At 37.9% G+C, this 144179-nt stretch overlaps 2 protein-coding genes and 1 pseudogene across 3 annotated transcripts in view; 2 read left to right on the forward strand and 1 right to left on the reverse strand.

The window, feature by feature from the left end:
• Window positions 1–5990: 5990 nt before the first annotated feature.
• On the forward strand, window positions 5991–82655 carry ZYG11B (zyg-11 family member B, cell cycle regulator). 2 transcript variants are annotated; one of them, XM_059922551.1, is made up of 14 exons: window positions 5991–6201; window positions 28932–29097; window positions 34402–35156; window positions 44201–44341; window positions 47299–47475; window positions 48404–48468; window positions 51121–51220; window positions 51470–51520; window positions 53810–53971; window positions 54082–54129; window positions 63847–64044; window positions 64170–64222; window positions 65324–65421; window positions 77742–82655. In XM_059922551.1, the coding sequence occupies exons 1-14, from the start codon at window positions 6172–6174 to the stop codon at window positions 77930–77932; spliced, it is 2235 nt and encodes a 744-aa protein (XP_059778534.1). In that variant the 5' UTR covers window positions 5991–6171; the 3' UTR covers window positions 77933–82655. The 2 variants fall into 2 exon arrangements, with proteins under 2 accessions (XP_059778534.1, XP_059778544.1); XM_059922561.1 differs by lacking the exon at window positions 53810–53971.
• Window positions 58176–58569, reverse strand: LOC132347095 (mitochondrial pyruvate carrier 2-like; annotated as a pseudogene).
• Window positions 82656–92263: 9608 nt separating the features above from the next.
• ZYG11A (zyg-11 family member A, cell cycle regulator) overlaps window positions 92264–144179 on the forward strand; it is a 61824-nt gene continuing 9908 nt past the window's right edge. The window contains exons 1-10 of the mRNA XM_059898576.1: window positions 92264–92353; window positions 106051–106216; window positions 118306–119057; window positions 133005–133145; window positions 135157–135333; window positions 137574–137638; window positions 138971–139070; window positions 139169–139222; window positions 142670–142831; window positions 143165–143209. Of these exons, the coding sequence (XP_059754559.1) occupies window positions 92264–92353; window positions 106051–106216; window positions 118306–119057; window positions 133005–133145; window positions 135157–135333; window positions 137574–137638; window positions 138971–139070; window positions 139169–139222; window positions 142670–142831; window positions 143165–143209 (1752 nt within the window). The remainder of the gene's footprint in view (window positions 92354–106050; window positions 106217–118305; window positions 119058–133004; window positions 133146–135156; window positions 135334–137573; window positions 137639–138970; window positions 139071–139168; window positions 139223–142669; window positions 142832–143164; window positions 143210–144179) is intronic.

Here is a 144179-nt window from a genome sequence, read left to right on the forward strand (position 1 = left end):
CCTACCTCTACACAGAGAATAGCCAGCCCACCAACTAGGGTGGATTTCTCTTAATAGATAATGCTTATTGGAAACTTCTGCCCTGAGTCTTGGGTTCTGATGAGTGGTTGGAATGGAGCTCAGCACCTCATGCTCAGGAGTAACCAGCTGAAATTTCATCATACCCAATAAGTTTGTTTTCTCCCATATTGTTAAGGAGGAACTTGTTTATTTCTAACTGGGAGTCTTTTTCATTATCCAACGGAGTAGTACAAAAGGCAGTAGACCTTTAGAATGGTCCCCTCCCTTAAAGATTCAGGGCACTGACTATTAAAAATAACAGGAAATACTGCCTTGGAAATAAGTGAGTTGTAATGAAATTCCTATTCTTTGCTTTTGTCGTTTCCCATTTAACTTTCTTGAACCACTGACTTTCAGAATTAGGAGGAAACTGAACAATCATCAAATCCACTTTAAAACTCATTATAGAACTCCCGTCTATTATATCCCCAATATTTTGTCTCTTAGCCCCTTTTTGTACACCTCTGGTGACTGAGAGTTTACTGCCTCACAAGTACACAGCCCATTCCATGTGAGACAGTTCTTGCTCTTAGAATGTTCTTCCCTTTTTTGAGCTAAAAATCTACCTTCCAATAGTTTCCCATCCTCTCTTTGCCTCTAGCTTTGCCTTCTAGAGCAAAATTGATATTCTCCTCATAATAATAATTACAGTTATCATTTAAGAATAAAGGAATCTTCCAAATTCTGTAAACAATTGACTTTCTAGAGAAATAAATTATCATAAACCCTGAATACCTTAGATTCAGCCTTGATTATAGTCAGAGACCAAAGGCCACAAGCTTCAATAGCAGGAATTTTTAAAGGATACAAGTGTTTTTGAGAGGGTGAAGCACTCACTGAATTAACTATTAACTTCTGTTTACATAGATAAGAGGAAAGAATAGTGTTTAATTATGTGCCATTTATCACTGAATTTAAGTTAAAGCTATACTTAGTCTGAATCTTTTCCCATGAAATTGAATTTCTATGTTTATAAAAGGAACAGACCTTCCCAATAATATCAAAAGGTTTATTTTGATAGTTCCAAAGACTCTTGATTTGTAATCTTGAGATTACGAGTTGTTATAGGAAACTACGTCTGTTGTAGAAGATGATGTTTGTTCACTTAGTTATAAACTCTGTTTGCCAAAGGAGGTTGATTATATTCACCAAACATGATGAGTAACTACTGATCTAGTTCTGATTAACTTGACAATAATAAAAGATTGTACAGAATCTCTTAAAATTAACATTGATAAAGTCATTCCTCATTGTAAAAAAATTGTTTTAATTGTAAAATAAATAAGCAGCTCTAAGTCTTTTAAATTTTATTTATTTACTTTTAGAATAGGTAACACATTCTCATGATTAAGAAAATCGTAAGATACGAAAGGCTAGTCTATGAAGAGTCTCTCTTCTACCTGTGTCCTGCCGTCCACTTGTCCTCCCTAGCAGCAATCAGACAATCAAGGATGTCAGTTTCTGTTAAATTCTTCCAGGGATATTTTCTACATATACAAGCAATCATGAATACATATTACTACCACCACTTCTTACAGGAAAAATAGTATGCAATATACATTGTTTAGGACCTTGCTTTTTCCCTTAACAATAGATCTTGAAGATCATTCTATATCAAAAAACTTTCTTGTTCTTTTTTATGGCTGCAGAGTAAGCTTTGTAGGAATACACTATTACTGTATTTAACCAGTTTATTAATAAACTCAATGTTTATGAATAAACATTTAAGTTGTTTCCACTCTTTTGCTATTACAAACAAAACTTGTACATATGCTTCAGCATATGTGTAGATTAAATTTTTAGAAGTAGAGGGAATTCCCTGGCAGTCCAGTGGTTAGGACTCCACACTTCCACGGCAGGGGGCACGGGTTGGATCCCTGGTAGGGGAAGTAAGATCCTATATGCCTCACTGCGAAAAATAAATAAATAAAAAAAATTTTAAATTAATAATAATAAAAATAACGTCCTTGTGACTTAAACATTCTAAAAAACAATTTTTTTTTAGAAGTAGAATTGCTGGGTCAAAGGGAATGTACATTTAAAAATTTGATAAATACCACCTCCGAACTGTCCTCCATAAAAGTTGGTCAAATTTACACTCCCACCAACAAAATGTGAGACTACCTGTTAAAACCACCACCACACAGTGTCTTATCAGTCTTACAAATCCTTGTCAATCTGACAGGTAAAAAATAGTATTTCAAAGAAATTCTAATTTGCATTTCTCTTATCTTGGGTAAGAGTGAGCATTTAAGAGCCATTGCTATTTCTTTTTCTGTGAACTATTAGTTCATGTCTTTTGCACTTTTTCCCTGTGGATTTTTGTTCTTAGAGATTTCAACTCCGTTTATAAATATGACAATTACCCATTTTCCTATGATACAAAATGCAAATATATATATATATATATATATATATATATATATTATATATATATATATATGTATAGTCATTTTCATCTGACTCTTCTTATGGTGGCTTTTGCATGACAGATATTTTTTATTTCCACATAGTTGAATTTATCAGTCTTTTATAGCATCTAAGTTTTGTTTTGTACTTTAAAAGACCTTCCTCACTTTGAGATTATAGAAACTCCCGTGGTTCCTTCAAGAAGTTTTATTTTTTTTTTTAACATTTAAATCTTTGATGTATTTGAAATTTCTCTTGGTGAACAGTGTGATGTGTAGATCCTCGTTAAATTTTTCTAGAATAACTGGCTATCCAGTTATTCTAACACCAAATGTAATGCCACATTTTTTACTGATTTGATACCTTTATTATACAAAATTCTCATGTATATTTGGATGTATTTTTGGCCTTTCTATTCTATTTCATTGATTACAGGTCAACTGTGTCTCCATTCTTTCTTGATGGCAGAGTCCTGATTTTTTAATGGTGATTTTCCTCCAATACCACCAGGTCCTCAGGGGAGGTGATTCTCAGATCGGACACAGACAGTAAATCATTATTGGTCTAAGCTAATATTTGTGGTCTTATTCCCTTTGCTATTTGCTGGTTTATTCATGGCCAGTAGACTTGAGGGGAACTCTATTGAATGGCTACTAGGAATAATAAAAATCTATTAGACATACAAAGGGGGATGTTTACAAGTTGGCAGTTGGATATATAAGTCTGAAATTCAGAAGAGAGGTCTGGAGTAGAGGTGTAATTTGGGGAATTGTCATTACATAGATCGTATTTAAAGTAATGTGATAGGATAAAATCATTAAGGAGTGAGTATAAATGGAAAAGGTAAGAGGTCAAAGTATTGAGCCCTGGGGCACTGCAGTATTTAGTGTTTTTTTCTTTTTTTGGCTGCACTGAGAGATCTTAGTTCCCCTGACCCGTGCCCCCTGCAGTGGAAGCACAGAGTCTTAACCACCAGACCACCAGGGAATTCCTGGCACTGCAGTATTTAGAGGTCAGAGAAATGTGGAGAGACCAAGAGCAGCCAGTAAGACAGAAGAAGAACCAGGGCAGTGGAGTGTCATAGTAGGCAAGGAGGAGGAATTGATGAGCTGTGTCTAGTGCTCTTGGTAGGTCAAGTAACACTGATTACTGATCGTTGTGAGTAAATGGACATCACTGCTGACCTTGACAAGAGCATTTCAGTGGAGTGGTGAGGGGAAAGCTCAACTGGACAGGGTTCCACAGGAAATGGGAAAAAGGAAGTGAAGACATCAACTACAGTACAGACCACCTTTGTGAGACATTTTGCTGTAAAAAAGAGCAGAGAAATGGGGGCTGAAAGGTCAAGCTCAGTCAAGAGAGGTTTTGTTTTGTTTTAAGATGGAAGAAATACATTCATTTTGATATGCCAATGGGAAAGAAAAACAGAAAAATCATGACATAGAAGAGAGGAGAATTGCTGGATAGGTGTCTTTGAGAAAGTGAAATGGTAGGAACCTAGCACTGTGCTACTCAAAGTGTGACCTGTATACTAGTGATGGTCCACAAAAGTTTGTCACCAGTTTGTGACAGAAATCAAGAGTAAATATTCAGAAACTTTTATAGCAATTTGACAGAAAAATTTTATGCCTATTGGATCTAATAAAAAAAAAAAAAATCTGACTGGCGTAGTCAAATTCATAGAGACAGAAAGTATTATAGAATGGTTGTTGTCAGGATCTTGGGGGAGGAGGGAATGAGGAGTTATTGTTTAATAGATACAGAGTTTCAGTTTTGCAGGATGACAAGAGCTCTGGAGCTGGATGGTGGTTATGGTAGCACAACAATGTGAATGTAGTTAATGCCACTGAACTGTACACTTAAGAATGGTTAGGAGGGTAAAAAATCTATATCTATATCTATATCTATATCTATATCTATACTTGGGCTTGCATTTTGTATGTCTTTTTAAATTTAATTTTCTAGTAATTTTTATTGCATTTTACAAAAATATAGGTTTATGGCTAATTGCGGGGAGAAAACAAGTCCTTTTGCACAGATAGTTTGAGAAGAATTGAGGAGGGTTTGACCTTAGCTAAAAGGCAAATAGTTCGTTTGTAGTAAGGAAAGGAAGGCAGAGTATAGGAGCAGAGTTACAAGCAGAGCAGAGTTATAGGTAGGTTGCAAGTTGTGGTGGTGGTAGTGGTGGCGGGAACTTATAGACGTTCTCTTTTGTTTGCTTCATTTCACAGTAAACTGGAAGCGACATCATCAGGTAAGTGAGAAGTATTGGGGGCTTCCCTGGTGGTGCAGTGGTTAAGAATCTGCCTGCCAATGCTGAGTACACGGGTTCCAGCGCTGGTATGGGAAGATCCCACATGCCACGGAGCAACTAAGCCCGTGCACCGCAACTACTGAGCCTGTGCTCTAGAGCCCGCAAGCCACAACTACTGAGCCCACGTGTCACGACTACTGAAGCCTGCGTGCCTAGAGCCCATGTTCTGCAACAAGAGAAGCCACCGCAGTGAGAAGCCCACGCACTGCAACGAAGACCCAACGCAACCAAAAATAAATAAAATAGATAAATTTATTTTTAAAAAAAAGAAGTATTGGAAGTTTGAAGAGAGAGATATGAAATAGTTATCTAGTGGGGTAGGGGAGTGATGAAACTGGAGAAATGTAGTAGGATAGTCAAGCATTAAGGGCTTATTTGATGATAATGATATCAAATGTAGGTGGAGGCCAGTGAGTATGATTTTGCCTTTTTCTCCACTCTACCCCCTTTTGCTACAGGATTACAGTTTCCTCAGGTGAGTACAGGGAAAGGAAAGAAGGACTGGAGAAATGAAGGTGAATACCTAGGACTGATTTTCATAATGGACATAGAAGCTAAGCTGTTCATGAAAGGAAATGAGGACATAGGATAGTGTGAAGAATAGTGAAAAGGTAGTAGGATTCTGAGTCTTGGTGGAGTTGAAGAATTTTTGGAGTTGGGTATTAGAGGAAGTGAGCTAGAAAGGAAGGAGGTTGAGGTGGGAGTGTTGGGTGATTAAAACTGAGATTATAGAGGAGTTACAGTTACTGGAAATGTGAAGACCTAAAGTATGAGCAAGGAAATGAGAGGCTGAGGCAAGGGTGATCCCTAGAGGAGAGGAACCTGAGAAGTTAGGGCATTGGAGGAATCATCTGAAACAACTGAAATCACCAAGAATTATGACAATAAGAATGAATGACAATGAACCAGAGCACGGGGGTCTATAGGTGACCGAAAGGAGTGACAGCTCAAATCTCCTGTTACGTCGTATATATATATATATATTTTTACGTCGTATATTTAAAGCTCTTGTTTGTAAGCTCTAGTTATTTGAGTAAGTGTGTCTCCTTTAAGGGCTTGGGAGGGGGAGAAGCCAGAAATCGGGGGCGGCGCAGCTGGTGGGGGTTATTGTTGGGACTCCTCCGCCGAGTCTGCGCAGTGACAGAGAGGAGGCGGGGCCAAGCTCCGGCTGGCGGGCGAGGGCGGGGCCTCGGGGGCGGAGTCTGTGCTCCGGGTCGGGCTGCGGCTGCGGCTGCGGCTGCTGTCCTTCCAGCTTGTGAAGCAGGGAGGCCGAGGCCTGGGCCAAGCCCGGAGCCGCCGTTCGTCGGAGCCTCCTGGAGCCCCCGCGCAGGTTCAGCCTGGGGGCGGGCTCAGGCCCGGCCCGCCGCGGAACCCAGGACAGAGGCTGCATGCCCGAGGACCAGGCCGGCGCAGCCATGGTGAGGGAGCGAGGCCTGCCTGAGCCGCAGCCGCCAGCCACCCTGGCCCCCGCGGCCCTGCCCTCTCCAGCTCTGATACCCCGTCTGCTCCTGCCTTTACCTCCCCACCTTGTTACCTCCCCCTCGGTGACCGACTCCTTCTTCCCCTTGGTCCCCGGCCACCTACTGGGTTGACAACCCTCCTCCCCCTTAATCTCTCTCCACTCGGTGACACCCTTTTTTTAAATCACCCCCAGTGACAGCTTCTTTCGCGTTCCCCTTTGCCTATTCCTCCTCGTCCTTTAACCCGACCTTCCTTTTCTCCTCTACCATTTTGCCTTGTTCTCTCGGGAAGTCTGCGCCGTCCTTCTTTTTCCTCCCTCTTTTTCGCTCCTGCTCTTTGCTCTCGCTTCTTACCCCCTTTCACCATTTTATTTCCACTGCCCTCTCCTCTCTGTATCCTTTCTCCTTTTCGTCCTCCACCATCCACATTTCCTCTCCCCCTTATCGGATGTCCTCTCTTCCCCGCTCTCACAGCTGTCCCCATTTCCTTCTACGGGATTCAAGGGTCTAAGCAGGAACAATTTGAGGACGATTGCTTCCCTGGAGCTGTAGGGCGGGCAGATAGGGGGTCGCAGGCTTTCTTCTTCCTTTTCTTTTTTGTAGAGGGAAGAGGGAGATTGGAGGTGTTGGAGAGAGCCTGCAAGCCTTATTACCTAATGTCAGTGCAAAACCTGAGTGATAGTGTGTTTTGGAGTGATGGAGTGAGGCTTGGGGTGAGGGCCGGCATGCATACTATGGCCTTATGAGATATCTAGCCTTTTGACAGAAATAACTTAAAATGTTTTAAAATGAATGTTTTTTTTTGAGTATCTTTTAATGTGGAGGTACAGTTTGGGAAATTTAAAAATATTTATTTACAAGCTTTACTATTACTCCGAACAAATGGGTTTTGTTTGGAGGCAGAGACCAGAGCATCTGGAGACCGAAAATCAGCTTGGCAGTCAGATTGTGACAGTCTCTTTAATACCTTGTATTATCTTCATTTGTTTTGCCCTCTCTGCTTTTAGTTGGGAGAGCCTTACATTTGCAAATTTTCTCTCTCCTTCCTGTTTCTCTTGCCTGTTTGAAGCGTCAGTGGGTTTTTCATTGAGTTGGGTTACACATGGTTTGCAGTTCATTTAATGAACCCATTGCTCCATTATATGCAGCAATCTAAATTTTGATCTCTGGGAGGAATAAGACATTCTACTCAAAACGAAGTCCTGATAATTATGTTCTCCTAGGAGGTTAGTTAATTTCTGTTTTTTCCCCATCTGCTTTTTTGGAAAGTGGTTTATTATAAAGTTATTTAATCGGTGAACTTTCCCTAACTCACTGACTCTGCATTTTCAGGTTTTCATTCTCGTGTCTGCCTCCACAACAACCCTTCACATTCACAACTCATCACACTGTCATTGTATGTTAACCTGTTTCTTCCCCTGAAATGTGAGTTCTTCTAGGCAGTGACTATGCCTTACTTAACTCCTGCTGTTACCAGTGCCCAGGCCAAGTAGGTGCTTGAATGATTTCACTTTATGGTCTCATTTTCCTATCTGACAAATATAATCTTGAACTGAAATCTGAGGCAACTAGTGGACTACACAGAAAGAGTGAGTTTGAGAATCTTATTTTTGATGCAAAAAGGAAATTTAGTAAGATGTGATGATCTTCTTTTCAGAATAAAGAGCTGTCCCATCAGATACACCAAATGGCTAGATTTTTGGAAGTGTTAGCCTTCCCACTGAGAATGAATGTATGAGTACAGAGGGAGTTATGAACTCCTTTTTGGGTATTTAGGATCCAAAAGTGCCGTTTGAGCTGGGCCTGAAAGGTGAATAGGATTTATATAGATCATTTTGGGTAGGGGAAGAATGCTTTGTTGTGCATGTGAGTAGAAAGTAATTAGGATGTATTGTAGGTGGCAGGATTACCTTTATGTGACATGAAGAATGCAGGAATGAGGATGTGTAGTAGGAAATGAGACTAGAAAGACATTAGACATGGTTATGGTTTAGACTTTGTCTCCAACTAACTGGATTTTTCCTTACTTGTTAAAACACATACACACAGTGTAAAAGTATATGTATGGGAGAGGTGAAGAGAAGGCAAAATATTAGCTTATTATGAGCTAGGAATTATTCGTAGAGGCTACTTAAAAAAATTTCCCTGTGTAACAGGTGTAGTAGGCACTCAATAAATACAACCAAACATTATTATAAAGCTTCGTACTTTATATTTTTCAAAATTTTCATTGTTATGTTGTGTTTTGAATAGTTAGGGATGGCTTCCCAAAGGATCCTACTTTCAGGAAGAAACGTAAAGGATTAAATTACAGGAGTTGTGTTGTGGAAAACTAGATAGAACAAATAGCACATGTGAATGACCTGTGATAGTACTCTCTCTTGCCTGTTAACCCTGCATATCCAGGAGTTCTCAGCTCAAGGAAGTCAGGGAAACCCCAACTGCCCTGCCTACTCATCAGAAAAAACTCCCAAACAACCCTAAGTCACACACCTCCATTATGTAACTCTCTTTCATAGAGTACACATCAATTGTAATTTTGTATTTCTTGCTATGACTTTTCGGTTAATGTCTGTCTCTACCCCCAGACCATAAAAATCATTGATACAGAAGTGGCTTTTGACTAGCTTCTGAGGGCCAGGTAATGTTCTAGGCATTGTGGTTACAGTGGTTTAAAAAAAAAGACATGGTCCCTTGGGGTAAGGAAGATAGACAGTAAACAAATGTATAATGAGAATAGTTATAAATGCTAAGAAGAAACGAATCAGGGTAAGGTATAAAGTGACATCTATTTGTGTATGGCAACTATTTTAAATAGTATGGTTAGGCAGCAACACTAATAGCTAATATTTATTGAACATGACTGTGTATAGGCCCTGTTTTAAGTGCTTTACATATTTTATCTCATTTAATCCTCATAGCAACCCAATGAGGTAAGTATTAGCTCTTTGAAGGTAGAGACCGTGTTTGTTTGGCTCATATTGTACCTTTAACACCTACATAGTGCCTGGTGCATAATAAGTGCTTAATAAATATTTGTTGAATGGATGGATGACTTTGGGGAGGATCAGAAAAAGTCAGGGAGGCTTTGTTGAGAAGGGACATTTGAATTGGAGTTTTAACTTCTGGATTTTATTGGGTAAGAGCTTGGAAAGGAAAGCCATTCTTGGCAAAGGGACTAGCTTGAGCATAGAAGCTGAAACTGAAGGATGTATGCAGGGAAATGTATGATTCTAGCGTTAAGGGTGTGATAGGATGCAAGACTAGGTGAGCCTAGGGTCAAATTATGGAGGACCTTGAATCACAGGCTCAGGAGTTTGGGCCTCATTGTAAAAACCTTGGGTACCTTGAAAGATGTGAAGGAATTATCATAAGAGATTTTAAGGATGATCACTCCAAATCAATATGAAACATGATTTGGAGTGGCAAGAGCTGTTGCACTAGTCTGGGTGAAAAGGAAGTGCGTGAACTTTCACCCTAACCTTGTGGTGGTGGTGGTGATGATTTAAATTGGAGGAAGGAGAGTATAGGGAAATGAAATAGGAAGATCTGGCACACCACTTTTTGGCTAAGTGAATTTTCCACAGAGGCATTACTAAGGAGTTATAGGATCACTAACAGCTTTGCAATTTTGCTCTCTGGGCCTCGGTTTTCATATATGCTGCCTTTAGGGATTTATGAGAATATGAAAACAAGGTAAATTTACCATACCAAAGTCCTTAATTTACAAACAGTAAGTCTCCCAAAGGTCAGGTGTTAGGTCATATAGAGGGAGAATTAGCACTTCCCAACCTTATTTAATTTTTTAAAATAGTTTTTGTGTGATATGAGAAAGGAGTAATTTTAATATTTATGTATTTAATGTATATATTTTATTTTTGAATTATATATATAGGTTATTTAATAATATACTGAACAAAATACCTTAAAACAAATTTCAGCCATTACTGTTCAACAAATGACACATTAACATAAGATAAAGTATATTTTTAAATGAATATCTATTACAGTGTAGATTGAAATTAATTATGCTTATGGCATCAAAATAGATAAGAACTGACTTTTTAACCTTAAATTAGGAATTCTTGCTTTTTTTGTACTTTAAAAATCAGTGGGTTTTTTTAAAATTAATTTTTATTGGACTATAGTTGATTTACAATGTTGTGTTAGTTTCTGGTGTACAACAAAGTGAATCAGTTATACATACATGTATCCACTCTTTTTAAAATTCTTTTCCCATATAGGTCATTACAGAGTATTGAGTAGAGTTCCCTGTGCTATACAGTAGGTCCTTATTAGTTATCTATTTTATATATAGTAGTGTGTATATGTCAACCCCAGTCTCCCAACCCCCTACCCTGCTTCCCCCTTAGTAACCATAAGTTTGTTTTCTACAGCTATGACTCTATTTCTCTTTTGTAAATAAGTTCATTTGTACCGTTTTTTAAGATTCTACTTATAAGCGATATACGATATTTGTCTTTCTCTGTCTGACTTACTTCACTCAGTATGACAATCTCTAGGTCCATCCATGTTGCTGCAGATGGCATTATTTCATTCTTTTTTACGGCTAAGTAATACTCCATTTTATCTATGTACCACATCTTCTTTATCCATTCCTTCGTCAATGGACATTTAGGTTGCTTCCATGTTCTGGCTATTGTAAATAGTGCTGCAATGAACATTGGGGTGCATGTATCTTTTTGAATTATGGTTTTCTCTGGATATATGCCCAGGAGTGGGATTGCTGGATCATATGGCAACTCTATTTTTAGTTTTTAAAGGAACCTCCATACTGTTCTCCATAGTGGCTGTACCAATTTACATTCCCACCAACGGTGAGGAAGGTTCCCTTTTCTCCACACCCTCTCCAGCATTTATTGTTTGTAGATTTTTTGATGATGGTCGTTCTGACTGGTGTGAGGTGATACCTCATTGTAGTTTTGATTTGCATTTCTTTAATAATTAGACATGTTGAGCATCTTTTCATGTGCTTTTTGGTTGTCTGTATGTCTTGTTTGGAGAAATGTCTGTTTAGATCTTCTGCCCATTTTTTGATTGGGTTGTTTGTTTCTTTGATATTGAGCTGCATGAGCTGTTTGTATATTTTGGAGATTAATCCCTTGTCAGTTGCTTCATTTGCAAATATTTTCTCCCATTCTGTGGGTTGTCTTTTTGTTTTGTTTATGGTTTCCTTTGCTGTGCAAAAGCTTTTAAGTTTAATTAGGTCCCATTTGTTTACTTTTGTTTTTATTTTCATTACTCTAGGAGGTGGATCAATAAAAATCAGTAGGTTTTTATAATTTTTCTGTTTTGTTTCTAAATGACAAAATAAAAAGAATGGTTCTAGGCTGTTGCTTGCAAGCTTGTCTCCACAAATAAAACATTGGTGGTATGGATAGTTTATTTCTAATATTGAAAATCCAGGTTGGATATAACTATCATCACATTTCTTTTTTTAATACTTAAAAAAAATACTGAGATATCTTGATGTACCATTTAAGAATCCTGAGAAGATAAATGCACTCATTTACTCTTATTTCATCATCAGTGCAGCTTGTGTTTCCTGTCTTTAACCAACAGTTCATTCTAAGAATAAAAATAATTTAAAATTACTGTGTTGTTCTGTGTTCAGATGAAGTTATAACAACTGCGTGACTATAATATGATGAGTCAGTTTTCTCATTTCCACTAATTCATACATGTTCAGTGGATAAATTTTAGGATACTCTCAACTATTCTGTTTTTACAGGAGAAAAATTTAAATAATTATTTTATTAGATGGTCAAAAATATACAAATCGATGTTTACATGTGTATAACTGAATTACTTTGCTGTACAGCAGAGATTGGTACAACATTGTAAATCAACTATACTTCAATTAAAAAATATTTTTAAATATACAAAATGAAATAGATATAAATGTTGAATTTAATGATTGAATCATCCATGAATTAGGAAATGCTGGCTAGAACACTACCTTTTGCATAGATTCTAAAGCTAACCATTAAAAACATATAACCAATAAGTAGCAGAAATAGTCATTATCTGCAATAGAATAAAAGACATTTTTAATGCTAATAATTAAAATGGGAAAATAATGTTAAAACAAAATTCTTTTTCTTTTTACAGAACTTTTTTTTGTTTTTGTTTTTTTATTTTTGGCTGTGTTAGGTCTTCGTTGCTGTGCACGGGCTTTCTCTAGTTGCGGCGAGCGGGGTCTACTCTTCGTTGTGGTGTGCGGCCTTCTCATTGTGGTGACTTCTCTTGTTGCGGAGCACAGGCTCTAGGCGCACGGGCTTCAGTAGTTGTGGCATGCGGGCTCCGGAGCGCAGGCTCAGTAGTTGTGGTGCACGGGCTTAGTTGCTCCACGGTGTGTGGGATCTTCCCGGTCCAGGGATCGAACTTGTGTCCCCTGTGTTGGCAGGCAGGTTCTTAACCACTGTACCACCAGGGAAGCCCAAAACAAAATTCTTGAATGCTGGGACATTTATTTTAGAGAGCATGATCTCAAACATTTAGTGAGCACACAACGTATCAGATGATGTACTAATTAATCTTTACAGTTCCATGAGGTTGATGATGCTTTCTCATTGAACAGTTAAGAAAACTGAGGCTTTGAGAAATCAGGTAACTTTCCTATAGTCATATACCTAATAAGTGACAGAACAGGATTCAAGCACAGGTTTGTCCAACCCCTAAGTCTGTGCTATTTCAAACACCTTCCCTGTGCTCTATGAGACTGTAGGAATCTAAACTGAATTCAGGCATTTAAAATATTTGTACTATTGTTTCCATTATAAAAGTAATTCATATTTATTGAATATGTCAAAGGGTGTATATAATTTTATGGTTCTTGATCCATATTGCCAAATCGTCTTTCTACAAAGCATTTGGAGAGTATCAGATGTTGGTGGCATTCTGTGTTTAGCATTTAGATACCTTTTTAACATTGAAAAGCTTGAGACACATGACGGGAATATGCTTTTAGAATACATCAATTGGGGGAAAAAACCAAAAGGCTGGTAGAAATTAAGTATTATTTTAAAGTGATACTGCACTCTTAATTCTAACAGCATCTACTGTGCACTGATAGTGTACATTTCAAGATATTATTGTGGACAGAGCATACATGGTATGCATGTAAATTTGTGGACTCTTCACTATGCTTAAGGAACCTACAGTTTAGGCCCCGCTAGTTTATAGTGGTCTTATAGCGCTGCTGCAGCCACATGGATTGTACTGCACAACTCAGGTGGCAGCTGTACATACGGCCAGCAATGGGTCTACAAAGATCTGTATCCTGTGTACTTGGCAGCATCTAACACATAGTGGGGGCTCAGCAAATAGTTTTACATAGTATACTAGGATTCTTAAGATCTAATTCTTTAATGAGCTAATCATTTTACGAGAAAAAGTCGTTGCATTTCCTGCTCAGTAATACTGAGCACACATGCTGTTTATCGTGCCTCTAGTTTTGCTTACGCTGTTCCTTTATCCTAGAATGCTGTGCCCTTCTTGATTATTTAACCTTCAGGTGTCCCCTTAAACTCTACCTCCTTGTGAAGCCTTCATTTACCCTCAGGCAACCTTGGGTTCCTCCTTTCTTGTTTGCCTCCCCTGTACATTGTATGTGCTTTGGTTACAGCAGTTAGCCGGTGGTGGTGGTGGTATTTTTGTTAAGGAGGCTGGCTCTCTCTCCAGATTATGAGGTCTCTGAGGGTAAGAACAGAGTTGTATTTTTTCAGCTTCATGTCTTAAGCACATGGCATAATGCATGAGACACGGTAAGTAAATAAATATTTGTTCAATGAAAGAATGTGTGTATTTTGTAGAGAAGTGCATAAGGTGATGTTAACTGAGATGTGAATCATGAAAAAGGGGAAAAAAAGGTGAACACTCTGTACAGGTCCCCTGAGGGGAAAAAGAGTTTTGATGGGTAAGAAATTTTGGATCAGACTAGTTTCTCTTACTAGCGTTAAGTGATACTTTTGACCTAGGATAAACATTTCTGTCCAGAAGAGTTCATCAGAAAGAGTTGGGAAAGAAGCCAAGTGATTTCAAGATGAATTGCAAAGCAATATCCCTTTGTATAAAAATTTGCAAATTATTTGTCTGTAATTTGTGGAGGTATCCTTCCGGAGAACAGAATATTTAAATACAGATAGTAAAGAATCAGTGACTGGTAAATGTAGAGGGGTGGTTAATTATTTAAACATTTTATTAGCTCTGTATAAAGATCTTTTTTCTTTTTTCCTATCTCCAGTTCTCCCTCGTATAAACACTTCTCTTAGCTCTCAAAAGCATCTTAATGCCTGTTCAATGTCATATTCTCCTTTTCTAGGGGCATTTTAAAAAAGTTTCAATGTTCTTAGTTACGTAATATCAGTTATATTCTTTTCATAGGCCTTTTAACCTATGGCAAATCGTTTTAGCTCTCTGTGCCTCCATTTTTAAATCTCTAAAGTGAAAAGGTTGTATTAAATCCTCTCTGTGATCCCTTCCACCTCTTAAAAAAATGTAGTAAGATTCTAGCATGTTAAAGGTAAATATTTTAGTAAAGTAGATATATTCTATTACCTATAGTACTATGGAATCAGGGCATGCCGCTTTTTTTTTTTTCTTTCTTCTTTATAAATTTATTTGTTTTATTTTTGGCTGCATTGGGTGTTCGTTGCATTGGGTCTTTGTTGCTGCGCGCAGGCTTTCTCTAGTTGGGGTGAGCGGGGGCTACTCTTCGTTGCGGTGCTCGGGCATTTCATTGCAGTGGCTTCTCGCTGTGGAGCACAGGCTCTAGGTGCACGGGCTTCAGTAGTTGTGGCACATGGGCTCAGTAGTTGTGGCTCGTGGGCTCTAGAGTGCAGGCTCAGTAGTTGTGGCACACGGGCTTAGTTGATCCGGGGGCATGTGGGATCTTCCCGGCCCAGGGCTCGAACCCATGTCCCCTGCATTGGCAGGCGGATTCTTAACCACTGCACCACCAGGGAAGTCCCAAGCTGCTTTTATAGGTTTTAATTTTGTGTAAACTCCATTAATATATTACCCAATTTTTCACACCAGAAACCCTTCATTCAATTATGTTAATATTTCCATGGTACTTCAGTATTTTAAAGACACGTTCATACACATCCCATTTATTCTTCACCGCCATTTTGTGAGGTAGTCGAGATAGAGGTTTAGCATTGGTTTTACAGATAAGAAAACTGATAAGTTAATTTATTTGCCTAAGGACACACAGCTACTAAGTAGCAGAGCCAGGACTGACTGCAAGCCCAGTGCTCTTTTCATTATTAACTGAGCTTCTCTGTTTACCATATTATATTTCAAAACTAATGCTAGGGGCTTCCCTGGTGGCGCAGTGGTTGAGAATCTGCCTGCCAGTGCAGGGGACACGGTTTCGAGCCCTGGTCTGGGAAGATCCCACATGCCGCGGAGCAACTGGGCCCGTGAGCCACAATTACTGAGCCTGCGCGTCTGGAGCCTGTGCTCCGCAACAAGAGAGGCCGCGATAATGAGAGGCCCGCGCACCGCGATGAAGAGTGGCCCCCGCTTGCCACAACTAGAGAAAGCCCTCGCACAGAAACGAAGACCCAACACTGCCAAAAATAAATAAATAAATAAATTAATTAAAAAAACAAAACAAAACAAAAAAAAAACCTTAAAAAAAAAAACAAACTAATGCTAGTAGTTTAGAGGAAAATAATGCAAAAGTATATCTTTGAGTTGTTGATTCCTATGATCTGCTCATCTGCTCAGTGATTACTGACCTGAATTTTTGTTTGGTTTCTTAGAATAGCTTTATTACATGAGCTAAGATGGAAGGGAAGGGGATTTATTTACCTTTGCAGGCCTTGATCTTTTTTAGATAGAAATCTAGCTCCTTGCCCTTTAACACACAGCCATTTGCCACACTGCCCAAGCCTTGAAGTGGTACATGAAAGAAGCTTGCCTTACCTGCATTTTTATTTGGTGTCTAGGGATCTCTGAAGAGTAGTTGGTGGGTTTTTTTTGGTTGTTGTTGTTTTTTCTGGCTGCGCCACATGGCATGTGGAATCTTGTTTCCCTGACCAGGGATCGAACCCACGCCCCCTGCAGTGGAAGCGCAGAGTCCTAACCACTGGACCGTCAAGGAATTCCCTAGTTGGTGGTTTTTTTTAAAAAGAAAAATAATTCCCCTCAGTCCATGCCAAATAATTCAAAAGATCTGTACCCTTGAGCACAATATATCTGTGCCTTTGGTACTACCTTCTTGACCTTCTTCCTCATTCGTAAAATGATTGTATTTGGGGAAAGAAGGTAAAGGGATTAGATCAAACCTAAGGTTACATTAGGTGTTTATTCCTGGAAGTCTAACTTGGTTGAATCAGTAGTAAAAAATACAAGGGGGGAAAAAAACCCCATAAACTAAAAAGAGATTGTCCATGGAATACTACTAAAATGAGGAATCAAAGATTGTTCCAATATCTGAAGTTTCTTATATCCAAATGAACTCAAATGACATTTGTCTGCTTTTCAATCCCATTGTTTAATTTCAAGGCTAGACTTGGGACTTAATATTTCTCTCTAGACATATAGTCTCTTTCTCTAGGAGCAAATAAGTATTTTAAGTACACCTAATAATAAATTTGTGCTTGACTGTTCAGTTATTCATTCAACAAACATTTAGTGCCTACTACGTAGTAGGCATTATTGTTGGCTCTGGGAATACAGCAGTGAGCAAAACATAGTGTTTGTTCTATGGAGTTTATATTGTATAGTAGTAGCTAACATTATTGAGCATTTAATATATGCCAGTCACTGTTCTAAGTGTCTTTCACCTAAAATTTATTTAATTCTGACAACGATCCTGTGATGTAGGTACTGTTATTGTCTGTATTTTACAGATCAGGAAACTGAGGTATGGGGAGATTAAGTACTTATGCCTAAAGTTATATTGTTTTGTAAGTGGTAGAGCTGGCATTTTAATCCGGGCAGTCTGACTCCCAAGCCCATGCTTTTCACTGCAGTGTTACATAGTCCTTCAGAGAGATGTCAGTAAAAAAATTTATTTCTAATACTGAAATTGTCAAGTTTGTAATCTTTGTAGTCACCTGGTATCTGGTCCAATCTTTAGGAAAAAATCATCCAGGGTTACAAAAAAAAGGAGCACTGTCAGAGCCATTGCCTTCTATTGGAGGATCTGTCAGTCCTAGGAGCCTTTCAGGTAGGAGATGAGATTTTTGAGCCTGTCATATGAGTCGGAACTGAGACAACTACATAAAGTCAGGACCCTAACACCTAACAAAATGCCCACACCGTTGGTGAAAATGTAGACTAAAAAATATCTGCCTGATGGTGTAGGGAAACAAAGGAACTTATTTATCTTGACATGGTCTCTGGATGGGAAAATTCTCTCTTGAGAATTTACAATCATGAACCTTCTGCCCTGTGTGTCTGAAACTTGAATTTATATAACTTGTGCAAGATCATGACTATTAAGTGAGAAGGGAACATTTACTGAGTAATTACTCTGTTAGGCATTGTGCTGGGGGCTTTAAACACATTTTTGCCCTTCATCCTGACAATAGCATCATGAGATAAGTACTAATATTATCCCCATTCTACAAAGGACAGGACTGAGGATCAGAAGAGCTAGGTAATTTGCAGTCTAACAGCACTGAATTCAAATCTTGGTCCAGTATTCTTCCTGCTAAGCACAATGCCTCTGGAAGCATCACTTCATTTTTGTGCCTCAGCTTCCTTAACTGTAAAATGAAATTTGTAATATATTTCCTTTTACTTCCTTTTGCTTCATAAAGTTCCTTTTTTACTTCATAAAGTTATCAAATGAAATAAAGGATGTGAATTTGCTTTATTCACTGTAAGCTACTGTTACTGGCATCATCTGTAAGGTGTATTTTTCCTTTTAATTAAGCAAAAGAGAGACCTCATTATTCAGCAGTTTTGAAGTCCACAAGGTCTGTCTTGAGAAATTAAGGCAATCTCAATACTTTTTGTGTCAGATATTTCCTGAAGGAGTTTCATGAGGAGAAATAAAATGAATTTTGAGATAAGTTACCATCTAGTAACTTACTAATTCATTCAACTATTAATTTATTGGATGCATTTTTGAGGACTTTAGTTCCCAGATATAAAAGATGCCTGATCTATGAGGATCTATTTCATTTTTTATCATACCAGCAACAGTGGAAGCCCCAGTCTCCTCCAACAGTAGACTACAATTGCAATATGTAGTCAGTTCTCAGTGTCCCCCACCTCCCCACTTGCTAGAAATAAGTAGCCCACTGCTCAGAATGCTGAAATGCTTCTTTGTCATGACCCTGGCAATATAGTCACAGAATGAAGCTTTTAAATATATAAAACAAAGCAACCAACAAATTATATAACTAAGTCACAGGGACGTGACTGAGTATGCCTCTAGCTGAGTATTGCATAGACGACTAAATACTTCAAGGAAGGAGAGTATAAGAAAGAAAATTTAAAATTTAGGAAGATTAAAAGAAAGCCATGAGAAGGTTAGTAAGAGCTAATGAGTATCAATGTGTGATTCCTCAGAGACTCCTTATGAAGAAGTCTGTCTGATACTTGGAAGTGTTACAAAGCTCCTACTAAATATGTACAATACAAATGTAGCTTGTTGGAATTCCAGTAATTTCTTGGAAGAGAGCTTTGTAATCAGTGCCTCAGCAATGTTGTCTTGAGTTGATAGTAGTTTTTTTTATTGTTACTAGTTTTGTATCTTAATTGTGAATTATCATTGATTTAACTTTATTTTTAATCTAGTGTGTGGTGATATAAATTTGCATTAATAGAACTTTTGACATAAAAATTTCCGAATTTAGACTTTGACAATGTATTATTATTCAAATAGGAAACATTCATTTTATTGTTAAAGCAGATGTCTGTAAAAGTCCCTTGTAGTAGTGATACTTCTTTGTTAATATGGTTCTCCACTGGAACTTGGGAACCAAGAGGGATGGGTAGGCGGTGAGGTTTTTTGCCCCACTTAAGTGGGCCATAGACAAAAAGCATTTGAAAACTACTAACTTTCCTTGAATTCATAGTCTTGAGGGGGAGACGGCCATCTAAACAAATAAGTTATATACAGTGGCAAATTGTAATAGAACTATATACAAAATGTAGTGTGATTAAATCTGTGTTTTGGGATATGAGGGACAGCTTCATGGAGGAGTGGACATATATACTGGCTCCTGTAGTGTGAGTAGGAATTTGATAGATGGACAGGTGGGGAAGGGCACTCTGAGGAGAGGGGACAGCAATATATAAAGAAGGGGAGGTATGACTACCACTGGTAACATTCCTTCTCTGAACCTCAGCTTCCTCAACAAAAATAATCTCTTTTCTCCTTACTTCATAGAATCATAATGATTGTTTTGAAAAGGCTTTATAAATTGAAGTGCTAGACAGATGTTTAATGATGAAGGTTCTCATTATTACTTACTTTTTTTTTTTCTTTTCTTCAACATTTGAAAGCCTTCTGTGTCTCCCCTAGGAGGTGTCATTTCAAGACCTCTCCTAACCTCCTTTCAACTTAGTTGTTCTTTTCTTCAGTGTTATTTGTTTTTTTCTTTTGTTTTGTTGTTACTTCAAGGTTCTGCTTTGTGACATCTAAAGACAGGAGCAGAAGAGCAGATACGTGTGTATATACCTAGCTTTAATAGCAGGAGAAATTCTTTAATTGCTTATGTATAACTATTTAAGCTGTGATCCATGTAGTTTAGTCTCAGAGTAGTGTCATAATCCATGGAACATAATCCTGCAGCCAAAAAGTCATTTTGTAGTAACTCAAAGTCTTTATTTGCAGATGTTTGAACATTGTAAAATAGAATAGAGTTCACAGATATGCTTCTTAAAATTCCCTTTTTATTTCCTATCTACTTCCCTTTATACATCATAGCTGGTCCCTTGCCTTTCCCCTGAAAACCCTGCCAAGACTCCTTTTCCAACCCAATCCACCATTATTAGATGGTAAAACCTCTGGAGAATGTAAGACTGGGAAAGGGTATAGGAGCAGTGGTAAGAAGTTACATTATGGCCAATTTAGGAAAAATAAAAGTGTGTGTATATGTGTGTATATAAATACACAAGCACATGTTTTCATTCAAAATTAAGATAGTTTTATTGAGTCTAATAAAAAATGTCTTTACTAGTTTGAATACATATATTATTGAAAAGTATGGCTATCATTGATTCAGTTGACATTGATTTTTGGTTATCCTCTAATATTTGAAAAGCAGAAACATGAATATAGCTTTATTTACATTTCCACAAATTTTTACTTTTATCTTTTTTCATTTTTAATAATTTGATAATTTAGAAAACTATATGAAACATTTATGTAAGCCATGGAACATGGTAAACAAATATCTAAAGAGCAGCATCCAACTTAAGAAATAGAAGATAACCACTGCCATTTTTTCCCTTGTGTGCCCCATTCTTCTATGCCACTTCCACCCACCCCCAAGGTATCCAAGGTATTCACTATCCGTTTTGTTTTTTTTTTTTTTGGGCCTTGCCAAACCTACGCCCCCTGTATTGGAAGCTCGGACTCTTTAACTACTGGACCGCCAGGGAAGTCCTGTCAACCATCCTTTTTTATTTTAAATCTTTCCCTTGCTCTTTTCTATAGATTTATCATAACATATTTTTTAGTTTAGAGGTAGCTTTATAATCTTCTGAAATAACTTTTCAGGCAATATCATTTCCTATGCCTGTATAGATGTTTAAGTGAAATCCTGCTGCATGTACAGTTTTTATTTTGCTTAGACTAACTTTATTCTTAGCATTTTACTGTCTTTAAAAGTTATTTAGAAACATACATATTGCTATGTAATTATCTATGGAGTTGATATACCATAATTTGCTTGCCATTTCCCCCCTGTTTTAGACATTTCTATATGTGGGTTTATTTTAGGGGGGGTCAGAAAAACTGATTAATCACTTTGTGTAAATACCTTTGTTAATATCTCTGATTATTTCCCTTTTCTTGTTTTTTTTTGGGTTTTTTTGGTAAATTCTTAGAATAAGTACTGGATTCAGAGACTGGGTGTTTTTAAGATTGTAATTAAGTCTTTTCTATCCAGAAAAATTGTGCCAGTTTATACTTTGACCAGCAGTATTTGAGAGGACTAATCTGGGTACACTTGATTTGAATGATTCACAATGTCAGGATTATATCCTGTTCTAGAAAACACTGTGTTAACCAAAAAAATTAAATAAAGGGCTGTGCTGTTCTTTCAGACTGGTGGTGTTTTTGCTGTTTTCCATAGGATATTTTTTCAGCCATTGTTCAGGGACCATGTCATTCTGCCTGCTGTACATGTGATAGTTAATTACAGGGCTTAGTTATCGCTTCTGATCACTTCCCCTGAGAATTTATCTATTCTTATGACTCCACTGTCACCAGTAGGGGATGATATTTTAATCTGTATATTCAGCTGAATTCTCTCACAGAAGCATTATTAGTTCCTTTTCTGTACTTGCGTAAGCAGGCAGACTCTCCACGGCCTTAACAAATTCCCCTGAAGAAATAATTCCTTGCCTTGTCTTCTTATCAGTCTTGTCAGTGACCTCATGGGAGTATTAATTACTATTTCATTTTTTATTTTTATTTTCTAACTTTTTATTTTGACAACTTCAGACTTATAAAAAGTTGCAAAAATAACACGAAGAATTCTCATGTAGACATTCACCCAAATTCCCCGAATGTTAGCATTTTATCCTGTGTGCTTAACTGTACTCTTTACACACACACACACACACACACACACACACACACACACACACGTATTTACCCCTGGTTAACTACTACTTTAAATCATGGAGGTTTTGTTTTGTTTTTTTTTAAATCTCGACTTTTCCTTCCTCTACCCTTTTCCCTCCTTCATCTGAGTGGCCTATATGGGATAGGAAAAAGGACATGGTATTTGGAATTAAATACTTCGGTTCAAAGGCCCAATTCTGCCACATTTTTAACTAGATGAACTTGGGTACACTGTTCTTTCTGATCTCCAGTCTCCTCATATACAAAATGGTGTCTATTATACCAGCTCCACAAAACTGTTGTGAGGGCTAAATGCGCTAATGTGTGTCAAAAGTGTGCTGTATGAATGCTGGTCAGTCCTTCAGAGAATACTCGTGTATCTAGTACAGTGCCGGGCTTTGTGCTAAGTGCTGGGGATTCGGAAAAAATCAGCATCTATTTCCTAGTTGGTCACTTACTGTATTTTGTCAATTCTTCCTTTGAATTATTTTTCACTTTTTTTTTTATTTTTTATTTTTATTTTTTATTTTTTTTATATATATTTTTTTATTTTTCACTTTTGATTTTTTTTCCATTTTCTTTGCTTCTACCCTAATCTATAGCATTATCGCCTCATGTGTGAGTCACTGCAACAACCAACAGGTCTCCAAGTTGTTTTTTGGCATTTATGTCAGTGACAAACTAATAATTGTCCTGAGGTATGGTACAGTATAGTGGAAAAGATATGGACTTCATAATCAGTAGACCTAGGTTTGCATCTTTGCCCCAGTTCTTACAAATACTATGACTCTGGACAAGTATCTTTACCACTATTCTAATTTGAACTCGTTCTTTTTTTCTTTTAACAGGTAAATATCAGGGAGTGTTTTGGCTGCTAAGGATATACAGAAAGGATTAATATGTTCCTTGAACTTGAACAGCATCATGGTCTAGTGGGGGAGACAGATACAGTCATAAGTAACTACGGTGTAACATAGAATTATAAAAGAAAACTAGCTTTGGAGTCAGATATAAAGGGCAGCTTATGTAGTGGTAAAAGCACAGACTTAACTCTAGAATCAGATTGCCTGGGGTCTAATCCTGGCTCTGGCACTTATTAGCTGTATCATCTTGGGCAAATTAATAAACCCCTTAAAGCCTCAGTGTCTTCATCTTCATAGAATGGGGATACTGATAGAACTTACAGAATTTTAATGAGAAGTAAATGAAATTATATATGTAATGTACTTAGCATAGTTTATTGCATATAGCACATAGCATATGTTAACAAATAATGATGCCAATAATTATGATTATGATATTATTATAGTATAGTGGCTTAAGAGCTTAAAAATATAAGCTTTGGCCTCATTTTTGAGTTGGAGTTCCAGTTTATCAACGTGCTAGCCATGTGTATATGGGGAAGATATTTAACCTAAACCTCAGTTTCCTCATTAAAATGCATATTGTAATGGTGCTTGATTCATAGAATCTAGAAATTGAAAGAGCTCATGTATCTAAAGAGCTCTGACCCAGGACCTGAGACATAGTGTTTCGTGAATGATAACTCTTGTAATTTTTATTCTTGCTCTGCCATCTGCTGGCTGTGTTATCTTTCATAGTAAATTAATTTTTCTGAGCCTTAGTTTACCTACTTTGTTCAAAACAAGGTTGTCTGGAAGATTGCAAGTATATATAAAGTTGCTGGATTGGTGCCTGGTACCACACAACTGTCATTCAGTACATAATAGCTAATAGTTAATGGTGCAGATTAATTACCCAGGTGCTGAGGGTCAAATTAATTCTGCCCTGGAAATTAGGAAAGATATTCACAGAACTGAATGTTGAAGGATGTGTGAGATTTTGCCACATAGAAGGACTAATCTAAAAAAAGGCTCAGAGGTGTGAAAGTGCCTGTTACACAGTGCTTAGGAAGTGATGGTAAATAGTAGGTTGCTTTAGGGAACACTCAGTTTAGTGTATCTAGTAGGTAGCATGTTTGGAGGGAGAAGGGAAAAGTAGAAAATGCTAGAAAGGAAGGTTGGAGCCAGTTAGTAAAACGTTTTGAATACCTTACTGAATTGTTTACACTTTATTCTTTAGGTCTCTGTTTTTCCAACTTCTAACAGCAGAGGTAACTAAATTTGCTGTGGGATAGAAAAGGGAATTACTTGAAACCAGTGTTACAAACAGGAATTTCTTGGTAATCTTGTGTTTTATCTTAAAATTCATGTAGTGTTTGCCTTTTACATAATATATTTGTTTCAGTACAAAAATATTTTAAGTTATTTACTGGTTGCATAACTTGATTCCCTCTCCTCCAACCTCCCATACTCTCATCCCCTCAAATAAGCTTCTAGTGTGTTTGCTATTCTAAAATGTGCGAAGTTAATACTGTAGCTTTAGTCCCCTGGCACACCTCTGCTAGGAACCCCTTGAATGTGTTCCCAGCATGAGAACTGTGCTTCTAGATGATATGGAGCCTTTGAAATTTTTTTTAGGAGAGTGTTAGGATAAAAGCTATGCAGTGAAGAGCTGGGTTGGTCCAGATTGAGTAGAAACCATTTCAATTAATTAGAAAGAACTTTCCTGTTTGTTCTTCCTAGAAATTGTTTAGTCTTTGAACTGTGTGGATTTCCTTATGATCCAAATGAAATCAGACTTGACCTTCTCTCCTTTCTGCTTTTTTTAGTAGGAACTTTGTTTTTACTTTGCCTAGGGTATGCCTAATTGGTGAAGGGAAAAATCTCTCTGAGCAGGAATTTCCAAGAGATGAATTGTTTAGACACGGAATTCCAGCTTCTGCTTTATCCTTTCTTTGTTAATCCTCCTGTGCTGCTGCTATGTGTTTAAAAATAAGGGGAATTCCCTGACAGTCCAGTTGTTAGGACTCGGCACTTTCACTGCCATGGCCCGGGTTCAACCCCTAGTTAGGGAACTAAGATGCTGCAAGCTGCAGCACGGCTTCTACTACTACTACTACTAAAATAGGAAATACTGATCTCTCAATACTTCTGTGTTAGCTTAAAGTACTGGAATTTGCAGAGTCACAGATGGCAGTATAGTTTTTGGAGTAGCTCTCAGATAATCTGAGTACAGTTCTAGTCCTGTCCTTGGCTTGATATATAATGTCTCTGTTTTCTTCTTTAAATGGAGATGATTATCCTTGTTCACATCACAGACCTTTGAGTATCAGGTGAGATAACATATTTAGAATTTGTATATAAAGTTGAAAAGGTAGTATATTATGGTGGATAAGGGCATAAGCTCTTGGAGCTACATTTCCTGGGTTTGAATCCTGCCTCTGACCCTTACAAGCTCTGTGTTTCCAGACGCACTGCCATTATTCTAAGTTCTTTGGTTCCTGTTTTATTTCATTGAATCCTCACAGTAACTTTATGAAGTAGGTATTATTATTATCTACATTATAAGATGAGAAAACTTAGGAGCAGAAAGGATAGGTAACTTGTGTAGTGTCACACAGTTAGTAAATGAGAAGTTGGGATTTGCACTCTAGCTCCAAAGCCCAGGTGGATTAACTATTAGGCACATGTACTTCCCAATAGAAGAGCAGCTGACTAGAAAAGTCTTATGCTTACTAATAGGAATTAACATAGAGATAAGGGGAAGTTTTCTTTGAAAAGGAAAAATTTGTGGGGTCTAAAAACCTGTTTTTGTTTGTGGACATATTTTATCAATCGGAAAAAAATTTTTTAGAATGATTAATTAAATATTATAAATGTCCATATGTTACTACCTGGGTTTGTTCTGTTAAAATGACTTCTAAAAATTATGTACTCAGAAGGTTTAGATGTCTCCCCTCTGATAGTTACCCAACTTTCATTTATTTTCTCTTTTGGAAAATAAATAGATCATTTTGAAACTTACCAACGGAGGTCAAAGGGCATCTTGTTTCATCTGGGTGATGAATTTTAGACATTTAGAAAGGTGGTACAATGAAGAGTAGAAAAAGCAGAAAGAATTCATACTTAGAACACAGGAAATAAGACAGAATAGGCAAAGTTCTGTGATGCAGAAGTTGAATTTGAAGAATTACTTCCTCTGAACTTTTTCTTATGTGTCCTAGCTACACCTAGCTGCAGAGGATACAGAGATATATAGTCTTTGTTACAAGTGGTCCTGTGCCCAGGTAAAAATAAAAGGTTTTATTAACATGGAAGAAAAGAAGAACAAGTTTTAGGGTTGGCAGCTCACAGTCTCTGCTTCATTGGGCCAACCATTTAACTTTTGTGAAGTCTGTTTCCTCATCTTAAAAAATAATGTCTTTGTTGTCCATCTTCCTCAGTTATTACAATATCAAATGTGTCAATGTGAAAGCGCTTTGTAAACTGTAAAGTATGTAACCATTTTAATAACTTAAAAATTTTATTTATTTATTTATTTTTTGGCTGCATTGGGCCTTCGTTGCTGCACGCGGGCTTTCTCTAGTTGTGGTGAGCAGGGGCTACTCTTTCTTGCGGTGCGCAGGCTTCCCATTGCAGTGGCTTCTCTTGTTGGGGAGCATAGGCTCTAGGCGTGCGGGCTTCAGTAATTGTGGCACATGGGCTCAGTAGTCATGGCACGCGAGCTCTAGAGCGCAGGCTTAGTAGTTGTGGCTCACGGACTTAGTTGCTCCGCAGAATGTGGGATCTTCCCGGGCCAGGGATCGAGCCCGTGTCCCCTGCTTGGCAGGTGGATTCTTAACCACTGCGCCACCAGGGAAGTCCCAATGCTATTTTAAATGGAATTGTTTCCTTAATTTCATTTTCATATTTTTCATTGTAAGTGAATAGAAATATAGGTATTTTTATATATTGATCTTATATCCTATAACCATGATGAACTTGTTTTTGGTTTTTCTTTTTCAGATCTGATAGTTTTTTTGGTGTGAATTCCTTAGGATTTTCTTTTGCAAAATTATGTTACCTGCAAATAGAGACAGTTTTACTTTTCCTTTCCAATCTGTATGCTTTTTATTTCTTTTTTTCTTTTTCTTTCTTTTTGGTTTTCTTTTGTTTTTTTTGCCTAATTCTAGGACCTTTAGTACAATGTTGAATTGAAGTGGTGAGAGCAGATTTCTTTGTCTTATTCCTGATTTTAGGGGGAAAGTATTCAGACTTTCAGCATTAAGTATGATACTAATTGGGTTTTTCATGGATGACCTTTATCAGGTTGAGGAAGTTCTATAAACTATGTATTTTTTAAAACTTACCTTTTAAAAAAAATTTTGTTTATTTATTTATTTATTTATTTGGTTGCTCCAGGTCTTAGTTGTGGCTCATGGGCTCCTTAGTTGCAGCTCACAGGCTCCTTAGTTGCAGCTTGCTGGCTCCTTAGTAGCTGCTCCAGGGCTCCTTGGTTGTGGCTCGCCAGCTCCTCAGTTGCAGCAGGCGAGCTTCTTAGTTGCGGCTCATGGGCTCCTTAGTTGTGGCATGTGAACTCTTAGTTGCGACATGCATGTGGGATCTAGTTCCCTGACCAGGGATCGAACCCGGGCCCTCTGCATTGGGAGTGCGGAGTCTTACGCGCTGGACCACCAGGGAAGGCCCAAAACTTACCTTTTATTATAAGTATTTTTCTATTGATTAATATATCTTTGAACTATAATTTTTTTTTTAATTTATTTATTTTTTATTTATTTTTATGGTTGTGTTGGGTCTTCATTTCTGTGTGAGGGCTTTCTCTAGTTGTGGCAAGCGGGGGCCACTCTTCATCGCGGTGCGCGGGCCTCTCACTATTGCGGCCTCTCTTGTTGCGGAGCACAGGCTCCAGACGCGCAGGCTCAGTAATTGTGGCTCACGGGCCCAGTTGCTCTGCGGCATGTGGGATCCTCCCAGACCAGGGCTCGAACCCATGTCCCCTGCACTGGCAGGCAGACTCTCAACCACTGCGCCACCAGGGAAGCCCTGAACTATAATTTTTAATGGCTGCATATTATTCAGCCATTAAAACGTCACATGTGTAGTATAATATGATTAAGAGTTGTGTTCCTGAGTCAGGTTTTAATTTGAAGCTACACTTTGTCACTTACTGTGTGTAGAATACTGAGAAAGATGTTAGTTTTCTGAGCCAGTTTTCAGTTATGCAAAAATGAAGATAATCCTTCACTGCTTTGAAAAGTAGGGGTAAGGAATAAATGAAATAATGGATAATTCATGTTAAACACTCAGCAGAGTCATATAGAAAGCACCTAACGGATGGTAGCTACTATAATTATATTTTAGTTATATTATTGTTGTTGGGGACACTTAAAGTGTTTATTTCTGTAATTAAAACCCTTATACTTAATCTTTGTGCTTATTTGATTAGTTCTTTATTCCTCAGATTGGAATAACTGGGTTAACCTTTTTCTTTTTTGAGGATAACACCTATAGCACATTCTTTTACCCAAATAAACTGATCATATTTGAACTATTAGGTTGGGATAGGAATTTTGTGGGAGATTAAGTTGGAAAGTAAATTGGGGCTAGATTTTGGAGGGACTCAGGCATCGTCATTCTAACAATCTAAGAATTCTGTCTTTTGTCTTCAGCCCCATGAAGTCCATTGACATTTTGAGCAGTGGAGGGTAATTTAGGGCTGGTAATTTAGGAAGATTAATCTGCTGTGCCTCTGAAGGTCTTCCCTGACCATCCTTGACTGATTAGGGTACTCTGCTATGTGCTTATGTGACTACCCAATATATCCTCTATATTTAGTATTTAATAGATTTTATGTAAATATTTGTTTAAATGTTTCTCTTTTCCTGCTTCTTGAGAACATAGACCACATGTTGTATTCCCACTGCCTAACATGGTATCTAGCACAAGATAGACATTTGAATAAAAGTACTTGCTGAACAAGGAAATGAATATTTTGTTCTCCACTTCTCTGGAAACTAACTTGTTGGCTTTTGTTTTCCCTTTGTTTCTTGCTGGGATCCAAGGAGGAGGCATCTCCTTATTCCTTACTTGATATCTGCTTGAATTTCCTGACTACTCACCTTGAGAAGTTCTGCTCAGCAAGGCAAGATGGAACACTGTGTCTGCAGGAACCTGGAGTATTCCCACAGGAGGTGGCTGATCGGCTGCTTCAGACCATGGCTTTTCATGGTAAGAAATGAAATAAATAGAGGAAACAAAAATTGTGTGCTGTTAATTGGCATTGGATTTTGAAGTGCTACTGTGGCCATTTAATGATTTTTGTAGAAATAACAGAAAATCCTAATTCTAGGAAAAGGAATTCATTTATTTTTGCCAATCCTGCCACTTACTTTATAATTTGTGATAAGCATTTTTCTTTTCTAATGTGGCAAATCATTTTTTTGTTTGTTTCTTCTATTTTGTTGTTTTGAGAAGCCATTCTCAGGGCAAAAATAACTTCTCTTCCAAAATAGCAGTTTAGAAGTCTGCTGGTCTAAAACACCTTACATTACCATTTGGCAGCAGGAAAATCAATAAATAAATACTACTATGGAAAAACTAGTTTCTGCTTTTGACCTTTGAAATGGGAATCATACCTAATTTATTACTTCTCTTTTCAAAAACAAATTCTGAAAATAAATTATGAAAGATTTATCTGTGAAATTCTGGTTATGTATATTGATAATTTTTGTTACCTCTATATAAGTTTTAAGCTGAAAGAGATATAATGCCTTTATATATTTAGGGTGTATAAACTCTTACAAGTAAGAAACACAATTTTCCCACAACTATAAAATAGAATGAAAATGTGGCAGTAATGATAATTATCATTTACTGATTGCCTCTTGCATGTAATAATGCCAGGTATTTTATATGCTTTTCTTGAATTTGACTTTTCTCAAAAACCTATAATGTAGCTATTTTTATCCAATTTATATACAGGTAAGGAAACTGAGGTTCAGAGATGTAACTTGTTAAGAGTCACAGTGTTAATCAATGTCGTGGTTCAAATGCAGATCTGTTTGATCCTAAATCTATGCTCTTTTCACTGCCACACAACCTTCCTACACCTACATTAGAGGTATTCCTGCTCCTAGATGCCTGATGACGGTATACACTTTTGTTGTGACTTTAAATATGTATATACACACAGACACATACACATCTATTGGGTTGGCCAAAACATCTTACGAAAAACCCGAACGAACTTTTTGGACAATCCAATAACAGAAATATATTTATAAATATTATATTTTATTAAATATTAAATATAAGTATATAAATTTATTATGTATACTTAAAGTCACAGCAAAAGTGTATACCATTATCTGGCACATATATATATATATATAGAGAGAGAGAGAGAGAGAGAGGGAGGGAGGGAGGGAGGGAAGGAGGAGAGCGAACACAAATGCAGATAATGCATTCCAAGGAAAGGTGGGAGAAATAAGGCTGTAATTGAGGTATTTTGGAATAATTTAGGGAAGAAGAAGACATCTACATTCCTTGGTTTTCACTAAGCTGCTCAAGTCTGTAGTGTCTTTGAATTCTTCCAACCTGCCAAAGGAACTAGGGTAAATTTCAATAGATATTATCCATGTTAAAGTTAAAGGTCCCTTACAAAGCTGCACAACAGTTTAAGAGATCATGCCAGTGCTAACATTTCTTTCTGGTCTCAATTTAATGATTACACTTACCAAGCTCAATTTAAATATTTATATATATAACTAGTCTTGTCAATCAAAAGAATAAATGTTAACTGAAGTTTTAACTTTGCCAGATTCCTTTTGAAATATGACTACTATTGGTTAATAATAGCAGCTAACATTTATTGAATGCTTATTATATACCAGGGACTGTGGCAAATGCTTTATATGGATAAAATAATGAAAGTAGTTTTTAAGTAAATGTAACTAAATAATTGTCCTCCAGAGTAATGTCTTGGGGAGGTTATATGCTTGATCAAAATGTGTTTTCTACCTCTTTTTTTCAAACTTCCTTCAGATGAGGAAAGTGAGAGAGAAACAATGTGCTGCCCCCATTTGTGTTTCCCCAATGTGATTACCTGCCTTTTTCACCAAAAAGTGTTCTGAATTATTTAATCTCTTTGTAAAAATCATATCCACCTTCAGTCAGGAGTGGATACTGCTAATATGCAAAAGAACAAATTTTTGTCACAATTTAAGAAAGTTGTTTGATAAATGTTTGTGTGTTTGAAAATTTTCATAATAAAATGGGAAAAAAGTTCTGTGAATTTCTTTTTTCTTTTTTTTGCTGTGCCACGCGGCTTGTGGGATCCTAGTTTCCTGACCAGGGATCAAACCCAGGCCCCCTGCAGTGAGAGCGTGGAGTCCTAACCACTGGACTGCCAGGGAATTCCCTATGAATGCTTTTAAAATTGATAATATATTTTTTCTAATAGCATAATGATTTTAAATAATAATTTATTTACATTAAAATTTTTTTACTTATTCACCTGATTCAAAGGATTAATGATATTGGTGGCAATCCTTATTAAAATAAGACTGATACTAAAGAGTTTTACTTATTTGGTTCTGTGATTCTCTTGTCATAATCTTTGTTCATTGTGTCTGTTGTCTCAAAGCTAAAAATCTTCCAGGAAATGTGTGGATAAAAGCTAGGAATCAGAATAAGAATTTTACCACCTAATGATAATGCTATTTAGCTATTATGAATATAATATCTAACTATTAGCTATTATGAATATAATATCTATTAGCTATTGTGAATATAATATCTAATATTATGAATATTATAATGCTGTAATCATCCATGTACAGGTCTTATGTGAACATAAGTTTTAATTTCTTTGGGATAAATATCCAGGAGTGCTACTGTTGGGTTCTATGGTAGTTGCATGTTTAGGTTTTAAAAAACTGCCAAACTGTTTCCAAAGTGGCTTTGCCATTTTACACTCCTACCAATATAAGACTGACCCAGTTTCTCTGCATTTTGCCAGCATTTGGTGTTATTACTATTTTTTATTTCAGTCATTTTGATAGGTATGTAGCCATTATTTCTTCAAATACTTTTTCAACCCTACCCTATTTCTCCTCTCTTTCTGGGACAAATAGCTCTGTTCAATTTTTTTTTTTTTTAGTCTATTTTTTTTTCTTGTTCTTTAGGTTTGGGTAATTTCTATTTTTTTATCTTTTAGTTCACTGATTCTTTCCTCTGTTCCTTCTGTTCTGTTGTTTAGCCCAACCATTACTGTATTTTTCAATTCTAAAATTTTCCTTTGTTTATTTTATTTATTTATTTTTGGCTGCATTGGGTCTTTGTTGCTGCACGTGGGCTTTCTCTAGTTGCGGTGAGTGGGGGCCACTGTTAGTTGCGGTGTGTGGGCTTCTCATTGCAGTGGCTTCTCTTTGTTGCAGAGCACGGGCTCTGGGCACACGGGCTTCAGTAGTTGTGGCATGCGGGCTCAGTAGTTGCGGCTCATGGGCTCTAGAGTGCAGGCTCAGTAGTTGTGGCACAAGGGCTTACTTGCTCCGCTGCACGTGGGATCTTCCCAGACCAGGGCTCAAACCCGTGTCCCCTGCATTGACATGCGGATTCTTAACCACTGCACCACCAGGGAAGCCCTCCCTTTGGTTCTTCTTTATATCTTCTATTTCTTTTTTGAGGCTTTTTGTTCTCCATTTGTTTCAAGCATGTTTGTAATGGTACACTTTAGCATTTTTCTGATGGCTCCTTTAAGATCTTCATAAAATAATTTTAACATTTGTGTTATTTCAGCATTGACATCTATAGATTGTCTTTTTTCAGTTTGAGATCTTACTGGTCCTTTGTATGATGAGTGAATTTTTATTGAAATCGGGACATTTTGGGTATTATGTTATGAGACTACTGTTTTAGTCTGTGTCTCTGACACCACTTTAGCAGTGGAAGGTGGAGGCACTGCCTTGTTATTGCCGGATTGGGATAATGTTCTGGTTCCCCGCTTGACTTCTGTTGACACCCAAGACTTGGGGCTCCTCATTATTGCTGTGCAGGGGATTGGCGTTCTGTTTCCCCACTAGGTCTCTACTGATACTGCCCTAGCTGAGGGAGGTATGAGTACCTCATTTCTCTTCTTCAGTTGGCCTCCACTGACAGCATGTTGGGGTGAGGTGACCTCATTACTTACTGTTGGGCAGTGATGAAGTCTCGACTCTACTAGGCTTCCTTTGACACCACTCCAGCACGGAGGGGGAGGAGCACCTCATTACTGCCAGATGGACATGAAAGTCCTGGCTCCCTACTCAGCCTTCTGTAACACCTCCCTGTGGGGAGACTGGGGCAACTAGTTACAGCAAGATTGAAAGTCTAGGTTCCCCTCTTGGCATTTGCTGGTGTGGGTGAGGGTGTGGCCACAGTTTTTTCTTTGGTGTTTGACTGAAGTAAAGTAGTTACTGTCTAATAGTTGCCCGCCTTGCTAGGCTGCCCCATTCCTGATACTTTGGCTAGAGTGAGCAGATTTTGGGGGGGAGCTACTTTTGTGTGTGCTTGTTGGTATTTCCCAATTGCCCACTTCTTTGACTTTAAGCCTGGGATGTATGGTGCAAGGAAAAAACCCAGTATCCAACGTATTGTTCTTTGTGTCCCAAGACCCCTAGCTGGTCTGGTTTCTTCTCTTCACCTTTCAGAGTGATCTAGCCTCATTTCTTGTCTCTTCCCACTTCCATACTTAAATTTCTAGAAATGTACCATGTTCTCACTCATATCTAGGTTTTCCCCTATATTCTTTTTCCTCTCTTTACCAGGGAGACACCTTATAGCTCTAGCTGTTTCTTATGTTCAAGCAGTGTAGAGCTACTTGTTGTTTTCTAACTGTGTGCTGGGCTTTCACATCTCTAAGGCTGGTTTTTTTTTTCCATTTTTTAAATTGAGATATAATTGACACGTAACATTATATTAGTTTCAGGTGTACAGCATAATGATTTGCCATAGGTATTCTAAGGCTTTGTTGATGCTGTTTATTCTTCCTTTAATTCCCCTCACCTTCTTTCTCCGTCTTTGAACTTTTCCTTCATCTTTGAAGGACTTTCTCAAAGATCACCTTTTCCATGAAAAGATCTTTTTCAGATTCCAGGCATCATGGATTATTTCCTTTTCTTTGCTTTCATGATACTTTGTACTTGGCTCTGGTGTACCATTGGCTAGATCTAGGCACATAGCCCCATCTAAGTCCAAGGGTAGGTTGGGAAACGTAGTTGTCCATGTGTCCAGTAAGGGGAGGAGAACCAGATGTTAGTAAATATCAATAGTGTCTACCACAGTCCTGATTCTGCCATGTGCTATTTCTGTGCTCTTGTAAGGCCACTTTTTTGAACCCCAGTTTACTCATCTATAAATTGTAGATAATCATATTCTTACCTCACTGAATTGTTATGTCAATTAAATGAAATATTGTTACATGGGAGTGCTTTGGAAATTTTAGCTATCCTTTAACCGTTTTTTGAAGTTAAAATGCTGCTTGTTTTTTCCTAGGTCTCCTGAATGATGCAACTGTAGGTATTTTTAGGGGCAACCAGATGCGCTTAAAACGAGCTTGCATTCGCAAAGCCAAGATCTCTGCCGTTGCGTTCCGGAAAGCCTTCTGCCACCACAAGTTAGTGGAACTTGATGCCACAGGTGTGAATGCTGATATCACAATTACAGACATTATCAGTGGGCTTGGCAGTAACAAATGGATCCAGCAAAATCTCCAGTGCCTAGTGCTGAACTCATTAACTCTCTCACTCGAAGATCCTTATGAGCGGTGCTTTAGCCGGCTTTCTGGCCTTCGAGCATTAAGCATCACCAACGTTCTCTTTTATAATGAAGACCTGGCTGAAGTTGCCTCATTGCCAAGATTAGAGAGCCTGGATATTTCTAACACCTCGATCACAGACATCACGGCTCTGCTGGCCTGCAAAGACCGACTCAAGTCTCTAACCATGCATCACTTGAAATGTTTAAAAATGACAACTACCCAGATACTGGATGTTGTTCGGGAACTAAGACATCTGAATCATCTTGATATTTCAGATGATAAACAGTTTACATCAGACATAGCTCTTCGATTACTAGAACAAAAGGACATCCTGCCCAACCTCGTCTCCCTGGATGTCTCTGGGAGGAAGCATGTGACAGATAAAGCTGTTGAAGCCTTTATACAACAACGGCCCAGCATGCAGTTTGTAGGTTTGCTGGCCACTGATGCTGGCTACTCTGAATTCCTCACAGGCGAAGGACATTTGAAGGTTAGACTTTAAAAATATATTCCTTTGTCAGGCTGACCAATGTTTTAGTTGCATAAGACTCCATTAAGGTGAATGTCTAATAACATATGGAACATGTTCATGAAACAGGACATTATATAGTGGAAAGGGCTTGCTTTAGAGTTAGAGTCCTAATTAAAATCCCAGCTTACTTGCTTCACAACCCAGAGCAAGCTATGATGTAACTTTTTTGAATTTACATTTATTTATAAAATAGATATGATTCGTACCTTGCAAAATTCTTCTGAAGATTAATAATTATATATGTAAAGTGGAAGTCATATAGTAGGCCCTGGATAAATGATAGTTGACATGATGATAATGTTTAGATATTTTGAACCACTTAAGCATACCATTTCTAAAGGATCACTTCAAAGAAACTGGGGATGCTCCTTGTTGAATTGAGTATCTGAGGGGAGAGCAAGTTCTCCAAGGAGATCTCTATTGTAGAAATGGTAGAATTTTGCTTTTCTTAAGGTTTCTCATGCCTAATGGTTTAAATTCAGTTTAGGAAACATCTGTTGGACTTGGTACAGCTTGGGATTCAAAGATGAAAAAGATATAGGATTTGCCTCCAAGGAGCCCGATAGTAGTAGTGATGTTATAACTATAAAGCCAAGGATCAGTGTAGTTGCTGTAAGAAAGTAGGAGAAATTTTTTCTAGCTGGAGAATTTTAGACTTGATGGAAGATGGTATCTGAATCAGACTTTGAAGGATAGAATTATAACAAGTTAAGGAAAACTAGTATTCTTCCAACATACATTGTATCCTATAGGTGCTTTATATTGTATATGCCAATATCTATAGATAGGTATTAACTCCATTTTATAGGTGAGAAACAGAGTCATAGAAATTATATGATTTACTATTAGTGAGAACCAACATTTGGATCTACATCTGTCTAATTCCAGAGCCCCATTTTTTTTCCCCTACTTCCTACACCGCTTAAGCAGAAGTATCATTTGATCCTACCCGGGGCAGAGTCAGGGATGGCCTAGAAATGAATACTGTGACCAAAATGACAAGGTATCTTTTTTGAGCAACCATTATTTTATTTATTTTTTATAGAAGTATAGTTGATTTACAGTGTTGTATTAGTTTCTTGTGTACAGCAAAGTGATTTTTTCATATTCTTTTCCATTATGGTTTATTACAGGATATTGAATATAGTTCCCTGTGTTATATAATAGGACCTTGTTGTTTATCTATTTTATATATAGTAGTTTGTATCTGCTAATCCCAAACTCTTTAATTTATCCCTCCCTCTTTCCCCTTTGAAAACCATAAGTTTGTTTTCTATGTCTGTGAGTCTGTTTCTGTTTTATACATAAGTTCATTTTTCTCATACTTTATTTTTTTTTAATAAATTTATTTTATTTATTTTATTTTTTGGCTGCGTTGGGTCTTCATTGCTGTGTGCAGGCTTTCTCTAGTTGCAGCAAGCGAGGGCTACTCTTCACTGCTGTGCACGGGCTTCTCATTGCAGTGGCTTCTCTTGTTGGGGAGCATGGGCTCTAGGCACGCGGGCTTCAGTAGTTGTGGCACGTGGGTTCAGTAGTTGTGGTTCGCAGGCTCTGGAGTGCAGGGTCAGTAGTTGTGGTGCACGGCCTTAGTTGCTCTGTAGCATGTGGTATCTTCCCGGACCAGGTCTCAAACCCGTGTCCCCCGCATTGACAGTTGGATTCTTAACCACTGCACCACCAGGGAAGCCCCTGTCTCATAGTTTAGATTCCACATATAAGTGATATATGGTATTTGCCTTTGTCTGTCTGACTTACTTCACTTAGTATAATAATCTCTAGGTCCATCCATGTTGCTGCAAATGGCAATATTTCTTTCTTTTTTATGGCTGAGTAGTATTCCATCGTGTATATATACCACATCTTCTTAATCCATTCTTCTGTTGATGGACATTTAGATTGCTTCCATATCTTGGCTATTGTAAAATAGTGCTGCTGTGAGCATTGTGGTGCATGTATCTTTTCAAATTATAGTTTTCTCCAGTTATATGCCCAGGAGTGAGATTGCTGGATCATATGGTAACACTATTTTTAGTATTTTAAGGAACCTCCATACTGTTTTCCATAGTGACTGCACCAATTTACATTCCTACCAACAGTGTAGTAGGGGTCCTTTTTTTGTGCAACCATTATTGATCTCAAAAAAGGAGAAGGAAAGTTTAGTTATAAACATTTTAAAACATTTCACGTCTTAGATTATTTGTAAATGTAGACTTTAAAAAATAGAATGTAAGAAATTATTTTGAGTCACTCTTTTTTATTCATTCAATAAATATTTTATTAAGTGCATACTCTGTACTGTGCTGGACATGGGGATTTGATGGTGAGGCAAAACAGGCATGCTCTTGCCCTCATGGAGCTTGTAATTTAGTGAGGGAGTCAAACAATGAAGTTTCATATGTCGTGGGTATATGCTTTAAATATATGTATTTATATTTCATATACATATTTTTAAATATTTTATTATTTATTTATTCATTTATTTGTTTATTGGCTGCATTGGGTCTTCGTTGCTGCGCGCAGGTTTTCTCTAGTTGTGGCAAGCGGGGGCTACTGTTCGTTGCAGTGCGCGGGCTTCTCATTGCGGTGGCATCTGTTGTTGCAGAGCATGGGCTCTAGGCGCGTGGGCTTCAGTAGTTGTGGCTCGCGGGCTCTAGAGTGCAGGCTCAGTAGTTGTGGCACATGGGCTTAGTTGCTCCGCGGCATGTGGGATCTTCCCGGACGAGGGCTCGAACACGTGTGCCCTGCATTGGCAGGCAGATTCTTAACCACTGAGCCACCAGGGAAGTCCTCATATACATATATTAACGTATAATATGCATACATACATATGCTTTAAACTGCATAGTGCTAAGAATCTAGAAGATATACAATACTACATTTGAGAATGTTTAACGGAGAGACTCGACTTAGTTTAAGGCTTCTCTGAGGACTTGATGAATAAGTGAAGATCTTATGGATGAGTAGCTTGGTAGAGGAAATTCCAGGCAGCGAGAATGATATATGCAAAAGATGTGTGGTAGGAAGGAGCATGGTACATCCAAGGAACTGCAAGAAGGCCACTGTGGCTAGAGTTCCAGAGTAAGAAGTTGCAGAGCAATGAAGTGAGGCTGGAGAAGTAGGTGCCAGGGCCAGATTTCGCCAGGTCACATAAGCCAGGTGCAGGGCAGCAAGAAGTTTGAGGAACTTACATACAACTTGTTATGGAACAAGATAGATTTCTAGCACAGGGCTTGTTGGTAAAGGAAATATAAACATTTAAATTACTATTTTAGTGTTACTTAACTCCCTAAGAAGTGGGTCAGACAGTAAAGAACTGTAAAAATCAAAGGGGAAGAATTCTTATCTCTGTGTACTGGGAGTTTCGGAAGGATTTCCCCGAAGATGTGAGCTTGACCTGTGTCCTGAAGGATGAAAGGAATGTGTCCCTAGTACACTACACTAAATAATCTTCTCAAGGCAAAGATCCTCTAATAGTTGTGATTCCTGAGCAGTACAATTTTTGCTGATTGTTCTTACCACCAACAGACCCTAGAGTGAATTAGCCTAAGTTTTTCAGTTGAGGCTAGTAGGACATCTGTGTTCCACAATGCCTCTGTGAAACAAGTTTGATTTCACAAATGGAACTGTTATTACTTCGAAATCTTGGCTCTAGGAAACACCTACTTTATTTGCTATCATCTAGTTTCCACCTCTGTAAACATTGAAACAGTGATTCTCAGCCTTGACTGTAACTAAAATTACCTAGAGTGTAATTATTTGAGATGAAGGATGTGTTAACTAACCATATCATGCTAATCATTTTGCAATATTTACATGTATCAACTCATCATATTTTACACATTAAACTTACATGATGTATTTGTGATATATGCATGTATAATATTATATATCTTGATAAAGCTGGAAAAAATTTTTAATTAAAAAAATTCATCTGAGGAACTTGAGGAATTAAATCAGAACCACAGGGAGGTGGGACCCAGGCATCAGTATTTTTTAAAGCTCCTTGGGTGATTGTAATATGCAGCTAAAGTGGAGAATCATTGTTTTAAAATAATTTTTAAAAAATAGAAATCATTGGAACTTTGCCCTTTATTCAACTATACACAAAAGTTGATGTTTCTTTTTTTTTCATTAGTTATCTGTTTTATATATATTAGTGTATATATGTCAATCCCAATCTCCCAATTCATCTCACCCCTCCTTTCCCACCTTGGTGTCCATACGTTTGTTCTCTACATCTGTGTCTCTATTTCTGCCTTGCAGACAGGTTCATCTGTACCATTTTTCTAGATTCCACATATATGCGTTAATATACAATATTTGTTTTTCTCTTTCTGACTTACTTCACTCTGTATGACAGTCTCTAGGTCCATCCACGTCTCTACAAATGACCCAATTTCGTTCCTTTTTATGGCTGAGTAATATTCCATTGTATGTATGTACCACATCTTCTTTATCCATTTGTCTGTCGATGGGCATTTAGGTTGCTTCCATGACCTGGCTATTGTAAATAGTGCTGTGAACATTGTGGTGCATGTGTCTTTCTGAATTAATGGTTTTCTCTGGGTATATGCCCAGTAGTGGGATTGCTGGGTCATATGGTAATTCTATTTTTAGTTTTTTAAGGAACCTCCATACTGTTCTCCATAGTGGCTGTATCAATTTACATTCCCACCAACAGTGCAAGAGGGTTCCCTTTTCTCCACACCCTCTCTGGCATTTATTGTTTGTAGATTTTTTGATGATGCCCATTCTGACTGGTCTGAGGTAATACCGCATTGTAGTTTTGATTTGCATTTCTCTAATAATTAGTAATGTTGAGCATCTTTTCATGTACCTCTTGGCCAAAAAATTGATGTTTCTTTTAAATTATTTGTTTGACTACTAATTTGAGAGCTGAAAAATAATAGGTCATGTTAAGGGAAGAGAGCTGAGATTGCTCTGTCTCCTTGTTTAGAATTTTCCAAGTTAGCAAAGTTGATGAAAAACTTGTCTGAAATGATTGTCTTAGTATTGTGATGCTTTAAACTAGTTTAGGTTGACATTTTTGGCTTTACATGTTTTTTAGACCACACTGAAAGATGCAGGAAATAGAGACAGTGTGACTCCCCAGTATTCCTTATGAGGCATTATATGGTACTCTTAGTGGGTGGTTATAAGAACAAAAGTTTTGTTTTTTCCACTTTCATATATATTATTTATTTTGATCTCTTGACTCTGTGTGGGAGGTATTGTCCTCAGTGGGAGGGAATGGCTTTCTTAAGGGTCACAGCCAGCTGATGAGCCTGGTATGTGTCCTTTCTACTACATCTCATTGCCTATATTTGAGAATCTTCGTTCTTTCCTTTCCTCTCTTGTTTCTAGTCCCAACACAGATGGTTTTCTTACCACAGAATTACCAACTCTGTCATCTCTGTTTCCCTACCCAATTTATTCATCTGTTAGCATCAGTTTCTTGAACCTTCCACTTCTCCACAATTAGGACTCTTATGTTTTTTGGCTGCCTCATTCCTAGACTCTGGGGTTATTTACCAAGCTGTGGTTCCCAGTTCCTGAGAATCACTGGTTGTGTGCTAAACCCAATATTCTCAGTCGTCATCTTATTTGATCTAAAGTGGCATTTGACACAGTTGATCTTGTCCTCCTTCTTGAAATACTTTTTTTTACTTAGTTTCTAGGATATCAGACTTGTCTTGTTTTTTCCCTACTTTTTGGACTCACCCTGGATTTCCTTTATTGGTTCTTCCTAATCTCCCAGGCCCTAAACCTATATGCTGTTGACTCCTAAATTTATATCTCTAGCCTAGACTTCTCCCTTGAGAACTAAGAATCCTATATTAAACTGCAGTAATCAACATCCAGTGAAGGTACATATAAGTTTTTTTAAGCAAAGGAGTCGATCCATTTTAAAAAACACTAAGTACTTTTTAAAGATGTCTGAGCTAGGGCCTCTGCCCTTGAGGAATTCTAGTCTCGTGGAGAGGAGGCAGACCAATTTAAAAATAGCTTTAATCCATTGTAAGAAATGCTATAATAGAGTTATATACTGAGTGCTATAAGAAAGTTTTTCCTTAGAATATACATTTTAGTTTTAATCAGTATATTAAATATTAATAAGGCTTAATTTAGTGGTTAGGGGTATTTTCTCTGTTTTAAATTGTTTGCAGAAACTAGTGCATACAGCCACTTGTTTGTTTTGTTTTGTTCGTTTTTTTTTTTTTGATCTAGCATATGGAATTGATTGAATTGAAGATGCGTATAGTTTGAGGAGCCAGATTGCTTGATTTGAGGGTTTATCACTGGCTAGAGAAGTGTTGATCACTGAATAAACATACAGGCAATGAAATTTGGTTTAGAGTATTTACATTCCAGTAACAAAAGTTCTTTAATTTTATATTTAAAGGTAACTTGAGGTTACATTTCATGTAAGTTAATATAAAGCTGTTGGAATCAACCAAATGTGGACTGATGAAGTCTGATGAAGATTATCGTTAATGTGTTTTCCGTCATACAATCTTTTTTATCTCACATAATAATTCAGTGTCTTTCCAAATCTAAGAAAATCTAAGAAGAAGTTCAGGGTGATTCCAAAAGAACTGAATACTTGGAAAGTTTTTATTATTCAATAACTGCTTATATATGTGAATACATAGTCAAGACCAATGTTTATGTATGTATATTGTACATAAATAGTTTAAAAAGCATTTTGTAAAGAAACTTCCACTGTTATTCCTACAATCTTACAAATGCTCAAAACGTGCCTTTGTGTCACTTGGTACACATCTGTACTGTAGTCTAATTCTTATTAGACCTTTGTAGCATATTCTATCAGTGTTTGAAATGTCAGCCATGATGCAGCCCTTCATTTCCTCAAAGCTGCATATTCCCGCCTGAATACTCTATGTTCATATAAAACCTAGTTACTGAGTAATATATTTTAAAAGTGTTTATTTTTGTGTCACCTTTTATAATGGTACTGCCAGAAAAAGACAGTCTTCCACCTTAATGAGAAGATTATCTCTCTCTGAACAGCAGGGTTTTGGGTTTTGGTTTTGTTTTGTTTTTTGCGTTTTTTTACCTTTTTGTAAAATAAGACAGATGCAAAGACCATAAATAACAAATGTATACCTTAATGAGTGAAAATAAGATGAACACACTTGAAACCATCACTCAGGTTAATAAATAGAACTTGTCAGCTACAAGTTGATCACAACTCCCTCCTTCCCCACAAAAGTAATCTCTGTCCAGACTTTAATGATAATCATGTCCTTGCTCTTTTAAATAGTTTATCATCCAACTGTTTACCTCTAGGCACTTAGTTAATCTTACCCATTTTTCAAAATTATATGTCTTTTGAGTATCTTTTGTAAGTTCCCTCTCCATCCCTTTCTTTTCCTTATAATTTGTGTATTAACGAATCCAGCCCTTTGATTTGTAGAGTCTCCCTCAACCTGGGTTTTCTTGATTGTGTGCTTGTAGTGCATATTTCACTGACTTTGTATTTTCTGCAAATTGGTAGTTGGATTTAGTGACTTAATCAAACTCATGTTTGATCCCTTTGGCAGGACCCTCAGGTGTTGTGCTCTTTCATTAAGGAAGTACATAATGTCTGGTTGTTTTTCTTTCTGTGATTTTTAGCAGTTGTTGACACTCAACACCTAGTTATTCATTGGGGATCATGGTGATATTCTAGAAGTTTCTTTTTTTTTTTTTTTAAGTTTTGTTTATTTATTTTTGGCTGCATGGGTTTCTTTAGTTGTGGCAAGCGGGGGCTACTCTTCATTGCAGTGCACAGGCTTCTCATTGCAGTGGCTTCCCTTGTTGCGGAGCACGGGCTGTAGGCACGCAGGCTTCAGTAGTTGTGGCGTGCAGGCTCAGTAGTTGTGGCTCATGGGATCTAGAGCTCAGGCTCAGTAGTTGTGGTGCACGGGCTTAGTTGTTCTGCCTCATTTGGGATCTTCCCAGACCAGGGCTCGAACCCATGTCCCCTGCATTGGCAGGCGGATTCTTAACCACTGCGCCACCAGGGAAGCCCTCTTTTTTTACTCATTAGTTGGATTACTTTTCTAAAAAGCCACTTCCTGTTAATATACATTTCATTACCCAATGGTATATGAACCACAGTTTAAGGATATTAACCTGTATAAATGGGAAATTCCTAGATAAACTTACTTTTGAACAGCACCTCTTGATGCTGAGTGGGAGCTTGATAAATCTGGGAAAATTAATTAATACATTTATTTGATAAGTATTTATTGAGTGCTTATTATGAGCCACACACAATGCTCCCTGTTGAGGTACAGTGGTGAATAGGTCAGTCTACTAGGGGGGTTATGATAATGGCTATGAAGGAGGTGTTTCAGGGAGACCTGATTTAGATTGGTGGGTCAGAGAAGGCCTTTCTAGAGAAGTGTCATTTAACTTGAAATGGGAAGGATGAATAGAAATTAGGTAGAGAAAGAGAGGAAGATTTCACTCAGAGAGGATATTATATTTAGTAGCCTTTTCCTGGGAAAGAGCTTGGCTTATTGAAAGATCAGAAAGAAAGGCCACTGTAGGGTGCGGGGGAGGGATAGATTGGGAGTTTGGGATTGACATGTACACACTGCTATAAAAATAAAAAAAAATAAAAGAAAGGCCACTGTAGTTACAACATTGTGAGTTAGGGGGAGAGGGTTACCTTAAGAGGCAGTAGGAGCCTAATCATGGGTAGTAAGACCTTATAAATAGTGTTACATATCTTGAGATGTATTTTAGGTACAGTACAGAAAATTTTACCCATAGACTTATAGTAGAGTCTGAGCCTATCTAATATACATCTCTTTAGCATATGTACACCTCCATAGGATGACTTTTCTGGAGGGATTGGAAAGTGATCATTCCCATTTGTTTCAGGCTTTGCAAAGCTACCCTGGATGCCATCCACACAAATGATGTTTGGATAGAGACAGTTAGAGGGTTGAAAAGAATCCTAAAAACTCATCTTCTGTCTATGTTCAAAGGTGTCTGGAGAAGCCAATGAAACTCAGATTGCCGAAGCATTGAAGCGGTACAGTGAACGGGCATTCTTTGTCCGGGAAGCTCTATTTCACCTTTTTAGCCTGACTCATGTGATGGAAAAAACAAAACCAGAAATTTTAAAGGTAAGAATAAGAAACTGCATATGAGAAATTTGAAATTGTCTTCCTAGATAGATGATAGTTTTGTGAAGAAAATTAGTGAAAATTTGCATTTAGTCTTTGGTTTTTTTTTTTTTTTTAAAGGCAGGTGGATTAGGGTCTGGAGGATATTTATTTATTTATTTATTTTATTTTTGGCTGTGTTGGGTCTTCGGTTCGTGCGAGGGCTTTCTCTAGTTGCGGCAAGCGGGGGCCACTCTTCATCGCGGTGCGGGGACCGCTCTTCATCGCGGTGCGCGGGCCTTTCACTATCACGGCCCCTCCCGTTGCGGGGCACAGGCTCCAGACGCGCAGGCTCAGTAGTTGTGGCTCACGGGCCCAGCTGCTCCGTGGCATGTGGGATCTTCCCAGACCAGGGCTCGAACCCGCGTCCCCTGCATTAGCAGGCAGATTCTCAACCACTGCGCCACCAGGGAAGCCCTAGTCTTTGGTTTTTTATAATGGGATTGATAATGTATAATTTCAGTTATTAGCCATAAATGAGAATGAGAGGAGATAGTTGCATAGTGTTACTGAAGTTTTATAGTAGTCTCATTTAAGCAATATAAATGCCTTCAAGTTCATATTTAACTGTCTAAAACCAATAATCACTGTGATATGTTTTCACCAGCTGTAGTAGAAAATGGAATATATGACTGGAATCAGGACACTGCTTTGTATATTACCCCTGTATTGCTTCCATATAGGCTTTTTTAAGAAATACAATATTGGAATTTTATAAGGCACTTTTCCATGCAATTTATGAACCTCCTGTGCTTTTGTAACTAATCTGCGTTATTCCTCAATTAAGATATTTTAACCAAGACAGCTTTTGAAAGGCAAGAAAGGAGGATTCTTAATTTTGTTGATTACTTAGGACATTGTTTGTCAGAATGTGGTCCTCTATCCATCAGAAGTCTGGGATACTGCTTATTTTAAGAAGCATATTCGTGAGAGGCTTCCCTGGCGGTCCAGTGGCTTAGACTTTGCCTTCCAATGCAGTGGGTGCGGGTTCAATCCCTGGTTGGGGAGCTAAGATCCCACGTGCCTCGTGGCCAAAAAACCAAAACATAAAACAGAAGCAATATTGTAACAAATTCAGTAAAGACTTTGAAAATGGTCCACATAAAAAAAAAAAATCTTTATAAGGGGCTTCCCTGGTGGTTCAGTGGTTAAGAATCCACTTGCCAATGCAGGGGACAAGGGTTCGAGCCCTGGTCCGGGAAGATCCCACATGCCACAGAGCAACTAAGCCCGTGTGCCACAACTACTGAGCCTGCGCTCTAGAGCCCACAAGTCACAACTACTGAAGCCTGCATGACTAGAGCCTGTGCTCCGCAACAAGAGAAGCCCCTGCTCACTGCAACTAAAGAAAGCCAGCGCGCAGCAACGAAGACCCAACGCAGCCAAAAAATACATAAATAAATAAATTAATTAATTAATTAAATCTTTAAAAAAATAAAATAAAAAAAATAAAAAGCATATTTGTGAACCTCCAAGAAATTTAGATTCAATAGGGCTGGGTACAGGAATTATAAGGAAAATTAAGAGTACCTCAGGAATTCGTGAGGTACAGGAATCTGCATTTTAATAATCCCCCAAGATAATCCTTATGCACATTCAGTTTAGAAACCAATGAGTATAGGACTATATTATATTTGATACCTCATTTAGTGGGCACGACAATCCCAAGAGATAAGTTTTATCTCCTGTTTTACAGATTATGTACCTGAGGGTCTGTGAGGTTAAGTAACAGAAAGTTAGTGTCAGAGCCAGAAATGCGTTAACCTCCCAGTTTCTTAGATTTTGAGAATGGGGTGTTTGGAAAGGAACCAGTAACAAACATTTAAGTCCTAAGGTGTTACCCCCAACATCTGTCACCTCCTATGTACATACCAGAGGATGTTGGCACTTGGTATATGCATTATCATTTTTTGGTTTTGGTTACTGTGAACCTGAGTAACAAAGGACCAGACCTCTAGTCCTGATCTGAAATATTTACTCATTCATTCATTCATTCATTCAGAGAATGATGCAGAGAGAAATGTGATTCTTGCAAAGGAGAGCAAAGAAAAAGGTGGTAGTTGGTTGAAGAAGTGTGTGTTGTTTTTTTTTTTTCTTTTTTTGGATGGGAGAAAAAAATAGCTTGTTTGTATGCTGATATTAATGATCCAGTACAGAATAAAAAACTGATAACAGGAGTGAAAGGGGAGAACAGCTGAAGCAGTGTCCTTGAGTAGACAAGAAGGGAAGAATCTAGCATATAAGTGGAGGAATTACCTTTAGAGAGGAGCCCCAAAAGGTCATTTATGGTAACAAGCAGGAAGACAGCATATGCACATGTGTATGCTGGTAAGGAGGTACATGTGGAAGTGAGAATCTGAAGTTCTTTATGATTGCTTCAGTTTTCTCAGGGTAACTGGAAGCAAGGTCTTCAGCCAGTAGTGAGGAATGGGGAGGATTTGTTGGGGATTTGAGGAGAGAGGAAAAGGAGAGAAGTAGTTACGTCAGCCAGAGGGAAGTGAATGGATTTTATGGTACTCTAACTTTAACAGTGTTCTTAAGGAACTGAATGTTGGGATTTGAAAGTGAAGTTTGCTTCTGGTTTACTGTCTTCAAGTCAGTAAGAATTTGTTTAGTGCTTAGCATATAATAGGCCCTGAACTAGGTCTTGGAAATACAAAGATGTTTTCCCTAAATAGAAAAGATTCTTTAGCCTTACAGAAAAATCTCTGGACATGAACAACTTGATACCTACCTTGACCAGGTGGACAGGAACTAAATATTGGTGAGTAACTGCTATGTCCTAGGCTCTGCACGTGAGGATAAAAAAGATACTTAAGACATCTTAGAAATTATTATAGATCAACAAAGTAATGTTGCTATATGAAGAGAGCTTATATTTATAAGTTGGATCAAAAGAGCTAATTTTTTTTTTCCAGCTTGTGGTTACTGGGATGAGAAACCACCCTATGAATTTGCCAGTGCAACTTGCTGCAAGCGCCTGTGTGTTTAACTTAACGAAGCAGGATCTTGCTGCAGGAATGCCTGTGCGACTCCTGGCTGATGTGACCCATTTGCTGCTCAAAGCCATGGAACATTTTCCCAATCACCAGCAGGTAAGCATATGGGAACTCCCATTCAACTAGTCCTTTTAGTGTCTCTTACCCATCTCCCACCTCCATACAGTTCATTTTAGTAGACCAAGCCTGGAAATTCAAATGCCTTTGGAGGCTGTGAAGTAATAAATTTATGGTGTGACTGAGTGCAGGACAATAGAGAAGTAGAAAACTAGAGAATGCTTTCCTTGCCTAAAAGTATTTCAGTCCAAATGTTGAGGGAAATAAAGCAAGCCATACAAAACATCTTGCACCTAGACATTGAGTTAGTGATAATTTCAGCAAACAGACTCTGAGCCAGGCACTGGTTCAGTACTCAAGTACTCAGTACTTAAGTACTGGGATAGAGAAATGAGTAAGACATGGATTTTCTATTTCTAGCAGTATAGGTAGACTACAAAACCTGTCCTGTCCTCAGGATGAAAACTAAAAATGCTGCTTGAATTACATTTTTAACTCTTAAAATTTAACAGTGAGTTGGCAAGTTAGTAAAAAATACTCAAAGGTGCAAAACCAAGTAAAAATGGCAACCCAGATAGGTGAGTGGGTCATTAAAGCCAGCTTCCCTCATTGAGAGCAATTGCCAAACTAGATGAACTTCAGGCTTTGGTGTTCATGGACTCTGGAAGCCAGGTGAACAGAAGACAAAATAAGACCCACCTAAAGGCCACCAGAAGGGAGGGAGATTAGCTGGAGTTATCCTATTTATTACCCTATTTCTCATGTAATAGAAAAGATTAAAAAAAATGTGCAAGTAAACTTATATGGGCCCAGTGGAAGTCAGTCTTTGAACAGTAGGTGGGCAGAATAAAGGTTTTAAGAAATAAGTGGTGTTTTATCAATCTTTCTTTTTTTATAGAGTCTACGCCTATTTAAAAAATAAAATAATATTTTATTCAGGATTTTTTTTCTCCCTTTGGTTCTTTAGTTACAGAAGAATTGCCTCCTTTCACTTTGCAGTGACCGAATTCTTCAAGATGTTCCATTTAACAGGCAAGTGATAGCACTAGAACTTAAAATGGGGCAAAATGGAATTTTAGAAATATGTCTTGGGTCATTTCTTACCATTCAGGATATTCCTGGTGTACAGTTAGTCAAGTGGGTGGGATTGTGCGTTGCCTTATAGAATGCTAAATCTACTTTCTCTAATTTAGTGCTTTGACATTCATGATAACAGATTGGCCCCTGTTTTCATAGCCCTTTGCATAAGAATTTATATTGATTATAGTTTTTAGAATATCTGCACAATATTGTGGGCTGAAGAAATTGAGGCATATAGAAATTCAGTGTCTTGCCCGTGGTTTTGTGACTAGTAACTGCTAACCTAGAAAGACTCAAGTCTTCTAGGCCCAGTGTTCTTTTCTCTGTATCATACCTCATTATTATTGGTATTTGATATTTAATTATAGAAGAAACTTTTTAAGCAGAGGTTAAGGGAGACCATATAGCTGGATTCCAGTAAGTATAAAGGGTTTCCTCGTTTTCTAAGATGTGATTTGGGAGCTAAACAGGTTTTTTTTTTTTTCATTTTACTATTTTAAAATATAATTTTTTAATGATGGTATTTTGAAGAAGAAATTTATACTTTATGATTTAATGAGAAATGTCTTTCTCAAGCAGTAATTTTACTGTGAATTACTTTTATTTGGGTAACAGTACACTGTTAACTGGCATGGCTGAGGCAATGAAGTATTCCATTTACTATTTGAAATAAATAGTTTGGATAAAAATATAACTACATATATCTCACGTAGATTGCTAATTTTATTTTATAAATATATTGAGCATCTGTATTGATCACATGAAGTCATAGGTAGAAAAGACATAATCTCCTAAAGAAAATTATAAACTACCCCAGGGTTGGCCAACTTTTTCTTAAAGGGCCAGATAATAAATGTTCTAGGTTTGTGAGCCATTGGGTCTCTGTTGGACCTACTTAACTCTGCCGTTGTACCTCCAAGGCAGCCATAGACACTTTATAAACAAATGGGGATAACTATGTTCCAATAAAACTTTAGAAAACAGGCAGCTGGGCCCACAGCTATTAAGATCACTCAAGGTAGGCTATCATTTGCCCTTGAGGTAGCCTGTGCACTCTGCTAGAATTGAGCTTCTTTGTGGTAAGAGACGGTGATTGGTTCATCTTGCCCCTAGTACTTAGTACTTAAGTGGATGTTTAATGGATGGATGGATGAATGAATGAATTATGAGTATAATAGAAGACAATCATTCATAGAAGAGGATGACAGAATGTACTGAGCCCCCAAGCAAAGAGGGAAAGATTCCATCTGCTTGGTGATCATTAAAGATTTCATGTTAGTGATGGTATTTAAGATAATAAAGATAACAACTAATGTATGAAGCACTTACCAGGCACTGTGCTAAGTGTTTTACATATGCTTATTCAGTCCTTACAGCAGCCCTGTGAAATTGTTACTCTTGTAATCTTCATTTTACAGATGAGGAAACAGAGGCACAGAGAAGTTTAGTAACTTGCTCAAGGTGATAAGATAGTAAGTAGCAGAATTTAGATTTAAATCCAGACTGACTCCAGAGCTTCTACTTTTTATATCCATGCCATATTGCCTTGAAAATGAAAGCTGGTTGAGTTGATTGTTTTGTGTTTTGGGAACTACACAGATAAAGGCACAGAGGAAGACAATACTAGTAAAAAATTAACCTTTATCAAAAGTTTGGAATGTGCCAAGTTCTGTACTAAGTCTTAAGCCTTATGTGTGATATCATATACAGCAGTCCTATGGAATAGATCATATTATTTTACAGACAAGAAAATTGAAGTTCAGAGAGATTAAGGAAGTTGCCCAGGGTCCCAAAGTTAGTAAATGGTGAAGGTGATATTTGAATGCAGGCTGATTCCAAAGTGTATCATGTTCTTAATGACCTGACTGCATTGCCTCACATGAAAAAATAGTTTATTTTATTATTGTCATTAACATTAGATAGAGCTAGAATTCCAACCCCAAAATTGAAAGAACTTTGGAATCTGCTCTTAACTACCAGGCTATATTACCTCATAATTATGGGCATGTTTGGGGACTAATAAAGTTTCCACATGTCATATCCTCTCTTTTCTTGCTTTCTTTTTTTCTCTATAGCATATGTCAGTACCTAAGCAAACCATATATTTTACTTATTTATTTATTATCTGTCTTCCCACTATCTGTAAGCTCTAATGAGAGTAGAGATATTTTCTGTTTTGTTCACTACCCTCTCTCCAGCACCAAGAACAGTATCTAGCAAAAAACAGGAGCTCAATAAATGTTTCGGAGTGAATGAATGAATGTTCCCATTGTGCTAGGTACTGGGAGGAACCCAGAAAATACTTTAAATTATTGCTATAGTATAGAAATCACTACAGAATAGAAATATGTTGTAATTCTAGAAGATGAATGCCAGATATTTTTGACCATATTTTCCAAACTCTTGTTCCTTTACAAAGTGTTGTCAGAATTAATAATGACACCATCCCACAACACTAAGTGCACTTGTTATTCTCTTATCAATTAGGAGGAATTTTCCCCTTCCTTCTCACCTACCTAAATTGTAGCATCAATTCCCAGCTGGAGCTTTGAAACTATGCCTGGGGCCTCCAGGATTAATTCATGAAACTCTGTGTGTTTTCAGGTTTGAAGCAGCCAAGCTTGTCATGCAGTGGCTCTGCAACCATGAGGATCAAAACATGCAAAGGATGGCAGTTGCAATCATTTCCATCCTGGCTGCCAAGGTGCCTGAACTCTTGTTGAATAATTTTCTGTAGGAAACTATTTCCCATGACAGTTACTATTTTTCCCCAAATCTGTGTGCCAGTGAGGTTTTGGTAAGCCAGGTAACTTACACAAGCTGTATTCGGTATTGTGGAATTCCAGGTTGATGAGAGATTTTAGTCTGACCTTTGGAGTCTGTTACAGTGAATGATATTAAACTCACACTGGTGAATTCTTGGACATTTACTTTGTCTTCTGCTTGCTTGCAGCTTTCTACAGAACAAACTGCACAGCTTGGTGCTGAACTCTTCATTGTCAGGGTAAGTCTGTACAGACTCCTAAACAGTTTTCATTTGCATTATTTTCAGGCAGTGTTGTGTATCTTCTGACATTTTATATTTTAAAAGATTATTTTTGTTACTTCTAAGTGAGTGAATTAATTTCTCTTCATTGAGGCAGCTTTACTCCTTAACAGAGATGGAAAGAGCCCTGAACTAGGAGTCAGATGACCTGGAATCTAACTTGTAAACTCACTTTGTGAATTTAGATAAATTACCTGGACCATTGGGGCCTGAATAAACCTTAAGATCCTATCTAGTTCTAAAATTCTGTGATTTTGTTATTTATGAAGAAAATGTAGAGTCTCTATTTTAGGCATAAGGTTGTGCTAGATGCTTTAGGGAAGAAGATAGTGTAAATAGCTGATATATGATTTTACTTGCTTCATTTGAGGACTTAATGTAGTGAACAGTGAAAGGTTAAAAGCTTTAAAGAGAATAAATTTAAACCATGCCTTAGGGAGGACTGAAGGAAAAAGTCCACTTAGGAGCTGCTTGTTACAATCCTGGCGTGAGATGTTTGAATAATAATAGTAGATGGAAAAGTCAAACGAGAGACTCCCTTTTTCTATAACTTACAAATTATGTATGTAATGAGAAAGTAAGTCACTCATTGGTAAATATGTATAGGATACTCATCAGGTACCTACCACCTTACTAGGTGTTAGGGATCTACACTGAATTATATCTATAATTCCTGCCCATAAGAAATTCACAGTATAGTAGAGAAAATAGCTATGTAGACCTGGTCGTAATACAGTAATGCAGTCTAATAAATATATAATAATAAGAGTGATATGAGTGAAAAAAGCAGTGTAAAAAGAGGTAAAGGCTGTGATGGTATTAAGGAAGGAGTAGTCAATATATCTGGGCTTATTCCCAGTTCTATCACTTACTAGCTGTGTGATTTAAGACAAGTCACCTAAATTTTCTTAGGGATGATAAAATGTTTTATACAGTTGTTATGAAGATTAAATAAAAAGGAAAAAAAGATTAATTGAAGGGATATGCTAAGTGCCTAGCACAAAATATGATACGTATGTTAGATGAGTAGAAAAGGATGCTGATTTTATTTATTTTTACTCTTTTCAGGGATGACATTTTAGTTTTAAAAATGGCTTTTTATTGCTGTACATGTGTTTCAGTAATTTTGGCAGGAGGTGTACTCAGAGATACTAAGGAAGTAGTACACTCATATGCTTTGGGAGAAAATTGTTTAGTTTAAGTAGGAATTAGCGGGAATTAATAGTAGTAGTAATGATGATGCTAGCTAACTTTTTTTTTTAAGCCCTTAATTATCACCCGCAATTTACAGATGAGGAAACAGAGTTAAATTGGCAAACAAGGTTACACAGTTAGTCAGATGCAGAGATTATATTTAAGCTCAGGTAGCCCAATTCTAGTGCCACACTCTTAGCCACTATGCTATTAAGTTACATAATTGCAACTAGATGTTTGTGTTTCTTAAAAATTTTTTCCTGAATTGTACATAACTTTAAGCAATAGTGTTCGTTAATGTTACTTGTATCTGTTGTTGCAGAGCTCCCTTTTACCCTCAAAAGTGTAAACTAAAAATGGAATTATGTATGCCCCATGTAGGTCTTAAAATATTTCTTTTTCAAGCTTAAATTTCTTAGGTTAAAGCTATGATAGAAATAATTTACAAATGGAATTTCAAAGCTATTATCTTATTTAAATCCAATTTAGACTTTAATTCTCTTACTATTGTATGTAGTTTGTCCTTTCTTTTTTTCTGAAGGAAAACTTGGAGTTAGAGAGAATTAGGTCTTCCAGTTCTTACTTTCTCTTACTAAGTTGACTCTGATCAAATTACTTAACATTTCTTGGACTCAATTTCCTCTCCTGAAAAATGGGGATGACAATATTACAATAATAGGATATGATTTGCTGATGTGTAGTAAATATTAGATTCATTCCCTGTTCACCCCCTCCACCTTTTTTATCCCAGGATCTGAAATGAGTATATGTTGTGACCCGTTGGGTAAGATAGTTGGTCCTAAGCTTTAATCATCTTGCTTTTCATTTCATTTACAGGCGATTAGATTATAGGTATGATCAGAATATTTTAAAAGTATTTATGAAAATCCTCTTTTTTTCTTGTTGAAGGAAAAGTCTGATCCAAGAGGCTGTTTGTTGTCCTTTTAAGAACCTTTATAGGAAATGTTTGAAGCCATGAAACTAATCCTCATGGACTTGTTAGTCACTGTTATTACCAGTAATTAGAAATTAATGCTATTTTCCTCCTTTCAGCAACTTCTTCAAATAGTGAAGCAGAAAACCAATCAAAATTCAGTGGACACTACTTTGAAGTTTACTTTGAGTGCACTTTGGAACCTCACAGATGAATCTCCAACCACTTGCAGACACTTTATTGAAAATCAAGGGTTGGAACTCTTCATGAGGGTTCTAGAGGTTAGAATGGGAATTTAGCCTACAGTTTTTGACATTCATTTATTGATAGATTTGAGCATTTATTTATTATATTTGGTTCTTTAGTTATAGGTTTCTCGTTCTTTTTACAGTCATTCCCAACTGAGTCATCCATTCAACAGAAAGTCCTAGGACTTTTGGTAAGATATAAGCATTTCCTGCTAATTTCAAGCTGTAATTATTTTCCATCTGAGGTAATACATAGAAAGATGCTACTCTATTTGTAAACACTTAATGACATTAGAAAATATATATAATATAATTAAGTGAAAAAAGCAGACTACAAAACTATATATACATATTAAGATTTTCACCACACTAAAAGGAAAGATATAAATTACATACTTTTTAAAATATATTTTGGTATAGTACAAAGCTTCACTGTGAGCATATTTTACTTGTATAATCAGAAAAAAAATGAAAATGAAAAATGTGACATGAAAAATGTCACTAACCTACAAGTGTTCTTAGATTCTATGTTTGGTAATTGATAATTACCGCTTAAACAACTGTTTAACAAATCAGATATTCCATAAATATACTGGATATATGTTAAAGTGAGCCCTCTAGGATTTTTAGACAAAGGTGAAGATCAGATATTTTATCACCTTTAATCACTGCAACAGGAAAAGTACCCATATGGTAAAGCCCATTTCAAAGCAGACCTCTGCTCTTGAGGGATTAGATCACAGGAGGCATAGATTAGTGTTTGTTTTCTAGATGCAGGATTATGAAAGATGGATTTTTGGGAAAACTGAGGGCTGGCATTTAAGGAAGACTATTTACTGTAGTTTTAGTTATATAAAGCAGAAAATGTAAAACTACCTAAATGCCCAGTAATGGAGAAGTATTAAGTAAATTATAGTATTTGATTGTTTTATTCTGGGTTTGTAGATTATTAGATACACAATTTGACTCAAGTCATTATAAAAGGAAAAAGGGAATTGATTTTAAATATTCAGAGAGATCTTATAGGGCTTAAAAAATGCTTTTTAAGAAAATTTCATGAAGAATACATGCTGGGGACTTCCCTGGTGGTGCACTGGTTAAAAATCCAACTGCCAATGCAGGGGACACGGGTTTGAGCCCTGGTCCGGGAAGATCCCACATGCCGCAGAGCAACTAGGCCTGTGCGCCACAACTACTGAGCCTGCGCTCTAGAGTCCGCACGCCACAACTACTGAAGCCCACATGCCTAGAGCCCATGCTCTGCAACAAGAGAAGCCACCGCAGTGAGAAGCTCGTGCACCTCAATGAAGAGTAGCCCCCGCTTACCGCAACTAGAGAAAGCCCGTGCGCAGCAACAAAGACCCAACACAGCCACAAACAAATAAATAAATAAATATTTTAAAAAAAATAAGAAAAGAATACATGCTTATTGTAGCTAGTGAAACCGTGCAAAATGTATTTAAAAAGTTTAAGGTTTTGTCCCCAACATTTCTTTATTTTCATCTCTGTGAGGTAATTAATATTAATACAACTTGGTGTGCTTCCTTCTATATCTTTCTCCATTACTTTGTGATTGAATTTTTTTCAATAATTTATTTTGAGATATAGATTCTAATTTAATTTTTCATGGTCAGAGAACATACTTTGTTTTGAGTCCTTTTGAATTTATTGAGACTTGTGTGTGGCCCAGGATATGGTCTATCCTGGTAAGTCTTCCCTGTGCACTTGATAAGAATGTATATTCTGCTATTGTTAGAGTGTTCTATAAATGTCAGTTGGGTCTCTAGTAGGTTGATATTATTCAAGTCTACCACAGGCTTACTGATTTTCTGCCTACTTGTTCTAGCAATTATCATCTTCTATCAGTTTCTGCTTCCTGTATTTTGAAGTTCTGTTATTAGGTTCATAAACAGAATTGCTATGCCCTCTTAATTTTTTTTTCTTTTTTAATGATCGATTTTCTTTTTTTTTTTAATTAACTAATTAATTTACTTATTTATTTATGGGTGTGTTGGGTCTTCGTTTCTGTGTGAGGACTTTCTCTAGTTGTGGCAAGCGGGGGCCATTCTTCATCGCGGTGCGCGGGCCTCTCACTGTCGCGGCCTCTCTTGTTGCGGAGCACAGGCTCCAGACGCATAGGCTCAGTAGTTGTGGCTCACAGGCCTAGTCGCTCCACGGCATGTGGGGTCTTCCCAGACCAGGACTCGAGCCCGTGTCCCCTGCATTGGCAGGTAGATTCTCAACCACTGCGCCACCAGGGAAGCCCTATGCCCTCTTAATTAATTGACCCGTTTATCATTATGAAATGACCTGGTATATTCTTTACTTTGAAATCTCCTTTGTCTCCTTAATATAGCTATTCCAGCTTTCTTTTGAATAATGTTACCATGGTTTATCTTTTTCCGTCCTTTTACTTTTAACCTATATTTGTCTTTATATTTAAAGTGTGTTTCTTATAGACAGCATATACTTTGCACCCTGCTTTTTTATCCAATATGAGAATCTCTCCTTTTTATTTGGACTGTTTGGATTATTTACATTTAATGTAATTATTGGTGTGGTTAGATTTGAATTCATCAACTTGGTATTTGTTTTCTCTTTGTCCTATCTGTTCTTTGTTTTTTCCTCTTTTTCTGCCTTAAAAAAAAGGCTTAATTGAGTATTTTTTTATAATTCCGCTTGATCCCCTTTCTTGGTTTATTAGCTATTACTCTAATTTGTTGTGTTAATGATGGTTATGGGTTTATAGTGTACATCTTTAATCACAGTCTCCCTTTAAGAGATTTTATATAATTTCATATATAGTATAAGAACCTTATAATAGTAGATGTCCATTTCTGCTCTTCTTTCCTTTATGTCATCATTGTCATGCATTTTATTTTATATATGTAATAAACCACATAAACATTTTTTTTAATATCAGTTATCTTTAAGGAGATTTAAATAATTTTTAAAAATTTGTATGTTCACCCAAATAGTTACTGTTTCTGATGCTCTTCTTTCCTTTGTGTAGATCCACATTTCCAACTGCTCTCATTTTCCTTCTACCTAAAAAACATCCTTTAACGTATTTCGTAGTGTGGGTCTGCTGCTGATGAATTCTTCAGCTTTTGTATGTCTGCAAACATCTTTATTTATTTAACGTTCATTTTTGAAAGATTTTTTTGCCAGGTGTAGAATTCTAGGTTGACAGTACTTTAAAGATGTTTGTTACCTTTTTTCTGATTTGCATCTTTCCAGTGAGAAATCTGATGTCATTGTTATCTTTATTCCTCTATATGTATATGATTTTTTCCTCTAGCTACTTTTAAGATTTAGGATTAGCAACAACAGTTCTGAGTAATTTGATTATGATGTATTTTAGTGTAATTTACTTCATGCTTCCTGTGTTTGGGATTCATTGAACTTCTTGGTTTATAGTTTTAAAGTTTGAAAAGTTTTTGGCCATTATTTCTTCAAAAAAAAAGTTTTGCACCCCCTTCACCCCAACCCATTGGAGACCTTTGGAGTCTCCAATTTCTCATATATTAAGCTGCTTGAAATTCACAACTTATTGGTGCTTTTAAATTTTTCTTTGTTCTATTCTCTATGTACATTTCAGTTTGAATTGTTTCCATTGCTATGCCTTCTAATTCAGTAATTGTTTCTTCTGCAGTGTCTAATCTGCTGTTAATCCCAGCTAGTGTAGTTTTTATCTTTAGACATTGTCATTTTCTCCTCTAGAACTTCATTTTGGGTCTTTTTTATATCTTCCATATTTTTACTTAACTTTTGAACATGTGAAATATATTTGTAATAACTGTTCTACTGTCCTTCTCTGCTAATTTTAACATCCTTGTTAGTTCTGGGTAAATTTCAAATGATTGATTATTCCCCTCCTTTAGAGTTGCATTTTCCTGCCACTCTGCATGCCAGGTAGTTTTTGATTGGATGCCAAACATTGTGAATTTTACCTTGTTGGTTGCTGGATATTTTTATTTTCCTATTAAATATTCTTGAATTTTGTTCTGGGATTAATTGACTTACTTTTAAACAGTTTGATCCTATTTGATCTTGCTTTTTTTTTTATTATTAAAAGTTTGCTTTATTTTTCTGTTGAATCAAGTACTACCTCCCAATTACAGTTAGATTTTATGCATTACAAACGTTAACACAGTTACCATCACCTCATTGACAACTGAATAATAAATCAAACTAGGTCCCAGTGGTTATGTCCACATCTAGGTTGTTAGGGTGATCAGAACTCTTTGTTTGCTTTAGCTTTTAATCCTTGGTTATATCTCCAAATACGAAAGAGCTGAGAGGCTCCTGCTGTCCCAACAAAGAAACTCTGTCCCAGCAAACAGACTCCAGTTTTGGGGAATAATTACAAGTGAGTATCTTGACCAAATAAACCTTGTAGCCATCAAAACAGCAGATTGGGCTGTGCTGAGTTTTTCTGCAGGTCTGACCATGTCAGCCAATCCAGCACACACCAACCCCCATTTCATAATTGGAGCCCAGAAAAATACTGTTCTGGGACCTGCCGGTTGGTTGTACAACGGCCTCAATTTCTCATGCAGCAGGAGTTCCACTTTATCAAGTACCTGGTGGTAGGTGGCCCGCAGGCCCCGGGTGCCAGCGGCTGACATTTCTGCAGACAAGTGATCATGGGCAGCCGGGTAGGGCAGCGGCCGCGTGCTCATCCCTAGCTGGCAATGAAGGGCAGCTGGTCACTTTCCCCTGCCTCAATGCCTCGCGCCCTCCTCTTCCCCAGGGTGCCCTTCCTGCAGCTCAGCCTGCTCCCCTGTGAACCACCCGGTAGCCCGCACCCGGAGAAGTTTGTGAGGGTGGAGCTGATCTTGCTTTTATGATATATTAGGAGGATCCAGAGTAGTGCTGAGGCTAGGGCTGATTATTCTGTACTACTGAAACAAGACCTTCCTGAGTACTCTGCTCAATGCCCTGTGAATGAAGAGTTTTTCCAGAATGGATGGTGAGAACAAGCACTATTCCTGGCCCTTTGTGAGTGCTGGGAACTTTTCTCTAATCTTTTTGATGGCTCTTTTTCTTCCCTCAAATAGTTTTCTCACAGTCATGCTCTGATCAGTACTCTGCTGAATAGAGTGCTACTCCCTGCAGCTCTCCGGATTCTCTCCATGTACATTGTCTTCTCTCTGGTACTCTGTCCTATGAATTGCCTTCGTCTCCCTGGGCTCTCAGCTCCATCTCTTCAACTCCATGAGCCCACTGGGCTCTGCTTTTAGTTCTGTATCCCTGTGCCACAGCCTGGAAACTCTCTCAAGGCAGCATCTCACCTTGTTTGTTTTCCATCTCTAAAGGTCACTGTTCTTTATTACCTAATGTCTAGTATCTTGAAAACTGTTGTTTCATGTTGTGTTTTTTCAGTTGTTTTAGAATGGAGAGTAAATCTGACCCCTTTTCGTCCATCTTGGCCAGAAGCAAGAGTCCTCATCAATCTTTCATTAAAGATTTAAGAATGAGAAATTTGTCTTTTATACTTAGCCACGTATTTCTCATACTACTCTTTCTTTTTTTTTAACATTTCTTTTAGTGTAGGTAAGCTGGCAATGAATTTTCATTTAGGTTTTGTTTATGTGAAAAAGTCTTATTTTGATTTAATTTTCAAAAGATAACTTTTTGCTCACTATTGAAGTCCAAGTGGATATTTTTCTGTTGGGTTTTGAGGTTTATAATTTTCATAAATTTGAAAAAATTTTGGCCATTATTTCTTCAAATATATTTTTCTGTACCCTCTCTTATCTCCTCTCTTTCTGAGACTCCAATTACAAGTATGTTAGATTGCTTAAAGTTGTCTCAAAAGTCACAGAAGTACTCTGCTGGCTTTTTTGGCAGGTTTTTTTCCTTTTTTCTTTCTGTGTTTTGACTTTGCCGTTTTCTGTTACTGTTTTTTAGTTCACTGATTATTTTTTTCCTGTAGCATATCATCTGCTGTTAATCTCATTCAGTATATTTTTCATTTCAGGTACGTGTATATATTATTTCTAGAAGTTACATTTAGATCTTTTTTATATCTTCATTTTTTTTCTCCTCAGGCTTATATTTTTCTTTCATTCGTATCATATTTATAACATTTATAATAGCTGTGTTTTTTAATTAATTATTTTATTTTTTTGGCTGCGTTGGGTCTTCATTGCTGTGCATGGGCTTTCCCTAGTCGCGGTGAGCGGGGGCTACTCTTTGTTGCAGTGCTCGGGCTTCTCATTGCTGTGGCTTCTCTTGTTGCGGAGCATAGGCTCTAGGCACGTGGGCTTCAGTAGTTGTGGCATGCAGGCTCAGTAGTTGTGGCTTGCGGACTCTAGAGCACAGGCTCAGTAGTTGTGGCACACGGGTTTAGTTTCTCCGTGGCATGTGGGATCTTCCCAGACCAGGGCTCAAACCCATGTCCCCTGCATTGGAAGGCAGATTCTTAACCAGTGTGCCACCAGGGAAGTCCCTATAATAACTTTTAAATCCTTGTCTACTGATTCTACTATCCCTGTCATTTCTGGGTCTGTTTTTATTGATTGACTTTTCTCCTGTTTAAGGATCATGTTTTTCTGACTCTTTGTATGCCTGGTAATTTTTAATTGGCTGCAGTCATTGTGAAATTTAATTTACTTTGTTGATTAGTAGTTTTGTTGTTTTCCTTTAAAGAATCTTGGACTTTGTGCTGGCATTCAGTTAAGCTACTCACAGATCAAGTTGTTCCATTCAAAGCTTATTTACAGGCATACCTCATTTTATGCACTTCACAAATACTGTGTTTTTTTACAAATTGAAGGTTTGTGGCAACTCTGTTGAACAAGTCTGTTGGCACCATTTTTCCAACAGCATTAACTCACTTTGTGTTTCTGTGTCACATTTTGATAATTCTTGCAACATTTCAGAATTTTTCATTATGATTATATTTGTTATGGTGATCTCTGATCAGTGATGTTTGACGTTACTACTGTAACTTGCTGAAGGGCTCAGATAATGGTTAGAATTTTTTAGCAATAAATATTTTTTAATTAAGGTATTTACATTGTTTTTTTTAAGACATTATGCTTTTGCACACTTAATAGACTACAATATAGTGTAAACATAACTTTTTATGCACTGGAAACCAAGAAATTTGTGTGGCTCACTTGATTGCAATATTTGCTTTATTGTGGTTGTCTGAAATCAAAGCCACAATATCTCCAAGGTATGCCTATATTTGCTTTGTTAAAGTGGCTTCAGATCAGCCTTTACCCTACTACTTTATCCTAGTTACCCCACTACTATCAAATGTTTTGTTTATTATGAGATCTCTTCACTCTGGCTGGTGAGAATGTGAACTATTCCTAACCCTGCGTGACTTTGGGATTTGTTCACGTACTGCTTTCTGGTGGTTCTTTCCCTGGCCTCATGGAGTTTCACTCCGTATCAGTACTCAGCCAAAGATTTTAGGGGATCCCTCTGCAGATGTCTTTCTCTCTTTTTCTTTCTTTGGAACTTTTTCCTCTACATTGCTCTGTTCTACAAATTTTTGCTGCCTTGGCCACCCTGAAGACTGATCTCTGTCTCCTCAACTCAGCAAAACTGCCAACTCTTTAGGTTCCCCTTATATGTGTAGCAATCTAGAAACTGCCCCATTTGAATATCTTCTCTCAGGGATCACATTCCTGTATAGCTAGTTGTCTGCTGTCTGAAAACAGTTCTCTCATATATTTTGTCTGATTTTCCAGTAACTTGTTTATGGCAAGAAAGAATGGCCATAATTCTTTTGATGTTCTATTCCAAATCTTTCCTTATCTGTTGTTTTTTGTTTTAATGGTGCTGTCTTTTGCATTTTCGTGTGTGTGTGTTTAACTTTTTAAAATCAGATACTATCTTATATTACATGAGGTTCTTGGGAGAGTCTAATTTTCTACTGTATTTGATGATTTCACTCATTATGGATTGTTTTCATTGTGAATTGTAATTTATCACCATCTGTGGGGCTTTGAGTACAAGGTGTGTCCTTCTCAGAGGGTCTTTATATTTCTTTCTATCAAGCTTCCCCAAGCTTGAAGGAGACAGAGGACTATCTTTTTTTAATTTGTTTATTTTAAAAGGCATATATATCTTTCCTTTTCTTGTCACTATAAAATGATACATGCTGTGTTAAAAAACATAAATAGGGAAGAGTATAAAAAATGAATGTTAGGGCTTCACTGGTGGTGCAGTGGATAAGAATCTGCCTGCCAATGCAGGGGACACAGGTTCAATCCCTGGTCCGGGAAGATCCCACATGCCGCGGAGCAACTAAGCCCGTGCGCCACAACTACTGAGCCTGTGCTCTAGACCCCGCGAGCCACAACTACTGAAGCCCGCGTGCCACAACTACTGCAGCCCGTGTGCCTAGAGCCCATGCTCCGCAACAAGAGAAGCCACCACAATGAGAAGCCCAAGCACCACAACGAAGAGTAGCCCCTGCTCACCGCAACTAGAGAAAGCCTGCATGCAGCAACGAAGACCCAATGCAGCCAAAAATAAATAAATTAATTAATTTTAGAAAAATGAATGTGAAATGCCTTTTCTTGTTTGAATATGTGAGATTAGAGAGGGGCGTAGGAGTCATTGATTTATCACTAATGCTGATGGAAAGGTACAGGAGGATTATACACATTCATGTAGTGAGTAAAGTTACACTTGTCCCTTCCATCCTCACTCTTCCATGATTGGAAAAGAAAACTTGTTAGTCGTTACAGAGAATACATTTGGACACGATAACTTTCATTTTCATTTGTTACAGAATGACTTAAGCTAGGGAGTGAATAGTTTCTTACCAACGAAAAGGCCAGGGTTTTTGGTTCCTAAGAAATGGAATCAGTGTGTTAGGAAGAGAATTATGATTTCATAGTAGATCAAATGAAGTTTTAAGAATGAGGATTAGGGACTTCCCTGGTGGTCCAGTGGTTAAGAATCTGCCTTCCAATGCATGGGATACAGGTTTGATCCCTGGTCGGGGAACTAGGATCCCACATGCCATGGGACAACTAAGCCCATGCGCCACAACTACTGAGCTCGCGCGCCTCAATGAGAGAGCCCGCATGCGGCAAACTACAGAGCCCATGTACTCTGGAGCCTGCACCCCACAGCTACAGAGCCCACGTGCCGCAACTAGAGAGCCCGTGCACCGCAACTGCTGAGCCCACTCACCAGAACTAGAGAGAGATGCCTAGGCGCTGCAACAAAGAGCCCGTACGCCACAATGAAAGATCCCACGTGCCTCAACGAAGATCCTGCGTGCTGCAACTAAAACCTGACACAGCCAAAAATAAATTAATTAATTAATTAAATTTTTTTTAAAAAATGAGGATTAATCTTCAGAGTAGTGAGATAAGTTGAATCTTAGATTGTTTTGGAGAAGATCAAGCACAACTTAAATTGGCCAGAGCCCAGATTACTTCTTTTTTATGTACCTATGTCAATCCACTCTTTTACTGAGGTGTAATGCTTTGAAAGTTCTTGCCTTGTATTAGTTCCAATCTCTGGCCCTTACTTTTGCCCTTGCATGTCTATTAAAACCCAGTTCTCTTGCCCGTGCAGGCCAGTGATAGCCTGTTATGCTTTAGTTTGATTCCCTGTTTACATTTTGTCCCACCAAAAAAGTTACATATTTAAAGTTTGTTTGCCAGTTTTTACCCAGCACTTCTAGATATTTTATAGCAGGAAATTTTTAGGTTATCTAGTTTACTATTTTACCTGAAACAGAACTCGCTGCTGTTTCTTTATTATTTTATTGTTTGGGGAGGAGAGGAATAAAATCACCTGTAATCCCACTGTGCTAACATAGCAACAATATTCGCTTTTGTCCATACATATTTAAATCATTGCAGTGTCATTTAGCCATTTATTATACATATTATTTTAATTTTTATGTCTTCTTTTTTTTCCAGAACAATATAGCCGAAGTACAAGAATTGCATTCTGAATTAATGTGGAAGGATTTTATAGACCACATCAGTAGCCTTCTACATAGTGTTGAAGTGGAAGTCAGTTACTTTGCAGCTGGGATTATTGCCCACTTAATATCTAGAGGAGAACAAGCTTGGACATTGAGTCGTAGCCAGAGGAATTCTCTTCTGGACGATCTGGTAGGGTAATTTGGTGTATTTTGGAAGCATGCAAACAACATTCATAATGGTTAGACTGTCAAACCCTCATAATGCAATGCTAAATAAATATTGTAACCCTTTCTTGTGTGCTTTGTGTCTTTCAGCATTCAGCGATTTTGAAATGGCCAACTCCAGAGTGTGAGATGGTAGCATACAGGTAACTAGCAAGATAATTAATATTAAGCCAGTAATCTAGTCATTTTGCTTGTGTAGAGATCATTCCTATTAGATGTAGATTTTACCCTTTGGCATCTATCTTCGTACTGGCTTTAAAATAAAGTATTTTTAATTTATTTTGCTACCTATCATTCATCAGTCTTTCCTTCATTCTACATTTATTGAAAACAGGTGCCAAGGTCTTGTTCTATGCTCTTGAAATTCAAAGATGAGTAAGATATGGTGCCTCCATACAAGAACTTTACAGTCTTGTGATGGAAACCAGTTGTAAATCAGAAATAATTCACTCCTATGCTAGTTATGTACATAGAATGCTCTGAATGTGCACTGGAAAATGGTAAAAAGCTTCCAGAGGAAGTAGATTGTGAGCTGAGTTTTGAGAGATCATTAAGTAGATACAGAAGATTTTAGGAAGAGTATTAATGCAAGGAGGTCTAAAACGAGAACACATTTAGAGAACTAGAAGTAGCACCTGATTTGTTCAGGGAAACAGTTTATAATAATTTATTAAAGGGCGTACTGGATTCTAACTCTATTTATGACAGTTAGGTGACTTGATAGATAAGTTGCTAATATACCAGAAGTATTCCAGATTGCTGCATAAATATTATTATTGCAATTTATTTTGTTGTCTACTTTATAAATGCTGATGCTGCCAACACTTTTGATTCCAACTTATGTTCTATACATTTTGGGGCAGAAAACTTGTAGAAATAGAAAGACTAATTCTAGAGCTCCGTCATGGTGGTGTTCTGGTTAGTTATCAACTAACTTCTCCTTATCTAAGTTTCCAAACCAAAGTCTGCTATTCTTCAAATGTGTATCTTCAAGACCAACAGGTGCTTTTGAGAAAAAGTATGTTGTTCTGATCGCCTTCCATCTTCTGTACCAAGACTTTTGTCTGAATATACTCGTTTATCAAATGGCTAAGACAAAAGATGTTCTATAGAAGCTCATTTATATTATATAGTTTAAAAATAGCAGGATGAAATTTCTGGAGCAAAAAGCTCAGGAAGCATTGCTTTAGAAAATGACACTAAGTATAGGATGTAACTTATATTCTTTTCTTTTGAACTTTTAGGTCCTTTAATCCATTTTTCCCATTACTTGGCTGTTTCACAACACCAGGAGTCCAGCTATGGGCAGTTTGGGCCATGCAGCATGTCTGCAGCAAGAATCGTATGTACCGAAAAGAGAACTGTGTTTTTCTTTTTCAAGTGAAATTCTCCTTGCACAGGAAAGCCATTTCTAAATTGTGTTTGATTTTTAAGGACACAGACTTTTAAAAATACAGTGTAAGAGAATCTTAAGTTATGAACTAAGTTTATACTTTCAGAATGAGCTTGGCAATATTAGAAATCAATGACAGTGGTGAATGAGACTTACACTGTTCTAAGAAAGAACTTCAGAAATCTTCATAGGAGTTTCTTGAGTCTTAGGCTGTGCATGCCTAGGGTGAGACTTCCTGAGGCCTGAGAAAGAACAAATACCAAGGAGCTGCTAACTGAACAACACATGGAGCTTACACAGGTTAGAAAATATTCAAATTCCAAACAGTGGAAAGAACTTGATACCCAGGACATTCACTACAGATGCCAGAAAAGATTAAACTAGCCCTAAATTAAAGGTTTCTCTAAGGCAACCCTGTGAAGCTTAAAAGCAAGTCTTAAAATGATCAAGCTGCTCTGCAAGTAAACTGTCAGAGAAAAACTAAGCACTCTTTTAAAACAGACAACAAAATCTATACACTCAACAACATGTTTAGTTATATGGTAAGAGCTGCTAGATGAAAGATGAAGCAGAAAAATATGACCCATAACCAGGAGAAAAATTAGACAATTGAAACAGACCCAGAAATGGTAGTAATGATGGAATTAGCAGGAAAAAAATTTGAACTTTTTTTATAGATATGATCCAAGATTTTAAAGAAAACATGAAATTAAGAGGGGAAAAGTAATGTTTAAAAAAAATTAAAATTTGACATGAAAAATATTTGGGTGAGCTTAAGAGTAGATACAAATAAGAAGAGGTTGGTGAAATTGAATACACAGCAATAGAAAATATCCAAACTGAAAGAAAGCTGGTTTAAAAAAAATTAGAAAGCAAGAACACCAGAATTATCCTGATATCAATACCAGGCAAAGACATAAGAAAAGAAAATTACTGAACAATATCTCTCATGAGCATAGATGAGGAAATTCTTTTTTTAACAAATGGAACCCAACAGTATATAAAAAGGACCAAGGAGGTTATTCCAGGAATGCAAAGTTGGTTTAACATTTGAAAATCAATGTGTTTCATCCTATTACCAGACCAGGAAAGAAAAACAATCTGATCATCTCAGTAGATGCAGAAAGAGCATCTAAGGATATCCTACAGCTAACATCAAAATTAATAGTGAAAAATTAAATGTGACTGTTTCCCCTCTAAGATCAGGAACAAGGCAAGGATGTCCAACCTCACTGCTATTGAACATTGTAATGAAGATTCTGTCCAGTGTGATCAGGAAAGAAACAGAAGGCATCCAGATTGGAAAGAATGAAGTAAAACTGTTTTTATTCACAGGTGACGTGATATCTATGTAGAAAAATCCCGTGAAATCTACAAGAGGGCAACTAGACTTAATAAGTGAGTTTAGCAAGGTTCCAGGATACAAGATCAATATACACAAATCAGTTGCACTTCTTTATATTAGCCGCAACCAATGTAAATGAAAAAATGACATATACAGTTTTACCAAAAACTATGAAATACTTAAGGATATATCTGACAAAGATGTGCAAGACCTGTACACTGAGAAAAACAAAGCATTGCTGAGAGACATTAGAGAAGGGCTAACCAAATAGAAGGACAGCACTTATGAGTTAGAAGTTACTGTTGTTAAAATGGCAATTCTCTCCAAATGTATTGTAGATTTATATAGTCCCATTCAAAATCTTAGCAGTCTTAGCAGAAGAGAAATTCACAGGCTGATTCTAAAATTCATACAGAAATGCAAAGGACCTAGAATATTGAAACAACTTAGAAAAACGAAGAACAAAATTGGAGGAGTTATACTACCTGACTTAAAGACATACTATAGAGCTACAGTAATCAAGACAGGTGTTTTGTGGCTCCAAATGTGTGTTTTTTCCATACCTCATCAAGCAGTTCTCGAATTCTCAGCAGACACTGACTGGGTGTCCAACAAATTTAACTCAATTCTGACACTGTCTACCTGGAGATAGTGTCAGATCCCACAGGTTAAGGGCTCAATCCCACAATACTGCTGTCCCCACTTCAGATGCCAATCCCAAGTTTATGTTGGTACCTGTGCTTCTGACTGACTAGCTGTAGATCTGAGGTTCCCACGACCCCCCACCTCTGGTTCAATTAATTTGCTAGAGCAACTCACAGAACTCAGAAAAACATTTAATTATATTTACCAGTTTATTATAAAGGATGCAGATGAGCAGCCAGATTAAGAGATACATAGGGCAGGGTTCTGAAGGATTCTGAGCACAGGAGCTTCTGTCCCCATGGAACTAGGCTGTGCCACCATCCAGGCATGTGAGTGCATTCACCAACATGGTGAATGCTCCCTTGCCCTGGGAGACATTTTTATATGATTAATGACTGAATGGGACTCTAGTAATGTGCTAGTATCTGTTAACTGTTACAATCATTTTGTTTTAAGGGATCTGTCATCAAAGACCAGAAGATATAATAAGAACTATATTTGGTCTTTGTTCCTGGTTCCTAGCACAGAACTCCTCAAACCTTTATAATTTCCTGAGTGATAGGAGTGTCTTTTGTCATTCATAAGGATCCCCTTTTGACATACGGTAATGAGGTGACAGAGTGGGATGTCTCCCAGGGCAAGGTCACTGAGGTTTGCAGGCTTCTCGTAGATTTTGTAAGGCTCCAAAAGCAGAAGTGGTCTTAGGGTGAAGCCATATATTGCTCTTAAACTAAGAGATAATATCATCTCTTGCTCTGAGCCTTTTTTGATGTGTTAATGTCATATTGAATTTCTCTTATTACATAGCCTATTTATTCATTCCTGTACCCTCAGCTCCTATTCCTTCTTCTCTTCATGTACACTCAAACTTTTCCACCTTTAGAAGGGACATTAATTTTGGCCACTGTGTTGGTGTAGATTGCCAACAGCAATACTAGTCTAGCAAGTGTCTCCCCCTCAGTCCCCTGTCATTCAGATAGGGTAAGATTACATAGGTGCAGAACTAGTGGGCTGTTTTTACCACGAGGCAATATAGTTGCATTCAGTGTTATTCCCAATTTTGCCAGATGGAGTTAAGGCATAACCCAACCCATTAGGCCCTTGGGAATCCTGACAAAAAGATTTTACAACATAGTTACAGTGTCTTGCTTAAGAATCATCCCTGCTTCCAGCATTTGTAGTTGCAGCCCTGGTTCTGTGACCACTGCACCAGGTAGGGGAATTAAAAAACGTTGTGATATGGGGAAGAAGAAGAAGAAAGTATAATCATTATACCAGTATCCTACCTTAGCAAGAATCACATAATCATATCAACATCCTTTCCCACTCCCTCTTCCCCAGGTTCCCCAGAAAAACAGGAGAATATCTAGTGGGGACATTCTTTTTTAAAAAATTATCTATGTATCTATCTAGTTGTGCCGGGTCTTAATTGCAGCTCACCAGCTCCTTGGTTGCAGCATGTGGGCTCCTTAGTTGCAGCTCCAGGGCTTCTTAGTTGCGGCATGTGGGCTCCTTAGTTGTGGCATGCATGTAGGACCTAGTTCCCTGACCAGGGATCAAACCCGGGCCCCCTGCATTGGAAGTGCAGAGTCTTATCCACTGCTCCACCAGGGAAGTCCCTAGTGGGGACATTCTTTTAGCTCCACTCATATTGAGTGTGAGCATACATATACTCGTGAAGGTGTGAAAGCTAGCCCTTCAGGCCTATATCTCCCCCCTCCCTCCCACCTCCGATTTTAGATAACTAATGTTTTAATTGCCCATTCCAATTCTCTATCAAACTATTACTCTGAGGAGGATATCTCTCTGCCCATAGTTGGACACTGTAGGGATAGAAAACGTTTTCCTTGACTCTGGCACTTTGTGCCTCAAAATGCAAGAGGAATATGTCTAGATTCAGTCCATTTCTGCATTGCTGCAGTTCCTCCATATCCACTCATTTCGTGGACTCAGGTGGCCACCTCAAGCAAGCACATTGGGATATCTGCTTGTCAGTTCCAGTCAGCTTCTGAACATGGAAGAGAATTCTTCTGATGGGCACAGATATGTCCTGCCTTAATGACCAGGTTTCCATTGCCCTTGTATCCACCCACACAGCTAGACCATTGGCCACTGCCCATGAAAAAACCCAAACAGAGGCTTTTACCACTATTCAATTTTTCATCCTTGCTGGGAACACAGCATGCTGTTCAGTCCACAGGGCTGTTTTGGTTTTACCTTTTTCAATCAGAGTGGTGGCCTTCCAAACAGGATGTTGTCTGTTTACCTTGGAACTGCTATCCACAAACCAAGCAGCAGTTTGTTGGTTGTTGGAGAGCTGTTTATAGGGCACTGTCCAAGTGACTATAGAATCTGGCAGCTCCTTGTGCAGTTCCAAAGTCAGTCCTAGGGACTGACTAGGGAGAAAGAGGCTCCCTGCTCATGAGTATCTCCTCCTTGCATTCTCCAGGTAGCACGATCCTATATAAACCAATTCCGTTTTATTATGGAACTCCTCTGGGCACTGCCATCCCCATTAGAGTGTTTCTCTGACATCACTCAAAACGTCTTGGGTATTTCAGGTTTGAAGATCATTTTTTGTCCTTCAGTCATGAGGCTAGCTTCAATTAATGCCAAATAGCAAGGTAGTAAATGCCCCTCAAATGGAAATTCTCAAGTCCAAAGTCCCAGTAATCATCTCTGGTAGGCACTCACAGGCTTTTGCCATAAACCCCACTCAGTCCTTCACATAGGGCTATGGCACAGAGAATTTGTCCCTGCCAGCACTCCAGCTTCTATTCTACATTGCATTGGCTTGGGCAATCTTACTGGTTCCCATTTAGCATGTCCAATTAACATTGCTTGAAAGGTGGATTTACATGCTTTCTGTTTTATGATGTTAGGTAGTGGAAACATTTCCCAGTCAATAAAATGTTCATCCTCATAATACCATCAGGTAAAAGAAATGTAACCACTTCACATAAAGTCTCTTCAACCATACCAATTCCCCTACAGACTTTTACCTTAGTTCTGTTAACCCTTATATTCCTAACTGTAATCATCCACAGATTTTGATCTTACAGTACTAGATAGGAGAGTGTTCCCCAGCCAGACATAATACTCATTTCCATAAAATATTGAGGCAAAGGAGACACAACTTCTTTACATAAAGTCTGTTTAAACATTCCAACTTTCAGGACTTCCCTGGTGATCCAGTGGTTAAGTATCTGCCTACCAATGCAGGGGACGTGGGTTCAGTCCCTGGTCGGGTAACTAAGATCCCACATGCCTCGGGGCAACTAAGCCCGCAGGCTCTAGAGCCCATGGGCCGTAACTAAGACTCGATGCAGCCAAATAAATACATAAATAAATAAATAAATATTTTTTAAAAAACACTCCCAACTTTCATAATCCTATTAATCCTTACATTATTTTTTTTAACTCTCTAATTGTAGCCCACATCAGGACTTCACCAGGAACTTCTCCACTTCCTGACTAAGTTACTCACTCTTGTGCAAAAGGCTTTAAGTCCCCAGTAAGGAGTCAAGTCAAGGAATCCTGGCCTTTTGTCAATCTTTGCCTTGATTAGATAAAGCAATTGCTGGTCAGGTTTGAATTCATCTCTAAATTCCATTGGTTGGGACTTCCCTGGTGGTGCAGTGGTTGAGACTCCATGCCCCCAGTGCAGGGGGCCCAGGTTCGATCCCTGGTTGGGGAACTAGATCCCACATGCATGCTGCAACTGGGAGTTTGCATGCCGCAACTAAGGGGCCTGCCTACTGCAACTAAGACCCAGTGCAGCCAAATAAATAAATAAATATTTTTTTAAAAAAAACAAACATATAACAAAACTCTTAAAAACATAAATAAATACAAAAATAAATTCCATTGGTAACTTTTACCGTTAGTAACGGATTGCAGCACAGCTGCTACTCCACATCATGGAGTAGCCACCCAAGAACCAAAGGTTCCTTGTCCCTCACGTTTTTATCCTTTCTCTTCCCTAACCACATGTTTCCATAAGCCAGGACCAGGATAGCAAATCCCACTTCTGACACCAATTCTGATATGTGTTTTTTCCACGTCCCACCAAAAAGTTCTCCATTTCTCAGCCGACACTGACTGGGTGTCCTACAAATTTAGTTCAATTCTGACACTGTTTACCTGGAGATAGTGTCAGATTCCACAAGTTAAGGGCTCAGTCCCACAAAACTGCCCTCACTTCAGACACCAATTGGAAGTCCAGGCATAAACATAGACAAAGAATGTTCAAAGGACCAGAATAGAGAGTACAGAAACAGACCTATACACATATGGTTGGTTGGTTTTTGACGTAAGTTCAAAGCAATTCAATAGAGAAATAATAGTCTTTTCAACAGACAGTACTGCATCAAGTGTATCTCTATCTGCAAAAAAAAAAAAGAACTTTGATTCATACCTTGTATACAAAAATTAACTCTTGGGACTTCCCTGGTGGTCCATTGGCTAAGACTCCAAGCTCCCAATGCAGGGGGCCCAGGTTTGATCCCTGATTGGCGAAATAGATCCTGCATGCATGCTGCAACTAAGAGTCCACACGCCACAACTAAGAAGCCCACATGCCACAACAAAGATCCTGCATGCCGCACCTAAGACCTGGCACAGCCAAAATAAATAAATAATTAATTAAAAAATTTTAACTCTTAATTGATCATAAGTCTAAATACGAAACCAAAAACTATTAAAAGTTTCTAGAAGAAAATGTGACAAAATATTTGTAACCTTGTCTTAGGCAGATTTTTTTTTTTAAACATCTTTATTGGAGTATAATTGCTTTACAATGGTATGTTAGTTTCTGCTCTATAACAAAGTGAATCAGCTATACATATACGTATATTCCTATATCTCCTCCCTCTTGTGTCTCCCTCCTACCCTCCCTATCTCACCCCTCTAGATGGACACAACACAAAGCATGGAGCTGATCTCCCTGTGCTATGTGGCTGCTTCCCACTAGCTATCGTTTTTACATTTGGTAGTGTATATATGTCCGTGCCACTCTCTCACTTCGTCCCAGCTTACCCATCCTCCTCCCCATGTCCTCAAGTCCATTCTCTATGTCTGCATCTTTATCCTGTCCTGCCCCTAGGTTCTTCAGAACCACTTTTTTTTTTTTTTAATTCCATATATATGTCTTGGCATACGGTATTTGTTTTTCTTTCTGACTTACTTCACTCTGTATGACAGTCTCTAGGTCCATCCACCTCACTACAAATAACTCAGTTTCATTTCTTTTTATGGCTGAGTAATATTCCATTGTATATATGTGCCACATTTTCTTTATCCATTCATCTGTCGATGGACACTTAGGTTGCTTCCATGTCCTGGCTATTGTAAATAGAGCTGCAATGAACATTGTGGTACATGACTCTTTTTGAATTATGATTTTCTCAGGGTATATGCCCAGTAGTGGGATTGCTGTGTCCTATGGTAGTTCTATTTTTAGTTTTTTAAGGAACCTCCATACTGTTCTCCATAGTGGCTGTGTCAATTTACATTCCCACCAACAGTGCAAGAGGGTTCCCTTTACTCCACACCCTCTCCAGCATTTACTGTTTGTAGATTTTTTGATGATGGCCATTCTGACTGGTGTGAGGTGATACCTCATTGTAGTTTTGATTTGCATTTCTCTAATGATTAGTGATGTTGAGCATTCTTTCATTTGTTTGTTGGCAATCTGTATATCTTCTTTGGAGAAATGTCTATTTAGGTCTTCTGCCCATTTTTGGATTGGGTTGTTTGTTTTTTTGATACTGAGCTGCATGAGCTGCTTGTAAATTTTGGAGATTAACCCTTTGTCAGGTGCTTTGTTTGCAAATGTTTTCTCCCATTCTGACTGTTGTCTTTTCGTCTTGTGTATGGTTTCCTTTGCTGTGCAAAAGCTTTTAAGTTTCATTAGGTCCCATTTGTTTATTTTTGTTTTTACTTCCATTTCTCTAGGAGGTGGGTCAAAAAGGATCTTGCTGTGATTTATGTCATAGAGCGTTCTGCCTATGTTTTCCTCTAAGAGTTTGATAGTGTCTGGCCTTACGTTTATGTCTTTAATCCATTTTGAGTTTATTTTTGTATATGGTGTTAGGGAGTGTTCTAATTTCATTCTTTCACATGTAGCTGTCCAGTTTTCCCAGCACCACTTATTGAAGAGACTGTCTTCTTTCCAGTGTATATTCTTGCCTCCTTTATCAAAGATAAGGTGACCATAGGTGTGTGGGTTTATCTCTGGGCTTTCTATCCTGTTCTACTGATCTATATTTCTGTTTTTGTGCCAGTACCATACTGTCTTGACTACTGTGGCTTTGCAGTATAGTCTGAAGTTCAGGAGCCTGATTCCTCCAGCTCTGTTTTTCTTTCTCAAGATAGCTTTGGCTGTTCGGGGTCTTTTGTGTTTCTGTACAAATTGTGCAATTTTTTGTTCTAGTTCTGTGAAAAATGCCATTGGTAGTTTGATAGGGATTGCACTGAATCTGTAGAATGCTTTGGGTAGTATAGTCATTTTCACAATGTTGATTCTTCCAATCCAAGAACATGATATATCTCTCCATCTGTTTGTGTCATCTTAATTTCTTTCATCAGTGTCTTATAGTTTTCTGCATACAGGTGTTTAGTCTCCTTAGGTAGGTTTATTCCTAGGTATTTTATTCTTTTTGTTGCAGTGGTAAATGGGAGTGTTTCCTTAATTTCTCTTTCAGATTTTTCATCATTAGTGTATAGGAATGCAAGAGATTTCTGTGCATTAATCTTGTATCCTGCTGCTTTACCAAATTCATTGATTAGCTCTAGTAGTTTTCTGGTAGCATGTTTAGGATTCTTTATGTATAGTATCATGTCATGTGCAAACAGTGACAGTTTTACTTCTTCTTTTCTGATTTGGATTCCTGTTATTTCTTTTTCTTCTCTGATTGCTGTGGCTAAAACTTCCAAAACTATGTTGAATAATAGTGGTGAGAGTGGGCAACCTTGTCTTGTTCCTGATCTTAGTGGAAATGGTTTCAGTTTTTCACCACTGAGAATGATGTTGGCTGTGGGTTTGTCATATATGGCCTTTATTATGTTGAGGTAAATTCCCTCTATGCCTACTTTCTGGAGGGTTTTTATCATAAATGGGTGTTGAATTTTGTCGAAAGCTTTTTCTGCATCTGTTGAGATCAAATTCTTAAATATGCACAAAAGTATGATCTACAAAAGAAAAAACTAGGGACTTCCCTGGAAGTCCAGTGGTTAAGACTCCACACTTCCACTGCAGGGGGTCGAGTTCGATCCCTGGTTGGGGAACTAAAATCCCGCAAGCCACACAGAGCAGCCAAAAAAAAAAAAGAAAAAGAAAAAAAAGAAAAAGAAAAACCTGCTAAATTGGATGCGAACAAATCAAACTTAAGGACTTCAGCTTTTTGAAAGACATTGTCAAGAAAATGAAAAGTCAGTGCACATACTGGGTCAAAATTTTCAAATCACATGTCTGATAAAGCGTTTGTGTTCAAAATATACCATGTACTCTCAAAACTTAATGATAAGAAAACAATACAAGAAAATGGACAAAAGAGATGAACAGACTTTTCACCAAAGATTTACAGATGGCAAATAAGCACATGAAAAGATGCTCAACATCATTAGGATAGATGTATAGATCAATGCAATAGAATTAAGAGTCCAAAAATAACCATGCATCTATGGTTAATTGATTTTTGACAAGGGTGCCAAGACAATTCAGTGGGGAAAGAACAGGTTTTTAAACAGATGGTGCTGGGAAAACTGAGTAGGCACATGTAAAAGAAAGAACTTTGACCCTTACCTCATACCATATACAAAAATTAACTCAAAAATGGATTACAGGCCTAAGTATAAGAACTACATTTACATATACATAAGTATATAAAACTTTTAAAAGAAAACATAGGTATAAATCTTTATGATGTTGGATTAAGCAATGATTTCTTATATAGGACACCAAAAGCATGTGACAAAAGAAAACTAGTCTAATTGGATTTAATAAAAAATTTTAAAACTTTTGTGCTTTAAAGGACACCATCAAGAAAGTGAAAAGACGACTCCCAGAATGGTTGAAAATATTTGCAAATTATATACCTGATGAGAGATTTGTTTTCAGAATATATAAACACAATAGTAAAAAGGAAAATAACCCAGTTTAAAAATTGGCAAAGGATCCAAATAGACATTTCTTCAAAGAAAATATACAAACGGCCAATAAGCACATTAAAAGAAGTTCAGGACTTCCCTGGTGGTCCAGTGGTTAAGACTCCACGCTTCCCCTGCAGGGGGCAGGGGTTTGATCCCTGGTCGGGGAACTTAAGATCCCGCATGCCACAGGACGTGGCCAAAAAAATAAATAAATTAAATTAAAAAAATAAAGATACTGTCATGATGGCAAAAAAAAAGTTCAGCATCATTAGTCATTAGAAAAATATAAATTAAAGCCACAATGAGGTGTAAGCCACTTTACACCTGCTAGGAAGGCTGCCTATAATCAAAAAGATGGATAATGACAAGTGTTGATGAGGACATGAAGCAACTTTCTCTTTCATTGCTGATGGGAATGAAAAATTATACAACCATTTCAGAAAACAATTTGGTGATTTCTTATAAAGTTAAACATACATTTATGGATGGATCTAGAGACTGTCATACAGAGCGAAGTAAGTCAGAAAGAGAAAAACAAATATCGTATATTAATGCATGTATGTGGAACCTAGAAAAATGGTACAGATGAACCGGTTCGCAGGGCAGAAATTGAGACACAGATGTAGAGGACAAATATATGGACACCAAGGGGGGAAAGTGGTGGTGGTGGGGATAGGCATGTAATGAATTGGGAGATTGGGATTGACATGTATACACTGATTTGTATAAAATGGACAACTAATAAGAACCTGCTGTATAAAAAAAATAAAATAAAATTCGAAAATAAAATAAATAAATAAAAATAAATAAACATACATTTAGCATTTGCCCATCATTTTAGGTATTTTCTCAAGATCCAGGAAATGAAAAGTTCCCCAAAAACTTGTGAAAGAATGATTATAGCATTTTTAGTCATTGTAATGAAATGCTCAGGGAGAGAGAACATCCAACAAATGTCCATCAGTACAATAACATTAAAACATGTGACGTACTTAATGCAGTGGAATACTTCTCAGATTAAAACAACAAAAAAAGATTACATACAGGTAACAACTTGGAAACATCTCGAAAACATCATGCTGAGCAAAAGTAGACAGACACAAAAGGTTACATACTGTCCATTTATATGAAGTTCTAGGCAAAAGTCTATATCACAGAAATTAGAACAGTGGTTACCTGGGATGAGGGGTTCAGGGGAGACTGACTTCAAAGGTGCACAAGGAAACTTTTTAGTTGTTGAAAATATTCCATATCCTGATTGTGTTGGTGGTTACACAAGTGTGTACGTTTGGCAAAACTCATAAAACTATAGATTAAATTAGGTGTGTTTTACTTTGTGTAAATTAGACTTTAATAAATATGACTTAAACTAAAAAAATAAACTTTAAAAGGCATGTGTAAAAAAAGGCAAAAGGAAAAAATATTTAAAAATAATGAATACTGCATGTACAATATGACTGCTATTAAATTTTTATTTATTTATTTATTTTTGGCTGCGTTGGGTCTTCGTTGCTGCATGCAGGCTTTCTCTAGTTGCAGCGAGTGGGGGCTACTCTTCGTTGCGGTGCGTGGGCTTCTTGTTGCAGTGGCTTCTCTTGTTGTGGAGCACGGGCTCTAGGCGTGTGGGCTCAGTAGTGTGGCTCACGGGCTCTAGAGCGCAGGCTCGGTAGTTGTGGCGCACGGGCTTAGTTGCTTCACGGCATGTGGGATCTTCCTGGACCAGGGCTTGAACCCGTGTCCCCTGCATTGGCCGGCGGATTCTTAACCACTGCGCCACCAGGGAAGCCCTAAATTTTTTTTTAACATAGGAAGTACATAAAAGTGTAACAGTACCCATCTTACTCATGATTTGGGGTCAAAGAAGATTGTCTATGTCTTATGGTTATGATTTTTTTTATATATTATATATATAATATATATATATATAAAATGGTATGTGTATTATCTGTGATCTATGTGTGGGCCTTGTAGTGTAGGCATAACATCATTACAGAGATATTTTTCAGGCTCTAACTTATGTTAGTGAGCAATAACAAAACAGCTTAAACTTAAGCAAAACATAAAAATTATTCCACAAAAAAACAAATTAAGTTTTTTAAGGAAAGCTCTTTCTCCTGTTTTCTTTCAGCCTCAAGGTATTGCAGCATGCTGATTGAGGAAGGAGGATTGCAGCATTTATACAACATCAAAAAACATGAACAGACTGATCCTCATGTCCAACAGATTGCTGTGGCCATTCTGGACAGCTTAGAGAAACACATTGTACGCCATGGAAGACCACCTCCCTGTAAAAAGCAGCCCCAGGCCAGACTAAATTGATAGCTATAGGTAATTGGATAATTGAATCACAGAAATTCTTTTTGTGATAGGTTCACTTGGAATATCTTACCCTCTCTGATGTTTTGGGGGTTTCTACAACAAGAGTCATAAAGTGAGTATGGGATTGATAATGTACAGTACTGCCCATGTGAACAGTCTCTGATTTGTTTTGTGATTTTTAACTTATTAGATGAGAAGAGTCTCTTCCTTCATTGCCTTTTAGGAAAATTTCCACATCCTTCAGTGTTTGAACTTAACTGTGCTTAAAATTCTACAGTTTTATGGGGAAGTTTGCACGGACCCTTAGGCCAGACTTTTCTGATCTTACAGTCCCTTCAGTCAATTTGCAGCTTCAGATAAGCTGTTAACCTGATTTCTGGCACTGCTTCGATTGTAAATTTTATATTGCTTCTGTATAAAATGCCTTTATTCTCTGTCTGTGTATCTTTTATAAGATGTCCTTCTTAGTGTGAAAGAATGGAAATCTGAGTCCTCTCCTTGTGAAAGCTACTCACTGGCTGGTGCCCGGATGGCTGGCAGAAAATATATTAAAAAGAAAAACTACTAAGGGAAAATAGAGTTTAGGAACTGGGAAAAGGTCTGCTCTTGTGGTATATAGTTTTTAAACTGGGACTGGCTAATCTTCTGGAGCCCACCTCTCCTGAGGCATTGCGCAGTAGCTTGTTCTTCATATTTATTCCTGGAGGCATGGGCTGCTGCTTCCTACACAGACTGCTGGTTACTCTCTAGAAATATTTCCCCAAGCACCACAGTATAAAATATTACAGCATTCTGCGTTAGAGTTTAACTGTCTGAATTTCTTTATGTCATATTGTTGTGAAAATGTGAATTTTACAAAAATCGTCTCTTGCTCAAACAGACCATCCTTTTTTCCCTCTATTTCAAAGTCATTCTGTTCAGTGGAATAGAGACTACCCATGGTATTACCTGCTCACTTAAAATACAATTAACAACAGAAGTTAATTTTCTTTTGTTTCAGACTACATGTATCTTAATATTTTCATGTTGGGGAAGGATATCCACATCTCACTGCCAAAAGTAAACAAGAAGAATTAGACTATTGTTAAATGTAATGATTCTAGTTGCAGTGCATAAAAGGAAATATTTTGAGATGGGTTATTTTTTAGACAGTTTCCTTTCCTTTAAGAGAGTTGTTACAGTAGAGTAAAGAATCAGTTATCAATAATGGCAGTTGGGAGGCAGCAAGTCACCAAGAGAGTTATTTTCCATTTAAAAAAAAAAAGGCGAAAGATTTATACGATCTGAAGAGAAACCAGAGTATCCATCTTAAATTTTAGTTTGTGAATAAAGTTAACCTGCAGTCTTAGATGACTGCGTTTTTTTCATAGATGGCCAAAATGTTTTCAATAGAGATTTTAAATAATACGTTTAAAATCATGATGATTATTCAGAAGCACTTTTATTTAGAAAGGAGCTGGCTTATTAGTATGCTGATAACATTTTTGACATACACATTTCATACCACTATCGCAGTAGTCATACTTGAATTATTTGGTACTCCTTCACAGGAGTGAAAGCTTAAACTAAATGAAAATAGATGTTTAGAATCATTAAAAACCATATTAATTCTGACTTAACCGGTTTAAGGAATTTTTATAGGTGTGAGATAAATTTTCACAGATTAATTCTATTTCAGAGGAAATGGAAAATTCTTTTAAAAATTTCCCCCTTTTTCTGGGTTTTAAATATCTAAGGCAAAATGTAGAAAATAGGATGGCCTACAAATGCTTGGAGTCGCTAGCTATGTAGACCATTTCTAGGTCTTCTAGCTTGTGTAGTTAAGGAAAAGCCTATTTGAGAAGTTTGGCTTCAAGTTTCTGTGGTATCCTATTCAAGACAAAAGTACATGTTCCTTCTAGGCTAATCCTAGGTTTTTGTCTTTATAAATTGTTTTCAAAAATGGCTAAAAATGTATGGAAAACAATAAATCCCTTCATTACTCAGAATAACTTGTTGATAGATGAAGACTCAAACATATTTAAATTTAAATTGAAATTTACTACTTTGAGCACTGGTAATGGCCAGATACTTTTGAGTCTTAAAAGCAAAATAATTAGGCACATCCCAAATATATAAAAATTTTAGTGCCTCTGTGGTTGGGATGGCTCTTAAAATTGTATATCTAATTACGGCACAGAATTGTCTATAAGGTCTTCAATCTGGCTACAGTACAGTATATATGTGTATGTATATATACATATATACATATGTTTGTGTGTATATATATATATATATACACACTATATATATATATATATATATATATATATATATATATATATATATATATAAATTGAAATTATGAGGTGTAACTGGCCTGTCTCTACAGAAAGACTCTATTAGGCCTCCCGTTTGCATTTGTACACTAGAATGTAACAGAACTTGGTGCCTTCAAGGGTTACCTCTTCAGTGGCTTAGAGGTGCTGTTTCAAGCACAATTTAGACTAGGGTTGAACCACTCATTGCTCAAATCATTGGTGTGCTCAGATATTGCAAATTATCACTACATCAGTCCACAAGCAACAGCAAGGTTTAGACCTACTAAAGGAAAAAGGAAATGGAATTAGACTTTTTAAACTATAATGATGCATGTAGGTATTATTGAGTAAAACAAGAACAGTCTGAAATTAAAGCAAAAATAATTAAGGTATCTCATTCTTGCCATCAAGTTTTGCTGTTCTCTTTATACTCTAAAAAATCATTTTTTCCTTTTGCAGTTGAAAAGAAACATAAATCAAGTAGTAATAAGGGGTTAATTTACTCTCTGGCCAAGGACTCAGTTGTTACTGATCTTAGTTGAGAATTTAAAAAATCATATCAGACTCACAGATCCAGGAATTGACCTTAAATATTTCTGCTCCTCACCCTTGGACAGAAATGCCGTTTAGTGGCACTAGTCAATTTAAGTGAATTACCCAAGGTGGAGATGAATCCCACAAAGCAACTATGGGAATTTAATTTCATGATATCTTTTGTTTGCAAGCCTCCAAAGAATCAAGGATTAATGTTTTAAAATATCAGTGCTGTATATCCAGCCTAGGAAGTTGATCTTGCTAGTGGGACCTTTTGAGTTGGCCCTTTTTCTCCCCAGTCACTTTCATTTGGCTATATTTTAAATTATGCCATGGTCAAGATAGTATTGGGCCATCATCTAGACCTTTGGAGCACATTTTGATGAAAACATATTTTATTATAGTTCATTATGTGCTAAATTAGGGTAGAATTGATTAATGAACCGTGGTTTGTGCTTAGTGCTTTAAAATGCCTGACACCCACCCTGTCCCCCCATAGAACAAGGTGCAGCAGTACCCAAGATTGAAAAGAGGTCATGAGTAGCCAGGAAAATAAACTTACAGTGTTGTATATGTTGAAACCCACCCCTCTCCTGCCCTCTAATGGTATGTTTACATTATTTGGTTATTGTGCAACTTTTATCTTGAGATAAACAGTATTATTAAACTGAAGGTGTAAGTTAAAGGCAGTATCATACTGTTGGCTGACGTGGGCAGTTTTATCTGTATGTTACTTATTTGGGGGCTTTATATGGCTAGGGCTTCAGAGTAGTGTTCCGAGATGGCTTACAGAGAGGTTTGCGAACTTATGGTTTCCCTCTCAAATCCATTGTAGCAGTTTCAAATGACTGTGTGGATATTGGATATTTAAATTTTACCATTTGCTTTGTATTGACACATTTTTCATTTTTTGTATTAATTCACGAACTGTTTATTTAAGTAATAATGCAAATCCAGACTTCATCCAGTGATGAAAACAGCGGTATGATAGGAAATTTTGCTGAGTGTGCTTTAAATGAGTAATTGCTTTATCTTTTTTTAGTATTTCATAGATTTTGTGTGACATGTACACTCCTAATTATGCATTCTTCGGTTTCCAAATCTTAACCTAACACATTCTTATGTTAACTGATTGATAGCCTAAGAGAGAACTTTCTCTGCCTGTTTCTCCCCTCCCCCAATTTTTTTTTGGTAAATTATGGGAAAATCAATGCTATTTCTCATTTCTCTGGATGAAGCAAAGCTCCTTTGGACAGCACAACCTACCTTCATAGCTAGACAGAATGGCTATCGAGAATATTTAGAAAATCCAAATTTATCAAATTATGAGAAATCATAAATGTAGTTCATTAATAATATGTGCTTAATTTTGAACTTATTTTGGAAAATTGTTCAAATTGGGTTCTTTTAAGCTTACTTTAATCAGCTTAGAAGCAAGAAGCTACTTTGCTAATGAAAGCTGAGACATACTTTCATAAAAGCAGGAAATTCTTGAGAGCATTTAAAAATGGGAGGATGTTATGTCAAGATTTATACTCAGATAATCTGTAAGAATAAAATTTTTAAATCCCTGACTTTTGTACAATTCCCACTGTCAAATTCTCACTGACTTGTGAGTATGGAAAAAGCTATCTTTTGCTTGAATTCTGATGGAAGAGTTTAACTCGTTTCAAAGGTTATGAAAAATTCATTGGAAAGTGTAATGTGTATACATTTCAAAGGCTGTCGATTGTCTGGACTGAAGGCACTGTTCTTACTGTGGCCAGATGAATGGGAATGTCCTGTACATGAATCATGTTGTGTTTTAAATCAGGACATCACTTAGGTATTAATGTTGTGTATACAGATTTTTGTTTTGGGGATTTTTTTTTTTTTTTTGCCTAAATAAATGTTACAAATTTTATGTAAAGTGTGTCTTGTCTACATTTATTCTGGGCATTTGATTTAAAATTTGAAACTAATGCTGCAAGATTCAGATTCCTTGGTCATCCATTTGTAACAGTTGCTTTCTGGAAAAGGCCAGTGGTTTCACTGCAGAAATTTCTAATTTTTTTGCAGGACCTGGAACTCCATTCATTCATTTCATTAAATACCTATGCTAGGTACTATTTATGTGTTGGAACTTGCATAATTTATAAATCCTTCAGAGAACTTAAGAGTTTTGTGGAGAAGAGGAAGTGTCAAATAAACAGATAAATATTACATAACATTGTATTACAGACCAGTCCACGGTACTTGTTATAAAGCCACAGAGACTATACCTAATCCAGACTGGGCACCCATCAGACAGCCCAAGAACACTTCCTAGAGAGCTTATCTAGGTTGACAGTCATTCACACAACTATTGAGATAATTAACTGATATAATATATATTGTATAAGTGCATTTAGTGAGGGAGATTACCAAAAAGCAAAGTATAAGAACCCCATGACCAGGAAGAATTCTTAGTGACTTTAGTTTCAGAAACGTCATTTTATAGTTGAAGAAACTAAGTCTTAGGTAAAATGACCTTGCCCAAATCACACAGCAAGTCAGTAACAGACTCTGCATTACAATTCTTATTTCCAAATTTACAATCCAATGGGTCCCCTCTCCGCCTATTATTGCATAATCGCATGAGATTGCTTAGCTCTTAGGCAGTATGTGATTAAACATCAAATGAATGGTACAGAAAAGAATGTGCACCAGATGGTCAGAAGTGGAGGTTGACCATCCTTACAGATGGTGTAGGGCAGCATTAGTGTTTAGATGCTATAGAATTGTTAATGAATGGTCACTACAAATACTACTGCTTCACTAATACACAGACATGAGATTAGATGTGTTAGAGTGATAGGGTTTTTAATAGTTTTATTATAATTTTTATAATAATTATTAGCTTTTCTTAACCTTTTATTGTCTCCAATAATTCACTCAATACTAACATGGTATTACTATGGGCCATACATACTGAGGAAGATAAATACCTTTGGCCAATATTTAACCAAACAAGTTGTTGAGCTGTGTTGTCTATAGCCTATCTTCAAAAAGAAAAAATCAAACCTTCCTCCATTCTTCCCCTCCCCCACCCTTTCTCACAGTTTTTATTATGTAGATCAACCCAGTCTCTTGGCTAAATTTAAATTTCTTCCTTTCCTCCTGATTATCTTTCCACCTCCTATTCCCCATTCTTAATCTGCATCATAAGACTCCAGTGCACAGCTCTGAGTAACTGCATAACTCCTCAAATTGAGAGGAGTAGGTGAATGGCAGAAACCATGAGCACTCACATTAATCATTTTTGTCTTTTTATAATTTAAGATTCTAATGCAGTCTGAAAATTCAGCCTATAAAAGAGCAAGTCATAGGGTGGGCGTATTGACACTGAGCTCTTGGCTTCCAGAAGCCAGACTTCACAGCAGGTTTGGGAAGATGACACCAGTGGCCAGATGTTGCAGATGAATGGCTTACTCCTGTGCATTCAGTATGACAGCTGTTTAAAATCATCTTGCAATGACTCAGTCAAGGACTGTCACTAAAGAGTGTCTCTCCTAGACTGTGATGAGGCAATAAGAGCTAAGAACAAAAAAACAAACAAAAAAAACCCCTCAGCTCTCCTGTTACTTTACATCAAAACACATTATAAAAGGAACAATTTTCAATGACATACCTAGAGTGTGATTGTCATATTTGAATGTGGAGATTAAGGAGTTACCAAACACATTTTCTACCTAATTCTTGGTCTCATCAATTCAGTCTTAAATAAAGCCCTTCGAAACTGGATATATTATGAGTAATGAGCCAAGTGCTGTATTTAACCCTCAAACATCTTGTAAGGGAAGATAATTATCCCCTATTTTACAAATGAGGGGAAGCCTAGTGAGGTCAAATGACTTGCCTCACATCACACAGATAGTAGAGGAATTTGTAGATTAAACCTAGATACTGTTTTAACACCAGCATCCCCACTCAGAAGAATCTTTGCTGCTTTGTACAATCTCAGTAGTGATGTCTTTGAATTAAAAGACAAATGTATAATCAAAAGCCCTCTGAAACTGGTTCATGAAATAAACCACATTATTGTTTGTGAGTACTAGCAATGGATTTAGAGTCTTCTCTTCTAAAGACCTATAGGAACAGATCAACTATAGTTTAGGATTTGGGGTCAATTACCACTATGAGCCAAATTCTATTGTAAGGGGTCTATAATTTCAAATAGCATTAGTTATTCAGTACATTCCAATGCAGTCAGAAAATACATCGAGGCAAGCACTATGCTAAGCATTTTTTTTTTAATGTATATTTTTTCAACTAAGCCTTGCAACAGCCTTGTAAAGAAGATAATCATTACATTTTATGGATAAGGAAATTGTGAGGTATTAAATAACTTTGTCAAAGTCACAAGTTATTAGGTTTCAGAGTCACACATGAGACTTAGGTCTGTCAGACTCTGAAATCTGTGCTCTTAATCACTGTGCTATAAAGAGGAAAAACCAATTTTACCATTAAGGACAATCCCAAATCCAATTTAACCATTAAGGCCATTCCCATGCACACTTTTGGCCTGTCTCAAAGAATGGAGACCACTGACAGCTTTCCAAGTTTATGATTTTCAACCTCACTGGCCCTCAGTGTCATTATTGTAGTGGCTCCTAAAATAAAACATAAGATTTTACAAATTTGGGGAGAAGACTTCCTCCCCAAAATAATGGGGCTAACGAGACCAACAACCCATGAAACTGATATAGATAGAGATTACTTCAATGTGAAAACATCTGAACATGGCTTATCTAACTAGTATAGAGCTTTAGGAGAGTCAGCTGCCACAAACCCCATTTCTAGGGAGGTCTCCAATCAGAGAGGCACTGACCTTGGGCATCAGGACATTTCCAAATAATTGTTCAAACAACACTCATAACTTTCCATCCTTTGAAGCCCTAAACCAACTCCCCTGTCTTACTAAGCCAGTATGTAAACCTTTCCCCATAGCTGTTCGAGGAGTTACTTTCTATGTAGGATATTCCACTGTGTGTAATAAATTTTTCTCCGGTTTATCTGTTGTCCGTTAATTTACAGGTCTCCTTCCACTTCCAACAATCGGACCTAAGTTGGTAGAGGAGTTTTTCCTCCCAACAGGGTTCACAGTAAGTTCATTAAAAAAAAAAAATCGTTAAAACCAATAAATAGGAAGACATAATGTCAGACTAAAGGACAGTACTTTAAATGGAGGCATGTAGTTTTATATGTATCACTTGTCCTTATTTTACTCATTTTTCTGCCCACCTGTGATAAAGACAACAAGAGTCTTTGGATCAGCCTTAGGGAACCATTTCCTAAATTAATCTGGCTCCCCAGGAGTGGTTTCTCTTTCTTCAAGTTCACTACTTCAGTGTGTTACCTTTTACTAATTAAGTTAGTAAAGAAGGAGACTAGTCAAGAGGGAGCTCTCTGAACTCTAGGCTGCCCCTCCCTAAATAGAGGCAACCTTTTCTTTAGGGCCATTGATTTGTACTCCTCTGTGGTTCCAGTTTCTTTATTTCCTAAGCAGTCTCTTTCTATGATAATACAGGTTTTACTGCTGATCACTACAGCAGGAGAAATAAACCAAAGCTACAGACACAGATAAGACAAAGACTTAGTAGCTAGTCTTTGTGTTTCTGATGCCCAGAAAGAGACAAAGACTTGCTCAAAGTCACAGAGCTTCAAATGACCCTTAGAAATCATCCTGTCTACTTGAGAACACAAAAATAACACATGGGGTGTTAGAAAATCTCTTAGTTTTTGAAATTCTGCAAGTTTGGTATTATTCTTTATTTACCTCACTTTCCAGAAGAGGAAACTGAGGCTCATAGGTTAAGTAACTACCCAAAGGTAAGGTGGAGATGGAATCTGAATTCAGGCTTTTTTGACATCAGAGCTCATGATCTTTCCCCTATACTTCATGCCAACAGAGCGAAAGAAATTTTACAAAGTCCTTAAAGAAATCCAACCATGATTTAAAGAAATCTTGACTATGGTTTTCTTTTTTTTTTTTTTTTTTTTTTAATTTACTTATTTATTTATTTATTTTTGGCTGTGTTGGGTCTTCTTTTCTGTGCGAGGGCTTTCTCTAGTTGTGGTGAGCGGGGGCCACTCTTCATCGCGGTGCGCGGGCCTCTCACTATCGCGGCCTCTCTTGTTGCGGAGCACAGGCTCCAGACGCGCAGGCTCAGCAGTTGTGGCTCACGGGCCCAGTTGCTCCGCGGCATGTGGGATCTTCCCAGACCAGGGCTCGAACCCGTGTCCGCTGCATTGGCAGGCAGATTCTCAACCACTGCACCACCAGGGAAGCCCATTGACTATGGTTTTCTAATTTCATTTCAGAAGTTTAATTTCTTGAAACTTCCCAATTTCTATGTTTCTGCACTATCCTTCCCCTACCTATTCTTCAGAGTTTTCAGGAAAAGGGTGGGGCATGTCAGTGAAGGCTCTCTAAAGGAAGTGACATCTCAGTGAGATCTGAAGGATTAATAGGAATTACTTATTAGGGGGAGGTGGCATGGACAACAATGAATGTGCAAAGGTACATTTCTAGAACTGAAACAATTTCAGTACCTAATTTTTTTTTTTAATTTATTTTTGGCTGCATTGGGTCTTTGTTGCTGTGTGCGGGCTTTCTTTAGTTGTAGCGAGTGGGGGCTACTCTTTGTTGTGGTGTGCGGGCTTCTCATTGCGGTGGCTTCTCTTTGGTGCAGAGCACAGGCTCTAGGCGCGTGGGCTCAGTAGTTGTGGCTCACGGGCTCTAGAGCGCAGGCTCAGTAGTTGTGGCGCATGGGCTTAGTTGCTCCGTGGCATGTGGGATCTTCCCGGACCAGGGATTGAACCCGTGTCCCCTGCAATGGCAGGCGGATTCTCAACCACTGCTCCACCAGGGAAGCCCAGTACATAATTTTTTTAAAAAATTATTTATTTATTTATTTTGGCTGCACCAGGTCTTAGTTGCGGCATGCGGAATCTTTAGTTGCGGCATGTGGACTTCTTAGTTGGGCATGCATGCAGGATCTAGTTCCCCAACCAGGGATCAAACCCAGGCCCCCTGCATTGGGAGTGAGGAGTCTTACCCACTGGACCACCAGGCAAGTTCCAGTACATAATGTTATAATGAGAATACTGCGGGTTTAAACTAGAGATGTAACCAGGAGCCAGATCATGAAGGACCATCTAAAACCATCCTAAGACGTTTGGATTTTATTCTGAGGAAAATGGGGATCCATGGAAGTGTTTCAAACTGGGGAGAAATGTGATCAGATTTGTGTTTTAGGTAGAATACTCATTTTAGGTGGGTAAAAGACTGGAAGGGATGAGTCTGGTAATGGGTCAAATAGGAGCATGAACTAAATCCTCAGAAACTGTTAAATTGAACTGGGAAACTGGAGAATAAGTAGCGGATGGGCATAGAGGAGTTAGGGGAAGAAGAGGTGGAGGCAAAGTTTGTCACAAAAATTTGCCCTTCTCTGAATAGCTGCAACCTTGCCTCTGATTTTGGAGACAAACTTCCTTTTACAACTACAATTCATTTTTTGCAGGTAGCCATTTCATGTATTTTTTTCAACAAATATTATTGACCACCTTCTATAAGGTAGGCACTGTTTTAGGCCTGGGGATAACAAAGTCCTTGCCCTCATGTAGCTTATATTTTTTTCCTAGTGGGAGGGAGCAGAAGATAAACAGAAACAAAATAAATGTATAGCATGACAACGTTAAATATAAAAGCAGAACAAAAGGGGCAAGAAGTATGGGGAGGGTGTGGTGATGGTGGTGAGGATTGCTGTTTAATGTAAGTCCTGAGCAAAAACTTGGCAACATTTGAGCAAAAACTTGAAGGAAGTAAGAGAGACATCCATGAGGGTAACAGGGAGTCCAATAGTGCTGGAGTAGAATAAACAAAGGAGAGAGTGGCAGAAGATGAGGTGAGAGAAGGGCGTGGAAAGAATAGATTATGTAGAACCTCGTAGAGCACCATCCTTACGAATTTTTAAATTCTGCCTGAGATGGGAAGCTATTGGAGATAGCTTTTGGGTAGAAGGGTGACATGATTGTTTAAAGTGATCACTCTAGCTGCTATGTTGAGAATAGATTTTAATGAAACAAGGCTGGAAGCTGGGAAACCAGAGAGGAGGATATCGTAAGAATCCAAGTGGGTTATGACAGGGGCTTGGACCAGGGTAGCAGTAGAAGAGATAAGACATAGAGAGTCTCTGGATATATTTTGAAGACACAGTCAATAGGATTTCCTAAGAGATAGGATATGGGATATAAGAATAAAAGAGGAGTTAAAAATTATTTCCAATGTTTTTGTCACGCGCAACTGAAAGGAAGGAGTTGCCATATACTGAAAAAGGAAAGACTGGAAGGAAAAGCAGGTTAGGGGGAGGACAACAGGAGTTTACTTTTGGACACATGAAGGCTATTTTGATAACCAGATGAATATGTTGAATAGACAGCTGGATGTATCAGTCTGAAGTTCAAAAGCAAGGTACAGGATAGACATATAAAATAGGGATATATCAGCATATAGATTTCTTTTAGTTATGAAACTAGATGAAATTACCACAAGTAAGAGAGAATGGATAGAGAAGAGGTATATAAGTACTGCGTCTTGGGGGTACACAAAGATTTAGAACTCTGGGTGATGAGAAATCAAGAGGATGAGAAGGAGCAGACAATGAGGTAGGAGGAGAAGAGAAAGAAAGAAGAAGGAAGAAGGCAAGGAGGAGGAGGAGGCGGAGAAGATGCATCCTGGAAGCCAAATGAAGGAAGTATTTTGGGGAAGAAGAAATGATCACTTGGGTCAAATGCTGCTGAACAAATAAGATGAGACAGGAGTGACAACTGAATTTAGCAACTTTGAAGTTGACAAGAACGGTTAGTAGAGTGGCAGAGGTGAAAGAAAATGGTAAGAGAAAAACTGGAGAGAGCAAGTGCAGACCACATTTTGGATAAGTTTTGCTCTAAAGGATGGAAGAGATGTGAGGGCAATACCTGAATAGGGAAATTAGGTCAAAAGAAGTGTTTTTTGTTTTTTTTTAATTATGGGGAAAATATCAGCTGGTGGCAATGATCCAAGAAGGAGGGGGAAAAAATGATAATTCAGGAGAAAGAAAGGATGTTGCTGGATGATGTCTTTGACTAAGCAAGAGGAGATGAGATCTATTGCACAAGTCCAGAGTTGGCCTTAGATAAGGGTATAAATAGTTCATAGTAATAGGAGGGAATGCAAAGACAGAGAGTCTATACTGGTAGGTGGGTAGATGTGATGGTGGGAGCTTGGAATGTTCTTTTTGATTCTTTTCTTTTTTCAGTGAAAGAGGAAACTGACAGTATGGTTGGGGGGAGAGGTGTTGGAGAGTTGAGGATAGAAGTTAGGAAATAGTTCATTTAATGTACTCTAATATAAAATAAAAATTAAGTTTAAAAAAGTATACCTGAAACTAACACAACATTGTAAATCAACTATAGTCCAAACTAAAATAAAAATTAAATTAAAAAAAGAATATTGATTGGATTTGGATTTAGAAAACTCAATTTTGATTCCCAGGTTTTCCACTCATCAGGTAGGTAAAATTTAACTTGTCTGTTCAATCCCTCAGGTTTCTCTGTGGGTAAAATGGAGATACCGAAGGCCTGGGATTTCTGTTTGTATGAGGATTAAATAAAAGAATAAATGTGAAAGGAAAGCATTTTGCAGTTATTTGAACTTGAAAAATAACTTTAACATTTGAATCCACTTATCAAGGACTTGTTCCATTACTCATTTTCATGTGTTTTACATAATCTTTTTTTTTCTATTTTTATTTTTTTTTGCCATGCAGCTGAGGGATCTCAGTTCCCCTACCAGGGATTGAACCTGGACCATGGCAGTGAAAGCGTGGAATCCTAACCACTAGACCACCAGGGAACTCCCTACATACATTATCTTATTTAATCCTTATATTAACCCTGTGAGATAAGGCATTCTCATCCCATTTTACCAATGGGTAAGTTGAGCTTCAGAGAAATTAAAAACCTTGTCCAAGGTTCACAAGTTAGTAGGTGGCTGAGCAGGCATTCCAAAGCAGGATTCCAATCCAAGCCTCCTACTCTTAATAACCATCCTTTTCCAAGACATATTTTCTCTTAAATTAGCTAAAGTGTACTAATTCACTGCTCTCTCTCAGGGTTTCTTTCTTGGAGCAGGTTAGAAGGGTCTTCTCCATACTTTTTAGGTCACAAGAAAGCTGAGTAGTTCAGTTTGTATACTTACTAGATCAGAAGTGGTTTTGACATTTGATTCATCCAATGTCAGTAGAAGTTGAAACAGAGGTCTGATATAAGAGAGGGGCTGTTGCCAGATTTGTAGGAGAAAGGACTTTAAAAAATATATTTCAAAATGTAGGGGCTTCCCTGGTGGTGCAGTGGTTAAGAATCTGCCTGCGCTGCCAATGCAGGGGACACAGGTTCCATTCCTGGACTGGGAGGATACCTCGTGCCGCGGAGCAACTAAGCCCGTGCGCCACAACTACTGAGACTGTGCTCTAGAGCCTGTGAGCCACAACTACTGAGCCCGTGTGCCACAACTACTGAAGCCCGTGCGCCTAGAGCCGGTGCTCCGCAACAAGAGAAGCCACCGCAGTGAGAAGCCCGCGCACTGCAACGAAGAGTAGCCCCCGCTCGCCGCAACTAGCGAAAGCCCGTGCCCAGCAACGAGGACCCAACGCAGCCGTAAATAAATAAATAATTTTTAAAAAAATGTATACAGTCATCCCTCCTTATCCACGGGCTCTCCATCCCTGGATTCAACCTCTATGGAAGATGTTCAGGAAAAAAATTCCATAAAATTTAAAAAAGCAAAAGTTTTATTTGCCAGTACCAGCAGCTATTTACACAGCATTTACATTGTATTAGTTAGTATAAGCACTCTAGAGGTGATTTGAAGTATAGGGGACAAGGTGCCTAGGTTATATGCAAATGCTACACCATTTTATATCAGGTACTTAAGTTTCAGAGGATTTGCGTATGGTGGATCCTGAAACCAATGTCCCTGGGGACACGGAGGGCCCACCATATTCTATTTCCCAACTCCACAGAGCTGGTCGGTGGCCGTGTCTTTGAACGGCGACAGGAATGTGGTACCTAGCCCTATGGTGTCGGTTGGAGGGAGACGGTCTCAGAGCGGTGTGTAGGAGTTGGGTGAGTGGTTCGGGAGGCCTAAGGTTGGTCTCTGGGGCGTCATGAAGGCGAAAGGAGGGCGGTTGGGCCCTCAAGGCATGGAATGGTGGTCGGCCCCGGTGTGGGTGGGGAAGGCCGTCCTGGGGGCGGGGTCTGCGGCGGGCGAGTGCGCGTCGCCACGCCGAGCGTTTCAAAAGCCCAAACCTTCCGCAGGGGCAGCTGAGGGGCGCTGTTCAGCTGCTTTCCGGTACCGGTCGAGACCACCTCTCGCGGGATCCGGGCCCCGCTCGACGGCCGCTCTCCTCTCGACGCGTAGCCGGCGGGGGTCGCCATGGTTCACTTCTTGCACCCAGGCCTCTCGCCCCGGACCATCGTCCCTCCGAATGCTCAGAAGGACGTCCTGGGCTGCGGCGTGGTGCAGGTGAGCACCGGGGAGGGGGAGGGGGGAACGCGAGCCTAGGCGGGACGCCAGGCCCCAGGCGAGCGCGGCGAGTCGTCGGGGACTGTGCTGAGGCACTTGTTGGCTCGTTTGACCGACGCGGGGGTAAAGTCTGAAGAGGCTGAGCCCCTGCCGGGCTTCTGTCTTTTATGAGAAGTGCATGTCGGAGAGGAATTTTCCCCCCAGGGCGTCCCAGCCTTTGAGCCGAGCGAGCAGACCCTGCGCGGCTGAGAGGAGGAGCGGCGGGATGAGTCCCCCCCTCCCGCGTGACCCTGGGCGAGTCCCCTGCTCAGGTCTCTGATGCTCACCTGTGCCTGCGAGGGCGGCAGCTATTTTGCAGGGTGGTGTAAATTTAGACGTAAGTGCTGGGCATGGCTTTAGGCTTGGCCCGTAGTAGACGGTGGCGCTTTTTGTCATGATGCACCCAAATGCCTCAAACTTCGACCGTTCCCCCACGTGTGTTGGGGACCTGTTGCTTCCCAGAGGCTGTGACCTGTCGGTCCCGGGGTCGTTAACAGGAAGACCTTCTGAGCCCGGCGGGGGGAACTGGAACCCCGAAGACTGAAATTCCTTAAATTCCACGTGTTTGTTTCCCCCTCTTTTCCTTCGGAATGCCTGTTAGACTAAATTGAGCAAAATGCAAACCAAAAGAGTTTGTATTTGGCGCCTACTGTGTGTCAGGTATTGCATTTCTAGAGTAATCTCGGATTTTTTGGTAGGCATTTTACTGGTGTATAGGGAAATTGAGAACCCTTCCTTGACTTGCTCATGATCTGGAACCTGACATCAGTTGTTCTGATGTCAGACTCCATGTTCTACAACATCCCAAGGGCTACCGCTCTTTTTTTTTTTTTTTTAATTTTTTTTTTTAATTTTTTTTTTATTTTATTTATTTTTATGGCTGTGTTGGGTCTTCGTTTCTGTGCAAGGGCTTTCTCTAGTTGTGGCAAGCGGGGGCCACTCTTCATCGCGGTGCGCGGGCCTCTCACTATCGTGGCCTCTCTTGTTGCGGAGCACAGGCTCCAGACGCGCAGGCTCAGTAGTTATGGCTCACGGGCCGAGTTGCTCCGCGGCATGTGGGATCTTCCCAGACCAGGGCTCGAACCCGCGTCCCCTGCATTGGCAGGCAGATTCTCAACCACTGCGCCACCAGGGAAGCCCCAGGGCTACCGCTCTTAAAACTCAAAATCTAATGAACGCTCAACCCACAATTAGTATGGGGGGGTAAGGAAATATCCAGATTGAGGTTGTACTTTACACGCTGACGCCGTGTTGGCTTTTGTGCCCTTCAAAGATCTAGCCTGTATTCCTGTAGACCCTTTTGGACTCACTTTTAAAAGCTACCTAAATAATTTGTAAATTTGTTTGTAGCTAATGGAAAAGCTGCGTTTTTAATGTATGTACTAGCACAGTGTGTCAAGCACATTTTTTGTTGGCGCTGACTGGAATTGAAAAACAAGGTTTTCTTTAGAAAAGTGATCAGACTAATCCATTTTCTGTCTGGTTCCATACTGTACTATGTACACTCGTTTTTTTGGTTAAGATTTTATTCTTAATTAATTTTAAAAGTTGTACAGTGCATGAATACTTTTCCTTTAGATATATTTCTCTATGCTGTTTTTAATTTTATTTAGCAGTGTTTTGTAGTTTTTGGTGGAAAGGTCTTTTACATATTTTGTTAAATTTATCCCTGTTTTTGATAGTACTGTAAATATTTTTTTAAAGTTTATAATTTGGGGGGGGTATATTGATCTTGTATCCTACAACTTTGCTAAAGCCACCTATTTTCTCCAGTTTTTTTAAGATTTCTTAAGATTTTCTTTACAATCTGTCATCTGCAAATAAAGACAGCTTTACTTATTCCCTTCCAGTCTGTTCTTTTTCTTTTCTTTTTTTTAAAATGCATTTTCTAGGACCTTTTGTAGAATGTAGAAGTGGTGAGAATAGACATCTTTGTATTGTTCTAGATCTTTCACCTCCTAGTATGATACTGGCTACAGGTTTTTCCGTTAGATGCCCTTTGTCAAATTAAGGAATTTTTCTTCTATTCCTAGTTTGCTGAGTTTTTTGTTTTTGTTTTTTTAAATCATGAATGTGTGTTGAATTTTGTTAAATGCTTTTTCAGCATTTAATAAGATGTTTTTGTTCTTTATTGTGTTAATGTGGTGAATTTTATTGATTGTGAATTTAACTTTACATTCTAGGAATAAACACCACCTGGTCATGATGTATTATTTTTATATATTGAAGAATTCTGTTGCTAATATTTTTGAAATATTATTTATGTCCATGTTTATGAGGGAAATTGCTCTTTAGAAATATTTTATCTGGGAATTCCCTGGTGGTCCAGTGGTTAGGACTCTGTGCTTTCACTGCTGTGGGCCCGGGTTTGATCCCTGGTCGAGGAACTAAGATCCCACAAGCCACGTGGCACGGGCAAAAAAAAAAAAATGTATCTGTTTAGTATCTAGATAATGTTGGCCTTAAAATATGAGTTGGGAAGTGTGCCCTATTCAGTTTTTTGAGTTTGTGGGATATTGGTATTATTTATTCCTTAGATGTTTAACAGAATTCACCAGTGAAGCCGTTGAGACTTTAATTTCTTTGGGGGATTTTTTTTTTAATTTTTATTTTATATTGGACTATAGTTGATTTACAATGTTGTGTTAGTTTCAGGTGTACAGCAAAGTGATTCAATTATACATATACATGTATCTATTCTTTTTCAAATTCTTTTCCCCTTTAGGTTATTACAGAATATATTGAGCAGAGTTTCCTGTGCTATACAGTAGGTCCTTGTTGGTTATCTATTTTAAATATAGTAGTGTGTTATGTCAATCCTAAACTCCCAATTTATCCCTCCCCCCTGAGGGAAGGTTTTAAACTATATCTACTTCATGGGGGAAATGCTCATAAATTTTGATATATTGTTAAAAATATTTTATAATTACTGTTAAGAGTCCTTCTTTGACCCATGGGATATTTAGAAGTGTACTGCCTAATTCCCAAATAGTTGGGGATATTCCACATATCTTTTTGTTTAATGCAAATACATTGTTGTCAGAAAACATGCTCTATGATTTCAGTCCATTTATATTTACTGAGATTTGTTTTATGGCTCAGATATGATCTATCTTGGTGTATGTTCATGTGCACTTAAAAGGAGTATGTGTTCTGTAGTTGGGTATAGTATTCTATGAATGTCAGGTCAAGTTGATTGAGAATGTTAATCTATATTCTTTTTTTTTTTTTTTTTGGCCACGCAGTGTGTCATGCAGGATCTTAGTTCCCCTACCAGGGATCCAACCTGTGCCCCCTGCAGTGGAAGCGCAGAGTCCTAACCACTGGACTGCCAGGGATTTCCCAGTGTTAATCTATATTCTTATTCATTTTCCGTCTACTTGTTTTTATCAGTTGCTGAAGACAAGTGTTAATTTCCAACTATAATTGTCGATTTTTCTTTTTATTCTTTCAGTTTTTACTTTATGAATTTTGAAGTTGTTAGTAAGTGCATATACATTAGGAATTATGTCTTCTTGATGAAGTGATCCTTTTATCATTATGAAATGTCCATCTTGATTTCTGATAATATTCTTTTCCTGAAATTAACATAGTTACTACAGTGTCCTTATGATTAGTGTTTGTTAAACAACCCTGTGTTGTTTAAAGCCCATCTCTTGTAAACAGCAGGCTTGCTTTTTTAATCCCGTTTGACAATCTGTGCCTTTTAAATTAGAGTAAATATAATTATCAAAATTGTTGTGTTTAAGTTGCTGTTTGTGTTCTATTTGTCCTATGTGTTTGTTGTTGTGTTTCTCCTTTGCCTGGCTTCTTTTCAATTGAGTATATACATATATTTTTTTTGGCCGTGCTGCGCAGCTTGCGGGACCTTAGTTCTGCGACCAGGGATTGAATTTGCGCCCTCAGAAATGAAAGCACGGAGTCCTAACCACTGGACTGCCAGGGAATTCCCTCAGTTGAGTATTTTTAAAGTTTCATTTTATCTCTTCTGTTGACTTACTAGTTCTGTTCCTCTCCTTTCCCACCCCCCCACACTCTCTTTAATGGTCACTCAGATAGCAGTTTTTTAAATGTGGACTCAAGACTTCTGGGGTCTCTAAGACTGCATTCTCTTTCATTAAGCCACACATTAATGAAATTTGCAAAAATGTAAAACAGTGCTGCCGTTGTCACTAAACTTTTAAAAATTCTTTTTGAAAATATAGCTGTTTTAAAAAAATGTTCTTTCTTGGGAATTCCCTGGACGTCCAGTGGTTAGGACTTGGTTCTTTCACTGCTGAGGCCAGGGTTCAATCCCTGGTCTGGGAACTAAGATCCTGCAAGCCACGTGGTGTGGCCAAAAAAAAAAAAAATGTTCTTTGTGTCAACATTTGATTTTTTTTTAACTTTTATTATTTCTAAATGAATTAATACATATTTTAAAGATTTCTTAGTTTTAATGCAGTAAATGTTGATAGATGTAATACAATTTTTAAGAGTATAAAGGGGTCCTAAGTTTGAGAGTCACAGCTCCAGGTTTTAAAATATACACGTTTGACTTACCACAGTCTACTTTTAAATATATCGTTTCACCTTACAACAGTATTCTTTCATTTTCTCCCCTCTTTCCTGTACTTTGCACTTTTGAAATAATACATTTTACTTCTCCATGTTAGAAATTGCACAATATATTGTTTTTACTTTTTCTTTGATCAATCAGTTATTTCTTAAAAGAATTAGGAAATAAGAAAAAAAGTCTGAAAATATCTTTATTTTACCTTTATTTCTGAAAGATATTTTCATTGCGCTTAGTTTTTCTTTTTTTTTGATATTTATTTATTTATTTGGCTACACTGGGTCTTAGTTGTGGTATGCAGGATCTTTGTTGTGGTGTGCGAGATCTTTAGTTGTGGCATTCGAACTCTTAGTTGCGGCACGTGGAATCTAGTTCCCTGACCAAGGATCAAACCTGGACCCCCTGCATTGGGAGCCTGGAGTCTTAACTGCTGGCCCACCAGGGAAGTCCCTAAAAATGTTATTTCATTGTCTTCTGGCTAGTATTGCTTCTGATGAAAATTCAGTGGTCATACTTCTTTTTTTTAAAAAACTGTGTCCACATTACCTCTGGTTCCCCCCCTCCCCAAGTCTTAAGGTTTTTCTCTTTATTGTTGGTTTCTAGACATTTATTATACTGTGGTATCTTTTGTTTATTTCACTTTGGGTCCATTTTTGCTTCTGGGATCAGTGGGTTTATATTTTGTATCTAATGTCAATATTTTTTGACTTTTTAAAAAAGAAAGCTATTAAGTTTATTGTTCTTTGTACCTGGTGAATTAACTGTGTAATTCAATAAATATTAAACTGTAAAATAATTTCATAGATTCCAAGTGTAGGACATTGTCCTCCTTGACCATTATTTCTTAAAATATTTTTTCTTCCCCAGTAACTCCTCTCTTCTAGAGTTTCAATTATACATTTGTATTAAACTGCTTAAGATTGTCCCTTGGGGTTCTGTGCTTCTCCGCTTTTTTTCCCCCCAGACTTTTTCTGTTTCAGTTTAGATAGTTTCTATTGCACTACCTTCAACTTCACTTATCTTTAATTTTGTAGTATCTAATCTGTTGATAATATCATCTAATGTGTTGTTTACATTAAATAATGTATTTTTCAACTCTGGAAGTTCCATTTGGGTCTTTTTCAGATCTTGCACTTCTCTGTTGAGATTGCATATTTATTCCCTCATTATATTCATATTCTCCTCTATATCCATGAATTATAATATCTGTTTTAAAGTTTTTGTCTGCTAATTATGTTATTTCGGGGTTCCTTCCTCCTTCCCTCCCTTCCTGGCATTGCGCAGCTTGTGGGATCTCAGTTCCCTGACCAGGGATTGAACCCGCACCCTAGGCAGTGAAAGTGAAAGCATGGACTCCTAACCACTGGACCTCCAGGGAATTCCCTGGGTCTGTTTCTGTTGACTAATTTTATTTTCTCTCCTGATTCTTACCATATTTTATTGTAAGATAAACTTTATGGATACTATCGTGTTTAGATTTTTGTTGTCTTCCTGAGTCAGGCCTATATGTGAGGTTTTTAAAACAGATTTTTTTTTTAGGGGGGACCATGCCTTGTGGCATGTGGGTCCTTAGTTCCCTGATCAGGGATTGTATTCATGCTCCCAGCAGTGGAAGTACATGCTCCTAATCACTGGACCACCAGGGAATTCCCTGAGGTTTTAATTTTTTAATTTTTGTTCATTTATTTTTTTAAAGATTTATTATTTATTTATTTTTGGCTGCATTGGGTCTTAGTTGCAGCACACACGATCTTCATTGAGTCATGCGGGATCTTTCATTGCGGTGCACGGGCTTCTTTCTAGTTGTGGCACGCAGGTTTTCTCTCTCTAGTTGTGGCACGAAGACTCCAGGGCATGTGGGCTCTGTAGTTTGGGGCACGCGGGCTCTCTTGTTGAGACACTCGAGCTCAGTAGTTGTGGCATGCGGGCTTAGTTGCCCCTCGGCAGGTGGGATCCTAGTTCCCTGACCAGGGATCGAACCCTGGTCCCCTGCATTAGAAGGCAGATTCTTTACCACTGGATCGCCAGGGAAGTCCCCCCTGAGGTTTTTAAAGTGCTATTGTAGGGACTACCCTGGCAGTCCAGCAGTTAAGACCCTGCGCTCCCAAGCACAGGGGGCACGGGCTTGATCCGTGTTCGGGGAACTAAGATCTCGCATGCCACATGGTGTGGCCAAAAATCAAATCAAAACAAAACAAAAATGCTATTGTAAATTTTTTAAATTTAATTTTCCAATTAATTGTTGGTTGTATATAAAATGCAGCTTTTTGTTTGTTTTGTTTTTTTACCTTGTACCCATTAAAACATGTTCATTAGGAGAGTTATATAGTACTGTTTATATTTTAGAAATGATGAGTCTAAACTCTAGGTAGAGGTGGATTGGAAAAGGATTAAGAGTGAAAGTAGAGAAACTAATTTGGAGTTTTTTAGTATTCTAGGAAAAATATGGTAGTGACTTGGATTAGAAATTAGTAGTGGAGCTAGAAAGAAGGGGATGAACTAGAAATTTATTTGGGAGGTTTAACAGTCATACTCACAGCAGGAAATAGATGACACACTCAGAATAGGGGTAATTTAATGAGAGTTTAATTAAGGGACTACTTCCAAAGATAAGGGACAGGTATGGAAAACGACAATAATATACTACTCAATGTCCAGTAACAGTAGCTATTGCCACCCCTAGGCCCAAAGGACCTCTCAGAAGGAATATCTTAGTTCATTTGGGCCGCTATAACTAAAATACTGTAGACTGGGTGACTTATAAACAACATAAATTTATTTCTCACTGTTCTGGAAGCTAGGAAGTCCAAGATCAAGGTGCTGGGGGATTTTGTGTCTGGTGAGAGCCCAATTCCTGGTTCGTATACATCTTTTTGCTGTGTTCTCACATGGCAGAAGGGACAAGGGAACTCTCTGGGGTCTCTCTTACAGGGGCACTAATTCCATTCAGTGAGGGCTTCACCCTTGTGACCTAATGACTTCCTGAGGTTCCTCCCTCCAAACATCATCAAATTAGAGGTTAGATTTCAACATAAGAATTTTGGGGGGACTTTCCTGATGGTGCAGTGGTTAAGACTCCACGCTCCCAATGCAGGAGGCCTGGGTTCAATTCCTGGTCAGGGAACTAGATCCCGCATGCTGCAACTAAGAGCCTGCATGCCGCAAGTGAAGATCCCACTGGCCTCAACTGAAGATCTCACATGCGGAACTAAAGATCCCGCATGCTGTAATGAAGATCTTGCAGGCGGCAATGAAGATCCCGCATGCCATAAGTAAGACCTGTTGCAGCCAAATAAATAAATAAATATTTAAAAAAAAGAACTTCAGAAGAATGCAAACATTTAGTCAGTAGCAAGGAGAGAGGACTGATTTTAGAGGAGTGATGAGGGAGACATAGCCAGCCCAGGGTACTTTAAAAGAGGAAGAGCTGGGGAAATTATCTGTAGTGATTCCACACAAGTCACCTCAGTAGAGGTAGAGAAGATTAAGGACTGGGTCTGGGGGTGAGGTAGGTAGCAAATGGAAGATGTCTGGCACAAGTAGAACCAACAGGATTTGCTAACTTATTGGATGTCTGTCTTGTGTGGGATGTTGTTTAAGGATAAGGAAATGTCAGTAAAGATTAAGCAGCTGAATAGATGTGATGCTGTTTACTGAGTAGGGAAAGACCGGGGAAGTTCAGTTTCATACATGGTGAGTTTGAAGTATTTGTGGCACAGTTAAGTAGCTATGTCAAGGAGACAACTGGTTATCTAACACTGTGGCTTAAAGAGAGATCTGACCTGGAGGTAGTAATCTAGAATTCATTGGATTTATAGATAATATTTAGAATCATGTAATCAGTAGTTAGATATTATAGAGGCAGAGTCATTAGTCATTAGTGGTCTTGGTGGGAAATCGATCTCTAAAACATGCTACTGATTTATAAAACAAAAACAAGTAACAGAATACTGTAGTATAATTCTATTTATATAAAGTTCAAAAACATGCAGAGCTAAACAGTATTCAGGATAATGATTACCTCTGGGTGAAGGGATGAGAAGTAGCATCAGGGAAGGGTGTATAAGGAACTTCAAAACTTTGGTATATTCTATTTAAGCTATGTGGTGAATACAAGAATGTTTTAAAAATATTTATATATATATATTTTTTACTGTGTTCAAGTTCTTTTTATTTTTTATTATTTATTTATTTTTAACATCTTTATTGGAGTATAATTGCTTTACAATGGTGTGTTAGTTTCTGCTTTATAACAAAGTGGATCAGCTATACATATACATATATCCCCATATCTAAAAATATTTATATTGTTTTATATTTTATATTATTTAAATATTTTACATATGTTCTAAACATCTTTTATATGGATTTAATCTTTACTGTATTTAAAAAATATATTCATTTGGTTGTGCTGGGTCTTTAGTTGCAGCACGTGGGCTCCTTAGTTGTGGCATGTGAACTCTTAGTTGCAGCATGCATGTGCGATCTAGTTCCCTGACAGGGATTGAACCCGGGCCCCCTGCATTGGGAGCATGGAGTCTTAACCACTGGGCCACCAGGGAAGTCCCCTTTACTGCATTTTAAAAATGAGGCTGCCATGTCCAATAATATGGCAAATAATGTCATAAAGTGTTAAAAGGAAATATTCTGGATAAAATGTAACAAACACTTTCCAATGCAAACTAAGGAAAATCCCCAACATCCCCACCCAATTCAAAGAAGCTGGAAATCACCACTGTAAGCAGGCCCTAAAATAACCAAAGATTAGAGACTAGACCTTTGCCAAAAGCTGGCGGGAAGTTTGAATGGAGACTGTGAACTGTAATATATACATATATATATATATGTGTATATGTAAACATGGGTTAACAAAGGCTGGTCATACTTCAGAGAAATGGTAGGTCTAAAAAAATCTGCTTATGGGAAAGGGAAACAGGGAAGCTTGTCAGTTTTGGCTTGGATTTTGAGTGAGAAAGATATGTCCTAAAAATTTGCTATCACAGGTCTGTCCTCATACAGACTAAGGGTTTTAACTGACATTTCTAGCTTGGTTCAAGAAATGTGTAGCTGAGAAATTATCAAAATGGCCCCTGGTGATGCCCCAAGGTAAGTAGCATTTAGCATAATCTCTCTGATGTGACGTATCTTCTACCCAGGCCTCACAGGAGTCTACAGTAAACTCTCACTAGAGATTAGCTCATGGACTTCCCTGGCAGTCCAGTGGTTAAGACTGTGCGCTCCCAATGCAGGGGGCATGGGTTCGATCCCTGGTTGGGGAACTAAGATCCTGTATGCCGTGATGCGTGGCCTAAAAAAAAAAAAAAAAAAAAATTAGCTCACAATCTTAAATTATAAAACATGAACCTCTATGATTGAGAATCAACAGAGGGACTTCCCTGGCGGTCCAGTGGTTAAGACTTCGCCTTCCAATGCAGGGGGTGCAGGTTCAATCCCTGGTCAGGGAGCTAAGATCCCACATGCCTCACAGCCAAAAAACCAAAGCGTAAAGCAGAAGCAATATTGTAACAAATTTAATAAAGACTTTAAAAATGGTCCACATTAAAAAAAAAAATCTTAAAAAAAAAAATCAACAGAATCAATAACTAACAGAATTAGATTCCCAGAGACTTCAGAAAATGGTATTATTGAAACAGTATAAAATAAGTGTATATAAAATTTATTAAAGAAATAAAAGATGAAATAAAAATGAAAGAAGAACAATATACAATTAGACAGTGAAGAACTAAATGCCACAGAATAAAGAAATAGTAACCTGGAAGATAGATCTACAGAAATTACCCACACGAAGCATAATTTTCATTTTCACATGGGCATATGAACCAATTCTGGGTATGAGACCCAAGTAAAAGTCTGCTGAGACTGTTTCAGGGAATTTTTTTGCTTCCTTGTCTCCTTTCTGACATGAATTCTGACATGGCGAGGATTTGGAGCAGTTGAAACTCTCATATGTTCTTTTGGGAATGCAAAATAGTACAGCCACATTGTAAGAACGGGTTAGCACTTTCTTATGTAAAGTTAAATACATGGTTAACACGTAGGAAGTGTTGAATTCTAGGGACCCAGGAATCCCATTTTTAGGTAACTACCCAAGAAAAATGAAAACTATGTTCCCACAAAACTTTGTGAATAGTTATAGCAGCTTTATTCAAAATTGTCAAAAACTTCAAGTAATCCAAATGCCCTTCAGTTGGTGAATAAAGAAATTGTGGTATATTCATTGCAGTGGAATTCTTCTCAGCAATAAAAAGGAACAAATTACAAAAACATGCAGCAACACAGATGAATCTGTGTTAAATGCATTATGCAAAATGAAAGATGTCAGATTCAAAAGGCCCAATTACTTAATGATTCTATTTATATGACATTTTGGAGAAGGCAGAACACTGGGGACAGAATGAAGATAAGTGGTTGCTTGGGGTTGGTGGGAGGGATTGTCTGCAAAGGGACACTAGAGAATTTTTTGGGTCATGGAACTGTTCTATATCTTTATTATGGTGGTAGTACATGACTATATGCATCAGTCAAAACTCGTTGAACTAACTGTACACCAAAAAGTAATTTTTTTGCTATATGTAAGTTATACCGCAGTTAAAAGAAAAACAAAAATGAATAACAGGATAGTGATTACAGCGTGCAGAGTAAGCTTACTGAAGAAATGTGGTTGAAGAGGATGTGGGGGTCAACAGAAGGCTTTTGTTTTTAAGGCAAATAATAGAGCATAAATTGTATGTTAAGAGTGATCCAGAGGCTTCCCTGGTGGCACAGTGGTTAAGAATCCGCCTGCCAATGCCTGGGACACGGGTTCGAGCCCTGGTCTGGGAAGATCCCACATGCTGCAGAGAAACTAAGTCCGTGCGCCACAACTGCTGAGCCTGTGCTCTAGAACCCATGAACCACAACTACTGAACCCACGTGCCACAACTGCTGAAGCCCGCGTGCCACAACTACTGAGGCCCGTGTGCCTAGAGCCCGTGCTCCGCAACAAGAGAAACCACCGCAATGAGAAGCCCGCACACCACAATGAAGAGAAACCCCCGCTCACCGCAACTAGAGAAAGCCCACCACAGCAATGAAGACCCAATGTAGCCAAAAATAAATAAATAAATAAATTTATTTTAAAAAAAAAAAAGGGTGATCCATTTGATGGGGATTTCCTGGTGGTCCAGAGGTTAGGACTTTGTGCTTTCACTGCCTGGGCTCAGGTTCAGTCCCTGCTCAGGGAACTAAGATCCCACAAGCTGTGTGGCCTGGCCAAAAAAGAAAAAGAATGATCCATTTGAGAAGGAGAGTTTGAAGATGTGCATGAATGAAGAAATAACAGGAGGGGCCAAGGCAGGAGGGATGAAATCCAGCCAGCACACGTGGAAGTGTTGGTCTTTGCAAGGAGGTACATGTTTTCCATATAAGAGGAGACCAAGGAAAAGATGCATGCAGTTCCAAACTAAATTTGATGGTGAGGTGTCTTCATTTTTCTCACTGAAGTGAGTCAGATTCTGTTACCAGCATGAAATGGGTTTGAGGAACAAGTAGAAGGCATGAAATAATTCTTGCCCCATGGTGAGAAAGTGCCCTGTCTAAAGAGACCTTGAAGGATTTCCAGCTACTGAGGGCTCATTTGAAGTTAATGTTTATGAATTTTCCATGACATACTATGTTGTGTGACTCTTCCCCTCTTCTTTTTTTTAAAAAATATTTATTTATTTATTTTTGGCTGTGTCGAGTCTTAGTTGCGGCACGCAGGGTCTTCATTGAGGCATGTGGGATCTTTCATTGTGGTGCACGGGCTTCTATCTAGTTGTGGCCCGCAGGCTCCAGGGTGCGTGGGCTCTGTAGTTTGGGGCACGTGAGCTCTGTAGTTTGGGATACGTGGGCTCTAGTTGAGGTGTGCGAGCTCAGTAGTTGTGGCGCGTGGGCTTAATTGCCCCGTGGCATGTGGGATCTTAGTTCCCTGACCAGGGATCGAACCCAGGTCTCCTGCATTGTAAGGTGGATTCTTTACCACTGGACCACCAGGGAAGTCCCCTCTTCCCCTCTTCATAGATGATGAGCTGCTGAGTGTTGCCATGAAAAAGGTGAATAGTAAAGTTCTTCCAGGAGAATGTCTTAGAGTGTGATGGAGGAGAGGGAACAAGGAGTTGAGGATATTTGTAAAGGAGTAATTTATACTTCGGACTGTGGAGGGAATTTAAGCAGTTAAAAGTGAGGTGGAGGTCAGTGAATGTATTGCATGTTGAAACCTTTGACAAAAATGCAATCTCTGGCTTATCACTCTCTCTTCGTGTCTGAGTGCCATACCTTTCAAATACATATTTTTAAAAGTTATTTATTTATTTATTTATTTGGCTGCACTGGGTCGTAGTTGCGGCATGTGGGATCTGTAGTTGCAACATGCGAACTCTTAGTTGAGGCATGTGGGATCTAGTTCCCTGACCAGGGATCGAACCCAGGGCCCCTGCATTGGGAGCATGGAGTCCTAGCCACTGGACCACCAGGAAGTCCCTCAAATATTTGTAGAATGAACAAATGCCCGTGTCTTAGAGAAGATGTCTTACATCTGTCATTTCTAATTCTTCTACAGCCTCCTGGGTATAGCAACCTTTTACAGTGTGAACACTTATGAGGGTGGGAATAGGCAGGCATTCTTATCCTCTGGCATGTAGTAATCATTCAATAAATTCTGTTGAATGAATGGCCATGTGATTTCTGCTTGATTAGTCCCTTATGTTGTATGAAATTGTCAGATTTATTGGATGTATTCCACACTAAACTGTTAGCTCCAAAAGGATTAGAACTATATCTTACTCATCCCTGTATTTTCAGTGGCTGGCACAGAACAGGAGATAAGTGAAGGGTTGAGAGAACTTAATTTTTTTTAAACATACAACAGAAGCTACAACAGATAAAAGTCTTCCATTCAGTTAATAGTTGGAATAAGGTAGTTTCATTACATATAAATCATTAGAGTGAGGAAAATGTATCTTAAGATATCCTCATTAAGTAGTTTGATGTATGGCATGACCACTCCTATGTTGTATTTTTATAGATGTGTTCTAACAAATTTGTTTGGGGGTTTGTTTGCTAGGAGGAGGCATCTCCCTACTCTTTGGTCAACATCTGCCTGAACGTCCTGGTTGCTAACCTGGAGAAATTGTGTTCTGAAAGATCTGATGGAACACTTTGTCTTCCGGAGCATTGGAGTTTCCCTCAGGAGTTAGCTGATCAATTCGTTGGGGTCATGACTTGGCAAGGTAATGATAAGGCTCCTTTATAGTGTACTTTTATAGCACTTTACTATTTGAAAAGCACTTTCACATATAATTCCTGTTTTGCTCCTCACAACAACCTGGTGAGAAATATAGAAGTTATTCCCATTTTATTTGTGTGGAGGTTGGTTCTCCAAATCTTTCTGGGATCCCTTGATGGAAATTGTCTTGCGTCTAGGCTTGCCCTGCTGTTGCTATAGTCTCATCTCCCATTCATTTCTTTGTGAATATGAACCTTTAAATTTTTTTCCTTTACCTCCTGTTGTAGTGGGGCTTTCAAAGAGCTATGTTTAATTTGTGATGTTACAGTTTTTTCTTAATGAAAATTTTTTGGGGGTAACACATTATTGAGATAAAATTCACACACTGTATAATTCATCCATTTAAAGTATACAATTCAGTTATTTTTTTTAGTATATTCACAGATTCGTGCAGCCATCATCACAGTCAATTTTCATCACCTTAAAAAAAATCTCCTTATCCATCCCACCTTAATTTTAAGCAGTCATAATCTACTTTCTACCTGTATGGACTTGCCTTTTCTGAACATTTAATATAAATGGAATCATTCAACATGTGGCCTCTTGTGTCTGGCTTCTTTCACTCAACATAGTATTGTCAAGGTTCATCCATGTTGTAACATCAATCACTACTGAATTTTTATGGCTGCATAATATTCCACTGTATTGATATACCCCTTTTTGTTCATTTCTCAGTTGAACATTGGGTTGTTTTTACATTTTGGCTATTATAAATAATGCTACTGTAAACATTAGTGTACACATTTGTGTGTGGGCATATGTTTTTATTTCTTTTGGGTGTATACCCAGGAGTGGAATTGCTGGATTAAATGGTAGCTCTGTGTTTAACTTTTTGAGAAACTTCCAAACTCTTTTCCAAAGTGGCTGCACCATTTTATGTTCCCACCAGCAGTGTTACAAGAGTTTAAATTTCTCCACATCCTCACCAAAACTTGTTATCTGACTTTCTGATAGCCATCCTGGTGGATGTGAAGTGGCATCTATTGTGATTTTGATTTGCATTTCCCTAGTGGCTAATCATATTGAGCATTTTTTCATGTCCTTGATGGCCATTTGTTTATTCTCTTTGGAGAAGGCTCTATTCAGATTTTTTGCCTATTTCTTATTAGGTTGTCTTTTATTATTGAGTTGTAAGATATGTCCCTCATCAAACATGGTTTTCAGTTATTTTCTCCCATTCTATAGATTGTCTTTTCACTTTGTTGATAGTGTCCTTTTACTCACAAAAGTTTTTAATTTTGATGAAGTCCAATTTATCTTTTGTTGCTTATGCTTTTGGTATCATATCTAAGAATCCATTGCCAAAGCCATTGCGAAGTCCTAAAGATTTTACACCTATATTTTCTTTTAAGAGTTTCATTGCTTTCACTCTTATGTTTAGTACTTTGGTCCATTTGGAAATAATTTTTGGCATGAGGTGTTAAGGGTCCAGCTTCATTATTTTGCATGTGGCTATACAGTTGTCCCAGCACTATTTGTTAAAAAGACTGTTCTTTTTGTGTTCAATAGTCTTGGCATCCTTGTTGAAAATCAGTTGACCATAGATGTATGGGTTTATTTTTGTACTCTCAATTCTATTCCATTGATCGATGTGTCTATCCTTATGTCAGTACCAAGTAGCTTGATTACTGTTTGCTTTGTAGTGAGTTTTGAGATTGGTAAGTGTGAGTCTTCCAACTTTGTTCACCTTTTTCAGGATTGTTTTGGTTATTCTGGGTTTCTGATATTTCCATGTGAATTTGAGAATTGACTTGTCAATTTCTACAAACAGTTCAGCTGGGATTTGAATAGGAATTGCATCAAATATGTATAATCAATTTGGGGATTATTGCCATCCTAACAGCATTAAGTCTTTTGATCCATGAATATGATGTCTTTCTATTTATTTAGATTATCTTTAGTGATTTTCACCAATGTTTTACCATCTTAACAATCTGAAATCCTTAAAACATGAGCATGGGAGAGCTTTCTATTTATTTAAAATAGATCTTTAATTTATTTCAACAATGTTTTCTAATTTATGGGTATAAGTTTACATCTTTGTTAAATTTATTTCTAAGTATTTTATTCTTGATGCAGTTACACAATTGCTTTCTTAATTTCATTTTTGGATTGTTCATTTTTAGTGTACAGAAATACAATTGATTTTTTAAAATTATTTTAAAAATTTTTATTAGGCTGTGCTGTGCAGCATGTAGGATCTTAGTTCCCCAGCCAGGGATCAAACCCGTGCCCCCTGCATTGAAAGCATGGAGTCTTAACCTCTGGACCACCAGGGAAGTCCCTACAATTAATTTTTTATGTTAATCATATACCCTGGAAACTTGCTGAATTAATTTATGCGTTCTAATTGTTTAAAGAATTTCTTAGAATTTTCTGTATACAAGATCATGTCATCTGCAAATGGAAATAGTTTTACTTCTTCCTTTCCAATCTGGATGCCTTTTATTTGATTTTCTTGTCCAACTTCCCTAGCTAGAACCTCCAGTACAAAGTTGAAGTACTGAAACATTCACCCTTTTCTTTTCCTGATCTTAGGGGGAAAGCATCTAGTCTTTTACCATTAAGAATGATGTTAGCTTTGGGTTTTTTGTAATTGCCCTTAACAGGCTGAGGAGGTTCCCTTCTATTTTAGTTTGTTGAATGTATTCATCAGGAAGAGAGTGTTAGCTTTTTCTGCATTTGTTAAAATGTTCACGTGGGTTTTGTTTTTTATTCTTTTAATGTGGTATATTACATTAATTTGCTTTTGGATGTTAATCAATCCATGCTTTTCTGGGATAAATCCCACTTGGTCACATTGTATAAATCTTTTTGTATATTACTAGATTCAGTTTGCTGGTAATTTGATGAAGATTTTTGCATCCATAATTTTAAAGGATTTTGGTCTGTAATATTCTGTTCTTGTGATCTCTTTATATGGATTTTTGGCATCAGGATAAAACTGGCCTCAATGAATTGGGAGGTGTTCTCTCTTTTTTGTTAGAGGAGTTTGTGAAGAATTGGTATGTATTCTTTAAATGTTTGGTAGAATTAAACAGTGAGGCCCTCTTGGCCTCTTTCTGTGGATAGGTTTTTGATGATGAATTCAATCTATTTACTTGTTATAGGTCTATTCATATTGTCTGTTTCTTCTTCAGTAGCTTTGGTAGTTTGTGTTATTCTGTGAACTTACCCATTTAATTTAAATTATCTGATTTATCAGCATACAGTCTGTTCATGATATTTTTTTACAATTCATTTTATTTTTGCAAGGTCAGTAGTTCTGTCCCTTTCAATTCTCATTCTAGAAATTTGACTTCTGTTTTTTTCTTGGTCAGTTGAGCTAACTTTTGTCAATTTTGTTGATCTTTTCAAAAGCCATCTTTTGATTTCATTGATTTTTTTTTTTTTTACTTTATTTTCTTTTCTGTCCTCCATTTCATTAATTCTCATTATAATTTTTATTATTTTCTTCCTCCTGCTCATTTTCTGTTTGGTTTGCTTTTCTTTTTCCTGTGTCTTAAGGTAGAAATTTAGGTTATTGATTTGAGAGCTTCTTTTTTAAATATATGCAATTAGAGCTATAAATTTCCTTCAAGCACTGCTTTAGCTGCATCCTGTAAGTTTTTGTATGTTGTCTTTATTTTTCATTCATCTCAAATTATTTTCTAATTTTTCCCTTTTGATTTCTTCTTTGACCCACTGGGTTTTGAGGAATATATTGTTTAATTTCCAAATACTTCTGAATTTCAGATTTCTTTGTTATTGATTTTTAAATTCATTTAACTGTACTTTGAGAACATACTTTGTTTTACTTCAGTTTTAAAAAAATTATTGAGATTTGTTTTTTGGCCCAATATATGCTCTATTTTGGAGAATGTTCCAAGTGCATTTGAGAAGACTATATATTCTGCCATTATTGGGTGAGCTGTTCTGTGGATTTGTGTTAGATCTAGTTGGTTTATAATTGTTTTAATCTCCTATTTAATCATCAATCTTTTGTAGTTTTTCTGTATAGAAAATAGTTTTTTAATCCTTTTTGTTATTTATGCTAAATGGTATATACATGTACTTTTTTTTTTTTTTTTTTTTTTAACATGTACTTTTAAAATACATTGTTGGGACTTCCCTGGTGGCACGGTGGTTAAGAATCTGCCTGCCAATGCAGGGGACACGGGTTCAAGCCCTGGTCTGGGAAGATCCCACATGCTGCGGAACAACTAAGCCCATGAGCCACAACTACTTAGCCCGCATGCCACAACTACTGAAGCCTGCATGCCTAGAGCCTGTGCTCCACAACAAGAGAAGCCACTGCAATGAGAAGCCTGCACACCGCAACGAAGAGCAGCCCCTGGTCGCTGCAACTAGAGAAAGCCCGTGTACAGCAACGAAGACCCAATGCAGCCCCCCCCACCCCAAGAAAAAATGCATTGTTGGATTTGATATGCTAATATTTTGTTGAGGTTTTTTTGTTGTTGTTGAGGATTTTTGCATCTGTGTTCATGAGAGATATTGGTCTATAGTTTTCTTTTGTTGAGGATTTTTGCATCTGTGTTCATGAGAGATATTGGTCTATAGTTTTCTTTCATAGTAGCTCTGTGGTTTGTTTTTTATTTTTTATTTTTTTTTATTTATTTGGTTGCACCAGGTCTTAGTTGCGGCAGGCAGGCTCCTTAGTTGTGGGTTGCAAACTCTTAGTTGCGGCATGCATGTGGGATCTAGTCCCCTGACCAGGGATTGAACCTGGGCCCCCTGCATTGGGAGTGTGGAGTCTTATCCACTGCTCCACCAGGAAAGTCCCAGGTGCTCTGTGGTTCTGGTGTTAGGGTAATGCTGGCCTCAAAGAATGAGTTAGGAGGTATCCCCTGTGCTACTATGCTCTGAAAGAAATTGTAGAGAACTGGTACAATTTCTTCCTTAAATGTTTGGTAGAATTCACCAGTGAACCCATCCAGGTGCTTTTTGTTTTGGAAGGTTATTAATTATTGATTCAATTTCTTTAATAGATATAGACCCATTCACATTGTCTATTTCTTTTGTGTGAGTTTTGGTAGATTGTGCCTTTCAAGGATTTGGTCCATTTAATTTAGGTTATCAAACTTGTGGGCATAGAGCTGTTCATAGTATTCCTTTCATATCCTTTTTTTAAAAAATTTATTTATTTTTGGCTGCATTGGGTCTTCGTTGCAGTGCATGGGTTTCTCATTGTGGTGGCTTCTCTTGCTGTGGAGCATGGGCTCCAAGAGCACGGGCTTCAGTAGCTGTGGCATGCGGGCTCAGTAGTTGTGGCTCATGGGCTCTAGAGTGCAGGCTCAGTAGTTGTGGCACACGGGCTCAGTAGTTGAGGTACACGGGCCCTAGAGTGCAGGCTCAGTAGTTGTGGTGCACAGGCTTAGCTGCTCCGCGGCATGTGGGATCTTCCCAGACCAGGACTTGAACCCATGTCCCCTGCATTTGCAGGTGGCTTCCCAACCACTGCACCACCAGGGAAGCCCATCATATCCTTTTAATGTCCATGAGATCTGTAGTGATGTCCTCTCTCTCATTTCTGATATTAGTAATTTGTCTCTTTATTTTAGTCTGGCTAGAGTCTTACTGATTTTTTTAAAAATTAATTAATTAATTTATTTATTTATTTATGGCTGTGTTGGGTCTTCGTTTCTGTGCGAGGGCTTTCTCCAGTTGCGGCAAGTGGGGGCCACTCTTCATCGCGGTGCGCGGGCCTCTCACTATCGCAGCCTCTCCTGTTGCAGAGCACGGGCTCCAGACGCGCAGGCTCAGTAGCTGTGGCTCACAGGCCCAGCTACTCCGCGGCATGTGGGATCCTCCCAGACCAGGGCTCGAACCTGTGTCCCCTGCATTGGCAGGCAGATTCTCAACCACTGCGCCACCAGGGAAGCCCGAGTCTTACTGATTTTATTGGTGTTGTCAAAGAACCAGCTTATGGTTTTGTTGATTTTCCTTTATTGATCTGAGGTAACATTGGTTTATAACATTATCAGTTTCACATGTACAGAATATATTTCTACTTCTGTGTAGAAATACGGTGTACCCACCACTAAAAATTTAGTTTCCTCTGTCACCATACAGTTGATCCCCTTTACCTGTTTTGCCCTCTCCCCCCAACTTCTTCCTGTCTGATAAACACTACTCTGTTTTTTCTATCTACATGTTTCTTTCTGTTTGGTTTAGTTTTCATATTTTGTTTGTTTATATTCCACATAAGAGTGAAATCATACAGTATTTGTCTTTCTCTCTCTGACTTATTTCACTGAGCATAATACCGTCAAGGTCCATCCATGTTGTCAGAAATGCTAAGATTTCATTTTTTTTAATGGCTGAGTAGTATTCCATTGTATATATTCCACATCTTCTTTATCCATTCATCTGTTGATGGGCACTTAGGTTGTTTCCATATCTTTGTTATTGTAAACAGTGCTGCAATGACCATAGGGGTACATGTATCTTTTTGAATTAATGTTTTTGTATTCTTTGGATAACTACCCAGAAGTGGGATAACTAGATTATATAGCAGTTCTATTTGTAATTTTGTGGGACTCTCCGTACTGTTTTCCATAGTGACTGCACCAATCTACATTCCCACTAACAGTGTATGAGGGTTCCCACATCCTTGCCAGTACTTATTTCTTGCCATTTTGATAATAGGGTTTTTTTGGTCCATCATTCATCCTCTTTATTTATTTATTTTTTTAATTTTCAAATTTGTATACAAGTTTTAAAGGTTATAGTCCATTTACAGTTATTACAGAATATTGGCTATATTTACTGTGTTGTACAGTACATCTTGGTAGCCTTTTTTACACCAGTAGTTTGTACTTCCCAGTCCCTTACCTCTGTTATTGCCCACATACACACACTGGTAATCACTAGTTTGTTCTCTATATCTGTGTGTCTTTTTCTTTTCTGTTATATTCACTAGTTTGTTGTATTTTTTTTAGGTTCCACATATAAGTGATATCATACAGTATTTGTCTTTCTTTGTCTGACTGATTTCACTTAGCATCATGCTTTCTGAATCCATCCATGTTGCTGCAAATGGGCAAATTTTGTTCTCTTTTATGGCTGAGTAGTATTCCATTTTATATAAATATAAATATATAAAATATATAAATATAAAAATTATATATAAAAATGTAATATATAAATATAAATGTTATATATATATACACACACACACACACACACACATACATATACACACCTTCTTTATCCATTCATCTTTACGTATGTTCCTGTTGCCATTTTCTTAATTATTTTGGGTTTGTTTTTGTAGGTCTTTTTTCTCTTGTGTTTCCCGCCTAGAGAAGTTCCTTTAACATTTGTTGTAAGGCTGGTATCCATTCATCTGTTGATGGACACTTCGGTTGCTTCCATATCTTTTTTTTTATTTTTAATTTTATTTATTTATTTTTGGCTGCATTGGGTGTTTGTTGCTGCGCACGGGCTTTCTCTGGTTGCGTAGAGCAGGAGCTACTCTTTGTTGCAGTGCACGGGCTTCCCACTGTGGTGGCTTCTCTTGTTGCGGAGCACAGGCTCTAGGCGTGTGGGCTTCAGTAGTTGTGGCTCGTGGGCTCTAGAGTGCAGGCTCAGTCGTTGTGGTGCACGGGCTTAGTTGCTCCACAGCATGTGAGATCTTCCCGGACCAGACCTCGAACCCCTGTCCCCTGCATTGGCAGGCGGATTCTTCACCACTGCGCCACCAGGGAAGCCCTGCTTCTGTGTCTTGATAGTTGTAAATAATGCTGCTGTGAACACTGGGATGTATGTATCTTTTCAGATTAGTGTTTTCATTTTTTCTTCGGATATATACCCGCGAGTGGAATTGCTGGTCATATGGTAGTTCAGTTTTTTTGAGAAACATCCATGATGTTTTCCACAGTAGCTGTACCAATTTACATTCCCACCCAACAGCATATGAGGGTTCCCTTTTCTCCACATTCTCGCCAACATTTGTTATTTGTGTTCTTTTTGATGATAGCCATTCTGACAGGTATGAAGTGACATCTCATTGTGGTTTTGATTTGCATTTCCCTGGTGATTAGGGATGTTGAGCATCTTTTCATGTGCCTGTTGGGCATATGCATGTCTTTGGAGAAATGTCTTTTCAGGTCTTTGCCCATTTTTAAATTGAGTTGTTTGTTTTTTTGATATTGAGTTGTATGAGCTGTTTATATGTGCATTGTGGATGGATGTTTTATTGGTTGTAGATTGAAGGGGAGAGACCATGGTAGTGTTCCACTCTGCCATGTTGCTGATGTTACTCCCTCTGCTCTAATTCTTATTTCTTTTCTTCTGCTTACTTTGAATTTAATTTGTTCTTCTTTTTCTAGTTTCCTAAAATGGGAACTTAGATTATTGATTTTAGATCTTTCTTTTCTAATATATGCATTCAGGGCTATAACTTTCCCTCTAAGCACTGCCTTTGCTGCATCCCATAGATTTTGATAAGTTGTGTTTTCATTTTCATTTAATTCAAAATATTTTTCAGTTTCTCTTCAGATTTTTTCTTTGACTCATGTTATTTAGAAGTGTGTTGTTTAATCTCCATGCGTTTTGGGATTTTCCAGTTATTTTCTTTTTTCTTAAAGAAACTGGTCATTTGTTTTGTAAAGTGTCCTACAATCTGGACTTTACCATTGTTTGACTGCAGTGATTTGACATGTTTCTCTGATCCTTGTAATTCCTATAAATTGGAAATTAGAGGTAGAGGCTTGATCAGATTCAGGTTTGATGTTTGGTAGTGCCCTATACTTCTTAAGGGTGTTAATAAAGTCTGATTGCCTGGTTAGTTTTCACTTTTGGTGGCCATAGATGATTGTTACCTTCCTAGATTTATTAAATCATCAGGGGTTCTTGTATGTATGACTTAATGTTTATTACTCTCAACTTTCCTGGTTTAGAGTACTTTGTTTTTCTGTTTTTTTATTTTATCCTTGATTACTATTCCACAATTTCATTTGTATGCCTCTGTTTCTCTGAATATACATTAAATGTTTTATGTTCCTCAAGTTTCTGTCTTGGGTACCCTTCTCACTTTGTACACTACCTGGGTAATTTTGTTTGGTTTAGCTACCACTTCTACTTGAATTTCCCAGAGTTTCCAGTGCAGGTCTTTATTCTAAGCTCCAGACCACATATCCAGGATGCCTCTTACATATCTTATAACTCTTCTCTGGGCTGCTGAATCATCATATTCTTTTAGTTTTCTTCTACCTCAGTGGCTGCTGCTTATCTGTCTGCTCGTCTAGTTTCCCTTGAAGGGTAGTACAGAAAGGGTAAGAGTTCTGGCTTTGGTGCCAGACTATTTGGGTTTGCCACCATTTCCATGGGCCAGTTACTTAAGTTCCTTATGCCTCATCTCATCTGTAAAGTATGACTAATAATAATACATACTTCGTTGGGTTTTATGAGGATTCAGGGAGTTAGTATATCTAAAATGTTCAGAACATTCAAAAACTGTTAGTTATTATCATGGCTATTATTCCTCATTCTGCTATTTGATCTTAAATATAGATGCTTTTTGGTACTTGATCCTTGTTCCTTTTCTTCTTACATTCTCATGTCATCCATTCCCATGGTTTTAAATACTGTCTCTATGCTGATTAATTCCAAATGTTTATGCTTCAGTCTTTTAGATTTAAAATATGTAGAACTGAGAAGACATCAGCTGATCTTATGGGAAGTCCTGAAGGTGGAATAACTACTCAGATCTGTGTTGCATTAGGGCGTGAGGGCTGGATCTTTATACCTCCCAACACAGTCTTGGGCTATGGGTTTCCATGGGAAAGTGGTATGACCATGGGTGAAGCAGTTCTTTTCAGCTGATGCAGTCCCCATAGATGAGGGCTGTCAGTTGGTGGCTTTCCCAGCAGTTCAGGTAGTAAGTCCTTTATCTCTAAATGTGATCTGGTGTCACATCACAGCATCTGCTACACTGCCATTTCCTCCCATCTCAAAATCTTCCTAGTTGTTCAGTGACTTAGGAGTCATTTTTCATTCCTCCTCCCTCTACCCTTGATTCTGTTGACACATTTTCTGTCTTCAAAATACATATATCAAACGTTCTTTTCCTCCTAGCCCCTGTCATTGACACCTTTCTCTTACTTCTCCCCTGGTCTCCCAAGTGGTTTCCTTACCTCCAATTCTGCCCCTCGCCAAGCTTTGCCACACAGCAGAGAGCAGTCCTCTCATACCTTAATCAGATCTGTCTACACCTCTGCCACTCTTTAAAGGCTTCTCCTTGTACTTAGGATAAAATGCCAATTATTTACCCTGGCCTGCAAGGTCTGACTCTTGCCTCTGTCTCTGACCTGTCAGATGCTGGTATCCCCTTCACCAGCTGTGCTTCAGCCACACTGGTTTTCTCTCATTTCACAGAAAAAGCCAAGCTGTTTCCCATATCCGGTCTTTAGCTCCTCGTGTCTGGAATGACAGCTGCCTTTGCTTTTCATATCCTTTTGGTCTCAGCTTAAATGTCGCCTCCTCATACCTCACCAAGAGACAGAAAATTCTTGTCCTCCTCCTCCTTTTCCCCACCCCTATATTATATTCTTGTTTGTTTCCTTTAGAACACTTAATACATTTTTAATGTTAGTAGTATTCTGCTTGTTTTATATTCTTTTGTATCTGTGTTCTCCTTCTAGGATGTACATAAACCCCAAGATGGCAGGAGCTATGTCTGTCTCATTCACCATTCTCAGCATGTAGCATAGCACTTTGCATACCTTGAGCACTTGATATTTGTTGAATAAATGTAATAAGTTCCTTCTCAAAGCCTTGAATATTGGGGTTTCCTTTTTCCTATCTTAGTAGCATAGCCCAACTCAAACTGGGAACTTGTGAATCATCTTATACACCTTTTTCCTCAGTTCTTTCCCCTAGTCCATTCAGCTACCGTGTTCTGTCAGTTTAAACTTTCATTTCTCATCATTAAAATCATTAATAATCTCTTGCCCCATCTCACTCCCATCAAATACCATCCTAATTCTTTTACATTATCACATAATTGGTCTTTCTAAAAATATAATTATGACCATTCATTTTTTTTTTTGCTTAAAAATTTTGAGTTGTTCATTATTGTTTATAGGGTAAATGTCTGAGTTTCCTAGCTTTGTTTACAGGCCCCCTCTGCCTTTTACCTCCCTCTCCACTTTCATTTCCAGCCATGCTTCCCCTTGTACGCTATGGGCCAGTAGCACTGATCTACTTAGGGTCAGTCTGAAAAATCTGTTGTTCTGTGCCTCCATGTCTTTGGCATGTTTTTCCACCCTTCACCTTCACCCTGGGAAACTGATATTCCGTCTTAAAAACCTTCCCCGATGTTAATCTCATTTGTATTAATTCAATACCTGGTATGAATCACCATTGGATATAATACATTATTATAATAATTTATTTGCCTGACATGCTTCCTAGACTGAATTCTTTATGGTCACAGGTGTCTAATTACCTTGTGTGCCTATTACTTAACATGGGATCTCACACATAGAAGATGCTTAGTAAATCGTTTCTAAATGAAATCTAGTATAACCCACTCATTTTACAGTTGAGGAAAATGAGGCCTAGATAGGTAAGTGACTTACCAAAGGCCACGCACTAATTTGGTTAAAAGTAATCATTAGTGCTATTTTCATATTATATACCCTATACTTACCTACCTCTTTTATTTTGTTCTTTTTTTCTGTGCACAAGGTTGCTGTGGTTAAAACTGTGGGCTCTGGAGTCACACTGGTTTTGATTCTTGATTCTGCCACACATTTTGACCTTGAGCAAGTTACTTAACCTCTTTAAGCTTGAGTTTCCTCGGCTATAAGATGGTAATAATCATAGTTCCTTTATGGTGTTATTGTAAGAGTAAATGAGATAATTTGAGTGAAGGGTTTAGAACAGTGCTTGGCACAGAGTAAGCAGTGAATGTAGGTCATTATTGTTGTTATTATTAGCATCTGTCAAAGTTCTTTGGCCACAACACCTCCTGGAAAAGGCATGAGATTTAGTTGTTATTACAAGCTGGTTCTGGTTCTCTTATAGGCAAGCTGACTGATAGAACAGCAAGCATTTTCCGAGGCAACCAAATGAAACTGAAGCTGGTCAATATTCAAAAAGCTAAAATATCTACAGCTGCATTCATAAAAGCCTTCTGCCATCACAAACTCATTGAACTGGATGCTACTGCAGTACACACTGACCTCTCAATTCCAGACATCCTAAGTGGACTCTGCAGCAATAGCTGGATCCAGCAAAACCTCCGATGTCTCCTGTTGGACTCAACAAGCATCCCTCAAGATTCAAGACTGTTGTTCTTTGGTCAGCTCACTGGTCTTCGCATCTTAAGTGTTTTCAGTGTTTGTTTTCATAGTGAAGACCTGGCTAATGTTTCTCAGTTACCCAGACTGGAAAGCTTGGATATCTCTAATACTCTGGTCACTAACATCTCTGCACTCCTTACCTGTAAGGATCGACTCAGATCTCTCACAATGCACTATCTAAAATGCCTGACCATGACCAAACCACAGATTCTCGCAGTCATTAGAGAACTTAAATGTCTGCTTCACCTTGATATTTCTGATCACAGGCAATTCAAGTCAGATCTAGCTTTTCATTTGCTACAGCAGAAGGATATTCTGCCTAACATTGTGTCACTGGACATTTCTGGGGGCAGTTGCATCACTGATGAAGCTGTAGAACTGTTTATACAGCAGCGGCCTGCGATGCAATTTGTGGGACTGTTGGCTACGGATGCTGGTTATTCTGAATTCTTTTCTACAACGCAAGACTTGAGGGTTTGTTCTTTACTGAAATAAGTTTGTTTCATTTGTTCAAAACATTTTTAAGTTTTTGGTTGTATATCAGAATCTGTACTAGGCATTAGGGTTACAAAGACAGATTAAAAAATTCTTAAGGAGCTTAATTAAGAATTATTGCGTAGCTACTGTGTGGTAGGTTGTGAAAATATAACCTTAAACAAGATACAGTCCTAGCCTCCACGTCTTCTAGTCTGGTTTGATAATGATAAGCAGAGCCATTTATACATTACCTCTTATGTGCCAGATGTCATGCACATTGTTTTCTACTTTAACCCTCCCGTTTTACGGATGAGGAAATGGAAGCTCAGGGAGGTTAAACTACTTGTCCACAGTCATAGAAGTATTAAATGATAGAGCTGGGACTTGTATCCTGGTCTTTGTGACTCTAAAACTAGTGTTTTCACCTCTAGTAACGGCTAAATACAATGAATAAGGCAGGTGATCAATATGCCTAACACCATTTTTGGTGAAGGTATGACAAAAAGCAATTTTTAGAAGAGTCTTAAGAAAAAAGTATTGAATACTGCTGGAATATGTTTATAGCCTCTCATGGTGCTGTTTGTAAAGCAGCATATATTTAAATATTTATGTCCTAGAATATTTCTCTTTTAAAACAGTGGCTTTCTACCTCAGTTGTACATTGTATACACTTTGGAAGCTTTAAAATACACTGATGCTTGTGTCCCATTCCCCAGAGATTCTGATTTAATTGGTCTGGGACTTGTTCTGGGCATCAAGATTTTGAAAGCTTGCACGTAATTCTAGTGTGCAGCCAAGGTTCAGAACCACCACTTTAAAAGAACCCTTTTAAAAAAATAATTATACCTTATGTAATTTTTCCTAGGGTGAGCGAGAAAAGTGATTTACAGTCATTAGCTTTCACAATTTTATTCTTTTGATTTGAAAATAGCAATTGTTGTATTTTAAACTCCTTTTAATTTTCTGGCTTGTTAATGAAGGTGGAAGCCATCAGTTACATCATTAGGCTACAAAGAGAGAGATAATTTGAACTTTCAGATTAAATGTGTATAGTAGAGAATTGTTTACCATGAATGAACACTTAGGCCAGTTTCAGATTAATGGCATTTAGTGTCACAATGATCAAAAGATCACAGTGATTAAAAAAAAAAGATTTTTAACACATCAACTCCTGATATATACAGTAATATTGGACAAGTGCTAGAATATTCTGTAGACAGATTATGCATGTAGTTAAGATACTGTCAAAGTGGGTACACCAAAAGAAAATGAGAGAAGTTTTCTTTCAGTAAACTTTATCTGGTATACATGTAAGTTTAGTTTATTTTGAAAATTTTAAATTATGCATTATATACAGTGTTGGATATTGTGGGGATGGAGAGGAGAGACCATAATCTTCCTAGTACTAAGAAACTCTAAAGATCTTAATCTAGACTTACGTGGAGTGTAAGGTATGGTAAGTTTAAAAGGTGTGTTTCAGAAAATCTTATATTTAAGAGAAATATGTATTGCTCGAATCAGATGCAAAACATACTAAGTATTTTTGTTGTTTGGGTTAATCAAAAGTTTGCTTAAATTAAAATGGATAAAATTAAGTGTTAGTGAAAACTAACAGAACAAGTATGTGTTATTTCCTGCACCCAATGTTAGAGTGGGCAACGTGTACTTAATTGCTTTAAAATGGGTGGAAAGGGCACCCGCCATTAGTATTAAAAGCCATGTAACATTTTCATTTGCTAAGAAATCCTTGTTGATCCACGGGTGGGGCGTAGCAAGAATCCCTTTTGAGGATTGTTGTTTTTGTTTTGTTTTGTTTTTTTAAGATTTCTTCTCTATTCTTTTTTTTTTATTTTAATTTTATTTATTTATTTATTTATGGCTGTGTTGGGTCTTCGTTTCTGTGCGAGGGTTTTCTCCAGTTGCGGCAAGCGGGGGCCACTCTTCATCGCGCTACGCGGGCCTCTCACTATCGCGACCTCTCTTGTTGCGGAGCACAGGCTCCAGACGCGCAGGCTCAGTAATTGTGGCTCACGGGCCTAGTTGCTCCGCGGCATGTGGGATCTTCCCAGACCAGGGCTCGAACCCGTGTCCCCTGCATTGGCAGGCAGATACTCAACCACTGCGCCACCAGGGAAGCCCTTGAGGATTGTTTTGTAATGACATCTATAAGAAGCCCTGGAGAGAGAGGGTGATGCAACAGCTATCTGGTCTTCTGCTTAGCCTTACTATGGCTTATCCTTTGTTTCTCTTTCAGTTCTTACATCTGGATGATCACAAAACTTTAAAAAATTTTAGAATATATCCAGTGTTTAGATTCTTAATAATGTATAGGTCGTTGAGCAGTTGATCTATGTATAGTACTTGCAAAATTATTTTGAAATAATTTTTAACTTTGCAGATCACTAACTTTAAACATTTTTCCAAATTTTTTTTTCATATTTTATCTCTACATGCACGTGTACACACATGTGCACACACACACACACAGTGTTTTTCTTGAGGGTAGGTTGCATACATCATGCCCCTCTGCCCCTTAACATACTTTAGTTTGTATATCCTAGAGTGAGGATAGTCTCTTGGTCTCTTCCGAGAGCAAGGATAGTCTCAAGGATGACCACAGTGCAGCTATCAAATTTCAGGAAATTTAGCATTGATGCAATACTTTTATATAGTCTACTATATATATTATCCCAGTAATGCCCTTTATAAAATATTTTTCCTTTTAGTCCAGGATTATTTTTGCATTCAGTTGTCATATTTCTTTATAATTTAAACTAGAAGAGTTCCTTAGTCCTTCCTGTCCTTTGTTACATTGATATTTTTGAAGAATACAGACGAGCACTGATTTGTTGGCTTTTTTGAAGAATACTCCTCATTTTGGGTTAGTCTGATGCTTCCTCATAATTATATTCAGGTTCTTCCATCTCTGCCCGGAATGTCACATAAGGGATGTTGTGTCCTTCTCAAGTGTATTACAACGTGAAGCACACAGTGCCCCTCATTAGTGAAGTTACTTTTCATCACTTGGTCAAAGTATTGTTCAGGTACTAGGTAAAATATCCAGGTGCAGATAAAATATTATCTATATACTGTTGTATTGTTTCTACACTACATAGATAATACTATTCCTCTTGAAACTAATAAGCAATTTATAAGATATTAGAAGACTATGCCAATATCCTGGTCCTCATCAAACTTTCTGATCTAGATATAGCATCATTGATGTTTCTTACCTGAACCAATCTTCACTGCAGTGGTTGCAAAGTGGTGATTTTCCAACTCCAGCTCTCCTTTCTACATTTAGCAAGTCTAACGTATCCTCAGTGTGGACTCATTGATTCCTGATGTTTTCAATGATTTATAATTCATTACTCTTCTTAATTATTTTGATGCTCAATTTGTCACAGGTTGGCCAATGAGAGCTCCCGTGTCAGTTTTTACATGCCCCCATTTTTGTTGTTGTTATTATTTTGAGTACTTCTTTACTTTCTGGCAAACTAAGATGTTCTAGGCTTCTTATACTTCTCTGTTTTTGGCCTTGGAATTAGACATTTCTCCCAGAAGCCCTGGTTCCTTTTAGGAGGAAACCAATATCTGAGTACTAGATGTGTTTTTAAGCCCTTTCAGCAAACAGAGCCAAGAAATAGATGAAGTAAGTTTAAAAGTGATATTTCCAAATGACCATCCTCATACTGTTCTTTGTCCTTCCACATTCTGTATTTGTATCTCTCTTTTCCACAGTGAGAACTTTGGCTCTCAAAAGCGTCAGCACATTTGCTTAATCCTACAACACATATAAAATAGTTTCAGAGTTGCTACACCTATACTACTTGTTTTTTTCTTTTACATTATTTATTTATTTATTTGGTTGTGCCAGGTCTTAGTTGCAGCAGGAGGGCTCCTTAGTTGCGGGTCTTCAGCTCCTTAGTTGTGGCATGCGAACTCTTAGTTGTGGCATGCATGTGGGATCTAGTTCCCTGGCCAGGGATTGAACCCGGGCCCCCTGCATTGGAGCGCGGAGTCTTAAACACTGCACCACCAGGGAAGTCCCACACCTATACTACTTTGAAACACAAACCTACTAAAAAAAGTTGAAGATATGTTTGCAGTTCTTTCTTTTCCCTCTTGACTGAGAGTATAGTCAAAGTACTAAGCACATATATTTAGGTTTTTAAATTTCCTCTTCTTACACAATAGGTAGCATAGTATATGTACTCTGCACTTTGCTTTTTTTACTAAGCAGTATGTCTTGGAAATCACCCTGTGTCAGTTCATGTTCCCATTTTTTGGGAGGGGATGGTAAAATACATATAACAAAATTTATCATTTTAATCTTTTTTAAGTGTATAGTTCAGTGGTTTTACATACATTCATAATTTTGTTCAACCGTCACCACCATTCATCTTCATAGCTCTTTTCATCTTGTAAGGATGAAATTCTATACCCATTAAACACTAACTCCCATTACCCCTTCTCCCGGGACCCTGGCAACTCCCATTCTACTTTTTGTCTCTGTGATTTTGACTATTCTAACTACCTCACGTAAGTGGAATCATACAGTACTTGTCTTTTTGTGACTGGCTCGTTTCACTTTGCATAGTGTCCTCAGGGTTCATCCATGTTGTGGCATACTGCCTTTTTCAGGTTGAATAACATCCATTATGTGTATACCACATTTTGCTTGTCTGTTTATCATCGATGTACACTTGGGTTGCTTCCATGTTTTGGCTGTGTTGGTAATTGTGAATAATGTTGTTACAAGCATGGGTATACAAATATCTCTTCGAGACCCTGCCTTTCTTTTTTTTTGCCGTGCCACACAGCTTGAGGGATCTCAGTTCCAGGGATTGAACCTGGGCCACAGCAGTGAAAGCCCGGAATCCTAACCACTAGGCCACCAGGGAACTCCCAAGACCCTGCTTTTAATTCTTTTGGTATATACCCTGAAGTGGAATTGCTAGATCTTATGGTAATTCTATTAATTTTTTGAGGAACTGCCATACTGTTTTCTACAGCAGCTGTACAATTTTACATTGCCACTAACAGTGCACAAATGTTCCATTTTCTTCACATACTTACCAACATATTATTTTCTGTTTTTTAATTTTAAATTTTTTATTTTTTAAAGGTCAGCAGAGACATTAAAAAAATTTTTTTAAACATCTTTATTGGAGTATAATTGCTTTACAATGATGTGTTAGTTTCTGCTGTGTAACAAAGTGAATCAGCTATACGTATACATATATCCCCATATCCTCTTCCTCTTGCATCTCCCTCCCACCCTCCCTATCCCACCCCTCTAGGTGGACACAAAGTACCAAGCTGATCTCCCTGTGCTATGCGGCTGCTTCCCACTAGCTATCTATTTTACATTTGGTAGTATATATATGTCCATGCCACTCTCTCACTTCGTCCCAGCGTACCCTTCCCCCTCCCCGTGTCCTCAAGTCCATTCTCTACATCTGTGTCTTTATTCCTGTCCTGCCCCTAGGTTCTCCAGAACCTTTTTTTTTTTTTTTTTTAGATTCCATATATATGTGTTAGCATACAGTATTTGTTTTTCTCTTTCTGACTTACCTCACTCAGTATGACAGACTTTGGTCCATCCACCTCACTACAAATAACTCAATTTTGTTTCTTTTTATGGCTGAGTAATATTGCATTGTATATATGTGCCACATCTTTTTTATCCATTCATCTGTCGATGGACACTTAGATTGCTTCCATGTCCTGGCTATTGTAAGTAGCAGCAGAGACTTTAAAAAAAATTTTTTTTAATTTATTTTTGGCTGGGTTGGGTCTTTGTTGCTGCACACGGGCTTTCTCTCTATTTGTGGCAAGCGGGGGGCTACTGTTTGTTGCAGTGCACAGGCTTCTCATTGCGGTGGCTTCTCTTGTTGCGGAGCACGGGCTCTAGACGTGTGGGCTTCAGTATTTGCAGCACGCGGGCTCAGTAGTTGTGGCACGTGGTCCCTAGAGTGTGTGGGCTTCAGTAGTTGTGGCACAAATACTCAGTAGTGTGGGCTCTAGGGCACACAGGCTTCAGTAGTTGTGGCTCACGGGCTCTAGAGCGCAGGCTCAGTAGTTTTGGCGCACCGGCTTAGTTGCTCCATGGCTCGTGGGATCTTCTGAGACCAGGGATCAAACCCATGTCCCCTGCATTGGCAGGTGGATTCTTAACCACTGGGCCACCAGGGAAATCCCTGATTTAAAATTTTTTAGTAGTAGCCATACTAATGGATGTGAGGTCGTATCTCATTAAAGTTTTCTTTTTCTTTTTACAGGGATAACCCTTTTAATTTTTATTTTATTTATTTTTTTGGCTGTACTGTGCGGCATGTGGCATTTTAATTCCCTGACCAGGGATCGAACCGACACTCCTTGCATTGGAAGCACGGAGTCTTAACCACTGGGCCGCCAGAGAAATCCCTTGAAGTTTTGATTTGCATTTCCATACTGATCAGTGATATTGGGCATCTTTTATAAGGAGCTTATTGACCACTGGTATGTCTTTGAAGAAACGTCTGATGAAGTCCTTTGCCAACTTTTAAATCAGGTTGCTTGGGGTTTTTGTTGTTGTTGAGTTATAGGAGTTCTCTGTGTAGTCTGGATATTAATTCCTTATGATATATGATTTTCAAATATTTTCTCCCATTCTCTGGGTTGTTTTTTTTCATGAAGTTCAGTTTGTCTGCATTTCTTTTGTTGCTTGTTCCTTTGGTGTCATATCCAAGAAATCACTGCCAAGCCTAATATTGTGAAGATTTTGCCCCATGTTTCCTTGTAAGAGTTTTATAGTTTTAGGTCATAAATTTAAGTCTTTGATCCATTTTGAGTTGATTTTTTTTATTGTAAGATTTTTTAAAATTATAAATTTAAAAAAATTTTTTTGGCTGCATTGGGTCTTTGTTGCTGCATGTGGGCTTTCTCTAGTTGCGGCGAGCGGAGGCTACTCTTCATTGCGGTGCATGGGCTTCTCATTGAGGTGACTTCTCTTGTTGCGGAGCATGGGCTCTAGGTGTGTGGGCTTCAATAGTTGTGGCACGTGGGCTCAGTAGTTGTGGCTTGCGGGCTCTAGAGCACAGGCTCAGTAGTTGTGGCGCATGGGCTTAGTTGCTCCACGACACGTGGGATCTTCCTGGACCAGGGCTCGAACCCATGTCCCCTGCATTGGCAGGCAGATTTTTAACCACTGGGCCACCAGGGAAGTCCCTGAGTTAATTTTTTTAATATGGTGTTAAGTAAGGTTTCACAACTTCATTCTTTTACATGTGGATATTTAATTTTCTCAGCACAATTTCTTGAAAAGACTGTCCTTTCCCCCACTGAACTGTCTTAGCACCCTTGTGAAAAATCATCTGACCATGTATGCAAGGGATTACTTTAGGGCTTTCTACTTTATTCTTTTGGTCTCTATGTCTGTCTTTATGCCAGTGCCACACTGTTTTGATTATTGTAGCTTTGTAGTAAGTTTTGAAATCAGGATGTGTGACTCCCTTGGGATTCAATATAAATTTAGGAGGTGTTTTTGTATTTCTGCAAAAAAGATCGTTGGGAGTTTGGTAGGGATTACATGAATGTGTAGATCACTTTGGGTAGTACATCTTTTTTTTTTTAATATATAAATTTATTTTATTTTTGGCTGTGTTGGGTCTTCATTGCTGCGAGCAGGCTTTCTCTAGTTGTGGTGAGTGGGCTTCTCGTTGCAGTGGCTTCTCTTGTTGCGGAGCATGGGCTCTAGAGTGCAGGCTCAGTAATTGTGGCGCACGGGCTTAGTTGCTCGCGGCATGTGGGATCTTCCTGGACCATGGCTCAAACCCATGTCCCCTGCGTTGGCAGGTGGATTCTTAACCACTGTGCCACCAGGGAAACCCGGTAGTACATCTTAAGTCTTCTAATCCATGATCATGGGATGTGTTTCTATTATTTATGTCCTCTTTAATTTCTCTCAGCAGTGTTTTGTAGTTTTCAATTATACAAGTCTTTCATTTCCTTGGTAATTCCGAAGCACTTTATTGTATTATTGTAAATAGAATTGTTTTCATAATTTCCTTTTCAGATTGTTCATTACTATTGTATAGAAGTGCAACTGATTTTTGTGTGTATCCTGCAACTTTGCTGGATTCATTTATTAGCTCTAACAGGTAGGGTTTTTGTTTTTTGTTTTTTGTTGGAATCTTCAGGGTTTTCTACATATAAGATCATACAGTCTGCAAATAGGTTATTTTACTTCTTCCTTTTCAATTCGGATGCCTTTTATTTCTTTTTTTTTTTTTTTTGCCTAATTGCTCTGCCTAGAACTTCCAGTACTATGTTCAGTAGAAGTTCTGTAAGTGGGCATCCTTATCTTGTTCCTGGTCTTAAAAGCTTTCAGTCTCTCACCATTGAGTATGATGTTCACTGTAGGTTTTTTTATATATGGCTTTTATTAAGTTGAGGTAACTTCCTTTTCTTCTATTCCCAGTTTGTTGAGTGTTTTTGCCATGAAAGGGTGTTGAATTTTGTCAAATGCTTTTTCTGCATTAAATAAGATGATCATGTGGTTTTTACCCCTTCATTCTGTTAATGTGGTATATTACATTGATTTTTAATATACCATGGTATGTTAAACCATCCTTGCATTCTGGGAATAAATCCCACTTGGTCATGATTTATAATTCTTTTATTATGCTGTTGAATTTAGTTTGGCTGTATTTTGCTGAGGATTTTTGAATCTCTGTTCATAACGAGTATTAATCTCTAGTTTCCTTTTCTTGTAGCATCTTTGGCTTTGATATCAGGGTAATGCTGGCCTCGTAGAATGAGTTAGGAAGTGTTCCCTCTCCAGTTGTTTGTTTGTTTAATACATATTTATTTACTTATTTTGGCTGTGTCGGGTCTTAGTTACAGCACGTGGGATCTTCTTTGTGGCATGTGTAGTTGCGGCATGCGGACTCTTAGTTGTGACGTGAGGACTTCTTAGTTGCGGCATGTGAACTCTTAGTTGCAGCATGCATGTGGGATCTAGTTCCATGACCAGGGTCAAACCCGGGCCCCCTGCATTGGGAGCATGGAGCCTTACCCACTGGACCACCAGGGAAGTCCCTCCAGTTGTTAAACTTTGAAAAGGATTGGCATTATTCTTCCTTAGGTACTTGGTAGAATTTACTAGTGAACCCATCAGACTAGGGCTTTTCTTTGTTGGGAGATTTTTGATTATTGATCCAATTTCCTATTTAAGTTTTCTGTACTTCATGATTTAATCTTGTTAGGTCTTGTGTATCTAGAAATTTGCCCATTTCATCTAGATTATTCAGTTTATTGGGGTGTAATTGTTCATAATACTCTTCATATAATTCTGTTATTTTTTCTGTTGAATTGAATTGAATTTTTCTGTCTTCATTTTCATTTCAGGTTTAGTATTTTGAGTCCTTTCTTTTTTTCTTAGTCTCTGTTTTTTTCCTAGTCCATCCATTTGTCAATTTTGTTGATCTGTTCAAAGAACCAACTTTTGGTTTCATCAATTTTCTTACTATTTTTCTATTCTCTGTTTCATTGCTCTCTGTTTTAATAATTATTATTTCCAGCCTTCTGCCAGCTTTGGGTTTAGTTTGTTTGATCCATTTACATTTGAAGTAATTACTGATTAGGAGTGACTTCGGTTATTTTGCTCTTTGGTTTCTATATGCTTTATAGCTTTTTTGTCCCTTATTTCCTACATACTGTTTTCTTTGTTCAACTGACTTTTTTTCGTTTTCTTTTTTTTGGTGGTTTAAACATTTCTGACATTTCCTTTTTTGTATATTCCATAGCTGTTTTCTTTGTGGTTACCATGGGGGTTATAGTTAACATACTAAAGTTAAAACACTCTAATTTGAATTTATACCAGCTTAATTTCAATTAAATACAAGAACTCTGTTCCTTTACATCTCTGTCCCCACCCCTTTTAATTGATGATGTTCCCAAATTACATCATTATACATTGTCTGCCCCAAAGCACAAAATAATAATTCTTTTTAATGTAGTCATCTCTTATGTAGAAAACAAAATTTGGAGTTATAAACCAAAGTTATAATAACACTAGCTTTTAGATTAATAATTGTTTTTTAAAAGATGTATTGGGCTTCCCTGGTGGCGCAGTGGTTGAGAGCCTGCCTGCTAATGCAGGGGACACGGGTTCGAGCCGTGGTCTGGGAAGATCCCACATGCCGCGGAGTGGCTGGGCCCGTGAGCCACAATTACTGAGCCTGCGCGTCTGGAGCCTGTGCTCCGCAACGAGAGGCCGCGATAGTGAGAGGCCCGCGCACCGCGATGAAGACTGGCCCCCGCTTGTCACAACTAGAGAAAGCCCTCGCACAGAAACGAAGACCCAACACAGCCATAAATAAATAAATAAATTAAAAAAAAAAAGATGTATTAGTTTCTTAAATCATGTAGAAAACAAAAAAGTGTAGTTACAGACCATTTAAGAAATATCTCTAGCTTTTGTAATTGCCCATGTATTTACCTTTATTGAGATTTTATTTCTTCATATGGCTTCTTGTTACTGTCTGGTGTTCCTTCATTTCACCCTGCAGGACTTCCTTGAGCATTTTTCATTGGGCAAGTTTAGTGGTAATGAATTTCCTCAGCTTTTCTTTATATGGAAATGTCTTGGCTTCATCCTCACTTTTGAAGCACAGTTTTGCTGGGTATAGGATTCTTGGTTGACAATTTTTTTTCTTTTAACACTTTGAACATACCAGCCTACTGTCTTCTGGCTTCCAAAGTTTCTGATGAGAAATCTGCAGAAAATCTTACTGAGGATCCTTCGTATGTGATGATTTGCTTCTCTCTTGCTGCTTCTAAGATTCTTTGTCTTTGGCCTTTGAAAGTTTGATTATAATGTGTCTTACTGTGAGTCTTCTTGAGTTCATCTTGCTTGGAGTTCCTTGAGTTTCTTGGATGTTTATATTCATGTCTTTCATCAAATTTGGGAAGTTTGCAGCCATATTTTTCCAAATATTCTCTGCTACTTTAACTCTCTTCTTCTAAGACTCCTGCAGTGTGTATGTTGATCTGCTTAATGGTATCCCACAGGTTCTTTAGGCTCTGTTCCCTTGTTTTCAGTCTTTTTGCTTTCTGTTCCTCTAACACAATTTCCATTGTCCTGTCTGCAAGTTTGTTGATTCTTTCATCTGCCTTGACTCCCTCTAGGGAATTTTTATTTCAGTTATTGTACTTTTCAGCTCCAGAATTCTTCTGATTCCTTGTAGGTTTTTTACCTCTGCTGAGTTTTCTCTTTCGTTCTTTTTCTTGACTTTATCTACATTTTCCTTTAGTACTTTGAATATCTTTAAGTTGGTTGTTTTGAAGTCTTGCTTGAGTAGCGCTGCTGTCAGTTCTTTTACAGGGACAGTGTCTTTTCTTTTTAATTAATTAAATTTTATTTTATTTTTGGCTGTGTTGGGTCTTTGTTGCTGTGCGCGGGCTTTCTCTAGTTGCGGCGAGTGGGGGCTATTCTTTGTTGCAGTGTGCGTGCTTCTCATTGTGGTGGCTTCTTGTTGTGGAGCACAGGCTCTAGGCTTGTGGGCTTCAGTAGTTGTGGCACATGGGCTTATTTGCTCCACGGCATGTGGGATCTTCCCGGACCAGGGATCGAACCCGTGTCTCCTGCATTGGCAGGTGGATTCTTAACCACTGCGCCACCAGGGAAGCCCCAGGGACTGTGTCTTTTGATCTTTCTTCTTTTTCCTTTTGAATGGACTATGCTTTCCTATTTTTTAATATGCTTTATGATTTGTTTTTGTTGTTGTTGAAAACTGGACATTTGAAACTAATAATATGGCAACTCTGGAAATCAGGTTTTTTTCCTTTCCTGGGGTTTGATGCTTTTGTTATTGCTTTTGTATTTTGGGTCTGTGTTGAGGATCAGTCTGAAGTATAAACTTTAAGGTCTTTTTAGGTCTTTTTTGAGCCTTTTCCTGGGCATGTGCAGTCACTTTGGAATTTTCTCTGTATATGCAGTTGTTTTGAATGTCATAGTCATTAACGTCTCCTAAAAGGAGAAAAAGAAAACAATGAAGGGGCAACCCTTTAAATCCCCTGGAAGTCACTTTAGCTGGTGGGAGAGGGGCTTTGAACAATTGGTGGGGCGGGGGTGCAACAACAGTGGCTGCCCACCTCTTTGTACCTGTTATCAGAAGCAGCAAGCAGTGATCAGAGCACAGATCCCTGATATTTGGAGGGCAGGGTCCTTTTTCCCACATGGGCTCTCACAAGCTAAGTGCAGGGAGCTCTAGGAGCATGTGCTGGTGGCTGGGGGGTGGGTTGGGGCATGGACAGCTGTTATTGTGGTAAGAGCTGAAATTGATGGAATTGAACCACAATTTACTGTCCAGACTTCCTCTAGAAGTTGCAAGCATGGATATAAACTCTTTTGTTTACCTTTTTTTTTTTCCTTATTTCTTGAAAATGCTTGTCCACTGTTACATTGCTTTGTGTGTTGCTTGTTAAGTCTGATGACAATCTAATTCTCTAATTTGTTTGATCTTTTTATGTGAAGGCCCTGAAGATTTTTTTCTTTATCTTTAAATTCAATCCTTATATTTTGCTATGTTTCAGACTTGATCTGGGTCAGTTTTCCCCGGTAGCTGGTGGATTATTTCAGTGTATTGATTTAGGTCTTTTTTTTATTTCTGGGAAGTTTTTCTTGGTAGTAGTTTTAAATATTAGTTCATTTCTTCCCCAGGAACTTCAAGTATATGTGTGTTGGATCTTCTTTATTTTTTTCTATATAAGCACTCAATCTTAGATTCCTTTTTACTTCTTCTTTCTTAAAATTTCTTTCTCTTGTTTATTTCTTGCATTTCTTCTCCTTACTAAATATTTATTCAACTCTACTCTTCCTTGGGTACTTTGTAACTTAATTTTTATGTTTGATATGATTTTGTCTTTTTCCTGAGTTGAATCATCCCTTGTTTCATCTTTCTGTTGAAGGTATTTTTTCACATCCTAACATGCTGATTAAGAAGATTTAACTCAGTTTAAAGTGCTGTGTTACAGTTTTCTTCTGATTTGTTGTTGGTTTATGGGAAGAATTTTTCTCAGCTGAAATGTGTAGATTTGCTTTTTTAAAAATTTCTTACAGTAGCTTTTTATGGAATTGGTTTGAATCTTTTTATTTATTGGCATTCAATTGACAGGGTTCCTAATTCAGAAGCACTCTGCTGTCAGTTTAATGATGTGATGTTTCTTCAATGGGTGATGCGACTACTGGTCATGGTGGAGTGGAGAAGAGGTTGTTTTTCTTTTCATTTTGTAGGATCCTGAATTTTACCCCTTTATTTTCTTCTTTTTCTTCACCACCCAGGAATGCTGAAAACTGCATAATATCTAGTTTTATCTACATTCTTTGTTGATTTGATGGTTTGGATATGGAGGATACCATTATCCTCCAGACCCAAAGTCTATATATAGACTTTCTGAAATTATTACTTCAGTGGTAGCAAGGAAGAATTATATTAATATTAATTAATTAATTCTATAACCGGTCAACTCCTTTTTCATCTTAGTTATTTTACGTGGTCTTTTCCCTGTCTTTTATTGTCTAATTCATTCTATATGAGTACTTAGAAGACGTACATTCATGGTTATTTATTGGTTGTTTAAGAATTTACATGCTAGCTAGTATTCAGTTGCGGTCTCAACTGTAATGTAGTTGTAGGGAGATGGTATTTGAATCTGGCCCCACCACTTAACTGATTTGTTACATTTAACAATGTACATCACCTCTCTGGACCCACCATGTAGAGGTGAGGTTGAGGAGAACTTCTACCTACTAGAATTATGATTGAATGAGATCAAGATTGTAAAGCTCTTAAAACATTTAAGTGAAAATCTGTTGTTTCAAACACTTGACACGCTCTAAAAGCCTGTGCTTGAAGGTGAATGGTGAAACCTATTGGTAACATCCTTGTTTTCCAGGTTGCCGGAGGAGCCAATATGAGTCAGATTTCAGAAGCACTGAGCCGATACAGGAATAGGTCATGTTTTATGAAGGAAGCCCTCTACAGGCTCTTCACAGAGACATTTTCAATGCAAGTAGCCATGCCTGCTATTTTAAAGGTAACTGCACCTCAGAAATGTAGTTTTTATTGCTACTTATTATTTGGTTCAATTAAAGTTGTTCATCAAACACAATGAATACGGTTAACTTACATGCCTTATTCTATTGTGAGTCAAAGTGCCCTCACAGATAGAGGAGAATGGTGTTAGGCTTAAACTGCTAGAGCATCTCTTGTTTTGAGCATCTGAATCAATTTGAATCATTTAAATTTTTGAATTTGGTCTGAGCAGGGGATTCCAGAAGCATTGAACTATTTTGCCTAAAACAGGACTTAATCTTTAAACATGAATTCACTTTGCCTAAACATTGTTTTATTTGTTTACCCTTTAAAATCTAAGATACGGTTTTCTGAAAGAGAACAACAACAGTATCCCCAATAAGAACAGAACAAAATAACAATAATTGAAGGTAACCAAGTGTACCATTTAAAGTTATTTTGTGAATAAAGTAAAATTACCAGTATCGATCAAGCCAACTTTGCTTTGGTTTACGGAAGAATGAATTTATTTTAAATGTAATTGGAAGTTTTAAGTGGTTTGGGAAGGAAAACTGCAACCATTTAAAATTAAATGTAACATAAAAATGAAGAGTCTTAAAGTCACCTTGTTTTTATCATTTGTAATTTTTTGTAGTTCCGTAAAACTAGGGCTATTTCTGTACCATGGGAGATGAGATTTATTCATAACTTAAAAATGGTACTGTATAAAGGAAAAAACTGTGGATCTTTGTTTCCCATCTGTAAGGAGGAGGTTGAATTAGATGTTCGAAAAGTGCTTTTTGTATCTAAGACTGTGTGATTTTAGTTTTTGAAAATCATGTTTGTTTTACTTCATAAATGTTTATATTGCCAATGATGGCAATCCAGTGAAATCCTAAGAGCAGTTTAGCAATATAGAAAAAAGACATTTTCCATAGGAGAAGTGTATCCCAGGTCTGAGTTCATGTAGATGTCAAAGTAAGGGGCTCTGCTCTCTTAACAGTTCATAAAATCATGGTTCATGCGTGTATCAGCAAACTGATCTCTGAGGTGGGTAAGGATGGTTATCCCTATTCGATAGACAAAGCAGACCATTGTCCCTGAATGTTAAGAGCAGGTGTGGTCTAAGCTTAGTAGAACACCTTCATTTTACCTTTGTTTCTAGGTCTTACGCAGTCTGTCTTCTAGTTGCCTTTCTAATGTTAAGGTGTTTTTGTTGTTTGTGGCTGCGTTGCGTGGCTTGTGGGATCCCAGATCCCCGACCAGGGATTGTGAACCCGGGTCACAGCAGTGAAAGTGCCAAATCCTAACCACTGGGCCACCAGGGAACTCCCTAATGTTAGGTTTTACCACTTTTCAGATTATTTCAAATTCAGATTTCTTCCCCTTCTCTTGGTGGATTCATCCCATCTTTTTGTCCGCTTTATGATTTTCCTTATCACATTTCCCTTCCCTAGTAATTCCTCTCCATTCCACCCCTACCTCCATCTCCTATCCAGAGCCCATCTGAGACCCTGCCTAAATGCGTTTTCTGAATGAAGCTTTTGACTTCCATACCAGAAATGATCGTTCCCTGCATAACCACCTTAGGCAGCACTTTACACCTCTTTTTTGGTGCTTTTTTTCAGCTTCATGTTTTGAACTCCCTTACAATGTTATTTGTTTACATACCTTATTTCTTTCATAAGGCTTTATGCTCAGGAGTAGGGTATAAGTGATTGATGTTGTGTCCCCTGTAGTGCTTATCATAATGTCTTGGGTGGATTGAGGCTCAATAAATGACTGTGAAGTCACAGATGACGAAACAGAGGTCCAGAGAAAGGAAGTGAGTTACCTAAAGTCACACAGCTAGTTAATGGCTACATTTGGATTGAAAGGTATTGCTGGTGTCCTAAAAAATAAATGCCAAGGAAGGGGAAAATCTGTTACTTTTTGTCCCAATGAGCAAATATTTTTGACAACTAACACAAAAATAAGACTGTGTAAAGAATGCTAATGTTGTCACATGCCACTAAAAACAAGTTCATCTTCAGCTTGTGGCTATAGGAATGAGGAATCATCCATTGGATTTGCCAGTGCAGTTCACAGCCAGTGCTTGTACCCTCAACTTAACACGCCAGGACCTGGCCAGGGGGATGCCTGTTCGTCTGTTGTCAGAGGTTACCTGTCTACTTTTCAAGGCTCTGAAAAATTTCCCCCATTACCAGCAGGTAATTTGGTTTGAATATTTGACTGTGCTTCTTACTTGAGGACAAATATATGAAAAATATTTTTTATTTAGTTCTGATTTTTCATCCTGAGAGAGAGAGGAGGGAGTAAGGGAGGGAGAGAGAGAAATAGGTAAGGAATTCATGTTTGTTATAGAAAAAATAAGAAATATAAATAAGTAATAGGGTTTAAAATTTTTAAATTGATCAGAAACCAGTTACCCAGAAACATCTACTATTAACAGTGTAGCACATCCTATAGGCTTAACATCATGTATGAAATTAAACTGAATTGAATCATAGATCTAAATATAAAAGCTAAATTATAGGTCTAAATAATATAAAAGCTAAAACCATAAAACTTCTAGAAGAAAACGTGATGTCAGAGTAGGCAAAGTTTTCTTAGGATACAAAAAGCACACATCATAGAAGAAAAATAATAAATTGGAATTCATCAAAATTAGAAGCTTCTGCTCAAACACACACAGACATTAAAAAATGAAAAGGTAATCCAGGGCTGGGGAAAATGTTCATCTTATGTATATGACAGAGGACTTTTATCCAGAATGTGAAGAACTGTTTGTCTTGTAACACAAGACAAACAAACCAATTTTTTAAGAAGGCAAAAGATTTGAACAGATACTTCACCAAAGAAGATAGGCAGATGGTAAATGAGCACATGAAAAGATGCTCAGTATCTTTAGCCATCAGGGAAATGCAAATTAAAAGCACATTTGGATACCACTGCACACCTAGATACCACTACACACCCCCTAGATTGATTGAAATAAAAAAACTGACAATACCAAGTGTTGACAAGAGTGTAGAGAAACTGAAATTCTCATATATTGATGTTAAGAAGGTAAAATGATAAAACCACCAGTTCAACAGTCTGGTAATTTCTTTGAAAGTTAGACATGAAAGTCCTCTTTCACGCTACACAGTCATTTCACTCCTAGAGAAATGAAATCATATACCCATATAATGACTTATACACAAATGCTCATAATATCTTTATTCATAATCCCCCCCAAACTGAAAACTTAATGTCCAGCAGCAGGTGAGTAGATAAACATATTGTGATATATTCATATAAGGAAATACTACTTGGTGATACAAAGGAATGAAGGTACTGATACATATACAACATGGATGAATCTCAAAAACATTATATGCTGAGCAAAATAAGCCAGACGCAAAAGAGTAGATACCGTATGATTTTACTTATGTGAAATCTTAGTAAAAGCTAATCTGTAATGACAGTATAATTTTCTGGGGCTGGAATTTGCAGGGTTGGGATTGAGTGGAAGGGGGCACAGTGGAACTCTTTGGGGTGATGGAAATATTTTTTGTGTTGCTTGTGGTGGTGGTGGGTGGTATTAGTTACACATCTTTATAAATTTGTCAAATCTAATTGAAGTGTGTACTTAAAATGGGAATCGATTTATTAAAAATACAACAAGGAAGGTGGTCTTTCCTTGTTCAAAAAAAAATCTGTATTTCCACTTTCTCTTGAAAAGTTGGATGATCCTTCTCAATTCAGTCTTAATTCCAGCAGTCATCAGTTGGAGCTGAGTAACAACTGCCCCTATAGAAGGGTATGAATTCTCCAGTTTGCCATAATTCCTACCACTGCCCTATTGTTTCGTACTCTGCTTTCTTCACTTGTTTATGTTACTGCCTAGTTCCTGCTGGCATTTTAGGTTTGCTATCCCTGCCTCATACACTGCTGTCATGGCAGTGCATGTCACTGGCCTACTCATGGCCTTTCAAAGAGATGTTATATTTTTCTATTCCTAAAGCTTTCCTAGAAGGCCCTTTCTCTTTCTTTCCTATCTTTAAAGGCATAGTTCAATCCCTACCAGTCATAGGTAGAAAGTAGAAGCGCTATCACAGAATTAGTTATGAGATCTGGTAAGGACATTTATCATTCAGTAGATGGGCCAGACTTCTGGTAATTGATTTGGACTGACACACAGGCAGGCAACTCTCCACATAGATCCTTCTAGGGTTCAGGGAGAAGGGAGACTGCCTCTTCGCCAAAAAAGGGATTGTTCTTTAGGCAAAGATGAATGTTACAGAGTTTAATAGTAAGATTAAATCAAGAACTTGGAGAGGACCAGGTACACAATGAGCTCTCAATAAGAAAAGCTTATTAGTAGCACCTTCCAAATGTTTAATTAGAACCTTTATTTAGAATGAGTATACATTTGCTCAGAATTACTTTTCTTTATTCCGTTAAGTTACAGAAGAATTGCCTTCTCTCCTTAACCAATTCCAGGATTCTTGTGGATGTTCCATTTGACAGGCAAGTATAAAATTGGATTATCTGATTTTGGGATGTTGACCAGTGTTACTCTGAGCACTGTTGGCTTTTGGTTATTAGCCTAGCAAGGGTCTGATTAAGGCTGGGATAAAGTGTTTGGGGAGAATGTTCTGTTGAGATTTTTCCACAGAGGTGTTCGGAAGTACTATACTTGCAAATGTTGTCTCCCAAAGTGTGATTCCAGTTTAGGGAAGTGGGTAGTAAGAACATGGGCGCCAGAGAGTAAAACATCGAATCAAGTTCTAGCCCTTTCATTATCTTTGTGTGTAAGTTTCCTCATTTGTAAAATAGTGACTCTTATGAGGATTAGATATATGATGTTTGTAAGGTACTTATCACAGTGCCTAGCATAAGAGTGCAGGCTGTTCTAAATATTAACCATTCTTTTTGTTATTATTTTATTGATAATGCTTTTTTTTAAAAAAAACAAACACAAAACATCATTGTAGACTCCAGAGGGGTTCCTCTTGAGGCCATTGTAATCTCTCAGTTTCATGAGTTCCAAAACATTAATAATAGTTGCTGCCAACAGGAAAATTAGCCACAGTCTGATATGAAGAAAGCCCATGATTTATGCATGCAAGGTTGTAGGCTAAGCCATTCTCAAATCTAATTAAAGTGTGTACTTAACATGAGAGTTGACTTTTAAAAGTACAGTAGGGAAGGTGGTCTTCCTCATTAAAAAAAAAAAATCTGTATTTTCACTTTCTTTTGACAAGTTGGAACCTCTTTTTCAACAAGTCTTCATTCCTATATAGCAATCATCTATTGGAGCTGAGTAAAAGCCGTGAATAAAGGGCCATGAATTCTGTCTAGCTAAGTGATTTGCTAAATGCTGTGGCATTTTAGCACTGTCTGCAAGTCAGATTATAAATTACTACCTCTTGGGGAATTTATTTCCTTTTTCAGACCCATCATAGTTGAAACTGAGTGCTAAAAATAAGTCTTTTTTAGGTCTGTCCATCTTTGAATCTTGTGCATTTTGCTCACGTTCTTCTTTTTTCGCCATGCCTCGTGGCTTGTGGGATCTTAGTTCCTGACAAGGGATCGAACCTGGGCCCTTGGCAGTGAAAATGCATAGTCCTAACCACTGGACTGCTGTGGAATTCCCACTCACATTGTTTTTTGCATGCTCTCCTTTTCCTCTTCTGATTTTCTCTTCTTTTTGCCAAATGCTCTTTGCTTTCATAGCTGAGGCTTTATAAGTCCAAGACTATTTTTGTTAAACAAGATTTGTTGGGGAGGCTAACTGATTTCTTCACTTCTCATGTACAATTTCACAAACTTTATTGTGAGAAAAATACTGTTTTTTAGGTTCGATGCTGCCAAATTTGTTATGAGATGGCTCTGTAAGCATGAAAACCCCAAGATGCAAACAATGGCAGTGAGCATAACCTCTATTCTAGCCCTGCAGGTATGTGATTGCTAGATGCAAAATTTCTCTCTCCCTAGTCTTGGTGGAGCTTTGATGGAGGTCTAACATTTCACTTTCGGCTTTTTGTTTGTTTATAGCTCTCACCTGAGCAAACTGCACAACTTAAAGAAGAGCTCTTCATGGCAGTTAAGGTAGGTTAATTGTCACTTGTATAACTTTTTTTTCAATAAAAGTAATTTGTGAACATAGTTTAAAAAATTAAATCATTTTAAAAAGCTTATAAAATGAACAATCTGTAAGACCTGCTACCCAGAAGAAACTATTCTGTACTTATATAGCTACTTCTTCTCCATATCTCTAAATAAAATGCTTATAATTGCGGTTTCAGTCTGTCATACAGAGCGAAGTAAGTCAGAAGGAGAAAAACAAATATCGTATATTAAAGCATATATGTGGAATCTAGAAAAATGGTACAGATGGACCTATTTCCAGGGCAGGAATAGAGACACAGACATAGAGAACAGATATGTGGACATGAGGGGACGGGGATGGTGGGGCGAATTGGGAGATTAGGATTGACATAAATACACTACCATGTGTAAAATAGATAGCTAGTGGGAACCTGCTGTGTAGCACAGGGAGCTGTCAGCTTGGTGCTCTGTGATGACCTAGCTGGGTGGGATGGCGGGGGGGGGTGGGAGGGAGGTCCAAGAGGGAGGGGATATATGTATACATATAGCTGATTCACTTCGTTGTACAGCAGAAACTAACACAAAATTGTAAAGCAACTATGCTGCAATTAAAAAAAAAGAGAAAAAAAGATTTATCAGTTTTAGATGTTATCTCGTGATTCTGCTGGTATGGTAAATAAGAATTTGGCTCTCCTACATATATCTCTACAAATTACCTCCTTTCCCAACCCTCAATAAATTTATATTACAAGTTTTAATAAATCAGTATCTACATTATGATTGTGCTAACATTGGTCATGAAAAAATGTACATCATTGTTTTATTTGCACTTCTCTTATTCTGAGGTGAGACTTGAGCCATCTTTTTTTTTGGAAGAGTCATTTATAATTTCTGTGAATTGTCTGTTCATGGCCTTCAGTTTTTCTTTAGGGTTGCTGGCTTTTTTCTAATTTATAGAATTCCTTTATGTTTATAAGATGCATGTAATTTTTCCCCAGTTGGCTGTTAGTCTGTTTTTACTTTATTTATGGCATGATTTGGTACACGATAATTTTTTTAAAATTTTTATATTGTTGAATTTATTCTTTTCTTCTTTTTTAAAGGAGAAGTTTTTGTCATTGGGTTTTTAAAAAATATTTATTTATTTATGTATTTTGGCTACAAAGGGTCTTAGTTGCGGCATGCTGGATCTTTGTGTGGCACGTGGACTTCTTAGTTGCGACATGCACGCAGGATCTAGTTCCCTAACCAGGGATCGAACCTGGGCCCCCTGCATGGGGAGCGCGGAGTTTTAGCCACTGGACCACCAGGAAAGTCCCAGATGCTGGCTTTAGATTGGAGCAGAAAAGGAAGGCAGAGTACACTGATGCAAGGGCAAGCAGGTGGTTAGATTTTGTTAAGAAGAATAGCTATGGTTCCCAGTGAAAACTTAGATGAATTGATCAAATGAGAGGAACAAGAAGATGACAGTTAAAGTTCGGGGAGTGAGAATTATGAAATAGTAGTCTTTGGAGTGAATTCATTGAGAAATATAGTAGGATTGCCAGGTACAGTTAGTTGAATGCCCTTTTGAAATTTTGGGGCAGATATTAAGAGTAAGACTCGAGCACAGTCTTTTTCAATATTCAGATTTTGGAGGTGGGGCATGAAGTAGGGTTTAACTAAGGTAGGAGTTTTGCCAAGATGATGTGGTGGAAGAACACTGAAGTTACTGGGAATGCTAACAGTAATAGATAGAGGTAGAGAGAGATAGATATTGATATGGAGAGCAAGTACTTAAAGTAACACGGAGGGAAGTGTAGCCCTGTAGTTCTTGGAGAAACCATTTTAGGTAGTGGTACCAAAAGATCAGGCTTTAATGTAGATGGACCTAGAGACTGTCATACAGAGTGAAGTAAGTCAGGAAGAGAAAAACAAATATCGTATATTAACGCATATATGTGGAACCTAGAAAAATGGCACAGATGAACCGGTTTGCAGGGCAGAAATTGAGACACAGATGTAGAGAACAAATGTAAGGACACCAAGGGGGGAAAGCGGTGGGGGGGGGGGTGGGAGTGTGATGAATTGGGTGATTGGGATTGACATGTATACACTGATGTGTATAAAATGGATGACAATAAGAACCTGCTGTATAAAAAAATAAATAAAATAAAATTCAAAAATTCAAAAAAAGAAAATGTTCAGGCTTTAGATTAAAACAAACTAGGTTCAGCCACTAACTAGCCATAGCCCTTAGGTAATTTACTTATCTCCTCTGCGCCTCAGATTCTTTATCTGAAAAACTGGCATTGGACATGGGAGTAATATTTTGCAGTTATTTTGAGTATTATTAAGATAAAATATGTTAAGCATCTAACCATGGGCCTGACCACAGCTGTCATTACTTTCCAGGTCAGCCTCACTTTCTGCTCCCTCCCTTGCTGCCACTCACCCTATTGGCTGTCTAGGTGATTGCTACCAGTGTGGTGTGCACTCATATTCTTCTTTTGGCTCTAACAGCTTTATTTTTGTGAATTCTCTTGATATGTTCTCTCCTGGTTGGGTAAAATATTTGAGATGGTCTCATTCCTCCTGAAAACAGACATAATCTGGTTTGTTTAGCGTTGTTATATTTTATGTATCTTTTCACTAGCTGGTTAAGTGGAAATGGCTGTCTTTTTCCTTTCACATGACAGTCTAGTATGTTTGAAAGAAAGCATGAATACTAGCTTAACTTTTGTCTAGAAAAATTCTGATTTGAAATGGTATATTGGAATCTCTGTTAAATAAGTCAGTGGTTTCTTCAAGCTATTAGGACATATTATACTACAAACTAGTGTTATCCTGTAGCCATACTGACCTGCTCAGTGGTGTAGAACAGCAAACTTTTTTTTTTTGCCTGGAATATCTGCCCCCCTCCCCATTTTATGTCCTCATTCCTTGCTTAGCTGCCTTGTCCTTTTTTTCTTTTGGTCTCTTTTACATATTACCTTTGTATGGAATCTTCCCTCTCCCACTTTTTCTAAAGAAAATTCTTAGGCTTTTATGTGTTTCCTTCAGAGCATTTACCAAAGCTAAAAATTATTTTATTTAGTTGAGATATACTGTTTTTTTTAATCTGTCACTCTTATCTGAATATGTGCCTGACTTCCAAAAGGTGTTGACTAAACATTCTCAATATGTGAATAATGGAATAGCCGATATGTACTTGACTATGAGGTTTATTAACAAGCACCAAGAACTAGATTAAGTGCTTGATAAACTTTAGTATTTTTCCTCACAAAAACCCTAAAAAATAGTTGTAAGTCATTTTATAGAGAGAAAGTGGGTCACAAAGCTATTAAGTGGTAGAACTTGGGTTTAGAACCGAGGTTTGATTCTAAAGCTTTTCTTAACCATTGCTTTCCTTATACTGGAATTGAGTCAGTCACTAGGGCATCTTACTCCCTGTCTCTTGTTTTTTAGGAACTTCTAGCAATAGTAAAACAAAAGACTACTGAGAATTTAGATGATGTCACCTTCTTGTTTACTTTGAAAGCACTTTGGAATCTTACAGATGAATCTCCAGCTGCCTGCAAGCACTTTATTGAAAATCAAGGATTGGCGATCTTCATCCAAGTCTTGGAGGTGGGAAGACAGGATTGAGTTTATGTGTAAAGTCCTTTTTAAAAATATTTATTTATTTATTTAATTTATTTATTTTGGCTGCTCCTGGTCTTAGTTGTGGCATGCGGACTTCTTAGTTGCAGCATGCAGACTCTTAGTTGCGGCATGAGGGCTTCTTAGTTGTGGCATGCAGACTCTTAGTTGTGACATGCATGTGGGATCTAGTTCCCCGACCAGGGATTGAACCTGGGCCCTCTGCACTGGGAGTGCAGAGTCTCACCCACTGGAACACCAGGGAAGTCCCTGTAAAGTTCTTTTCTTCATGATAAAGTAACCTGTATATTCTTTTCACAGACTTTTTCAGAGTCAACAATACAAAGGAAAGTACTTGGTCTTTTGGTAAGGTGAATTGTTTTGAGTTAATTCTAATTACTTAAAAAAATAAGAAAGCTCACACTCATGTAGTACCTACTATGTGCTAGGCACTTTTGTAAGCAGTTTACATGCATTAACTCGTTTAATCTTCACACTATCCCTATAAAGTAAATACCATTGTATATGAGTCATCTATTGCTGTAAACAAACTACAGCTTAAAACAGCATCCATTTTATTCACTTATGAATCTGTGGGTCAAGAGTTTGAACTCAGCTCAGCTGTACAGGTCTTCTGCTGGTCTCTGTGGAGTTACTCATGTCGCTGCAGTCATCTGGTGGCTCAGCTAGGCCTAGATGCTCTAGGATGGCCTGACTCTGAACTCTGACCATTGGTGCAGGTTGTTAGCTGGGCCTTGTGTCTCCATGAGCTTCTTCACTTGGCAGTTTCTGGGCAGCAATAGAAGGCAAGTGCACTGTACAAGTGCTTCTTAAACCTCTGCTTATATCAGATTTTCTAATGTCTCACAGGTCAAAGTAGGTTACGAGACCCGGGGTGTTTTCCAACAACCACTTTGCCACTTGTTTGACACCAACTGGGTGTCCTACAGTTCGATTCAGTTCAATTCTGCCACTAGCTATCCAGAGTTAGCATCAGATCCCACAAGTTAAAAAGCTCAGTCCCACAAGTCTGCCTCCACTTTAGTTGCCAACTGTTAAGCCCAGGCCACCCCTACTTCTGACTGACTGACTTTAAATTGGGGGTTTCCACGACCCCCTCCTCAGGTTGATAATTTGCTAGAATGGCTCACAGAACTGGGGAAGGCACTTTATTTGCTATTTTCAATTTATTGTAGGGTACAACTCAGAAACAGTCACATAGAAGAGATGTGTAGGGCAAGGAAGGAGAGAGGTGTGCAGAGCTTCCATGCCCTCTCTGGGTACACCACCTTCCCAGCACCTTGATGTGTTCACCAACCCAGAAATTCTCCAAACC

The sequence above is a fragment of the Balaenoptera ricei genome, chromosome 1 (assembly GCF_028023285.1).
Source record: "Balaenoptera ricei isolate mBalRic1 chromosome 1, mBalRic1.hap2, whole genome shotgun sequence".
NCBI lineage: Eukaryota > Metazoa > Chordata > Mammalia > Artiodactyla > Balaenopteridae > Balaenoptera > Balaenoptera ricei.

Bases quoted from the DNA above. Each gene is read 5' to 3' on its own strand.
- ZYG11B (XM_059922551.1), top strand. From the start codon at position 6,172: ATGCCCGAGGACCAGGCCGGCGCAGCCATG. The intron at 29,098-34,401 runs GTAAGAAATGAA...GTTTTTTCCTAG, and splicing joins TCAGACCATGGCTTTTCATG to GTCTCCTGAATGATGCAACT. The intron at 64,223-65,323 runs GTAACTAGCAAG...TTGAACTTTTAG, and splicing joins TGTGAGATGGTAGCATACAG to GTCCTTTAATCCATTTTTCC.